Genomic DNA, 131312 nt, shown 5'->3' on the forward strand with positions numbered 1-131312 from the left:
ATTTTATATGATTTTTGGCCTTTTTCCGGAAGCATCCTTGTGTCAACGGGATTCAAAATTCATCAAATGAAATAGCACACCCGTTTAAACGGGGAAATACTTTTTTAAAAAGAGTGAAATTATCTTATGAACCACTGAAACAGAAAAGACAAAACGTGTCTTTAATGAGTAAAGATTCAAATTTGTTCAAATCCTGACCCCGGGAGTAGGATGGAGACACAGCTGGGGATCTACATGGGGGATGTGTAGGAAAACAATCTTTCAAAATCATCTCAAGAAAAGCCGGGTCATGACTAGTCCATGATCAAATGTGATACATGTTGATGGACATTTACTTCTGCCTCGGCCCGGTATTGAGCTTCCACATTTGGTAACTTCGTTTATTGCAATATTTTTGATTTATGAAATAATCATACAACTTCTTTCATAATGGTGGTGCAGCATGTGACGAAATTTCCCTTGGCAGTTCACACACTGCTACTGAAAACATCTGTGTATCATGTTCAATCGGGCCAGGGGCACAATGAACAATGCATTAATCTACAACATCCTTTAAAGGAAGCGTTGTGTTAAGAATGATCTGTGTTCTATAAATACTTCATTTTGACATGAAAGACATCCCCAGGAATGAGATAAGAGACTTGGGAATCCCACGCTTCATCCGAGTTCTTATTCAATTCAAAATTATAATAGTAATGTGTAGGTAAGCACACAAAGGCATACGAGACCCATAAAATATAGTTATGTTAGTCTGATTCTAATTGTATTCGTTAGCAATGTTCTTTCATTGTCAGTTTCATCTTCAGAATCACAGATCAAATATGCTTCATCTCGATCTACGTCAATGTTGACGACATTTCCGGTTATGGTGTCAGATATGATATTGTTACCTAAAACCAAATTTAAAGAAACCCCGAACGAACATACTTACGAACGATTAATAGTCCAGAGTCCAGTTGACTCTATTTAACTGACGGTTAACTTACATAAATTTAAGAATTAATGACAAGTTTAAAGTTTAACTAACATTCGTGCAACTGGGTCCAGGTCTTTTGCGATCTCTCTCAGACTATGACGTTTAGAGTTCCAGACATAAATTTAGATATGAAAGGGTTATAATGAAAGAGTTATAATGGTTTAGCGTTAGGACAGTATACTGATTCACTACAAACTTACATAGATTAGGCCTACTAAATTATATTTCAGTGACAAGTAACAAAACAATCAAACGATACGTTTGGTGGTAGTCAAAGTATCCAGTTTTAGTAGGATGTAAAATGAACATATTGCAGAGAACATCGGAGATTACATACATACCTATTTGATTCAACTGCTGACGTTTGCATAACGACATGCATGTCGATATATGGTGTTTCAAACGAACAGAAACATGAATGCAATAAAGTTTTGCACATAAAAAACTACGTTTCACTTTTTTAAGCCACATAGACTGTTCGTCCAGTGAACAATTCTCGAGCGAGACGCTAAGCAAGATACAGTCAATCAATCCCTCCGACCGTCCGTCCGATTTCATTGTTTTAAACAATATTCCTTTCCCTTGACCAAAGCTTTACCGATAGATTGCCCATGGGTAGAGGGTGTGCAGTGACCTTAATCCAATTTCCTAGATCAAAAGTCACTGTAGATAAACCTATCTGTGGAATATCATTGTCTGGGGCATATTATCTCTACCCTTGGCCCAGTCGGGCTCAAACTTTGCACATAGAGTGTCCATGGGTGAAGGATGTGCAGTGTCCATGTGAACCAATTTTCTAGATCAAGGGTCAAAGGCGAACCTACTTTTCTGTGTAAAATCCTTTTCTCGAGCATATTTCTCTCCCCTTGGCTTTACCAGGCTCAACCTTCACCCATAAACCTTTGCTGAGTATAGAATGGTCCTCTCCGAAAACAATATTATAGAACTACCTTGCATGTATTTTGCTAAAAGCGGAATCCTTTGAGATGGTCACCATTTCGAATTTGACCTCTGACGAGACTCTCTAGATGATAGTGTAGCGAGTATGCCAGCGGATCTAAAATCAGATTTTTAATTGGGGGTGGTGGCTCTTCTACATGCAATCAGTATGAATAATTTACCGGTAAAAATAATAAATTTTTGGCATGTATATTTGGTTTTCCCGTCCCTTTTTCTTACGGTAGATCAATTCCTCTCATTTTTTATTCCCTCTACTAATTGAAACCAATCTTCCAGAATTTTTGTTCAAAGTGCGATGTGTTTCCTTGAAAAAAAAAAGAAAGAAGCTGATGTACACTTAGAACGCACTTTCAAAAAAAAAAAAAAAAAATTTCTAAACGTGTTGACTTGGTCCTAAATTTAACCAATTTGAATTTTTTTTCAAAGTGAGTACTTTTATCAATGTGCATTGCCACACTGTAGTCTAATTTTCGAATTATTAACTGTAGGTAAACAATTGACATAATGTACTTTTAAATAAGAGGCCCATGGGCCACATCACTCACCTGATTCACCTTGGCACATACTTGAAGACTTTCCATATATATTTGCATGTAAAACCTTAGTCCCTATTGTGGCCCCAACCTACCCCTGGAGGCCATGATTTTTACAAACATGAATCTGCACTATGTCAGAAAGCTTTCATGTAAATGTAAACTTCTTTGGCCCAATGGTTCTTGAGAAGAAGATTTCCCCTATATATTTCTATGTAAAACTTTCATGCCCTATTATGACCCCAACCTAACCCCGGGGACCATACTTTGAACAAACTTGAATCTGCACTATGTCTGGAAGCTTTGATGTAAATATCAGCTCTTCTAGCTCATTGGTTCGAAGAAGAAGATTTTTCCAATATATTTGTATGTAAGACTTTGATCCCCTATTGTGGCCCCAACCTAACCCCGTGGGACATAATTTGAACAATCCTGAATCAGCACTGTTTCAGAAAGCTTTCATGTAAATCTCAGCACTTCTGGCTCATTGGTTCTTAAGAAGAAGATTTTCCATATATTTGTTTGTAAAAATTTGATCCCCTTGTGGCCCGATCCTACCCCCCGGGGGCATGATTTGAACAAATTTAAATCTGCACTGTCAGAAAGCTTTCATGTAAATATAAGCTTTTCTGGCTCAATGGTTCTTAAGAAGATTTTCCCTATATATTTGTATATAAAACTTTGATCCCCTATTGTGGCCCCATCATACCCCCGGGGGTCATGATTTTAACAAACGTGAATCTGCTCTATGTTAGGAAGCTTTCATGTAAATATTAGCTTTTCTGGCTGAGTGGTTCTTGAGAAGAAGATTTTAAAAGTGTGTCCCTATATATTTGTATGTAAAACTTTGATCCCTTGTGGACCCCATCATACCCCCGGGGGCCATGATTTTAACAAATTTGAATCTGCATTATGTCAGGAAGCTTTCATGTAAATCTCAGCTTTTCTGGCTCAGTGGTTCTTGAGAAGATTTTAAAAGATTTTTCCAATATATTTGTATGTAAAACTTTGATCCCCTATTGTGGCCCCATCCAACCCCCGGGGGCATAATTTGAATAAACTTGAATTTGCACTATATCAGGAAACTTTTATATAAATCTCAGCTTTTCTGGCTCAGTGGTTCTCGAGAAGATTTTTCCTATATATTTGTATGTAAAACTTTGATTCCCTATTGTGGCCCCATCCAACCCCCGGTGGCCATAATTTTAAATGATCCCACCCTATTTTTGCATTTTTGTGATTATCTCCCCTTTTAAAGCGATATGGCCCTTCATTTAACAAACTTGAAAGTCCTTCGCCCAAGGATGCTTTTGGCCAAGTTTGGTTGAAATTTGCCCAGTGGTTCTGGAGAAGTCGAAAATGTGAAAAGTTTACAGACGACGGACAACAGGCGATCAGAAAAGATTACTTGAGCTTTCAGCTCAGGTGAGTTAAAAACCCGGAGAAAATAACCAGTATTGAATTGAGAGATGTATCCAGTTGTTTTTAAACAGTTTCAAACAACAATTAAATTACGAGCGTAGAACCCAATTTCTTGTATGCAGAAAGTAAATTTCAATTTGGAATTGACAAGGAGTAAACGCGAAGATATTATTTATACCCTTCGACGAAATGAAAATACCATTACCTGTACATTTTAAATTGTCTAATTGTTTCAAAGTTATTTATTGAAAACAATTAATTCACTTCCCGGGGGGTCTTCACGATTAATGCAATTTCAATGTCTTTCTACCAACACAATGCAACTAATTGAACCAGAGTTTGAATAATCCAGACCCGGATCGATTAATTGACTACTACACAAGAAAAAGTTCCTTTTTATATAAACACGACATAAAATCATGATAGGACATGTTTTTCCATGTAAAAGCTTGTGACAGAAATTCACACGAATATGGATAATAAAACCATGGGATTTTTCTCATGTTTTATTAATAATAATAAAAAAGAATAATAAAAACACTCAAACAGATACCCTGGTACCCATCGTCGGAAACCCACGGTCAGTGACTCTTCTTCTTTTTTTTTTTTTTTTTTTTTTTTTACCTAGAAGTGCGACCAACTGTGTCTTTCTGACGATGGCTGGTATTGTACACTTTGTGATTGGCAGTTCCAGGAATTTAGATAGATCGTATATATATATTACTTATTCTACCAGCTCCGGATCTCAACTATTAAAAAGTAATAAATAGTTCACCGTGTTAAAAAATCGATTTCACTTTATAATAACGAAGACAATAAAATGTGTAATAAATATATCTAGTGTATGAAAAATTCAATGTAAAATGTTTATATTGTTATTCTTTTGTTTTTTTATTTTTTTATTTATAAACCTTCGTTAAGCAGATCGTGTGAAAATAATGCACAGCGACATAATTCATACCCGACAAATGAAATTATTATCATGAATTAAAGAAAGGTGATGCGTGATTTGTGTATTGGGATAGGCCTACACACAGCTAACATTTTCTATCAAAGTAAATTAAGTTTGATCAATTTCATTAAACATAGAATCTTTTTATTTTTTGTTTGCGAGGGATAGTAAGATGGAATAATGAAGCATTTTTTATAAAGGACTCTTGTTCAAAATGGCATAAAATTGTGACCTTGAAATTTCATTTGACCAAAGGTCAAAGTGACGATCAAGGTTAACCTTGCGAACAAACCAAAAAGAACCCCAACAAATTAAAATAAAGCACAAGAAGCAAATGGGCCACAATACTCACCAGATACCCTGTGCCAAAATTGAAATTAGCCCAATGGCTCTTTAGAACAAGAAATTATGAAAAGTTTAGAACGACGCCGACGACAAACAGCGGGTAATTTTTTATCAAACATTTGGTTCAGGTCAGCTACAATTAACAAATGTGTTCGACCTTCGATCTCTGTGGCATCAAAGCAAACACAACTACAGCCTCTGTCATGAAATTTATACAGATTGAATTGTGCATGTTTTGCCATCGTGTCTGAAAGCAATAACATTAGTCGTGAAGGGATGCAAGCGGGCCGAAAAATACATAATGTAGCTGACTAGTTCCCCAATAACTGGTTTCAAACCAATTAGTCAGTACATACACACAAAATTATCGCTAATAATTTAGTTTTTCATTTAAACATTATGTACACCAAACCATCACAATATATTGAATTTGTTCCAACTTCAGTCACGAGTATACAAGGTGTTATTGTACTTTACACAACCGAGAAGAATAGACAACATTCGACCCAGTGATAGCTTGCATTACAAATCATATCATTATAACGATATAAAAATACCGGAACATTTGCTGACTTTAAACGAGACTGTTCAAACACCTGTAACGTCATCTTATTTGTTGGTAGCCTGTCTCAATTTAAAAATTAGTCATACGTAGAACATGCTCCAACATATCGAATCAGTTGAGAGATAAACATCATATGATAATGGATTGTTGCTACTTAAAATGGGAAGTTGACGATTGAGTAGCTCAAGCCATCTCGTTTGTCATAAAGTTGTTTTGTTAGGCTGCCGTTGACATCTATGTTCAATAAAATATCGAACAAGAGATGTTTGTAAAACATATATGCCCCATGGTGCAAAATTGAAAAGGGTTATACACATGCATCATTTAATTGATTGTATGTATCTTCTTTAACGTCCATCTCGAGAATATTTCACTCATATGGAGACGTCACCACTGCCGGTGAAGGGCTGCAAAAGTTAGGCCTATGCTCGGCGCTTACGGCCTTTGAGCAGGGAGGGATCTTTATAGTACCACACCTGCTGTGACACGGGACCTCGGTTTTTGCGGTCTCATCCGAAGGACCGCCCCATCTAGTCGCCTCTTACGACAAGTAAGGGGTAATGAGGACCTATTCTAACCCGGATCCCCACGGGATCATTTAATTGTTAGTAGTATCACCAATTCAAAATATTGAGCATGAAAATATCTTTTTATGTCAAGAGTGGATTGACCATGTGACCTAAAAATCAATAGGGTCATCTACTCCTTATGCTGTACCAGTGTACCAAGTTTGGTGTTAATCAAGCAATTAATTATTAACATATAGGAAACAATATATTACTATATCCAGTTTTACCCTTTGACCATATTACCTCAAAATCAATAGGGGTCTTCTTTTGAAAGTGTACCAGTGTACCAAGTTTGATGTCTGTCAAGCAAAGGGTTCTCAAGATATTGAGCGGACAGTATATTCCTGTCTAGTTTGACCTTTGACCTCAAAATCAATAAGGTAAATTCCTGAAGATGTGCCAGTGTACCAAGTTTGATGTCTGTCAAGCAGAGAGTTCTCTTGACATTGAGTGGTCAATATATTCCTATGTCCAGTTTGACCCTTGACCATGTGACCTCAAAATCAATTGGGATCTACTCCTTCGCATGTACCAGTGTACGAAGTTTGATGTCTGTCAAGCAGAAGATTCTCAATATATTGAGCGGACGTCCAGAGTAGACTGACCCTTGACCTGAAAAATAATAGGGGTCGTCTTCTACTCAAAACTATCCCGGGTTAGAATAGGTCCTCAGTACTCCTTGCTTGTCGTAAGAGGCGAATAAATGGGGCGGTCCTTCATACGAGACCTCAAAAACCGAGGTCCCGTGTCACAGCAGGTATGGCACGATAAAGATTCCTTCCTGCTCAATTGCCATAAGCGCCGAGCATTGACGTAAATTTTGAAGCCCTTCACCGGCAGTGGTGACATCTCCACATGAGTGAAATATTCTAAAGAGGGACGTTAAACAATATTCTGTCAATCATTCTACATGTGGTCTACCGATTGTCCGACAGGTGTAAAGCAATATGCCCTTCTTCTTTGAAGGGGGGGGGGGGGGGCATAAATATGAAGCGATCCAGTTTCGAATAGGTACCCCTCACCCACGAATTTACATCCTCAACAAATAAATTCAACTATTATTTTTTTTTTTTAGAGTTATCTTTCTTACAAATAAATAAATCCACGAAATTACGTTACCATGAATTCGTAAAAATTCAGCAATCCACGAAAATTGGCCCCCACGAATTTAAATGATTCTACAGTATAGGCATCCTTTTGGGGAAAAGACCTGCTTTTCAGCATTGGGAACGGGGCATTCTACTACAGGTGCTCGACGTTCTAAATATCTTTAGTAAAAGAGTATGTCTCACTATAGACAAAATATTCACAAGGTATATCACCCCTCCATCTTGGTTTTCTTTTTCAGCAGCTGTGTCGCTTGCAAGTTTCGGCGAAAAGTTCAATATAATATGATAATTAGACATCTATTGTATAGAAGCAACTCTATCAAGGTCTTAGCTGCAGAACTGTAGCTCTCTGAAAAAATATTTTGACATAACAGAGAGCTACAGAGCCACCCCCTATAAAAACCTTCGATTTACGGCGCACAAAAAGCTGCGCACGGTTGAGGCCTTATATCGTTGTATTCTTGAGTTACTGTCTCATAAATTTAATATCAAAAAATTCTTAACATATTTTCCTACTATATTTGTGTTTTAAAAACATACCTTCAAATATTCATTAAAGCCCCACACGACCTGAAAACTCCCAGCTTCAAATGATTTCGTTTGTTGACGTAGCCATGTTAGGTAGCCGGGTCAGTTCGTACCCTGTTGTTGTTGGTATATAATCATAAAATTCATTATATGTTATGTATTCGCTCTTCATTTATTATCAATACGAATAATTTATAGAAATTAAAAAAATAAAGTTTTTCTAAAGGTTAAATAAGCTCTTGATTCATGAAAATGCTACTAAAGTCCTTAACACTCGTGTGGCAGGGATGGAGACCGGACCAGACTAATGAAAGCCGCATTGCCGTGAGTTTAGCTATTTGAATAATTATTATTTAAAGGCACTGGGATGATATATTATTTAGAATATTTAGCTAAAATATTTGTGGGGATATTAGTTCACATCTAGACGTTATTGTGCAAGTATGGAAATTAACCAGGATTCGAATTGACCGGCTACCTAACATGGCTACGTCAACAAACGAAATCATTTGAAGCTGGGAGTTTTCAGGTCGTGTGGGGCTTTAATGAATATTTGAAGGTATGTTTAGACACAAGTATAGTAGGAAAATATGTTAAGAATTTTTTGATATTAAATTTATGAGACAGTAACTCAAGAATACAACGATATAAGGCCTCAACCGTGTGCAGCTTTTTGTGCGCCGTAAATCGAAGGTTTTTATAAGGGGTGGCTCTATAGCTCTCTGTTATGTCAAAATATTTTTTCAGAGAGCTACAGTTCTGCAGCTATCAAGGTCTTAACTCTCGCATCGTCATGGTGAACTGGGAATTAAGTCCATTTATCGGCTATAATCAACCGTCAAACATCGTCTACTGCTTCTCAAATGCGACAAATCAGCAGATTCTTTATAGCAAGACCTTGTAACTCAATGGTGTTTGATCTTTTGAACCTGGAGTTTGACCTACTTGTGAAAAAACTGATCTATTTAATATCTCCTAAACTATTTATTTAAGGTATTTTGTATATAGATTCTTCATGGCAAAACCTTGTTATACTTTGGTGTTTGACCTTGTGACCTTGAACATTTCAATACGAGTCTTATTACAGTGATAAACAGATCAGTGGAGGGAAACTTAATGATAATAAAATGGACATACGGGGAAATTGTGGTAATGGTGACACTGCTGTTAATCGTGTTTTACGTTTATACAGTGGATAGGGTTGGCGTCTGAATGCATCTTAAAGACGAGACTGTAATCTTATTCCAACCTTTTCCAGACTACAGTTGTACGTTGAAATGGTCATTTTCAGCAATATATACTTCATTCATTTAAGTGATGACCATGGTCATCACATATCTCCAGGACACATATGGTCAAATGCATCAGGAACTCGTAAATAAATGTTAACATTACATTAATGCAAGGTGAATATAACGAACAGTGATCAATCTCATAACTCCTACAAGCAATACAAAATAGATAGTTGGGCAAACACGGACCCCTGAATATAATACACAATACGTTTCTTTTTAAAAGAGCAATGGTCAAGATTGTGGACAATACATGTACATGGAACTAGCTGAAATAACTTCAACAGTTGATTAGACCCTAAAACGATATACAAGAATACGATACTTCTATGTGAAACACCTTATGAGTTATGATAGCAAGATTTCTTCAAAATATCCTACACATATAAGTAGGTTTTAACATAAACTACTACAGGTATATAAACAATCAAGAAAATACAAATACAGAGAGTATTAGCAGACGTCGTTATATAAGATAGAATCACTTTATGGCAAAACTCCCAAACAATTCTGAAAGACAATCAATAAACTGCAATGCAAAACTAATGATGTCAATGACATGGCTAAATCACTTACAAAGAAGAATTTATAGACAGACTTAGAAACTAGGACAAAAAGCTAAACAATCTTGATCAACGAAAATGTTTCAGTGAACTTGGCTTCAAAATCTGAAATCTCGTCTGCAGTATCTCCCTCTCAAATAAACAAATCTGCATTATTAGACAAAACCTCCACTCACATATTTAAATCTAGACAATCACCCCTTTCGTCCTATTCATTAACTTCTACCTTGCTTGTGGTAAATAGCTTCATCCATCGACCATACGAGAAGCTAAAGAAGCATCATTACCAAGGAATCTAATTACAGGTTCTTTGGTGACACTGTTTAACAAAAATACGTGATACCAAAAACCGTGCATACATGTGATCAGGTGTTCATCCTTAAGGTAAAAAAAGACAAAAGTTTGTATGCAGCATTGCAAGAAATTTATGCAGAAGCGGTGCTATTTCAGTCATGTAGAGGCTTTTAGTTAAATCAGAGTCCAGTGTTGATCGTGGTGGCGGCTCGTAATAAGCCTATTCATATATCGAAGTCCACGACGTCGATCTTTTGTGAGCCGCGGGGAGGGGGGGGATCTCTGACAAGGATACCACTTGACGCCTAAACGATGTAATTCTACAAAAACGTAAATGCATAAAACATGCTCAATGCAAGGTGAAGATAACGAACAGTGATCAATCTCATAACTCCTACAAGCAATACAAAATAGATAGTTGGGCAAACACGGACCCCTGGACACACCAGAGGTGGGATCAGGTGCCTAGGAGGAGTAAGCATCCCCTGTTGACAATCTAATTGTAAAAGTCGGTCTTTACTGTTATAAAAATTGTATGAATGTTCACCTATTCAAACATTGCTTTCATTGACTACAATCCAGCAATTGGTACCCGTAAACGAAATGAAACGAACCGACACATACTGTATAACCGAGCTCTCTAATTATAATGATAAGGGCGAGCATCTCACACCTCTGTGAAAGTTGCCACATATAAATGAAATTCGCCTCCCCTTTGATGTGGTCTCTCAGGTTGACTGAAACATCTTTAAGCAGGCCATCGGTTAGCATCAAACATTGTCTGAAGAAACCGGTGTCTGAGAAAGATCAAACGTTGTCTGAAGAAGCCGGTGTCTGAGAAAGTGGAGGGCAACATCTTATTGTATCTGTAACTGCTGAGGTGGGAAATCAATCATTAAAGAATTATATATTACTATATTATACTAATACAATTAGGTAAGATATGTGTAATTAGTAATTATTATTTAGGGTCAGCATTTCGCAAATTCTATGGTCGTTGTGACGATCTGGTTTGTCAGTGCAGCCTATCGTTGGGTCGAGTGCTGTCTGACGTGTTTTATACCGATTGTTAGGCCGTTCTTGGCACACTGATTTTATAGGGCTCACGGCGAGTGTGACAGGTCGACAGGGGATGCTTGCTCCTCCTCGGCACCCGGTCCCACCTCTGGTGTGTCCAGGGTCCGTGTTTGCCCAACTATCTATTTTGTATTGCTTATAGGAGTTATGAGATTGATCACTGTTCGTTATCTTCACCTTTCATTGATATGCAGTAAGTCTAGAGATAACCCTCTGAACATTTACGCCAATTTATCATTATAACTTAATTGTTATCTTGTGACACGAACAATATCCACATACATTTGTTTTTAAAGCATAACATCTGTAAGTGAATATGTTGGATTTGTACAAGTTATATAACAGAACAAGAAAAGGATTTAAGTCGAAAGGTAAATAGAACAAATTTTGTAACTTACAAAATGGTAGACAATATGTGTTTTTAAAAAGTATTCCATGCAGTATATTAATACATTTTAGAATGAAACTTGAATTTCTGAATCTTGGTTGGTTGTATATTGCTTTGCTTCCCTCTCGTTTCACTCACATGGAGACGTCACCGCTGCAATACGTAGGCATATACATTTTGTACGTAGGCATATACATTTTGTAACGGCCTTTAAAGGCCGAGGTTTTCCTCCGGTAAGTTTAGTGCGGGACGGAGCTAATTTTAGGCAGGTGTGAAGCCCCGCGGGAAGCAAACCATGGAGCTTGTGTACACCTTCCTGAATACACGGGATGTTACCTGTATTACCTGTACGTTTTCGTAAGAGAAATCATTAGTGTAATAATTGTTCTTGCACAGGTTTTTCGAAATATTGATAATTAATTTAATAAATCATTAAAGCAGGAGAAATTGATTTTGTAATTGAGGACGTTAGCCATTGAAAAATTAGGTAGACAATTCTTTATTACAGTGATAGAGTTTTTCAATGTTTCCAGCTCTAGCTACGGGGAGGCCTCCTGAAAGTAGAGCCATATTTGTTTTACATGCTTAAACGTACACACAAAACTTTATACACAATCGTGGATAAATCTTCTCCAGATCCTTTCCCGGTAAGCATATGTCCTTGGAGCCAAGGTTCTCTTTGTTCGTCCTGAAGTGGCCTGATACATTGACGTGGCTTGTCGGTCTACGTTTTCATTCCAGTGACAAATCGCCAGTGATGTACGCATCTTGTAGGACTCGTCACCGAAATGAATCCTTTTGTCTAAGAATATGTTGAGCACATTGTTGAAATATTCAACATAAAATGTATCCATGGTAGACCAGTCTTCCGTATAGCCGTCCTCAGGAGGACTTGTACATGTAGACCAGTCAAAAGATTTGGGGTCTCGGATCAACAGCTTTCTGGGCTCGTAATATGGATCTTGTCGACACCTGCTTTCAAATCCGAACAATTCCCCCCATGTATTTTTGTTTATAATGTTCCACTACATTGTCTAAGTTCTCCCTCAGAATACGAGGATCGTTATGACAATTTCTGATGGAGTACTGCACATACACACGGACGAAATGTATTTTGTCCGATATTTCCTCATGCCACGTCTGCCCGTGTTGCCTTTTTGATCCCTTCCCGACAATATTGATGGCCCTCTTCACAGATTTTGCTGCATGCCAGGTATCGTTCTGATTTAAAGTGCCCGGTCTTTTTTCCCTTCTGTATTTATTTACCGATACATTTCTATCGTGCGCATGAACGTGTACTCTGACGGGTCCGCCTATTGAAGGAGTATCACTGTCAAAGTATTCATATAAACGCCTTGTTCCGAGAGATACATGTCTCTGGGTGCACAGGTCATCTGTCTTGGTTACATGTTCTTTTCTCATGACTTTGTGCGAGGAACCTCCAATACACACCACATTGGTATACTTGGCATTGCGGCGACATCCATGTCTAACATCGGCAGCTAATGACGCCATCTTCCTCCGACAATGCTATCTCTTCGCGGAGTGTGTTGTCAAGGTGGGATCTTTATCGTGCCACATCTGCTGTAGTTTCTGCGGTCTCATTTGAAGGACCGTCCCATTTTATCCCCTTTTACGACGAACAAGGGGTACTGAGGACCTATTCTAACCCGGATTTTTATAACATCATGAAAACTAAATATTGGAGTAGGAACAGTGTTTTTTATTACATGAAAAATAAAATAAAAGATGGGTGTTAAACAAGGTGATATTCTGAGTCGAATTCTACTTTTAATGACATATTTTAACGACTTTTTAAGGGTCCATTCCAATACACTGATTATGGCATGGATATCATGATTAAAAGGACTCCAGATAAAACGTAATACATTACTGTAATGATTGATAACTGAATGATAACCCCAAAACAAAAGTTCTAATATTCAACCATGCTTGACGGCATACAAACTTTTGTATGGTGCCAGTCTAAAACTTGCTCAACAATGTATATTTAATATTTCTGGTTCTTTTTCAATAATAATGATGATAATAATAGTTATAATATATTCTTTTATTTAGACAGAATAGTACATTTACATGTATCAAATGACTACTTAATATTACATTGTAGTCCTGTATATAACATATTCACAAACAGATGAATATGAAAATAGATAAAACCGTGGAACAGACAGATAATTATGAAAATAAATACGACCGTGGAACATTAACTGGCAAGATCGGAAATACAGGGAGTTCGTGACTGTCATCTGTACAAATGAAAAGGGCGGGTAAGATTCTGTGCGGACGACCACGAACATTCTAGTTTTTAAAAATTCAATTTCAATCCACATTACAATTACATATATCATAACCAATATAATCGTCCCATGCCAAGGGAATCCAGGTTAGAATAGGTTCTCAGTACCCCTTGCGTGTCGTAAAAGGCGACTAAATGGGACGGTCATTCGGATGAGACCGCAAAATCCAGACCCCGTGTCACAGCAGGTGTGGCACGATAAAGATCCCTCCTTGCTCAGAGGTCATACGCGCCGAGTATAGGCCTAAATTTTGCAGCCCTTCACCGATAAAGATGACGTCTCCATGTGAATGAGAAATTCTCGATCTTTAAACAATATACAATCAACAACCATTATAATGGGTATCAGGCGCAAACATCATTTGATTGATTGATGTTTTTCTTCACACTCAACAATTTTTCAGTTAAATGTATATGGTGGTGCCCAGTATTTATTGGTGGAAGAGAGAACCCAGATACAATGTAGCTGGGAAGAGACCACCGACCTTCCGAAAGTAAACTGGGGGAAACTTTCTCACTTACTGGCGCGAGCGGGATTCGAACTCGCGCCGACAGAGGTGAGAGCCCCCCCCCCCCCCCCCCCCCACACACACACACACACACAATGCATTTGATTAAATTTTAAGACATACAAACCTCGTAAAGAATGATTGGAATTATTGTAAGTCACTTCACAAAAATAAACAAAATCCACTAGAGGTTTCTGAAGAGGTCATCAAGACCCCGGAACATTAAATGGCAGAATTGAGAAATACTGTGTTCGTGATTGTTAACGCATTTGACGTCACAAGGAAAGGGCAGGTACGATACAGCGCGGACGACCGTAAAGACATTGGATTGAAATGGTAGATTTTAAAGTAAATTTCAATCCACTTCGCAATTAAATAACAATAATAATGGATATTAATACTTCGAGAGACCATCCTGTTTAACGTTCCATTTACGTAACTAGGATCGCAAGATTAAAATGTCATTGTACTAATTGAATGCTGATCCATTTTTATCCTTCAGTGCGGTCCTTGGCAATTAAAAGCACGACAAAATGTTTTTCAAATATAACTTCGTCACGATAAAGAAGTGCATCAATCTTTTAAAGGAGGAATGAGACACTAAGATTTTTATACGAATGAATATGAAGCAAAGTGCAACCAAAGTTTTTAAAATTTGCAAGGTTTTCCCAACGAATGCATTGAAGTGCAAACAGTAAAACACGGAGTAAGATTCAAACTCGCCACTCAGAGATCAAAAGCAGTTGGATCACGCTCGTCCCTTTCCGTAACCGGAAAGATTGATTGTATCTTGCTTAACGTCTCGCTCGAGAATTTTTCACTCATATGGAGACGTCATCAAGACCAGTGAAGGGCTTCAAATTTAGGCCTATGCTCGGCGTTTACGGGTATTGAGCAGTGAGGGTTCTTTAGTGTGCCACACCTACTGTGACATGGGACATCCGTTTTTAAGGTTATCTCCGAGGACCCGTGACATTCACACCTGATGCCGAGCGTTTGGAACGAACTAGGTCCGTCGCGGCCGGTATTCGAACCCCGGCATGCGGGGCGAACACTCTAACCTCTAGACCACCGCGGTGGTTTGACTCGGACAGGGATCACACAAACATACCTGTATGAGTGGAAATTGATAGTAATAGAATACCTTAGATATGCATGATATATTAGATGCATTTGTTTTAGCCCCAAAGCTCGTGTTTCATAAGTGAGCACCAAACCATGCAACAGTAATTCAAATGAGAGATAAAAGTGATATGAATTTTTAATAATTTTGCACTTGTCTGCATACGCTGTAAATGCCTACTTTTTGTAAAAGTTTCCTTCATAAAGAATTAATGTGTACAGACCAAGTAAGACATCCATCTATTTGTACACCAAGAAGTTTGGCAGTTTCAATATCACCTGCATTGTGTTTTCTTCAGGTACATCTTAAGTTTATTACTTTCCATCCATTCCATAGAGCAGGTGTATCACCATGCAGCCTTTGTTTAATATCATCAATAGATTAATGCAAACCATCCCGTGATGTATCATCTACATAATTATATACACGCGAGTTTTCCATTGTCAAATACAAACAAAGCACTCAAAACATACTATAACATAAACAAAGATATTTTTATCAAGCCTGTTTTGTTGTATAGATCAGAGGTGCATTTTACAAAAGAACTTACGACCAACTTTACATGCTGGAATTCTCCCGTTTATTGTAAGAAAAATCACTCAAAAGTAAAATAGTGAAAAAATAATGTTGAAAATTAAATTTCAGAAACGTTTTAATTTCTTCTTTTAAACTAATAACTGTAATACAATTTAAGACTTGTGACTTTGTCTTAAGTTGTTTTATTAAACGGGTCCCTGAAGTATGTTTATTAGCATATTCAGAAAGAAACAGAAAGCTAATATTGTAGGTGTATTTAATTACGTTTCGGACAAAAGTTCGTTATTTTTGTGTCTGAGAGTAACAATGAACCAAGACGCCCATGGGCCTTAACGGTCACCGTATTGTGTGCATATTTCATTCTTTAGAAGTGGTTGTGTTGGTTACCTATGTGCTGGTTTTTATGTTTCTCCAATTTCATACTTTGTATTACTCCTCCTAGGCACTTGATCCCACCTCTGGTATATTCAGGTGTCCGTGTTTGTCTGATCCCACCTCTAATATATCAAGGTGTCCGTGTGTGTCTGATCCCACCTTTGGTATGTCCAGGTGTCCGTGTTTGTCTGAATCCACCTCTGGTATATTTAGGTGTCCGTGTTTGTCTGATCCCACCTCTGGTATATGCAGGTGTCCGTGTTTGTCTGATCCCACCTCTGGTATATCCAAGGATTCGTGTTTGTCTGATCCCACCTCTGGTATATTTAGGTGTCCGTGTTTGTCTGATCCCACCTCTGGTATATGCAGGTGTCCGTGTTTGTCTGATCCCACCTCTGGTATATTCAAGTGTCCGTGTTTGTCTGATCCCACCTCTGGTATATCCAGGTGTCCGTGTTTGTCTGATCCCACATCTGGTATATCCAGTGTCCGTGTTTGCCCTTCTCTTGGTTTTGATTTTTTACAGGATTTATGAGATTGATAACTTCGTTATCTTCACTTTTTCATTGTAGATGTATTAGTAAAACTATCATACAAATTTGATAATTCAGAATTATTTTATATGTAAGTTTTATCACGTCACTGGAAATGCTATTCTCTATTTGAGTTGTAAAAGGGAAAATGGATTTTTGCAGTTTTCTAATAGGGCTCATTGCTAATTATAGGTACATGTAATAATGCAAACAGTTTGCTTGCTATAATCGACCCCCGCCCTAGTACCTGAACCCTGGGGTCATGAAGTTAATTTTATTAGAAGGTTGAATGCTCATTAAAATCATGCCTATAGTATGACTGTTTGATGTCTAGAAGGAGAAAATTTTCTAAGATATGATGCATTTTCAATAGATTTAAATCGAAACAAGCTAGTGACAAACAAGGCGGTAGTGCAGGGGTTTCAACAAACTCATTTAAAGTCAGCATTTCTCAAAATCTACTGTCATCTCAACGAACTGGTTTGCCAATACAATCTATCATTGGGCTAAATGATGTCTGACGTGTATGACCGGTCGACAGGGGATGCTTACTCCTCTTAGGCACCTGATCCCAATTTAGTATATCTAGATCCGTGTTTCCATAGCTCTCTATTTTGTATTGCTTATAGGAGTTCTGAGATTGATCACTGTTCATTATCTTCGCCTTTCATGACAGAAATCACAAAAACACCAAGGCCCAGTTGCACAAAAGATAATTAAATGTAACTGACAGGGAACATCTAGTTAACACTATATGCATGCAATAGTTAAGAACAAGTCAACTGTCAGTTAAATAGCTAGATTAAAAAATCAGAAGCACTAAAGGCAAGCAAACTGCAGTAAAAAATCATAATACATCTTTGACCACGGAACAAATGAACATAATACTAAATGCGTTTGGTGATGATTACTGTAATGAAGAAATAGTTGCACTCCTTCAGACAAATACGAAATGCTACAGTGCAAACTGACGAAATACAAAAACATTGGATCTCCATGATCGACCCAGTTTCACAAAAGTTAGAAGCTGCAAGTCTGGTTAGCAGCTGCAAGTCTGGAAATGATTTCAGACTGTTGGAGGAGACGCAAACGAATAGTTCTGAGCAAAAAAAGGAAAGTAGGTGAAAATGTAGAGAAAATGAACAGTACCAAAACTCATAAATTATGAAGAGGATATAAAATTGACAGCAAAGCAAAAACACCCCTTCAAACACCATTTGGGAGCAGGTGCAATTGTACACGATACCCGTTTGAAAGATTGATTACACACCACGAAAGAAAAACAAAAATACAAGAGAAACACTACCGAGTCTAAAAACGTGCAGTAGAATGAAAACCAACAAAATAAAGTATCCCTTGTACGCTATACAACGAGACATTATCAAAAACGAGAGAAAAAAAAACCCATTGAATCCCCATTGCCCAGTTTCACAAAAGTTAGCAGTTGCAAGTATTAAAGTATTATATTATTATAGTCGTTACAATGATCTTGCATATACTACCTGTCATATGATCGAATGCTGTCTGACGTGTTTCTTACCGATTGTTATGCCGTTTTTGGCACACTGATTTTGATCCGTTTACCTGATCAAAATACATTCCTCACGGCAGATGTGACCTGTCAACAGGGGATGCTTACTCCAGGCACCTGTTCCCACCTCTGGTTTGTCCAGAGGTCCGTGTTTGTCCTATTATTGATTTTGTATTCTTTAGGGGATTTATGAGAATGATCACAATTCGTTATCTTCACTTTTTCATAGTACAAGTTGATAATTTAATTTTAATTGTTACACGCAATTTGATTGGTTCATTTCGTTTTATCAACATTCTTTATATCATATAAAGAAAGTTGCCCTAAGTCCCGCTATATGACGTTATAGGAATGAAATAACAATACGTTTGGCCGCAATCGTAACTACTCCGCTATTTCCGTAACCGGTTACGGAAAAGGACGAGCGCGTGATCCGATTGGTTTGGCCGTTCAGTTTCCATTTTATTGTCACGGCGATATTGGTCCGCGTCATATAAAATTGATATTTTCTTTAGAATTATCCATCAAATAATATCAAATGCGGTTTACTAAATTAAATTATAAGGAATGAAAGTATTTTTTATTTGTTTTATACGATAAAAAGTTAAGTTGGGACAGTTTACGCAATTTTATAACCGCATTTTTTTTTTTTTTTTTTTTATACAATAGATAGAAACATATGACTTTCATGTAGCCGTGTATTCAAAAATAACATTTTTTGTCATTCAGCTGAAAACTGATGCATGCTGAAGCTACGGCTTATGAATCACTTACATTTAGAAGTATCATACAATCGGTATTAAAACCATTTCACTATATCACACTTCAAAACATAAGGAGTCGGGTTATAATTCCAGTTTGTTTCATGGTCACCAGGGGATGCTTACTCCTCAGCACCCGAGACCCCCCACCCCCACTCCCTTCCTCCTCTGGTGTGTCCAGGGATCTGTGTTTGCCCTCGTCTCAGTTTTGTACTCTTTATAGGAGTTATAAGATTGATAAATACTTTTCTTATATTCACCTGGGTTTTTTTAATCCAGAAAAGTGACTGGACTTGAAAGCTTTTGCTTCACATCTCTCTCTCTCTCTCTCTCTCTCTCTCTGTTTATCTATGCCTCCGTGGCCGAGTGGTTAGAACATCGCGCTCAAAATCACACGGCCTCTCACCTCTGTCGGCGCGGGTGCGATCCCGCTCGCGCCGCTAAGTGAGAAAGTTTCCCAGTTCACTTTCGGAAGGTCGATGATCTCTTCCCAGGTACATTGTATCTGGGTTCTCTCTTCCACCAATAAAAACTGGGCGCCACCATATAACTGAAAAATTGTTGGAGTGTGGCGGAAAACATCAATCAATCAATCTTGATCCATCTTTATATCACATGTAATCTATCTATTTATTAATATATATATCTATGTATTAATCTATCTAATATATCTCTATCTATCTGTCTGTGAGTATGTATGTTTGTGTGGGTGTGTGTACCACTTGGACAGAACATTGCATCCTTTGAATAAGTCAGGTAAATTGGTGTTTTATTATACTGTAGAATTTCTGAAAATGATTTTATTAAATTATCCATGTGGTGGGGGACGTAGGGAAAGACAACGTGGTCAACATCGTATCCTTGTCGTTGTACATTCGTAACTGCCCAACTGTAGTTCTTGTAAGTTGTATACACAATTACGAAGATGGAATTTTGCCCCGTTGGCTTTCGATACTGACGGGAAAAGGTCAATACATTGTATTGCGTGTGTTCTGACGGTGATTGAGTGCTAGGCACCAGGAATAAACTAAATCTTGAAACTCTATATATCATAAAGTTATTATTCTTATAGTTGATCAATAGTAGTATTTTGCTAGGTATGATATACTAAACTCTGTCAACAAAAGGGGTTAGGGGAGTAAGCACACCTCTATATCTGCCTCTGCTTGCCATCGTTATTTCTCGCTAGTGAAACATGTGTACATATATCACGTGTACATATATCACGTGTAGCTTTTGTTTGTGTGTTGTTTTACGTCCCATTCAGGATTTTTCATGAAAAGACGTCACCAGCTTCAGGTGGAATCCTATAAATTTTGACCTAAATGCATGGCGCTCAAGGCTGTTGCAGAGAGGATTGTTTTATCGTTTATAAGGTCGCATCTTGAAGACTTGTGACTTTCTTTTCAAATGTTGGGCGACTGGCGAAAGAGCAGTCACTAGAACGTCATAGGTTAAACGCGGGAACCCGATCGAGAAACGAACCCGGGCCTCCTTCTAGAGAAGCAAGTGCTCGCATGATCGCAATAGGTGTTGCATTATTAACAATTACCCGATATTTTATCGCTGATAGGCCTACCATACAAAACGTTCCAGGAAGCATCTAGCGCTTTCTTTAACGATTTGCAAGGTCGTGCTGACATGACATCAGCATGTCATTAAGTTCTTGTAGCATACACTACTGCTCAAAGAATCTAAATTAGATTGGCGAAGTACAGGACATATAAGGCTTCATCGATAAATGGATTAATTGACATCAACATTCGTAATGTATTACCGCAAACTCCTAAATTTAAAGATACACAAGGCATTCATTATCGCGTAATTTAGCGAGAAACAACATTCGCTTTTATATATAAAATGTCTTGATGAACAGGCCACTCGCGATTTAATTTCGCGATATTACGTACCTGTGTAAATTACGGAATCTACAGTATCGTGCCCAGGGTTGTTCGCTATACGCATATTGAAATAATGCATTCGCACGGTATGATTAAGGTAGCCACGTTATTCGGACTAAACCAGCGGTAGCGCACTGGTAGAACGTTAGATTTGTAACCGGGAGGTTGCGAGTTCGAACCCCGCTCGTACCATGGCCGCGCCAAACTTAATCGCAATCTAATTAAAATTATATCCTTTGATCCCCTCCCGTATAACACTTATGTAGCGATATACGTGTGCGGATCAAAGGATTTAATTTCAATTAGATTGTAAACATCGTGATTGCTCCTTCGCCAAACGCTTGACATTTAGAAGTGGTCAATCGGACATAACCTAAAAAACGAAGGCAGGCGCTGGCACATTAAAGAAACCTTCATTGTTACGGCCCTGAGTACTACACTTACAACTGGTGATGTTTTGAGCAATATGATTGAAAAATTCACTACGTGATGTCAAACACACAAACTGAATCGCGGCCCGTGACTCTCTATTATTGTAGAGATCTACATGTTCAGTTTGTTACCAGCATTCAGGAGGCGGTCGGATATATATATGAAAGTTTTTAGTGGCAATGTGTTTGTGTGAGCCTGAATTTTTGATATTCTGTAAATCGCATTTCATACGAAAGAACATATGTATACTAATTTTGCGAGACTAGCTATTCGCGAAAATTTAGTTCTCGCGGATATACGCTAACACATCGAATACTCTAGTTGCAGCTCTCTAAGAAAATATTGGGACAGATCAGAGATCTACAGACCTACCCCTTATAAAAACCTTCGATTTACGGCACACAAAAAATGCGCACGGTTGAGGCCTCGTGTATTGCCGTCTCATGATTTAATACCAAAAAATTCCTAAAATATTTTCCTACCATATTTAAGTTGAAACATACCTTCAAATATTCATTAAGGAGGTATGCTACACCAGAGAAATTTGATATGGATGAAAAGTGGACGATATGTACAACAATATTTTGAAATTGAAACCTTTAAAATTTACTTTATTTAGTCAAAAAAATGCAGTTTTAGTTGAGAGCAATCTGAGAAAAATTAAAAAAAAAACCGCTAGACTCGAACACGCGATCTACAGTGCTAACCCACTGAACTACTCAGCTAGGCTAGAATTTTCTAAATGAGTAGACTAATATTGCTGATACCAATATTTTCATCCATGTTTTGAAAGGAAGTCAGTCATTATGACGATGTAGAGAACATCCTTAAAGCCCCATACGACCCGAAAACTCATAGCTTCAAATGATTTCGTTTAATGACACACATGTAGCTATGTTAGGTAGCCAATCAAGTAGTACCCTGTCGCTATTGGTATTTATTCATTATATTTGTTACAAGTTATATATTCGGTCTTCATTTATTATAAACACGAATATTAAATAGAAATTAAAAATATACTTTATCTGAAGGTAAAATAAGATCTTCATTATTGAAAATGCAACAAAAGTCGAGACTGATCACTACAATTTTATACCGCCGAAGCAAAGGCTATTCAGCTTGCGTTTGAGTACATTAAAATTTGTAATGACAGACATGTTACTATATTCTCAAACTCCCTATCATGATTACAGTCAATAAACAACATGGGTATTGATCATCCATATATTTTAGATATCTTAAACCGGTACTACCTTCTAACTAAACAAGGTAAATTAATCAAGTTATGCTGGATCCCAAAGCCATATTGGTATCCCTGGAAACACCAAAGAAGACTAAGTGGCAAAAATACAGTTCCAGATAATACTACACACTTTACAATTCCCTACACTGATTTAAAATATTTCATAAACCTATATGTAAATTCTCTTTGGCAAATCTATTGGGATTTCTGTGACACAAGTAAACTTTATTTTGTTCAAAACAAAGTAAACAAACCGTCGTAATGAAATGCCAACACGAAATGATTATTTCAAGAATACACATCGGACATTCAAAATTGACCCATTTCTACCTACTAAACAGAGAACGTCAGTCTGAATGAATATCTTGTGACTGTTCATTAACTATATATCACGTTCGTTTAGAATGCAGTAATTTTACGCCCTAAGGAATAGTCTTCTTGGTAATGTGCAATCAATGCAAGAACTTTTAACAAATATCGACAATCATATTTACAAGAGTGCGATTTTTACAGACAAATTTAAATACTTTATGATACAACTATTTATATACACGAAATGATCTGTATTTTTATCTGTTTATGTATTTTTAACTTTTATGTCCGTCGGATGGGACGTTAAAGGCTGTCCTGTCAAAGATCACAACCCCCTTGGCACGCAAAAGACCGGTTTTCTGATTTTCTAAAAAGAGTAGGATCACTGGGGTCCGTCTGGGAAATTCTAACACTAACAACCATCCATATTTCAATTAGTTAACCGCCGTAAAATGACTGAAATATTCCCAAAACGACATCAAACCGCAATCAATCAATCCCTTACGCTCGTGTGGTACATGTAGGTGTGGGGACCGCGCCAGACTAATGAAAGCCACGTAGCCGTGAGTTTACCTATTGAATAATTATTATTTAACGAAACTTGAATGATTTATTATCTGAAATATTTAACTTAAAATATTTGTGGGGATATTAGTTCACATCTAGGCGTAAGTGTGTATGGAAACGAACCGGAATTCGAATTGACTGGCTACCAACATGGCTACTTCAACGAGCAAAATCATTAAACGCTGCGAGTTTTCGGGTCGTTTGGGGCTTTAATGAAGATACATGTATGCTTGGACATAAGTATAGTATGGATGTTTTTAATATTGTATTTATGAAACGGCGATACAAATTAAAATATAGCAATATAAGGTCTCAACCATGCGCATTTGTTGTTGTGCGTAGTAAATCGAAGATTTTTATAAGGGGTGGATATGTAGCTCTCTGATCTGTCGCAATGTTTTCTCAGAGAGTTACAGCTCGGCATCTAAGACGACTAAAGCAATAAATAATGATTCGCGAAAGTTATTTTCTTGAATAACTACATTGTATTCACGTAAACATAAGGTTTTGCGAAATAAATGTTATCTACAGTACAAAAACATAAGTTAATACAAGTAACAATAAAAATGCATTCATGATAAGTATATTGTAATGTGTTGATGTTTCTTTTTATACCAATGGAAATATTTTATCTTGGAAGCGTGTCATTCAATACTGTAAACGAGTCAGAAGTGCGAGACTATTCCCATGCGTTAAGTATTCATTGATTGATTGAATATTGTTTAACGTCCCTCTCGAGAATATTTCACTCATATGGAGACGTCACCATTGCCAGTGTTAGGTAAAGCAGATCTAAAACTAAAACCGGCCGCATAAATAAACACTTCATATGTTTTTGTATTGAAAATGTCAATGGGATACATTTTTCACAATGCAGCGTGAGTTACTTCCCCCTGAATACAGGAGGCGCAGAACACGTTGCATCTATACGAGAAATGTACGTGGATAATTTACTATAAGTGCCAGTTAAGAAATTTATCTAAAAAAACAAATTAAATTGTATTTTCTGAATTCAATTCACTGACGGTATTTATGTGTCCCTTGTGTGATTTTCCCCCCACAGACAATGTAACTATAGGGTCATGATGCAAAAAGTAGATAAATAGTAATCGTGGACTTAATCAGAAATTCTTTATTATTTTAATCCTTATTTACGACAAATAAATCAGAATTAGGCATGCCTGAAATTATATGTGCAACCAACAAATGTACATTTTTAACATGTCTTCATTTGATACTGTAGTAAAAAATAACTTTTACATCAGCTGTCAATGCACGGAACATGTTCATTTTTTCTCATCGGTCTCTCTAGTGTAATCTTTCTAGTGACATCTTTTTTTTCTCGTGTGATTTAATTTTTGATAATTAATTTGTTTGTAAATCAACGTACACAGCATAGCTCAACCTGCATTGCAATTATTCTGATGTACACAACAATAATTATCAGATATTTGGCAGCAGAGGGTCTGCCCAATTTTTGTCGACAACGTTTGGTTTGGTTTTATACTGTTTAACGCCCCTCTCGAGAAATTTTCACTCACATTGCCGGTGAAGGGCTGCAAAATGTAGGACTATGTTCGGCGCTTACGGCCTTTGAGCAGGGAGGGATCTTAATCTTGCCACACCTGCTGTGACACGGGACCTCGTTTTTTGCAGTATCATCGAAATATCAATTAATTTCTAAACCCCATAACAAGCAGTTTTCGTCATGGTACTCCATGAATAATGATAAACAAAGTGGGCAGGTTTTAACGCAAAAGACAACATTCACTTTAGGAATATGAATAGATCTCGTGCTTTACTCGTTTACAAATCCCGTGACATTATTTAATTGTGTTATACATATCTCTGGATTTTTGGACGAATAGGGCATGTCCTAATTCGCTCCGCTTTTAACATTGATTGGCAAGCCTAAAAAAAAAAAGTAGTCTGCGTTGTAAATACGTTTGTAGATTAGTGTAGTTGTAGTGCTAGATGTATTTACATATAGTTTTTGTTATTATTCTCTGTTAATATTGGCCACACTATGTAATTCTTTTCGTTTGTCCGGAAGAAGGGACAGACAGGTCGTCCCGAAAATTTGATAATCTGGTTGTTCGTGTCGTTGGTCATTTTAGTGCTTTGTATAATTTTTTGTATTTGACCTGTATACATATTGTGGTGGATCCGACACTTTTATACCATTGGTTTATTATTATACCCCCCGCAACAAGTTGTGGGGGGGGGGGGTATACTGGAATCGGGTTGTCCGTCTGTCTGTCCGTCCGTCCGTCTGCAGACGCAATGGTTTCCGGGCTCTAAAGCATTATCCTTTCCACCTACCGTCACCATATCATATATATGGACTACCCATGGAATGAAGATGTTCCCTATTTATTTTGGGGTCAAAAGGTCAAACGCACTGAACATCGAAGTAGCAGTATGGTTTCCGGGCTCTAAAGCGTTATCCTTTCCACCTACAGTCACCATATCATATATATGAACTACCCATGGGATGAAGATGTTCCCTATCGATTTTGGGGTCCAAAGGTCAAGTGCTCTGAACATCGAAGTAGCAATATGGTTTCCGGGCTCTAAAGCGTTATCCTTTCCACCTACAGTCACCATATCATACATATGGACTACCCATGGGATGAAGATGTTCCCTATCGATTTTGGGTTCAAAAGGTCAAAGGTCAAGCGCACTGGAGATCGAAGTAGCAATATGGTTTCCGAGCTCTAAAGCATTATCCTTTCCACCTACAGTCACCATATCATACATATGGACTACCCATGGGATGAAGATGATCCCTATCGATTTTGGGGTCAAAAGGTCAAAGGTCACGCGCACTGGACATCGAAGTAGCAATATGGTTCGGTTTGTCATGTCATTTGTTTTTTACACTCAGAAAAGAGGTAGTTTATACCTATTACCAACACCCTTTGGGAGATTGGGGTAAGCGGGGGGTATTCTTAGTGAGCATTGCTCACAGTACCTCTTGTTTTTACACTGGCGAACTTGGGAACCCTATATTAAGATTTATATACCTTTACTCTTTTTAAATAGTACTTGAACACAAGCGATATAATTGCCTGTGCTACCTTTTTCAAATAGTAGTGGATTGTAGTAGAAGTGTAAAAATTTCACCGATGAATTGAACAAACCATTACCCCCTCCTCCACAATTCTTCCCCGACTGACTCCACCCCCACCCCTTGAACAGCAATGTTACATGATTACATTCATATCAGTTGCTTTCATTGTGTACATACTTCCAGGTACCTGTTTATTGCTGCAGTTGTTTCTAGATTACTTCTGAAATTCTCGTTTTGTAACTGTGTACAGTTTTGATGATGCATTTGGAATTATTTTTTCATTATTTATGAGACTTGTGTAAAAGGAAGCGGTCGTTTTTCCCCCCATAAAAGCCATCCAATAAGCATATTTGGTCCATGCATAATAAATATCTTCAAAACACCATATCCTGGTCTGTTTTAATATTGATAGTGTTATTGTGTAGTATTTACATTAGGTCAGTTTTTCTATTAAACAACCTTTAGAAAACCCCAGTTGTAACACTCATGAGCACAGTTTGCTTATCACGATTATTAAAATCGAAACCAATTCAATGCATGCGGAATTGGAAATGTCTAATTTCTAACTGGTTGGTTAGTTGATTGAGGATTTCACGTCACTTTAACGTTACATGTGTATTTTAGTCATATCGCGATTTCGAGACAGGAAATACATGTAACCAATCTCTGAAATCATGGTGGCGGACCGGAACCCGGGCCCAAACCCCGGTCCTCTTGTACCGCTAGGACACCCTTTCACCACTACACGACCGCTGCCCCCGATTTCTGATTGGTTGTGTGTTGATTTAAATCGTGTTACAGAAAACAATTTTGTACTGTTTATTCATCTGTTTTGAGACGTAATTACTTTAAGGTACTTCATATTATGTCATCGCATGCGAACCAAAAGATGTTTTTTAATTGTTCATGTAAACATAAATCAACAAGCACATTTATTTGAAGTTGTGATTTTTCGGTTCCCTTGGGACTTTAATGAATGTTTAAAAGTAGACTTTGACATAATTGTAATGGGAAAATATGTTGGGATTTTTGGTTTTAAGATGGCGATGCCAGAATACGATAGAAGACCCCAAAGGTGCTAAAAAATAAATAAATAAGAAACAACCCCAAATAAACCCCCAGCAAAAACTGCTTCTTAAATGAAAGGTCACAGACGTTTGTCAACTACAGTATAACGGGATCACAAAGACGTTTGTCAGCTACAGTATGACAGGATCACACAGACATTTGTCAGCTACAGTATGACAGGATCACACAGACGTTTGTCAGCTACAGTATGACAGGATCACACAGACGTTTGTCAACTACAGTATGACAGGATCACACAGACGTTTGTCACCTACAGTATGACAGGATCACACAGATGTTTGTCAGCTACAGTATGATAGGATCACACAGACGTTTGTCAGCTACAGTATGATAGGATCACACAGACGTTTGCCAGCTATGGTATGATACGATTAAACGTGCGTTTGTAAATGTCCGCTGGTCGCAAAGTACAGCTCAGGAAAATTATCATTTTCTCCATTGGAACTCTACTTTAAAATAGCAAATCAAACATGAAGAAAAACGAAATTAAAATCCCCTCCAAAATTTACGAAGCGGGAAAGGGATGGCGAGAGCGGAATTATTCATGTTATTTTCATGTCATCATGCGTTTAATTAAGAATGTATTGTAGTGGAGTAAGGTTACACAAATTTTAAACATGCATATCGAAGAAAATTATGTTTGCCAGTAGATATATTTAAATCCCGACTTCTAACTTGAAGTATATACAATGTGGATAGGGTGTGGTCAGTGACGTCAGTGAAAACGTTCTCGCCAAACGCGCAATGGTAGGAGGCGAACTAATCCATCGTAGAATTGAAAAATGACTGAAATTAAAGCAGGCTTATCCAAACAATACAAACTATTTACTGGGACGGTAGATATCCTGTAAGGATTCAATTTTTTACTGTGATATAAAGACTGTTTTGGTTTGATGCTTTACGTGGACTAAATCTTGATTAAAACACGCCTAAGGAGAACTGGGTTCGCTATAACCTTGTCGAAATCAACGTGTTTCTTATCTCTCTTTAGCAGAATACATAATTAATATATGTTGATACTTCATTATTTAGATTTAACTGGCATAGTCAGTTCTCAGTGCGCCTCGCGACAGCATTTGCACGTCATGCAAACATAACGTTACCATTCAGTGATATGTATACCTCTAGTGTAACTCACGATAACCATTCAGTAATATGTATACTTCTACTGTAACTAATGGTTACCATTCAGTGATATGTATACCTGTAGTGTAACTCACGGTTACCATTCAGTGATATGTATACTTCTACTGTAACTAATGGTTACCATTCAGTGATATGTATACCTCTACTGTAACTCATGGTTACCATTCAGTGATATATATACCTCTAGTGTAACTAATGGTTACCATTCAGTGATATGTATACCTCTAGTGTAACTAATGGATACCATTCAGTGATATATATACCTCTACTGTAACTCATGGTTATCATTCAGTGATATGTATATATACCTCTACTGTAACTCACGGTTATCATTCAGTGATATGTATATATACCTCTACTGTAACTCACGGTTATCATTTAGTGATATATATACCTCTACTGTAACTCACGGTTATCATTTAGTGATATGTATACTTCTACTGTAACTCACGGTTATCATTCAGTGATATATATACCTACTGTAACTCACGGTTATCATTTAGTGATATGTATACTTCTACTGTAACTCACGGTTACCATTCAGTGATATGTATACCTCTACTGTAACTCACGGTTATCATTCAGTGATATATATACCTACTGTAACTCACGGTTATCATTCAGTGATATGTATATATATACCTTTACTGTAACTCACGGTTATCATTCAGTGATATGTATATATACCTCTACTGTAACTCACGGTTACCATTTAGTGATATGTATACCTCTACTGTAACTAATGGTTACCATTCAGTGATATGTATACCTCTACTGTAACTCATGGTTACCATTCAGTGATATGTATATATACCTCTACTGTAACTCATGGTTACCATTCAGTGATATGTATACCTCTACTGTAACTCACGGTTACCATTCAGTGATATATATACCTCTACTGTAACTCATGGTTACCATTTAGTGATATGTATACCTCTACTGTAACTAATGGTTACCATTCAGTGATATGTATACCTCTACTGTAACTCTTGGTTACCATTCAGTGATATGTATATATACCTCTAGTGTAACTAATGGATACCATTCAGTGATATGTATACCTCTACTGTAACTCACGGTTATCATTCAGTGATATATATACCTCTACTGTAACTCACGGTTATCATTTAGTGATATGTATACCTCTACTGTAACTCTTGGTTACCATTCAGTGATATGTATATATACCTCTACTGTAACTCATGGTTACCATTTAGTGATATGTATACCTCTACTGTAACTCATGGTTACCATTTAGTGATATGTATACCTCTACTGTAACTCATGGTTACCATTTAGTGATATGTATACCTCTACTGTAACTCATGGTTACCATTTAGTGATATGTATACCTCTACTGTAACTCATGGTTACCATTTAGTGATATGTATATATACCTCTACTGTAACTCATGGTTACCATTTAGTGATATGTATACCTCTACTGTAACTCATGGTTACCATTTAGTGATATGTATACCTCTACTGTAACTCATGGTTACCATTTAGTGATATGTATACCTCTACTGTAACTCATGGTTACCATTTAGTGATATGTATACCTCTACTGTAACTAATGGTTACCATTCAGTGATATGTATATATACCTCTACTGTAACTCATGGTTACCATTTAGTGATATGTATACCTCTACTGTAACTCACGGTTACCATTCAGTGATATGTATATACCTCTACTGTAACTCACGGTTACCATTCAGTGATATATATATACCTCTACTGTAACTCACGGTTATCATTCAGTGATATGTATACCTCTACTGTAACTCTTGGTTACCATTCAGTGATATGTATATATACCTCTAGTGTAACTAATGGATACCATTCAGTGATATGTATACCTCTACTGTAACTCACGGTTATCATTCAGTGATATATATATACCTACTGTAACTCACGGTTACCATTCAGTGATATGTATATATATATCTTTACTGTAACTCACGGTTATCATTCAGTGATATGTATACCTCTACTGTAACTAATGGTTACCATTCAGTGATATGTATACCTCTACTGTAACTCATGGTTATCATTCAGTGATATATATACCTACTGTAACTCACGGTTACCATTCAGTGATATGTATATATATCTCTACTGTAACTCACGGTTACCATTTAGTGATATGTATACCTGTAGTGTAACTCACGGTTACCATTCAGTGATATGTATACCTCTACTGTAACTCATGGTTACCATTCAGTGATATGTATACCTCTACTGTAACTAATGGTTACCATTCAGTGATATGTATACCTCTACTGTAACTCACGGTTATCATTTAGTGATATATATATACCTCTACTGTAACTCACGGTTACCATTCAGTGATATGTATATACCTCTACTGTAACTCACGGTTACCATTCAGTGATATGTATATATACCTCTACTGTAACTCATGGTTACCATTCAGTGATATGTATACTTCTACTGTAACTAATGGTTACCATTCAGTGATATGTATATATACCTCTAGTGTAACTAATGGATACCATTCAGTGATATGTATACCTCTAGTGTAACTAATGGATACCATTCAGTGATATGTATACCTCTAGTGTAACTCGTGGAAAGAAGTGTGGTGTAATGTGTCAATTGAATCTGACAGAATCTCATATTACTTAATTTCTTCTCCACAGAATGTATTGGAGAAATGTAATGTAATCTTTTCAACTTGTTTGATCTGCTTTGTAATTGTGTTAAAGTATTCGTCTCATGGTTGCTAAGTTGTCACATGTATTTGTTAAAATGTATTTATGTCATGGCTAAATTACACCGAAAAGGACCTTTAACATTTATATGTCTGAATCTTCCTTCAAGTATTCTTGCATACTTTGCAAAACACTGGTACAGAAAACCGATGGGGTGTTTCAAAAGGAAGGTACATAATTAGAAGTTAAAAAATTGTAGTTTTGAAATTAAGAGAAGTATTACCATGATGGTGATTTATCAGATTTTGCAGTTAACTTGATAAATTGAAAGATCGTATTGTGTTTAAATGTGCATTAGGCAAGTAACTTTAGAAAAACGTTTTCATACACAACTTTATTATATCTCTGAAGATGACATTACATAGGACAGTACACAACAAAACAGAACAAAATCACAAATAAACTAATTAGGTTTGTTTTACTAAAACAACAAATATATACATTTGAATTGCACCAAGAGGAAACTGTCCCTAGTTCTTTTAAAAAGTCAGATATTCTGTTACATGTTCACCGATATTCAATAATTTCAGAATTAGCAGTATACAATTACCGGTATTGACATCTTTATAAGTCAATACGACGGTTTAACTACCCGAGAAGTGCATTATTCACCGAGCCCTGAGAGCAAGGTAAATATTGTACTTGTGTAGTTATAGGGTAACTAAATCATCGTATTGACCTTTTAAAATGTCAATAATTGTTTTATTATATGATTGAATGGTTTAAAATATCGACGCTGGCTTCTGAAGCCTACGAAACGATACCTTGTCCGCCAACTTTCTTTACAGCTAGGGTGCAACACCTCCTGATGGTACCCGGGTTAGAATAGGTCTTCAGTACCCCTTTCGTAAGAGGCGACTCAAATGGGGCGCTCCTTCAGATAAGACCGCAAAATCCGAGGCCCTGTGTTATAACAGGTGTGGCATGATAAAGGTCCCCCCCCCCTGCTCAAGAGTCATAAGTGTCGAATACAGGCCTTAATATTGCAGCCCTTCACCGGCAATGATGATGTCTCCACATGGGTGAAAGATTCTCGCGAGGGACGTTAAATAATATACAATCAACTTAGTAAAAATTGATTAAAAACGAACATTTTCATAGAAAGATCAAATGATAATAAATAATCGCACCAGTTTAGGAATTCCCATTTTTGTTTTGGTGCCGATGATGGATAAAGTGAATGTTATGTTTACCTCGAAGGCACATGGAGGTGAATATAAACTTCTCTATTTTTTTTAATTTGTTGGATCTCAGCCAATCAGAAAGCTAGGAAATATTCAATTATATAATACCGTACACTGCTACTTATTCTATTAAGAAACTTTCGAATTTTCTTTTACTGTAATTCAGCATAGTTTGCAATTCAAAATCATGCATTCTAACATTGTACAGTGATACACTTGTCAAAACAAATCATACCAACATCAAGATCACATATCCCTTCAATAGTATTTTACAAAGACATAAATTTCCAGACAAAATATATTCTGGGGTTTTGGTGACTTAAGATCAAACACAGCAAATACAATATTGAGTGTAAGTACTTTGTCCAACACACCGAACAACAAATGTCTTCTGATGACACAGAGTAGTTGTGTACAACCGTTCATCCTATTTACGTTTTCTTGTGGGGTTTGTTTACACGTCTTCTTGCAGGGTCTGACTCTCCTTATCGACATACAATTCATCCTCCTCATTGACAGAGCTGGCACTACCATTCTTTGGCTGGTGATTTCCATTCTCAACGGAAGTGATCATTGTAGCCATTTCAAACTTTTCGGCTTTCTTCTTATCGTCTGCTGTTGAACATTTCTTTTGTCTAGATTTGGGGAAAACGCTATTCTCATGACATAAGCTTTTGTTGACGTCATTTGTTGACGCGCACTGAAAAGCCTTGACAAAGCTGCGGCGAAAGTTTTCACTCAGAAAGGCGTACAGAAGGGGATTCAGCATGCTATTGGCGAACTGTAGAACGGTTAAGCCATTGAAGAGATAAATTTCCCATTCCTCTATCTCACGTTTGAGGAAGGTTAAATTGATCTGAAACACCCAGTACGGCAACCAACAAACCACGTAGACTGATATTACCGCCAAAACCATACGGGTAACTTTCCTATGCGATCGTTTTCGTTCCTTAGATTTAATGGCGGGCCCGACGTTTTGTAGACGTATTATGACTGAGATATACAGGACTGATATCAGCGAGACAGGGATAAGGAATCCCAACAAGAAGGTATACCACGTGAATGCTTTGTCGGCAGGGATTGGCTGACCTTCCGGCCACAGTATGGTACAGGTCTGGTGATTAGTGTTGGAGTTTGTATTGACATATGTCGTCGAATATAAAATGATCGGGAGCATGACGATGAAGGATACCGACCACATAACAAGGCAAATGAGGAATGCAATAGTGGTGTTTCGGTATCTGGAGGACCTCACAGGGTGGCAGACGGCGAGAAACCTGTCAGCACTTAAAGCAGTGAGTTGAAACACGCTCGCAAAAAAATTAATGGAGAATAATACAAAGTAGATTTTACACATAGCTGCTCCAAAAATCCAGTGCTTTATTATGGTAGTTACAATAAGGAAAGGTAAACTAGCCAAGAACAAGGCGTCGGAAACAGCCAGATTCAGTATGTACAGATTAGTGACTGTCTTCATTTTCGCGAAACGAAGCACCACGTAAATGACAAGACCATTACCAATTAAGCCAATCACAAAAATCAGAGAGTACGAACTAACTAAGATGACAGTTTTTGCAGAAATCGAATCAGTTTCCGTGGCAGTTCCATTTTTGGTGTCATTGAGGTCACAGTCGTAGTAAGACCCCGGTGTGGTTCCATTGATCACACTGTCGGTTGTAATTGAGGATAACGTTTGCAATACTTCAGCCATTTTTCTTCGTTGCAATTGACTATCATTTATATTTCAGAAATTGAGGCATATCGTCTATGTTGGTATCGGACAAGAATCGCATTGGTTTCCACTTCTTGTTAAAACGATTGGTCGGAGTGGCTATAGTAATGCGACCCGGTGACTGGTTTTAAAGTCCATGATCTGCAAAAAAGAATAAGAATAATATATATAACTATTAACAGAATAATATGCAGAATATTACTCTTTTAGATCTCCAATATTGATTACTGATCTACAGTAAAACACTGTTACAACGAACACGTTTATAGTGAAGTGATTTTCATTCCCTGTAGTTTCAAAACATTATGAACTCATTTGATATACCGAATTATGATTATTACGTATACGAATTGTTCGTCTCCAGCACTTTGTGATAAGCGTGTTTTAGCATATTAAGGTTGTTCATTTTTTGTTTGTTTTACGTCTCGTCGAGACTTTTTCACTCACATTGCGACGTCACCAGCTTCAGATCAGGTACCACCAATTTAGACCTATGTTTAGCGCTCAGGACTGTAGCACTAAGGGTTCTTTAACGTTTTAAAGCCTGCTGCGGCACGGGGCATCCATTTTTAAGGTCATACAAAAAAAACCACCTTCTAAATACTGAGCGTTTGGCGAAGGAGCAATGATTACATATATATTGTTTACATCTTAGGTTTGACGCGGCCATGGTATAGTAGCAATAGTAAATCAAGACTGTCGATATATTTGATTATTGCTAAATTATATTTATAAAAATTACATCTATTAGAAATAACCACAGACTTGAAATCAGTGGGATTAAGGCTGTGTAAATGAAACATTGCAATCCTTTATTCAAAGTAAAGAGTTTGGACAACTGAAACCTAGATGAGCGGTATGTGTAACTAACTCGGACAACGGAATGGACCAGAATATTGTAGAATTGCTGAATACTAACAGATCACGAGAATCATGGTTTAGAGTTGCATTCTGGTGATCGAAGGTGAACGGTGGGCGACGGGGAGTAATAAACTTCTACGTGATACATCACTGTAGATCGACGTTGTCAATTTTCGAGTTTATTATTCATTGCAAAATCTCTTCACTTCCTGCAGATTTATGGGATAAATTCACAAGCAGTTTGATTTATACCAATACATATTAAATAGAAATGGTTATTTATGCATGATGCATTTTAGAATTGCAATGACAGATGATGCCAGTATAACTATAGTTCGTTATTTTACGGAATTTCCTGAGAGGCATCTAAAACCCCCAGAAGAAATCTCTAGATAAGGAGCGCATGCGTAACCAACATTTTCGATCATATCTTGAATAATTTTACAGATTCATTAGTGTAATCCGTTACTCTATGACGATGCTGTTAGAAAATAGAATTAACTGAAAGCTGTTTTCAAGTAGACCGATTTACAGATAAGCATTAAAGTTTTTCTTGTTCAGAAGCCCACAAAATGTTGCCTGTTGCTGGTACATGCACAGCAATATTTAAGAGCAAACATTTACACAATGTGAAATACTTTATATTAACCTGAGATCTTTTGAATTTGATAACAAAAATTCGCCGTGATCCGATTGGCACGATCTCATTGCAAGTAAAAAAAAACTTGCATATCATAAAAGAAAATTTGTAGGATTAAAGTGAAATGGTGTATAGGAAACTAGACTATATCTACCTTGCTTTGCAAGACATTAAATAGACCGTCCAAATGCAAAGAGTTTCGCATTTTAGAACTGACGCAGAAAAACCGTAAATGACAACAGCACTGTTGCACTATAGAAATTACACGGCCCCAAGGGGCACTTAAAAGCGATGGTTGGCGAATCAATTTCCGATTGCTTCCCAAAAACTTCACGTATCTAGGCTTCAATGTCTGTGATGTTGTAAAAGGAATCCGTGTTTTCAATGATTAACGATTCAAATAAGCCTAGTTTGTTTGCTTTGTTTATCAGTTTGAATTTATCGCCGACAGTTTGTTTTATTCTAGTTCATCCTCTGTAACCCTTCGGAAGTTATCAAAAGAATGAAATATGACAGAATGGTATCAACAGATCCTAAAGTTGTTTATCCGGAAATACCGCATCACACCAAAATCGAATAGAAGTATACATTTTTCACAAGCGTGACGGCTGCGACGTGTCTGTGGACCCCGGTCGTCTTTATTGGATAATTTGTATCAGTCAGAACGACATTAAATTTGATGTTGGGCGATGGGAAATATCAGACTAAGATTAGGAATATCACTGTATCATTTTCAGAGGTGTGATAAAGCAGAACACGAGAGGACGTTAATTACCGCAGTCATAATATAATGCACAAAGTCCCAGGAGTACACATCAGTAAAATACTAACCTTACATTTGAGGGGGGGGGATAATATTCCTGATTGTAGGAAACACCACATTACAGTTCAGGTAAGACAAGTATGGTCAGATAATAAAAGACTGTTTTTGATCGTTTTTATAACTTATTATTTGTTTTTTTGTAAAATACCATTTTTATAGGAATAATGTACCATGACTATATTTTTAAAACAAATAATATAAAATCAGTATTTTTATCCTGTGCATTGTAATTACTTATATCAAACTTTAATTTATCAATTTCATAAAGTCAATGTTCTCTTTGGATTTCCATCGTGATAAACAGGAAAAAAATGTGAAAATATTCCTATCAATTTAAAGTAATATAAAATTCTTTCCTTACCAGATCTAGAATCGCATGGAACATGTTCCTACAGAAGAAATGTCCACAGCAATACGAAGCGTACACCGCGATAGAACCTTCTAATCTCGGAGACAATGTCGAAGTGTTGGAGACACAGCCGAACCCGGTGTAAAATCGATCGTTATTTATAATCGAGTGAGTTGAATTTCACTCTGACAAGAAAAAGGTTGGAATTTCTTTGCAAGCTACTTTTCTCAAATAGCTGACAACAATAAATCCACGGGGAAAATAAAATACCAGGGAATGAAGTTATGGCCATTAAGATATTTTAATAATTTTCCCGAAAGAGCTGGTCAAAAAAGTACGAAATAATGAAAACATATTAGTAACAAGGCAAAATCCAATAGTAAGTTTGGATTTCGGTTCTGCTCACTTTACAGGCATTTAGGTTGGAGCAGAATGGTAAATATAATGTCATCACTTGCACATCTGTTTAATGTCAATATATTTGTGAAACATTTTTGGATTTGAAATCTTCCACTTGAAAATAAAATGACAATTTCGAGAGGGCATTGAAAAAGCTGTCATTTATTGGTCCTTGAAGATTTGTGCGGCGTCGATATTAATGCGCTGATAAAACAAGTCATAATTGTAATCCCTGCTTGGATATTTCCGTTTTATTATAAACGATATCAAACGAGTTATAATCATAAATCTATTATTATTCATCATGTAATAGACTCTTTAAGCTTGATGACAAATTGGTTAACTTCATATTTTCCTACTGTATCACTATACTTTTATTTCTACGAAGAGCAACATTTACTTTGTCGATCACGTTTAACAGGGAAGCAAGAGCGGTGAAATGTAATTAGACATTCTATGATGAAGAGCTATTTTATGTTTTTGCATACGTTAATTCGATAGATTTTAAAAGAAACTGCTACCAGACACGTCTTAAGTCCAGATTTGACCAATCTTCAACAGACTTAAAACCATTAACGAAACCATTAACCATTCGTTCATACAACTAATAAAATGGCTCCTTATAACCGCCCAACTTAAGGCAAACAATACACCGCAGAAAGCAGTCATTTGGATTGAGCAGATAGAATCTTACGGAAATCGGCGATTCCATTTATTACACGCTGACGGGGTAATCCGACTTTCACGTTACGTAATAATCACAGGGTGTATATTTCAATACTTGGGGCATTTCGTATTATGATAAATGTTACAGTAACATGCATTTTTCTCATCATGAGAGAATGGATAAAAGTATCAAAAGGAAATGCTCTCATTCAGTTTGTTTATAAAACGTTAGAAAATTTACCAATGGTTTCCTGAAACTCGATTAAAAAAGAAAATAAATCGTTTGAAAGTCCCATAATTAATCTTTTCACCATAAAAAGACTATATGGTAGAGTGCACTGTGCAATGTTTGCATTATGATGGGTCTTTGTTTCTGTAAAACCAAGGAGACTGTCATTTTCTGGTGTAAATTAACAAACTCATAAGGTGACGAATTTGTAGTCCATTCGGTCAATCCGAATTAAGTCTAATAAAACGCGTGTGTTGCTCGAAAAATATAAAATGCAAATGTTTCGTAATTATCAAATATACAGCGCAATTAATTTGAGTTCATTCGAAAGATAGAGATGCAGAAACTTCCGGGACTTGCCACGTGCATTTTTCTTATTTCCTAGAATTTTTAAGTGAGCTTAGTGTCAACGTCGAACAGCGAGCCCACTGTTTTCCAAAATTTGCTTCTTGACTTGAAAATCGCTAGGAGCCCAGACCTGTGTTCACCATGCAGGCAAGTCCCTGAATGCATCATTTAAAATTCAAAACAAAATACTCGCATAATCGTTAGCACATACAATCTGGCAAACTCATCTAGAGAAGTTAAAAAATTTAAAACATTCAACCTAGATCATCACGCAAGGTTGCATTGCCTAAGTTTGCTAAAAATCGTGATATGCTATGCGAAAAATTCCGCGGGGAGTCCTATATCCTGTCATTAAAACTGTAATGTCCGCACCCTGCTCATTTAAGACTACTATCATGAAGCTAGTCTGATTGCACACATTTATAACTTGGATATTTCTGCATTGTAAACTTGAAACCAGTCTTATTGAATGTCTCCCTAGATCTATTTATATGTGTATCTTGCAGTTTCTTTCAGAATCCGGACTAACGTACATGTATTCGGAGATGGGTTGCCACAGAAAATGAGTCTTTTACGCAGAATTTATTTTACTTGGACATAAATTCGTGGTAATAATGCGTAAACGATCATGGAAACTAGGTTATGTCGCAGCTAGCACGTGATTAACACTAGATGCTATTATTGAGACAGCGATATCCCCATCCTGTCACTTTCATTACATAAAGTTAGTCTATATACACCTGTTTTCCATTTTGTAGGGATAGCCTAGTATTTAGGGCGTTAGCTTTGCATTCGGGTTGTTGTTGATGGTGCTCGATTCGGCGCCGCGTCAAGCTTATGACGTATAACAGAGATAGTGACAGTGCCTGTGATAGGAGTGAAAGGCTCGGTTCTTTCGGACGGCGACAGTTGGGGTTCTTTAACATGACAACGCCTGTTGCGACACGGGACCTCTATTTTCAAGTCCACACCCGAAAGACCCATGTATCTCACTTCAAAATGCCAGGCGTTTGGCGAAGGAGCAACCGCTATTAGGTTTGACCCGGCTATGACACGAACGGGGCTCGAACTCGCTACCACCAAGTTACAAAACGAACGCTCTACCACTGAGCCGCCGCGACCGATTATTTCTTGCATCTGAAGATGGTGATGTCTCTATATGAGTTAAAAATTCTCGAATAGAACGTAAAACAACACGGAGAAACATTTCTCATCCTCGTCAGAACGTAAAACAACACAGCAAAACATTTCTCATCCTCGTCAGAACGTAAAACAACACAGCAAAACATTTCTCATCCTCGTCAGAACGTAAAACAACACACAGAAACGTTTTTCATCCTCGTCAGAACGTAAAACAACACACAGAAACATTTCTCATCCTCGTCAGAACGTAAAACAACACAGCGAAACATTTCTCATCCTCGTCAGAACGTAAAACAACACACAGAAACATTTCTCATCCTCGTCCATTTCATCAAATGTGTGTATTTCACCCACTGTTCTGAGAAGCAAATGCGATTTAATTACAATGTTTTCTTACACGTTTCATAAGTACACTGTACCCCCATAATATTCATCTGGATAATACAGGTCAATTACAACGAAGACTGAAATTTCTTAGTATGATTGCATATCTACACTTGCCAAATTACATGTATATTATATCCGTACCTCTGTATTTTGTAGGGATAGCCTAGTATTTAGGGCGTTAGCTTTGCATTCGGGTTGTTGTTGATGGTGTATTGAATTTGACTGAAGCTGACAATTGAATTTTCAGCTACAAGGAAGTCTGGTAGCCAGATGGAGGGGATAATGAAATATGTAGCGCGTACCTAATTTTCTAAGGAAATCGAGTGTGATCAAGTCAATAATCATGATATCAACTAAGTTCACTTCGACCTTGATTAATATACAAATATGTATCAAAGAACGTCAAATTGTAAACCAACAAATTCACATTCTCTAACTTCAGTAAGGTACTATAAATACAGTTTTACTGATGCGATTGCAGCTGGTTTCTTTTTGCATCCTATGAAACATTGTTAAAGCAATTTGTCATCCACTTCTGGCGGAGGAAGAATCTGTAGATCATTTCCTTTCGTGAAGATAACGAATAGTGATCAATCTCAAAATCCTATACAGAATATCAAATTGAGAGCAGGACAAACACGGGCCCCTGCCCAGTGGTCTAAGGAGGAATGAGCAGCCCCTGGTAGACCGGTCACACCCACCGTGAACCCTTTATCTTGATTATGTAAACGGAGTGTTATTCATTAAAGATTTAAGATGTAAGAGAAAATTTAAAGCTACTACATGTACGAAAATAGACTATTTAAAAAAGCAGCAAATGGCAAGTTCAAAGAATATTCACGTAGTTGAAGTATGAACATGCATCGCCAAGATCGTCCCTACAAATCCCTCTTTTCACCCAAAATGAAAGTTAAGTTTTCCTATATTCTTGAAATAGATTCTTTATGAAAATTCTGTTTGATACACGCTTTCGAAAGTCAAATTCGAGAAACAGATGTGGAGTAAATTATTATCCGACCTGCAAAATACCAGTGCTGTGTCGTATGAAGGACAAAATATTTTTTCTTTGGATGATTCAGTCCTCAAAATGATTTATTACTGAATCAATTGTTATTCGTCAAATCCAAGAACATAATCTAAAATCTCTTGTTTGTTATGTTTTGTCTTTGAAATTATTTTAGTAACTGACTTTCTGTTCATCGCGCGATCACTAACTAAGCTGTTTTAACCTTGCGGTGGGCGTCTCCGCTAGATTGCGTGCACTAAGTTTGGAATCATATTTCCCAGAAGAAAGAAATTGTTTGATTTATAATCCTAGCATCTATTAGTTATGAAGTGATGTTAATATTCTGGACGACACTGTTTTTAAATGAACTACAATTTCACCACAAATATTTTTTAACATCTCGTTACAAACTGCAATCAACTAGTGGAAATTCAATTTAACCATTATGTTAAACAGAAATTTATATTCTAAAGCGTAGAAAAGAATTGGCTTCATTATTGCAAGCAAGAAGAGAAACAGAAATTGTCCGATAAGTCAATATCAAAAACCCGAAGAAGAATAAACACCTCAGCTGGAAATATGCACATTTTGAAATAACTAATAAAAGTTGTTACAAAACATACGTGCGATGTTATACAATATTCATAATAAAATTCTTACATAATAAAGATAAGTTTTTATATAGCGCTTTTCCAGCGCATGCTGCTCAAAGCGCTTTACAATACTAATATTATACCCCGAGAGACCTTATATCAATCTAGAACTTTCTCAGCTTCCTGCAAGCTGCCGTTATAGGCGCTAGAGCACTAACATTCTAACAATATCTTTCACTGTCCAGGTACCACTTTTACACTTGGGTGGATTGAGGAAATTCGAGTGAGGTGCCTTTCCCAAGGACACAACGCCAGCCCTGCCGCTACCAGGACTCGAACCCACGATCCTTCGGTCGAGAGGCTGACAGCCTAACCACTAAGCAACCGACGCTACATCTTACATCAGTCTTTATATAAAAAAAAAAAAACACCTCACAAATATATTCTTAGGTTTGTGTGAAAAATATCAGTGTTTATTTCTAAACTTAAACGCATTCTCATCAAAACATTGTTATAGGCCTCTATGATTTTTTTTAATTGCAAAGACAAGGAACGAGCTTCTTTAAATCTCTTCTAATACAATAGCAAACAATAGGCACGATTTTCCTATTCTAGGATAAATATTCATCTACATATACAAGACTTTTCTAATGCATCACAAATTTAATGTCCTGTTGCGACCAAAATTAAAAATCAATGCAGTCTAGTTAGTCATTATCAGTTTCACGAGGTAAGTGGATCAGCTGGTCTGTTCAAGCACAAGACACTGTTAATTTTCTCACCACTGATTTGGACCCTTCAAAGTACGTTGACAAGAGAAATCCCATGTATGTAACTTAAAATTCAGTGCTTATGCGGAATTAATAGTCACTCGGAAGCAAGCGACTCCGTCAACCGAACGAGCTACCGTACGGTACCTGACCTCTGCTTGTCCTGACCCTTCCCTTCTGAATACTGATATAATGCGTGCAGTGATGTCACCCACCCAACCCTAAAGTGACCACTTTCGAAATCTACATCTGTTCTTTCATTTACATTGTATATTTCATATTACCAACTTTCTGAAACTTTAGAAGTGATCACGACGTGAAGTGGTGTTCTCTTGTGTCATGCTTGTCTCCCTTTGAGAATTTTTGTCATATTGACACTTCACCAGCTGTAAGTGAAGTGTCACAAATTTAGACCCATGCAATACGTGCTAATGCCTACTACAACACGTGACCTCCGTTTTTAAGATCATATCCGAAAAACTTCTAACTGTCGAGCGTTTGGAAAAGGAACATTCACTTCCTATTGTGGCGTCCAAACTTGCGCGGCAAAGGCACACGTGGAACTCGAACCCACGACCTACCGGTCATGAAGCGAACGCTCTACCACTGAAACACTACCACCATTTAATGTCCATGTTTGGTGTCTTTGCAAAATCTCGTTATTTTACTTGTTTAATGGAATCAGCCCTAACATGTATTATGCCTTATCAATAAACGGACTCACGGCGGGTGTGACCGGTCCACAGGGGATGCTTACTCCTCCTAGGCACCTGATCGTCCGTGTTTGCCTAACTCATAGAGGTAATGTGATTGATCGCTGTTCGTTATCTTCACCTTTTCATGCTAATCAACAATATTTGTAATCCACAAGAAGGATTTATTTCATCTACAAGGTGATGCAACTAATTGCGTTTCTGTTATATTGTGTACAATATACGTGACCTCATTTGCTTTTATCATTCAATTTGTGACTTTCATATTTGTTGATGAATTCAAGTTTTAGGCGACTGGTGAAATTTTCCTCGACTAGAACGTAAGCTTCTAAGAACACGGTGTGTTGTATAACGCAGATGTTCTGTAGCACAGAACCACTTGACAATCCAAGCTTGTTGGGTTTTGGGAAAGGTGTCAGATATAAAAATGGGCAATTTTGTTAAAAGAAATGTTCTTTTCTTCATGTACTTGGATTACCTATTTCGATCAGTGCCTGTATTAGATTTTTAACTTGTAAGAAACGATAGGCTAGATGTGATGTCACCTACCGTCGTGTCACTCAGAAGACTTTACACAAAGATGTTAACAATATTTCAAAATACCCCAAGGGTTGTTCAAAGTATTCCGTTCATTTATTGGGTTGCTGTATAGTATATTACGTATTTTACATGATAAAATGACCGCTAAATTTTGCGAAATCGGAATATTGAAGAATTCGCAAACTAGACCTGCCCTTGTAATGATTTATTATTCGCCAAGGAAGATAATGATAGAAAACCCCCTTCATGATAGTGGAATACTACCAGGCTCAGTGGTCTAGTTCCGTATGTAGAACACGACCTCCATATATACTGACTGAAAATTAGAATATCTATCAAAGAAAATAACTCTCTTACTATATTTAGATAATTTCTGGAAAAGATAACATTGGATTAGAATAAAACAGTCGCATTTTGTCTAGAATTTGCCTTACTAATATCTGATAAAGCGGTTAAAAGAACACTGTAAATGTTCTCTTACGATTTACCGACTTGTACAAATAGGAGGGAATAGAAATATGGTTACACTTTAATATAGACTATAGTTCAATTTTCCATCGGAAATGTCTGCATTTGTTTGTCAGTTGTATGCAAATATGACATTATCAAATAAAATACCTAACGTTAAAGATGAATCTCGTAATAGTTTAGAAATTATTGGAGGAAACTCGGTGTACATGATTTCTATATACACTGGTTTTAGTAGTTTAACGATTTTCGGTGTTGAAATTAATATCGATTTATAAAACCAGTCATTTGGTCAAATACTGTCTGACGTGTTTCATACTAATTGTTAGACCGTTTTTTACTTACTGACTTTAGACTACGGATTACTCCGGTTACCTGGTCAAGGTATAGGACTCACGACAGGTGTGATCTGTCAACAGGGGATGCTTACTCTTTCTAGGCATCTGATATATCCAGGGATCCGTGTTTGCCCTACATTTAATAACTCTTTATAGGAGGTATGAGATTGGTCACTGTTCGCTATCACCACCTTTTCATTTACCCTAACAATGTTTCAATCCATTATAAACAAGCATTCTGAGAGTATTGCATGGCAATACATAGTCCCCTACCGGTTGCAGAAATTACTGTACCACAACTATATTCAAAGTTCATTATGTAGGTTATGGTAAACGGAAAAATTGGGGAACCAGGAGGGGAATAGTTGGAAATCAACTACTATTCGAGTAGAGACTAGACCAGGAAAAAAAGACAAATTTATAATTAGGTTTAAGTCTTTAACCAAGTCAATAAACTGTGACATGTAGGTGATCATGAATAACTTAGCTATATTGTTGAATTACTATGCTAGAAGTTTTAATGAGTGTAGTACTCTTATCTACAGATAAAAGAAACTTGGATGTAAACTAACAATTCATGCTATTTTTGTAAGTCCAAGGGCCATAACTTAATGAAAAATCAACAGACCAAAACGAAATTCGAACTTGATCTGTAACTTGTTATGGCAAAGCAATATACCAGATGAACATCTGCAAGCACAACCAAAAAAAGTACCGGAAAACTGATAATTCATGCTATTTTTCTAAGTCCAAGGACCATAACTTAATGGAAAATCATCGGACCAAGACGAAATTCGAACTTGATTTGTAATTTGTTATGGCAAAGCAATGTACCAAATATCAGATGAATATCTGCAAGCACAACAAAACAAATTCTGGAAAATTGATAATTCATGCTATTTTTCTAAGTCCAAGGGCCATAACTAAGTGAAAAATGAACGGACCGAGACGAAATTCAAACTTGATCTGTAACTTGTTATGGCAAAGCAACGTACCAAATATTAAATAAATTATCTGCAAGAACAGAAAAAAAGTGCGGAAAACTGCAATGACGGACGGAGCGCAAACCTAGTCCCCTTCGACTTCGTCGGTAGGGGACTAAAAACCAAATATATTAAGATGATCGGCAATAATAGCTACTTTCTATACGTAATTTGGAATTTCCGCCAAGGAGGAATATGTTTCTTGGTTCAGTTTCTTTATTTGTGTTTGAAAGTTGAATTGCGCATTGATTTATGAAATTGTAGGCTTGATGAAGATTAGTCGTCTTTCGACGCTCTTTCTTAGTTTTTAGCATTGCGAATTTAAGTTTAACACGTGTTATAAGCCGCGCAAGAACGTTGAGAAAATAGAATCAAGCCTGATTCATATGTACTGGAATACAAAATGAGAGAATCGATAAATACAATGAACTGTCATGTTGCTGTACCTTTTAAGATGTGTTCGGTAACATTTCCTATTTTTTCGTATATATTGAAACAAACTACATGAACTTAAAATAAAAAAAATAACGATTTTTGTTGGTGAATATAGTCACATTTGCCTTCTTTTCTTATAGTAATGGGTAGAATCTTCCAGGCTCTGTGGCTGGGTACATTATAATATGCTTTTTATTTAACAAGTCGTTACATTTTCTGTCCCTGAGCTTTAGCTTGCTAAACGTTTTTCACTCATATGGAGACGTCACCAAGACCGGTGAAGGGCTTCAAATTTAGGCCTATGCTCGGCGCTTACGACTATTGAGCAATGAGAGTTCTTTAGCGTGCAATACCTACTGTGACACGGGACATCCTTTATTAACTCATCTCCGAAGACCCGTGACATTCACACCTGATGCAGAGCGTTTGGCGATGGAACTGTCACTACCTGTTTTAACGACTTGGGTCTGTCGCGGCCTCGATTCGAACCCCAACCTTCCCCATGCGGGGTGAACACTCTAACCTGTAGACCACCGCGGCGGTCAAAGAGGACACACGATTACAACATTCACGTACGGAAACAAGATAACCTGTTCAATTTAATGTTTAATTAATAGAGAATTATTTTAATGTTGTTTATGGTAACATATATGTAGGCAGAAAAGAGAGAGAGAGAGAGAGAGAGAGAGAGAGAGAGAGAGAGAGAACGAGAGATTTCCTACTTTAGTATTGCATTATATGTTGTATTGATTTTAATAAGACATGTTAATATAGAAATTCAGAAATTGTCTAAAAATAAATAAATAAATAATTATGATCACTAGAAAAATATACATATCAATAAATGCTGGATTTGACAAGCGAGAGAATTTTCGTCAAAATAATGTCGTGCTAAACATGCCTCTTACAAACACATACGCACACTCTCTCTGATATTGCTTAGAAGGATTGTATTGTTTTCTTATTTTCAGTGTGGATATCAATTTTATCCCCAGGGTTTTTAATATTGATTTTGTGGTGTCAACCAGTAAAAATATGAAAATGTAATCCGTAAAATTTTAATACGTGAATTTATTCTCATTGAAATCTATAAAATCTAATTACAGCACATGCGATTTATAACCCAGGCTTCGTCACGTCTACAGCTAAGTTATTGATGATACATTGTCATCAGAGAAGAACTTTGATAATCTGAATGATTTATTTCCATCTATTGATTTCCGCGGTTAAGATCGCTTGATGACATTTGCGTTTTCACACAAATTCCTCTCAATGCTCGCACTAGTGTATGGATATTTAGAATATGAAGTGATGATAGATTGTTTGTCTTCCGAGCTCTCTGTGAAGATTTTGATTTACAGAGTGATCAGCTGACACCATCAAGAATGGTCCCTTGTTTAGGTAGACCCATAACACTTGTTTACAACTAGATGCAGTCATTAAGGCATCCGAAAGACCTATAATTCTCATTTCTAATTGCCGAGCGTTTGACGAAGGAACAATAACTACCAATGCTCACGTCTTAGGTTTGACGCGACCATGGCACGAGCGGGTCCGAACTCACGACCTCGGTTACAAAGCGACCGGTCTACCACCGAGCTACCGCGACCATGGCACAAGCGGGTCCGAACTCACGACCTCGGTTACAAAGCGACCGGTCTACTACCGAGCTACCGCGACCGGTTTTGCGAATTCTTGTAGATTGATTGATTGATGTTTTCCGCCACACTCAACATTTTTTCAGTTATCTGGTGGCGCCCAGTTTTTATTGGTCGAAGAGAGAACCCAGATACAATGTACCACCAACCTTCCGAAAGTAAACTGGGAAACTTTCTCACTTACCGGCGCGAGCGGGATTCGAACCCGCGCCGACAGAGGAATTCTTGTAGATTTATTCTCAATGGTCGTTGTAGAATGTATTGTTACACGGAAAACAGAGCCACATTTATTAAAATCAGAACCAATCGTTACATCTGATTGAAGTTGAGCAATGTAAGTTTCAACACTATAGACTATATAGTTTATAGGAATTAAGCCGAACTCCTATGCACTTTCTTTAGGAAGTGCGGGTATAATGAGATATTTTGAAATGAATAATCAAATGTTTTTTTCAGCTTTGGAATGTCGATACCCGCAGCTTCATTTATCCTAATCCTGACTTTGAGGCACTGCCATAAAAACGTGTAACTAGCGGGAAAACTCAGCATCACATTAATCTATCATACTAAATGCATATCATTTAATTACAGAATAGGTTTCATTCATTCTCCAGAAGTTGCACGTTTTATTGGAAGCAAATGCGAACGGATACAAGACAAGCCATATTTCACGTTTTAAAAAACAACATTTCAACAGGCCAATGAGCGTAATCCCAAAAACACTCCGTCAATTTGGAAGCTACAAAACACTCCGTCAATTAGGAATCTATGCACCCTCTTACTTTGATCACATTATGATTATAGTCTTTACTTTTCCTGTACATTTTAATGAAATTCCGATCGCAACGATTCGGCAAAAATAGATATCAATGTGTATGTTCGACCAATTAACACCCGGAAACATTAGTATTAACAAGTAAGTGTTCAACGAAAGGTAAATGGATTTAAATGCATTGGCCAAAGTTTGACGAGGAGTTTCCAGTTTGATGTATTCAGTGTAATCAATACTTTTTTTTCATCATTTGCACTCCAATGAAAAAAAAAGTGCACGAGTATAATTCAACGTATTTTGAGACATGTCCGCAGTTATCAGAATATCTCACACTGTGGCTTGGTTTATGATTGAATTTGTATTTTTGATCACATATGTTAACGGCCAATAAATTACATGTATTCAACTTTATGACGAACGGGATGACTTCAGCTTCTCCACATAGTCAATTTCCCATATTATGTAGCAATATATATACATGGTGTTTTTGTCTCAGCTGATTCATTACGAAAGAACATGTTCTGCGTATAATACGTCTTTTAATCGAGGCAGGCTACTGACGAATAAGCTGCTGTTACAGTAGCCTCAACAGTCTCGTTTAAGTAAGTACTTCCCAAATTCTATGGTCGTTATAACAAACTGCCAATAAAACCTGTCATTGGGTCCAATGCTGTCTGAGTGTTTCATACCGATTGTTAGGCCGTTCTTTACACACTGATTCTGACTACGGATTCTCCTTTACAAGATCAGGATATGGGGGTCACGGCGGATGTGACCGGTCGACAAGGGATGCGTACTCCTCCTAGGCACCTGATCCCACCTCTGGTATGTCCAGGGGTCCGTGTTTGCCCAACTCTTTCTTTTGTATTGCTTATAGGAGTTGTGAGATTGATCACTATTCTCTTCACCTTTACAGGAGTTGTGAAATTGATCACTGTTATCTTCACCTTTCATACCATAATAATTTACCATCTCTCGCCTCACGGCATTAAGGCTTCACCAACATTTATTGTTATTATTAGCTTTACCTTCAGTTTAAAGACCTATGCGAACTCTTGTCCCCACTTAAACATCTAACATGGAACATTCATGATATACCAGTGGTGTTCTCATGTGCCTAGGAAGAGTAAGCATCCCTTATTGACCGATCACACCCGCCGCAAGATGTCGCGGAGAAAACAAAACGTATTTCTTCAATCAGAGTGAAAAGATAGAGATACAATTTCACGCTGATACAGGTATCTGGTCGAAACACATAATGATGTTAATATTCTCGGAAGATTAGCGGATTTTTTTTCATACGGTCTAAGACGTATAGGCGGAAGTACCCAACTGATGGCTTTATAAGTAAGGACTATGTTCAATGACATTAATTTGAATCATCTTGTAAACTTGAAAATGAACCGTGCCTCAACCTCTCTTTGCTATAGGAGGCGTATTCTTTCGCATCCAACACAGCACATATGCCCTGATAGTAGAGATTCGTGTATATACATCCGGTCAGTCTGTTGGGATGTGTTCAAATAACGTTCAGGAATCTTGATATCAGCTTTAGTACGACTTTTACATTCAAAACGCTCGTGTGCATCACTGCATTTCTAACGACAAATTATAAGAAGGTCCTCCCTTTGCTTTTCTGTTATTTGGATGTAGGTTATCTGAGAGGAATTTGCTATCTTAGAATGCTTTGATGAACACGATCAAGTAGAAGTTCCTATTGATCCTAGCGGGCGCTAATTGCATATGCTTTGTTGAAACTTCTTAAAAGACGTCAATAAATTGAATACAAATACTGAAGGTTATGACCTTTCTTTTTGACAAGTACAAATCAAAAACAAACAATGGAATTGACCAATATTCTGTATAACACACCTAACAATACTGCATTCTTAGCTCTTGTGCGTCAAAGGGGATATTTGAAACAGTAGTATTTGGCAATTAATCGACACATCTCCATGGTAGAACTTATTTTTTACGAATCACGCATTTCTACAAAGCAGATTTGTACAACTACAATACATATTGGGTGTTGATATTCAAAATGATATGATTTGTAATAAGTTACTGGATAAAAGATGTTGGTTATCTGAGCCCAGTAATATAAGGGCAGCTATACCTAAAACTTTTAAATCTATAATACAATGCTGTTGGAACTGTAACGATTTGGTTGTTTGTTTTACGTCCCGATGAGAATGTTTCACTCATATTGAGACGTCAATCTAGACCTATGCTTAGTTACGGTCGTGGTGGTGAAGGTTTTTTAACGTGTCAACGCCTCTCGCGACAGAGGACCTCCGTTTTCAAAGTCATATCCAAAAAACCCGTGATTCTCACTTCTAAATGCCGTGCGTTTTGGCAAAGGAGCAATCACTAGCAATGTTTATGTCATGGGTTTGATGGAGCTATGACACGAGCGGGTCTTGGACTGAAGACCTCGGCTCGACTCGCCGCCCGGTAATGAATCGAACTCTCTACAGTGACCGGTTAATGATTTAAGAACAAACACAATTTAAAATTGGCAACGTTACAATAATTCTTCATACAAAAACATCCAATTAATCATGATCCAATACCCGTTTTAGAAAGAATTCAAATTTGTCAAACAACAGTTGTCCTAATCCATTTACACCCATTAACTATTATCAGGAAAAATCACGTGCGAATAATGCAATTAACTTTATTTCCCAAGACACGAGTATGTGTATTAAAATACATAAATTGCACAACAATGCAACTATAACCAGAGGCAGCTTATGTCTCGGCTAAATCACAATTCATGATATTTTCGGTTCATTAAACGTTGCTGGGAACTTCTAGATAATCTGTTATCTTCTGTCACATGATTCAATGTTTTATCACCGAGTAAAATTTATGCAGGTATATTCATCCTGGCTGTCTCAAAATACCAGACCTCGAACGCTTGGATAATCAGCCGAATTTCTCTCCGATATTTCCAAAAGAGTGCATATAATGTTGTCTATTATAAGTTACCCATTGGCAAGGATAGTTTCTACTTTTGAAGTTACCATGGTGATATGAAAATGAAATATTTGAAAATAGATTAAAATTGCATTACCTTTACAAGGAGTAAAAATGATGATGCAATGAGATTGGAACTGTACGAATCGAATGCGGGATATGCTAATTTTTAAAAAGTGAAAAAATATAATCTAAGCCGGCTTTCGTAGAACTGAAAATACAGTAGACGCATCCAAAAAACAAAAACAAAACAAAAAACCAAGAGAAGTTCTAGTATAATCCGTTTAAGTTTTTAAAATCTTTGGAGGGTAATATGCAAGTTGTGAAATAATGTTTCTTTCAATCGTGTGGCTTGAAAAGACCGTGAGGTGAATCTATAATTGTAAAAAGATTGACCAAGTTCCTGAAAATGAAGCAGCTTAGAAGGCAGATAACATTAGAAGAAAATTAATCTAAAACAAGATTGCGGAATGAGTACGGCATGGTCAGGCCTTTAGCGACAGGACTAACTGGGCATTACTCTTGCATGAACACTTGCGTAGACAAATTCATTGGACCACACCGCCAGAAGACAGGGAAGAAGGTGAAAAAAGAGAAAATGGGCTTACGATGTTTGCCTCAAAGACAACTTAGACCGGTGATGTAGCTTGGAAGTAAGAGGAATACTGCCTAATTATTTACGGTTCGGAATAATTTGAGATGCGCATGGTGATACTGATGTGATTTCTCAATATCGCTGATGGGGATTTCATATTACTATGTATCAACGGAACGCTCTTAATTTCGAAAGAGGAAGTAAATGGGTCTGTTTCAAGATGAAAATTGAATAATACCTTAATCAAAAAATAAGGTCTTGCAAAGTAGACCATGGTCTTTAATATCCTAGATGTCGAATGAACATGGTCTTTTATATCCTAGATATCGAATGAAAAAGATGAAGAAACATGCAAGATCACGGAACAAATATCTGTGATACAAAGCATGTAAGAATATTGAAATCCAAATAAAACATTTTATTTCAGGATATCACCGAGTACCTCTAACGAAACAAAAAACTGAACTCTATATATTTTCACTTTTAGAGTAAATACGGGACCATTTTTCTCAATAGAAAACATTTCAATCTGGAATTCAAACAAAACATAATACTCTTGTAACTTTAATGTACTGTTTCGCGTCTCGCGCCTTGATCACGTCAAACCTTAGACTTGATAATAGGTAATTAGAAGTGAAAATCACAGCCTATAAGCCGCAATGAAAGCCAAGTTCCAGTATCGCAGTAGGCGTTGGGGAGTTGAAGAAACTCTTACTACAATGGTCATGAGCGCCATGAAAAAGTGAAGATAACGAACAGTGATCAATCTCATAAATCCCATAAAGAATACAAAATTGAGAGTACCGCAAACATGGACCTCTGAACACACCAGAGGTAGGTGCGTTTAGGAGGAATAAACACCCCCTGTTGACCAGTCACACTCTCCGTGAGTCCTCTATCTAGATCACGTAGTCAGACTCAGTACTGTATGTAAAGAGCAGCCTAACAATCGGTATGAAACACGTCAGACAGCATTCGACATAAGATAAGACTGTATTTGCAAATAACATCGTTATAAACCATAGAATTTGCGAAATGTTGACTTCAAACGAGACTGTTGAAAGCCCAGTATTAAATTATTTGTCAGTAGGTTGCCTCGAAATAAAATTGATCATAATCAGAACATGTTTTTGCGTATCAAAATCGATTGACACATAAACACTACATACAGACGATAATGGAATGCTGTATTGCCACATACATATGGAAAGTTGACGATGGAAAAGTCATAAAGTTGAAGTGTTAGATTGCCGTTCAGTAAAATATCCAAATATAAAGCAAATATGGAAGATTATGTGATGTCTTTTATTGACATATGCATGAAATTGAGTATTGTTAATAGAGAAAACGTTGTCGATATACCGCTACATGTATCTAAATGTCAAGTTGAAGGCCACAACAAGATTCTTCTCATGTAAAGGAATAAATTCTGCCTTATTAGACAGCAAAAACAGGTCAGCTAATAAAGGAGCACAGTTTGTGTCCATATTACTCTCTTTATTGCTTAAGCCATATGTCTTATCACATCAGTTACAATATGTATACATAAATACATAAAAATGGCATTGTATGGCGGTGTTCAAATTCAAGCAAACAACGGAGAATAACTTTTAAACAAGGTTTTCTCGCAATTTAAGTGTAAGACATAAATATTTCCCTAAATTACAAAGTTCGTGTACACTACAAACACTTAATAATTGTACAAATTTGAAAACATAGCTTTTGCCAATAATACTTTTTAGCTCACCTGAGCTGAAAGCTCAGGTGAACTTTTCTTTCATATGAATTCCAACAGACTGTTGGAAAACCTGATCACCAAAAACCAAATAGATATTGTCAGTGAGGAACTGCAGTATCATTTTAAATATCCACTTCAGAGTACTTGTGACACTTTACCTACACGTGTACAGATAAGGATGTAACAGAGGTAAACAGTGGAATTCAGAAAGAAAGGCCCCTCCCGTGTTTTAAAGCCATACCTGGAAGATCCGTGACTTTCACTTCTAATACGGTCAATACCTATGTTAAACTCTTTAAGTTTGATGCGGCGTCGGGATGGAGATTTAAACATGCGACCTCCTGGTAGCAAAGCAAGCACCAAAATCACTACTGTTGTAAAATTTGTTTGTTGTTTATTTATTATATGTCTCTTGGAGAATGTTTCTCTCATACCGAAGCATCTGTGAGTGACCAGTTGTATACCAGTTAGGGTTTCTGAGGTACATTGCATGATCTGAAAGACTTGCACCTCTCACTGCTAGGTGTTCACCGTTTGGCGAAGAAGTCACTACCTAGATTTACAACTTAGGTCGGACGCGGTGTCAGGCGGGACCTGTGACAAGGTGAACACTTTAACCACTCAGGCTCCTTATTGTAGTACACCATTTGATTGACTATAACATAAAATATTTTTCAACTGAAAACCATACCCATTTAACAGTCAAAGTTGTAGACTCCTATATGCATACTCTTCTGTCGCTTAAATCTTGAAGACTTCACATATGCAAGTGTATAAGCTATGTATGAAATTATGAGTCCTGGAATTTCCAGAGCCCATCTAATCAAGCGCTTGTGCTAATCTATTCAAGCGTACCGGTCACGGTCAATCGGTGGCAGCGCGGTCGCTTCATAACCAGGGAATCATTAATCCGAGCCCCACTCGAGCCATGGCCACGTTAAATTTAAGGCGTAAACGTAGTTATTGCTTCTTTGACAAACTCTCGTGGGGATCCAGGTTAGAATAGGTCCTAGGTACCCCTTGCTTGTCGTAAGAGGCAACTAAATGGGTCTTTCGGATGAGACCACAAAAACCGAGGCCCCGTGTCACAGCAGGTGTGGCACGATAAAGACCCCTCCCTGTTCAATGACCATAAGCGCTGAGCATAGGCCTAAATTTTGTAGCTCTTTACCGACATTGATGACGTCTCAATATGAGTGAAATATTCTCGAGAGGGATGTTAAATAATATACAATAAATCTTTGACAAACACTCAGCATTTAGTAAATACTAAGCATTGACAGGCAAAAAATGAATAACAACTGCGTTTCATTCATTAAAGTACATAATTTGCTGTTATTTATAGTTCATCACATATACCGGTATTTTGCCAATGCATTCCATATTCTGCATATCTGCAATCTACAGGTTTGTAAAAACACAAACCATACTTTGAATTTGATGTAGATACTTCCATAGACAGGTAGAATAGGAAATAAAGCTTTAGAAATCGGACACAGGTTTTGGCAAGTGATATGCGAAATTAATTGATGCTTCGTATATTATACTCGTGATGATAAGTCATACACTCACTGTTCCACCAAGATTTACAAAACTCTTCAGTTAGTGCAAATATCTAGAAAATCTTTTGTTAGAGCAAATGTTTTACTTATCCTATACATACATGTGAGTGTGATTATTTCGTAGTGTGATCAGTTCCACCTTCAGTTCGATTTACAAATTTGTTCTCGATGCAATTCGCCCAACATAAATAGTATTGCGTGCAGTTACTAATTGAACACTTTCTAACAATTTACTCTGTTCCTCGTTGTACAGTAGCAATCCCAAATTGCGTCTCTGTATTTTAGAAGTGAGTGAATAAACGAATCACATCGACCCTCTATTAGATTTGCATTTAAGTAGACACAGAATTATATCAAAACAGCTCCATGCTTTCACTGTTTAGACCAGTTACCATTAGGCTGGACCTATATGGCAATGACTGCTGGTTTTGATAATGTTATTAGCTGTGTTTCCCAACGCTGTGTGGGATTGCACATTATGGGATGTAAAAGTAGTTGACATGAATTGTTTTATTAATTTTGGAATAAACTTTATGATCGTTTGGCGTATTATGACCTTTGTCTTATTGTTTAAGGCGAACAGTTTGGGGAGGGGGTGTTCAGACAAATTGTGCAATTGTCCACATTAAAAAAATACTGATACATCGTCCACGAACAACCTTATTTGAATTTTCAGGTTATCTGTGTGACCATTCAAACAGAAAAGGACTTACCCTTGTTGAACAATTGGAAACCTGTGTTTGTAACTTCGTGAGCATAGGGATGTATATGAAAGGTAAAGAGTGATCAATCTGATGACTCTTATAAGTAATACAAAGTAGAGAGTTGGCAAACACGAACCTCTGGAAATACCAGAGGTTGGAAAGGTGCCTAGGAGGAGTAAGCATCCCTTGTCGACCAGTCACACCCGCCGTGAGCCATATATATGTATAATGATATACCAAACAATTCTAGCAAATAATTCAATTTTCGGACTGTCCGGTCCACTCGGTGTTTGACTGCTCAATCCAACATCAATTTTAATTAATATTTGCCGATACTCCGGTTAACTCGTAATTATCCACGACAAGTTTCTTCATGTGAAACCCAACTCTTTAATTTCCGTTATTTTCCGAGACTTTTATCACTTTATATTTACGACTGCACAAAAATGACACTTATTACAAGTAGGTAGGTTCGCTGATTATCCAGAAGGAGATATCGGAAACCCTCTGACGGAGCCGTAATAACACACACATTGTAATTAAAGTGCTGAAGTGGATTCTTCGTGCAATATTTCAGAAAAGCATTGAAATGTTTTCCGACAGAAAATCCCATTCTTCTCGAGGGTTGTAAATTTACATAGGTAAAACAAAACATTTATTGACTTGGGTCTCAGGCGACATGTGTAAAGTTGGACCTTCAGTCTAAATGCTGCCTTGGTCCGGGGGTCCTACATAACATAAATCTCCCTCGACCTCAGTCAATAACTATATGACGATTTGTCGTTATTACTACCACTATCAAGTGCTACATATATTGTGTATCTTATGCATACATTTACTCGTGAAATTTTATATTTATTTTCATAGTGTAAAAGTCTCCAGTTTTCAAATTTTTTATTCTTTATTCATATGTGCTACGGCAATTTTTATTCTTTACGGTGACCATGAAATCTCTCCTTAGAAAAAGACAACTGTGTATTTATAAACAACTACTTGGCATAAGTGCAAGATGAGGATGTTTTGAGTAAAATTAGCAAAGGGGGCATGTATTTTATGAATCTCGCTAGAGGAAGGTACGATTTATTGCTTTTCTGCAATAATAAATTGTTGTTTGCGAAAATGAATTCACGAGGCCGAATTTATTCAAAGGCTTTAACTTGAGAAAAGAATAGCTTGCTGTGACCTTCAACTCGACATTTAGATAAATCGACAACATACTGTACATTCCTTATGTCCGCGAGTATTTATTATGACGAAATGACTAGTATACGTCAAATCGCGTGAACTTGAATTCGCGTGTAGTCTCTTAATCAAGAGTTCTAACATGTAATTTAACACCAGAAAAATTAAAGCGTGTATTTTTATTTCACGAGTGATGTATCTCGCGAAATTGCGCGATAATAAATTCCTCACGTATATTTAGCAATTTACGGTTTTATCAACAATACTCACTTCATTTATATGTCGATTCGATACATCCCAGTGAAGGCGAAATAAAAGACACCACAGGGTCGTCCACATCTGCTTTATATTTGGATATTTTATTGAACATACCTGTTAACGGCAAACTAACTACTTACATGTACCTTAATGGAAAACGAGATGACTTCAACTTCTCCGCTGTCAACTTCCCATGATTATGTAGAAATATCCCTTTATATGGTCTTTGAACTAATACATTACCAGGGGCGGATCCAGGATTGTGGTTAGGGGGCGCAACTTTAAGAAGCAGGGGGCCTGGGGACCGCCTTGAGGCCCCCAGTGGGTCCGAAATCTAGGGCTTGAAATATGTCTTCGATGTAGTAATTTTTAATATTTTCTGTTATTATTATAAATAAAGTGAAATTAATAAAATGACGCAAATTTTAAGAGTTTGTTTGGAAAAAATGTAAGTTTCAAAAGACTTTGTCAGTTATTTCTCCGAGAGTGGAAAAAATTAATGCTTCCTTTATCGTTTATATTTTTCTAAACAAGAGACCACGATTTACCTTAAATTTGAAAACTTTAGGTGGTGGTGGTTGCGCCCACTTAAATCCGTCACTGGTTACGTGAGAGCATGTTCTAAGTATGGTCAATTCTAAACCGAGACTATTGCAACCCATGTAACATCTACTGATTTGTCAGTAGCCTGCCTTGATTTAAATACTTACCATACGCAGAAGAAGCTCTTGAATATCGAATCAGATGCGAGACATCAACACCACTATGCAGTTGATAATGGAATGTATATGTAGGTCCTTAATTATACATATGCTCTAAGTTCAGGCCCTTTTAAGTCCTATGTTTTATCAGATTTTAACGAATTAGATAACCTTTTATCCATGTATCAAACGTTAAGATGACTGGGCTATCGCAGAAATCAATAAAGACACTTTTTTTATTAAGAAAATATATGAGTGTTTACATGTATTGACTATTCTTGTTGCAACTTTCCTTAATATTAATCATAGATGTGCTCAAATGCTCATAAACATGTCTTTATCATAAGGCTTTTATTTAACACTGCATACTGAAATTATTTATTAGTATTAGACATCGGAAGGTATAGATAGATACGGGTAAACTGAACTAGGATGTGAACAGTTAATTACAGTAAAATCAATTAATAAAGTAGAGTTGAGCTGACACTTTCCCAATATGTCGTCCGGACTATTTTCCTGATAAGACTTCATTGGTACATATATAAAGGACGTCTTAATTTTCAATCCAAATTTTATCAAAATTTACATTCAGCTACAAAGATTGCAGCCTTTTATTGAATATACTGTGTAGAAGACCCCGCCTCCTCTCAACATCCAATAGAGTGATTTAATTAGAATTTTGTTTTATACCTTGATATCCTTTATTTAAACTTGCACCAGATGTATCGAACAGGAAATCAATTTACACTTTGATATAACGTAAGTCCGAAAATATGTTGGGTATAAATGGTTGTCGATTTTTTCACCACAATTTTTAGTTTCTAATTTTTCTTTGCAAGGTTTCCAACTGAAAATTTTACAAATGAAAAACTGAGATTTTGAGATGAAACATGCCAGTGTAAACTTGCAAAATAAAAACAAAATTGCTACGCGTAGCCATGTTCCCCACCGTCGCAAAAAAGTTGAAGCACAAAAGTCAAATAACTCCTGTAATATTTGTCAAAATGACGGCGCAATATGATTGACTTCAGATGGTGACTAACACTCCTACAAAATTTGAACAAAATCCATTGAGCGGTTTCGGAGGAGTTGCGTCCAAAACGTGTTCCTATAGTAATTCAACAAAGTCCCATAACTCCAGTAAAATTTGTGGAATCAAAATGGCGGCACAATATGACTAACTAATATGGTGACTAGCAATCCTACAAAATTCGCTGAGCGGTTTCAGAGGAGTTGCGATCACAAAGTCAAGTGGGACGAACGGACACCGGTATTTCTATGTCGCCTTCCGCGTTTTGGTGGGGGACAAAAATTTGGGTGTGACCGATCGACAGAGGATGATTTCTCCTCCTAGTCACCTGATCCCACCTCGGGTGTGTCCAGGGGTCCTTGTTTGCCTTACTCTTAATTTTATATTCTTTATGGGATTGATCAAACTGTTCGTTATTTTCATGTGTATTATTCGCATTCGGAGTTGAAACTTGTATGGAGATAAACCTCGTGTATACTGAAATTATTAACGATACGAAATACGTTTGTTGTATATCGGAAAGTCCATAAAAATCATCCAACCATAAAGGAATCCTGGGACGTTGAATGATTGTGTAGTGGCGATCATACTTTGTAATAAATAGCCCTACTGAGTATTAACCTGGTTCTCGTTGGTATTCTCGATCGTTTAGACTCATCGCTTGCGGTTGGTGGGTGGTACATTTTTGCACAAGTGAACAATGTGACGTATAACAACATACAACCAACCAAAAAAAAACATGGAGACGTACCGCGAATTTTGACCAATGTATTGCGCTCAACGGCATTGGGGTCTTCATCGTGCGACATTGCAAGGGACCGGTTATTTAAATGTGTCACGGTGACCAGTGATTTCAATACAAGGGACTGGTTATTCACATATATTTATATTGCAAATCGCATTTTCCTCTATGAACCAACCAATTTCAGCGCGCGACACAATCCGTTCACATTGACTATGAACGGATTATGAACTAGCTTAAAACATGCGACTGAGAGAGCGTAATGATTTTTAAAATATAGAACATCTGTTACAAAGATCTCGCAAGTCACACCTTTGGATTGAGATTGTAAACTTACGTGGATTATCATCCCAATCTTGCGGTTACCTACCTCCAAAATACAGTGCATCTTGCAATGTTGACGAAATGTGACGTCATGTCTATGTTTTGACGTACGTCACATTAACTACTGTGACAGAGGCTAGGAGTTCGTTTTATGCAACAAAATAGAAGCAATGTAAACAAACGGTGTTTTAGAAAAATGAATATAAAAAATGAACATCACTTTTGAGCTATTCTTGGTCAATATGAACGGATTTGGATTTGAGGCAAATTCTCTGTGAATCGCTAACGCGTGATGTTCATTTCTTAAGTATTACGGTGACCCGTGCATTTTCACTTCTGATGCTAGACATTTAGATCCCGTGAGGATCCGGGTTAGAATAGGTCTGCAGTACCCCCCTTGCTTGTCGTAAGAGGCGACTAAATGGGGCGGTCCTTCGGATGAGACCCCAAAAACCGAGGCCCCGTGTCACAGCAGGTGTGGCACAATAAATATCCCTCCCTGCTCAATGGACATAAGCGCCGAGCATAGGCCTAAATTTTCCAGCCCTTCACCGACAGTGGTGACGTCTCCATATGAGTGAAATATTCTCGAGAGGGACGTTAAACAATATTCAATCAATATATCTAGACATTTAGTGGGGAAATTCCAAGTTCCAACTCTTGCATACAAGATTGATCGATTATGTCTTGCATTGAGATATTAGTTCTCATTTATATATAAGGTTAGAATTAAAGTCAAGAAGAATGAGTTGGAAATACTTTGAAACGCTTTGGAGATATTAAGCTAAAACTCTCAGTAGTAGAAAGTTAACTTTTACGAGAACCAATAACTCTGAATAAAACCTTGACTGATAGTACAAAATGTCTGTCGTAATCTCCGAGCACATCCTAGACTAGTTAGAATAATCTAACTGTGTCTCGGGACAGGCCCTCACCACAGTTAGAATACCTCCCATATACCCGTAACGTAGCAGAAAATTGCGGAATCGCTCCAAAACGATTTTAAACTTATCAAAGAATAAACGCGTACATTTAAAGTTAAATTTATATACAACTAACCTCATTGGTAATTTGTAAGTCCTTAACGCTGTAAAAAAAATCGTATAATAATATTGAAAACTCAACACTTTGAAATGTCACTTTTCTCGATTCGAACTGACTGCCATTTTACCGGAAACTGCCATCGGAACACCCTGCTGTTTTCGAAAAACGAACGCTTACCTAATTTGCAAATAAGAACGGCCCACTACCATATAAGGCATTGGTGGAAAAAAAACCGGTTTATACACATGGCGTGGAGACAGAAAGTTGACGATCTGAGCACTGCGTCATTACCCCTTTACCCCTAAGTCTTTCTGTAAAACATCTTTCACAGTTCTGTCAATCCTAACCAATTTAGAAGTCAGACTTTTCTTGTTTCCAGGTTTTTTGGAACATGAAAAAGTTTTCCCACAGCTTATGCAATTGTTGGATTCCATTTTGATTATGAGATCATATAAACCATTAAAGGAAATTAGGAATGTTGATGGCTTCATCCGTACCCGCCATTTTCTGAAGTATCCACTGTTTTCCCATAATTCCTGCATGCCTCAGTGCACTCTGGTTAATTTTCTTTATCAATGAAATCAAATTTCAGCAAAAGTTTATATAGGGAGAATATTACTTCAATCCCATGTTACAATATTTAGTTAACATATATTTCTCGATTTCTAACGTTTATTTCAAACTTTAAATTCATTTTCATGTCAAATAACGAAGTAGTAAAGATCGTAGTAGCATTTTCCGTAAAAGGCTATATCTCCATATTTGGAACGTCATTAATGTTCAGTATTTCACGCTGTGCGCATACGCAATGACAAGTTCCGGTAAAATGGAAGGTGTTAGCAGCGAAATTCAAACTCGTGGGTTTACATTCTCAAATTCAACTAATTAAAATGGATTTAACGGCAAGTGGGTCGTTAAGGTAACTTTCCAAATGCATATGAGTGATGTGTTACATAATTTTACCGAAACATACACTGTGTGCAATTTTCATTTTGCTACATTGCAGGTATATAGGACGCATTCTATCGTTAAATCGGGTCCGTAGGACATTATCATTTTAACGATAGAACATTTTATCTAATCCTAGACTGAATTCAAAAGATATCAAGGGCACCTGTCTTTTCAATTGTTACACAAAACCAAGAAGTTCTGCAAAGGAAAAGTAGTAGTTGTGCTTGACTGTGTGTTGTTAAACAATAAATACCGATTGGTTCAGTTTAGAATAGGTCCTCACTGCTCCTTGCTTGTCGTAAGAGGCGACTATATGAGACGGTCCTTCGGATGAGACCGCAAACATCGAGGCCCCGTGTCACAGCATGCATGTACGATAAAGATCCCTTCCTGCTCAAAGGCCGTAAATGCCGAGCATGAACCCAAATTTTACAGCCCTTCACCAGCAATGATGGAGTCTCCATGTGAGTGAAAAATTCTCAAGGGGGACAGTAAACAATATGCAACCAACCAACCGATCAGTTCAGATTGACCTACTTAGCGGAGGGTTACCATGTACGATGCAGCATCGGTGTGCTATCATCGCCGTCTTTCTTAATCCATCGACGTCATGTGTGCACACGGAAACCAATGCAAACAAATATACAGAATGTTGGATGTTGGATCAAAGAGATTTTCTCGGTGCAGTAACAACCATTAACAATTCTGTAAGCTTATCTTTCGGCTGACGTAATTGAAAAATAAAAAGTAACTGTTCTCTATTACCTCTAAACAGAAGAATTTAAACAGGTATGCCGGATAGGGGTTTAGACTCCTGAAAAAGTGGAGACCATAATAAATCCTGTAAAGAATACAAAGTAGAGGACAGGGTGAACATGTACCAGAGGTGTAATCTCGTGTCTAAGAGAAATAAGCATTCCCCGTTGACCCGTCACACTGGCCTTGGGTCTTCTATCTTGATCAGGTAAAAGAAGTAATCCGTAGTCAAAATCAGTGTGTATAGAATGACCTACCAATTAGTTTGAAACACGACAGACAGCGTTCAACCTGCTGCATGATAGGTTGTATTGGTAAATGAAATTATTATACAGAGCATAAACGAAATTGCTGAAAAATTCCTGTAACATTTGCTTATCTGTCAGTAGCCTGTCTTCGTTTAAAAAAAATGTCTTATGCAGAACATGTTATCGTGTATCGAATCAATTGGGAGACATCAAAACCATATGCATTTGATAATGAAATATCGCTACGTACATGTACATATGTGAAGTTGACTGAGGTACTTGCATGTATAATCGACCTACATGTATCATTCACAGTGGTCAACATGATCATGAAGATTGAAATAAGCAGAAGGTGAAATAAATGATTTCATTATCTGTATTTCAAGAAACATACATTTGCAATGAGCGTCCAAATGTAAGTTTGGATATTGTAAGGTTCCTCTCCCAGGAGATTTTGATATATCCCGCTCTATTTTATATAACTCTTCTTGGGTTTATTAGAACACATACATGCAATTATTCTTGAATATTGACTGGCACGGTAGATAAACATGTATTGACTGGTAGGTTATAGAATACAGGTATGCAAGTTGAGTCCCGGAAACAGGAAGCTTCATGACATTGAATATTAAACGCCCAACCAGTGGGTAAAACTATACCCTTTGTTAATATCTGTATCACCATTAACCACACTTCCTTGTAATAAATTTGAAAATAGGCAATCGACCTGACCATTCTCCGGTGATATTTCACTGTAAAGAAAATGACCTTCGTAAAAGGTAAAGCCTTCTAGAAATCTACTATTTCAAATATTATGTAAAACTAGTGAAACAGACACAAGCACAGTATGATTGTCCTGTTTACAATAGGGATCAGTTACAATATATGGTTAATGATGACAGTTCATGTGTGATCAGCTCTTTCTTTACGTGCCACTCGTGGAAATACAATACCGTATTAACTCTACCATCAAATTTTAAAGCTTTTAAAGAAAGGGGAAAAAAAGACAAATGGCTTTGCAAGGAATTTAAATTACGTTTACTATGATTAATATTAGGTATTGGACACACAATTGTATTCGGAATTTGTCTGCAGAAAATGTCAAACGGACACACCCACTAGTACATTATAATTCATGCCTTGTTTCGCTATCATATAACTTGAAATCTACTAAGTACAGCGCCATGATTCATGTATATATTTAAAAAGCTTTATGCCTTACTGTATAATTGTTATATGTTATTTTAGCCTAAATTTTGCAGCCCTTCACCGGCAATGGTGACGTCTCCATATGAGTGAAATATTCTTGACCGTCCCGGCTGAAAATATTTTTTTCCATCTCGTAAAAACGGTATTAAATCATCGCACGTATGTAGTTATGAGACTGTACGACATATCATAAATTATTTCACCTGTTTTAACCCAAATAATTTGATTTTAAATCGATGTTTACAAATAACCGCGTCACTGCCATTTCAAGTGACAGTCACGTGACCAGTTCAAACTTTCAGATCATTGCTGGTTTTATCTGTGTAAAGCTGTGTATTTTGTTATAACAGTGCCATACCATAAGTTTAATAGATATAAAAATATCAAATATCTCTTAGTAATTCGTTGTTTTACGCTCTTTCAGCCTTAAAACAAGACATTTTCGTGTAAGTTAATACATCATGTTGGGATTCCCCTGACGCGCGTGGGTCTATTTATAGACGTCTATTATGGGATGATTTATATATGTAGCCACTATATTTACTTTCTAAATAATATTCGCACTGTTTTCTTTTACATGCAGATGTTTTCAAGCATGTAATTAAGGGAAAGTTAATATCTTTATAAAGTAATTAATCTGCTTTAAAGTAATTATGTACAAAAATAATACATGAACATCGGGTCATACAGCTTTAAACAATATTCAATCAATCAATCTACTTCAGATTTGAACTTATATTGATAAATATTGGCCGAGATGGTTTTTACAATTTTCGAACTTGTGGGCGACTTCAAATCCAATACGTTAATATTCACCAATATCAATTCAACAACAACTCCTTAATTACATAGCTAGCCCATAGTCTAGTTGTTTGATGTTCATAATTTAATTACTTTAGAAATAGAAGCATTATTGGTACTGATATGAATAGGTCCAATGTCAGGGTTACGCACGTTGTTGTTCTCAATATAGATCCGCCAATGCTAGTGAAATGATTCCAATTTGGAATTAAAATTTGCTAGTCCTTATCGAAATATACCAAGAATTAATTAAAACTTAATAGATAAGATATCGTAGCCAGCCACCACACCTTACCAAACCATAACCTGTACCCGAAACGTTCCGATGCGGATCTTAGTACTGTACCACCGCGGTGGCCAATTGGTTAGTGTTCGCCCCGCATGCGGGAGGCCGGGGTTCGAATACCGGCTGCGACACACCTAAGTCTTTAAAACAGGTAGTGACAGTTCCATCGCCAAACGCTCGGCATCAGGTGTGAATGTCACGGGTCCTCGGAGATGACCTTAAAAGCGGATGACCAGTGTCACAATAAGTGTGGCACGATAAATAACCCTCACTGCTCAATGGCCATAAGCGCCGAGCATAGGCCTAAATTTGAAGCCCTTCACCGGTCTTGGTGACGTCTCCATATGAGTGAAAAATTCTCCAGCGAGACGTTAAGCAAGATACAATCAATCATTACAATCTTAGTACTGTAAAGTTGGCGTTCAATAATAGCCAATTAGGTATTGCACGCTAAAATGTGTTGAATGGTGTCAGCTTTTACTGAATGTGTTGAATGTTGTCAGAAGAAATTAGATGTAACAGCAAATATTGCAAGTAACGTATTGAATGTTGTCAGCAGATATTGAATGCTGTGAGTAGATATTGGATGGTGTCAGTAGATATTGAATGTTGTGAGTAGATATTGGATGTTGTCAGTAGATATATTGAATGTTGTCAGTAAATATTGGATGTTGTCAGTAGATATTGGATGTTGTCAGTAGATATTGAATGTTGTCAGTAGATATTGGATGTTGTCAGTAGATATTGGATGTTGTCAGTAGATATTGAATGTTGTCAGTAGATATCGAATGTTGTCAGTATATATCGAATGTTGTCAGTAGATATTGGATGTTGTCAGTAAATATCGGATGTTGTCAGTAGATATTGGATGTTCTCAGTAGATATCGGATGTTGTCAGTAGATATCGGATGTTGTCAGTAGATATTGAATGTTGTGAGTAGATATTAAAAATGTACAATACAGTGACTATAAAAAACATGTAAAAGATGAAGATAAGGTACAGTGATCAATCTCATAACCCCTATAGATCGAATGTGCTCAAACGATCATCCATGAGATATTCAATAGGTTTCCAAGTCTTTTCAAAAGTTTTATATAATGATGTACGAAAATATTTTTAATATTTAATATCTTTCCTCCACACCTACCCCCAAGGGTAGGGTTCCTTACCCAGGGAACAAGAATTGAACCATTTTGAATAAAACAATAGTAAAAGTACTTTATTTAGGTTGCATTCTAAATTCATCACATTTAAAAATTAGATATTTGAACTGCGCATTACACATTTTTTACTGCTCAAAAGTAACTATTAGATAGTAGTCAGATGTGATTTTATTTCGAATAATAATCTCTCCAAAACAGCCACATCACATAACCTGCGGAAAACCTAGGAATATTATCGCACCATTTTTCTATCATTCGGTGCAATTTTCATGAATCATTACTTTTAAATGGTGGATATCTGAAAATCCAGACAAGTTTTTTCATTACATTAACTAGTCATAAATACACGAAACATTTGATTTAACGAAAATATACAAAGATCAGGGTATTGAAAGTTTATGAATTCCAGTAGAAATATGAAAATCTAGATTTTGATCAAAATGCAAGAATTAGCATAGATACAGGGAAGCATTAATAACAAGATGCGTGTGTTAGTAATGATGAAACCTGTATAAAGTAGTTTACAAAGGACTGTGTATGATAAAGGGTTTTGTGGGCCTCACATACAGCTTAAAATCTAATACCGAATAAAATTTATTTATACATCTGAAAGCTTTCAAGGGGCATGGCCACCATTTTTGATCAATCGAAATTGACAGGGTTTTTTTGTTATAGAAATTAAGATATTTTTGAACTAGGAAGAATTTTTTTTAACTCGGAAATAGGATAGGCTGGTTACTAATGGATACGCCCTCGTATAAAGTTGAGTTGTTAGTTTGCCATTAATATCTATTTTCAATAAGATATCTAAGTATGAAGCAGGGGTGGACGACTCTGTGGTGTCTTTTATTTCGAGTTCACAGGGATATATCAAATCAACATATGAATGAAAATTATTTATTGTTAATAGATAAAACGCCGTCGATATATCTAAATGTCGAATTGAAGGCCACATAAAGATATTTTTTCTTCTCACTTCGACGTGTTTTTTTTTTTTTTTTTTTTTTTTTTTTTTACCGAATTCTGCTTCATAAGAATATAAAAACAGGTCAGCTAACAAAGGAGCACAATTCGTGCCCATTGGAATTCCAACACTGTTGGAGGACCTGATCACCAAAGACTACGAAGATATTGTCATTGAGGAACTCTAGCATATTTTTTATTTCAACTTCAGAGTACTTGTGTGTGGAATCAGAGTGGTGTTTAACAAAGTAATTTTTGGATGACTGATCACTAGATATGAATATTTCCGTCTTCCATTTTTGTTGAAGAACTGTTTGTGATGTCAAAAAGTCTAGTCTTTAATTCATCGTGAGGAATGGTCGTGTAAAGTGTTGAAAAATCGTAGGTTTTGATGTTATTAATTTCGGAAAAGTTTCGCGATTTCAAGTCTACTAAAAGTTCTTTAGAATTTATTAGAATCCACATTTGATTAACACCACTTCTGGCATATGTAGTCGCACAGTAAGTTTGAAGTTTTTCCTTCACAACTGTTAATATTTTCGTGAGGAGCAAAGATAGGGGCTTGGTAGAGTACTTACTGGATCCAGCAATATATCTTTGTTTGTACTGGTTTTTATGTAGTTTAGGAATCTAGTATAGGTACGGTAACCCATTCATTCGACCCATTGACTGGGATATTAAATGTGTCTAAAACTGAAGCATGGTTTTGAAGAATTTCATCGTTTGAAAGGGTAGTTGGAGTATAAGTACGATTACCAAATGTGGAATTAATGCCAAGTTCGTTTAAAATACTGTTATAATAATGAGCCTTACAAAGACTATGTTGTTACTAGCTTTGTCAGCTGGAACCAAAACATATTCCTCGTGTAACCTATCAAATTATTTTCTCACTTCTGGTTTGCTAAACACAGAAGGATAGATGGTACGTACGTTTGTTTTCATGTCTAATTTTTAATACTCCTCTTATGATTTTAACCCATTCTGACAATGTATCAAGTTCTTTTTCATATTTAGCCCATCGTCTGGCATAATCTTCGACAGAATTCATAATAGAGATGAAGTTCTGTCGCTAATTGAAAGACCGAGGTTCTCTGTATTTAGGACCTTTTAGAATAGTAATTTGAGGTCCTCATTTTCAACTATATCAACATCACCAGTAATGACATGTCCAGCTGAACTATAGTTGAAAGAAGAACAAGAACACGTTGGTAGATTACGTAGAAGATGGTCTATATCTTGGCACTGCAAAGTTTGTTTATAATTAAAAATTTTGAATGTAATAGTAGAAGTATAGCTGTAGGAAATACAGGGTGTAGAATTGAACTTGAAATAAGTTGGAATACACCACTGAACCCTTTTATGACGAAGAATGTTGCTTATGTTGAAGGCATCTATTCCTTTGTTTGTAAATGTGAGCTGAAGGAACTGGCGGCATGATATGGAAGGGATATCATCCACGACCCGTGCTGGTTTAAAGAGCCTGTGATTGGCAACATCTATAATCATAGAGTGCAGTCTGAATTCGGGTGTTGAAATATCCAAGTATAGACTAGCTGTGGCTTCTTCAAATAATGTATGTAAAACTCTCAATGAAACAGAGTAAAGTTTTGTACGAATGAAAGGTGAAGATAACTAACGGTGATCAATCTCATAACTCCTATAAGCAATACAAAATAGATAGCTTGGCAAACGAGGACCTCTGGACACACCAGAGGTGGGATCAGGTGCCTAGGGGGAGTAAGCATCCCCTGTCGATTTGGACTTAATTGTCTGTTGACGTAAGGTAAAAGTGAATCAAACGCGACATCATTCATACGTGGTCTTTTATATGAATGATGTCCATGGCTGCGTTTTCGTCTTTGAGTGTTGGGAAAGAGTCCCATCACATGCACGTTATTTCCTTGTGGACTAGTCAAATTCCACACATCATATTCATTATCATTGCATCCATATGGAAATGCAGTATCTAGGGTCTTGATCCAGTGATCTTCTCTTTGTCTACGAAAAGGGGTACTTGATGTTGGATTCTCTGTGTGATGGTAACTCCCCCCCCCCCATCCTTACCCTCATGGAGAAGGTGGAGTGGTCCGGTGCAATAAAATGCTTGTACAGAAGTTGGTTACCACCATTATTTATTTGAAATATGTGCCCCGATGTTCTGTTATTAAGTGAACAACTAGTTTCTCCCATATAAATTAAGCCACACAGGTTACACTCAGTAGCGTAGACAACGTTAGAAGATTTACATGTCAAATTATCAAAAGTTTTGGTACAAAAACTACGTCCAGTGAGATTACTATTAAATGAATTTCTAGTGATCAGTATATCACAAATTTTACAATTTTTTGCAGAACATTTTGAAATTGAGCACATGGGATCTGAAAAGGAATCATCAAGAATAACTCTTAAAGGAACATAACAGTCTTTAATTTGGGTATAAAAATTTTGGTTTTCATACCAAAGCTGACAATTAGACGATTGTACATACGACAAATCTTTGATATCTCGAAGGATAATCCGAGGGACACAAACCGATCTGTAGGTACCTGTGTCCGTTATAGACTCCACAGAGTGGTACCTATTTATACTGGGCGACGTGTCACAGCCAGCATTATTTCGTTATTGTGTATATTCATGAATGAACATATATCGAGCGACAAGTATCCTCGGGGACAGACTGTCCACCAGCAGAGATACAAGCTCGGTGGTGAAAGGAAAGGTGAAGATAACGAACAGTGATAAATCTCATAACTCCTATAAACAATACAAAATAGAGAGTTGTGAAAACACGGACCCCTGGACACACCAGAGGTGGGGTCAGGGGCCTAGGAGGAGTAAGCATCCCCTGTCGACCGGTATAATTAATATATTTCTGGTCAATAATTGTAAACGAATTGTTAAATATTTGAAATGTTTGTGATTGATTTGTGCTAGTCCCGAGTTATTCTGATCCATGACATGTATCAATGCATACACCAAAGGTGATGATAACGAACAGTGATCAATCTCATGTGTGTCCAGGTGTTGTTGTCTTGTGGAGATTACAATAAATCCTCAGTACCCCTTGCTTGTCGTAAGAGGCGACTAAATGGAGCGGTCCTTTTGATGAGACTGTAAAAACCTAGGCCCCGTGTCACAGCAAGTGTGGCACGATAAAGTTCTCTCCCAGCTCAATGGCCATAAGCGCCGAGCATATGCCTAAGTTTTGCAGCCCTTCACCGGCAATGGGACGTTAAACAATATACAATCAATCTATCCAGGTGTTGTTTTCCATATCCATAAATAACTTTTGCAGGATTGATATAGAATAATGTACTTTAACATCATGAACACGCTTAAATCAGCTGATCAGAGATTATGGACATCTTCAGGAAACGGGACGCACAAACAGCGTGTCTCAACCCCCATTTTACGAAACACGAACGAAAACTGTTCAGGCAAACCAAGGTGTAGAAACTCAATAACTTTTGTGCTTAATTTATTTTTATCCATGTACAATCATGACTTCAAAATGTATTGTTTATCTACGTACAATACATGCCTTCGCCTTTAAAAGAGTTTGGTCAACAGGATAGACTCACGAGCGCCTCTCAAAACACAAACACATGTAGATCAATTTACTTAATAATGTCGGGTATTTTTTAATTCTACAGTCCACTAAATCAATTTACATTTTCATTAAGTGAGATTGGCAGTGGAAAATAAATCGCCCCTCTCTACTTACCGTGTTGAAAACTGTTATCTCGTATATAATTTGAAAAACATTCATCTCTCCAAGGAAATGACATACTTAGTAGCCGGTGGTTATACATAGTACCCAATTCATAAATGGTAATCAGGTTAGGTTGCATAGAAAATGCTTGTCAAATTGATATTACAGTATTGAGAAATATGAATATTAAAGTGATGTTTTCCCGTGTAAACCATCTATTAGGCACTGGTATTGAGAATATCCCTGAACTCCGTTACATCTAATAAGCAAAATCACGGCTGTCCATTTTGTGGCCAAAATCACTATATATTTACTGTCAATCGGCATGGAATGACATACACGAGTCGTTAATTAACCACATATTTACGAAATATCCATACGTAGACCAAGAGAAACACCTAAAACCAAGATAAACACGCATTCTGAGAATAATTAGGTCTTTAACTAAGTCAATGAACTGTGAAATGCACATGTAGGTGATCATGAATAATTTAGCTACATTGTTGTATTACTATGCTAGAAATTTTAATGAGTGCAGTACTCTTATCTACAGAAATAAGAAACTTGGAAGTAAACTTTAAGCTGGTGTGGATGTGATCAACTGTGTAGGGGCGAACTAAAATATACCAATTATCAAATAAGTATCTGCAAGCACAACAAAACAAAGTCCGAAAAACTGATAATTCACACTATTTGTTTAAGTCCAAGGGCCGTAACACAGCGAAAAATCACAAAATTCAAACTTGATCTGTAACATGCTATGGCAAAGCAATGTACCATTAAATATCAAATGAATACCTGCAAGCACAACAAAAAAAAAGTCCGGAATCTGATCATTCACGCTAAAAAATTTAAGTCCAAGGGCAATAACTTAGTGAAAAATCAACGAACCGAGACGAAATTTGAGCATGATCTGTGACTTTTTATGGCAAAGTAATGTACAAAATATCAAATGAATATCTGCAAGCAAAACTAAGAAAACATGTTACAAGTCCAATGGCCATAACTTGGTGAAAAATCAATAAACCGAATCCAAATTCGAACTTGACCTGCAACTTGATATGGCAAAGCATTTGTACCAAATATAAAATAAATATCTGCAAGAACAGAGAAAGTAAGTGCGGAAAACTGATAATTCATGCGAGTTTTGTAAGTCCAAGGGTCATACACTGTAACTTAGTGAAAAATCAATGGACCAAAACCAAATTCGAACTTGATCTATAACTTGTTTTGGCAAAGCAATGTGCTAAATGTTAAATGAACATCTGCAAGTACAATCAAAGTGCGGAAAACTGATAATTCATGCTATTTTTCTAAGTCCAAGGACCATAACTTAGTGAAAAATCAATGGACCGAAACCAGATTCGAACTCTACCTGTGACTTGTTATGGCAAAGCAATGTATCAAATATGAAATAAATATCTGCAAGAACAGAGAAAAAAGTGTGGAAAACTGATTTGCAGAACTGACGGACGGAGCGCAAACCTAAAGTCACCTTCGACTTCGTCGGTAGGGGACTAATAACCAAAACCAAGAGAAATACCCAAACCAAGAGAAATACCCCAAACCAAGAGAAATATCTAAAACCAAGGGAAATACTCGCAACCAAGAGAAATACCCAAACTAAAAGAAATAACCAGACCAAGAGAAATAACCAAACCAAGAGAAATATATAAAACCAAGGGAAATACTCCAAGCCAAGAGAAATACCTAAAACCAACGGAAATACCCAGACTAAGAGAAATACCCAGACTAAGGGAAATACCCAGACTAAGAGAAATAACCAAACCAAGAGAAATATCTAAAACTAAGGGAAATACCCAGACTAAGGGAAATACCCAGACTAAGAGAAATACCCAGTCTAAGGGAAATACTCCAAACCAAGAGAAATATCTAAAATCAAGGGAAATACCCAGACTAAGAAAAATACCCAACAAGAGAAATACTCCAAGCCAAGAGAAATATCTAAAATCAAGGGAAATACCCAGACTAAGGGAAATACTCTAAACCAAGAGAAATATCTAAAATCAAGGGAAATACCCAGACTAAGAGAAATACCCAACAAGAGAAATACTCCAAGCCAAGAGAAATATCTAAAATCAAGGGAAATACCCAGACTAAGAGAAATATCCAACAAGAGAAATACTCCAAACCAAAAGAAATACCCAGAATAAAGTGTCAATCTTTAAAAGCAAAGTAATAAATCAAATTTTGCATACTTCATATCTCAAATATCTCATACCAAAACCAATAATTCAAATTTTCATGGCAAACTATGATTCATATTCTTATTGAAAACGATGAGCAAGCGATGATACAGACTTTCATCGCAAACAATGATAGAAATTCTAGGAAAAGTAGTTAAAGATACTCACTCTGACGAATGAAATATGCCTACCAGCCATTCAGATTGTCTTGGATCTGAAATGACAACACAGTCCTTGTAATTTACAGCATTAGCAATGATAGTCCATGTGTTACAGAAGGTTAGAAAATTCGCCGTCTATCACTGTTGTCAGTCTTTTAGATCCGCGCATAATCTGATGCTGTCAGAGAATCGCTATCTGACAGCTTGATCCAGAATGAACAGATGGTGCAGGCTAAATAACGGATAAGTTTCGCTAGAACTATCGGATTTAATATAGTGATTGATCTGAAAATACATCAATTGAACTTTTAAGAAATTAATATACGAAATTGAGTCATGCCTGTAGATTCATAATATTTTAGCAATAGTTAGGGCACAGGGGAGTCTTTAAAAATATTACACGAAATACCGTCTTTGATATTGATTTTAATCATCATTATGTACAAAACCAAAGGACATCATCACGTTATATGAAAAGCCGTGAATGATTATTAAGAGAATGTTTTGCAATTGATTATCATTACAAGACATCAAGCACATGCTTTTTCTTCCTACAACTTCCCACTGATGAACTCCCAAGGTTCTTCATAACGTGTGAGTTGTCTTTATGATCGCTGCCTCTGATTAGTTCAAACTCATGCACGGGCTAATTTACCTGCAACCAATCTATTTCATAGTAGAATATATAACAAAACACAAAGAGAAAAATGAATTTGTATCACCTGAAAACAAAACTGGGAAATTAATCTATATATATTTTGTATGTATTATTAACAGTTTGAAGACGAAAAACATCGATAGTTGCCAACCATGTTCTAATTATAGCAAAACGAGTTGGGAGTGCTTATTTACATTTAAAATATTGCCGGAGATTAAATTGATTAGAATTTACTTGAAACATACATTTAATAGTGCCTGAAAAAAATGACAGTTGATTTCTTACTTATTAATGAAGAACCCTCATAAAAGGACTACATGCAAGTGCAACAAACCGTCAATTGCGGCCATGCAGTTGACAAAGTTTTCGATTTCTCTAAATTGCTACAATTTCAAAGCTGAAATATTGTTAAACTAAACTGTAAACTACCAATGAATCTCGTTTTGACATCAAGAGGTTGGTGACGTTATACGTTTTCCTCGAAAATTGTAATTAAAAAACCAAAAAAATCCATGCGAGTTCATCATATTTTGAACCATTGACCCGGAAGTAAAGTGGCAGGAAAACATGTACTTGTGAAGTTGTGCAAGGTACAATTACAATTCCTAAAATTATGATTTGCTATGTATATTCGATCTACTGAATTTATAGAAATACTTGTTATTTAAACTTACGATCAGAATTAGAGGAAAACTAAACTCATATTGAACCGTGATCTTTCATATTTAATAGATTTGTTAAAAAACGAAATTACCGACTTAACACGGTGTTATTTTCTTCTTTACTTGTATCGTCATTCCCATATTGCACGTCCGTGAAATGTAACATACAAGTAAAGTAACAAAGAGAGCATCAGCGTTAATGTCTTATCTACACAGGCTGTGAAACATACCTTCTTGTATAAACACTCCACGTATTCCTCTTTCTGTTTATCCCGCGCTCGTGTTAACTGACTACGAGATTTAACAGGTTGTTCTGTCTGTTATCGCTTGTGTTACATTGTGTTCGGGGGGAATCGCTATTTTATACTTAACAATACGCCAGAGAGAGTTAAAATAATTATTTCAGAACAAAGACGTAATGATATCTGCTGAAGAAGTAGTAATGATGTGAAATTAAATCATAGTTGGAAACCCAGTCATGTCGATTGAATTTTCACGAGGAATGAAATAATAAGCGGGTGTCACGTGTCTTTGTACGTATACCTGAAACTTTCTTGGGTGCATTATAGTTGGGCCATTCACAAGTGAGTTAATTAAGGCATCATTTTAAGTTTAAAAAGAATTGTAGAATTTAGGTTAATTAATTTTTGTTTATCTGTATTACAGGTAATATCTTTTTGAGTAATATTTGAAATCAATTTCAAATTGAATGTGCGTTTAAAAATAAATCTATATTTTAATCAGATGAACACAAAATTTTCGAAAATGCATTAAAATCAATAAATAAAATTACAATTTAGAGGCTGCTAGTTCTTACGTGTATTTTTAGGGACTTTTGAAGACCCGGCGTTTTATCTCGACTGTTTTTGTAACGAGCAGTGACCAATTCAAAGAATCGAGAATAGGGCCCTGAGAACACTATAGGTGGGATCAGGTGTCTAGGAGGGGTAAACATACCTTGTTGACCGGCCATACCCACCGTAATCCCTCTGTCTTGATCATGTAAAAGGAGTAATCGATATTTAGAATTAGTAGAGAACGGTCCAAGAATTGGTATGGAACACGCCAGATGACAATCGACCCAACGGCCCGCTGTGTTTATAAATTAGATCATCATAACGACCATGGAATTTTGCAAAATGCTGACCCTCAACGAGACAGTTGAAACCCCCGTAACATTAACTTATTTGTCAAATAGATGTCGTGGTGTAGAAACTGGTCATACGCAGATATGCTATCGCTTATTAAGTCAGATGGGATACGTAAACACCATATGCAGGGTATAATGGAATATTCCAATTACATATATATGGGAAATTGACGATGGGAAAGATGAAGTCATGCTGTTTGTCATAATGTTTAGTTGTTAGTTTGCTATTAATATGTTCATAAAGTAAAACATTTGAATATGAAGAAGATGTGAAAGACTTTGTGATGTGTTTTATTTCGAGTTTAGTAGGATTATCGAATTGACATATGAAAATAATCATTATACCCCCCGCAACAAGTTGGAGGGGGGGGGGGGGTATACTGGAATCGGGTTGTCTGTCCGTCCGTCCGTAGACGCAATGGTTTCCGGGCTCTAAAGCATTATCCTTTCCACCTACTGTCACCATATCATATATATGGACTACCCATGGGATGAAGATGTTCCCTATCGATTTTGGGGTCAAAGGTCAAGCGCACTGGACATCGAAGTAGCAATATGGTTTCCGGGCTCTAAAGCGTTATCCTTTCCACCTACAGTCACCATATCATAAATATGGACTACCCATGGGATGAAGATGTTTCCTATCTATTTTGGGGTCAAAAGGTCAAAGGTCAAGCGCACTGGACATCGAAGTAGCAATATGGTTCGGTTTGTCATGCCATTTGTTTTTTACACTCAGAAAAGAGGTAGTTTATACCTATCACCAACACCCTTTGGGATATTGGGGTAAGCGGGGGGTATTCTTAGTGAGCATTGCTCACAGTACCTCTTGTTTTGTTAATAGCTATAGTAACCGCATCATTGTATTCAAATGTCTAAAGCCAAAAGCAAGTCCGACTTATCTTCTTCTCATGTAAAAGTTTTTGAATAAATTTTACCTCATACGAATACCGAAAACAAAATCCAGGTGGGTAGATAAAGGAGCAGAATTTGTGGCCATGGAAAACTCCAACACGTGTAATATAATATTAACAATTCTAGTTTTATTGAATGAACTGGATATTGCAGAAAATAAGCAGGTACCTAAGAAGAATAACGGAAAAGTAACATTTATATTAATGTATTCCAAACGCAGCGTTTTCTTTCCTTAATTTTCTAAGCTTTCGATTTCTAAATATCTATCAAACGATAGTTTACTAGCCTAGTTGATATTGCAGAAGTTTCAACAGTCTCGATTAAAGTCAATATTTCGCAAATTCTATGGTCGTTATAATGGTCTTATTTGTAGATAAAATCTGTCGTTAGGTTGAATGCTGTCTGACGTGTTTCACAACAATTGTTAGATTTTGACTACAGATTACTCTGTTTACCTGATAAAGATAGAGGACTCACGGCGGGTGTGACTTGTCAACAGGGGATGCTTACTCTTCCTGGGCACCTGATCCCACCTCTGGTGTGTCCAGGGGTCCGTGTTTGTCCTACTCTTAATTTTGTATACTTTACAGGATTTATGAGATTGATCACTGTTTAGCTTCACTTTTCTGAATGAGTCAATAGAACAACATTAATTTACAAACGGGTAAGTAGAAAAGAAATGAGGTAACACATATATGAGTGAAGTACATGTTTATGCGTGTTCTTATTGCAAGAGCGTGATAAACGTAGACAGAAGAAGAACTCTAATTTTAAAGGCTTTCCATCTGTCGTGACAAGTTTATATGCAGCATGCCAATAATTCCTCTAGGAGGAAACCGTGGTAAAAATATCGTTTTCTCTCTTATTGTTTGCTCTGTATTATATAACGTAATGTATACTAAATACTTGAGTCCTTAAGTCAACAGATGTCAGCATAATTCTGTTATGAAACTCTGATCCTAACAAAGTACACAACGGAAATGGGACGTTTCAATAAAAGGAAAATATGGCTTTCACTCCTGTAAATATTTAATCATAGCAAACAAAAATAACAAGTTATATACTATATTCAAAATGCTTAATGAATTATACCCGAATACAACATTGACCCAAATATATGAATCACAAGCATACTAGATGAGTGAAAAATTCTCGACGGGACAAACAGCTAGATTGAACAAACAACCACCACCAACCCCAACCCCCTCTCTCTCCATAATATTCACATGTAATTAACTCCTTTGTCCTAAGGAAGAGACGGGTTGTCCAGAAAATTTGACAATTTCAATGTTCGTGTCGTTGGGTGTCATTATGCTATATACAAGGTCCAGCACTTGATGACAGCATGTAGAAGCACTATGTTAGGTTCTCTTATTTCATGACATACTTAGAGTGAATAATTATGGTTTCATCGGGAAGGAAAGTTTATCCTTTAAGCTTATCGTAACTGTGTTTTCAATTGCATTCAGTGCTCTCCGTGATGGAGACATGCCGCCATTTTTGACTCAATAGCAGAGCGTTGTGTGTGACTTATGCGCCGTGCGTGTGTCCGGTACACACGATGTCCATTTCATTCGCTGAACTCGACAAGACAGAAACGTGCTCTCTGGAGACCTGAACAGATGAAACGATTTACAAGATTGCGTTTCCTCTGATGAAGCGCATTTCAAACAACCAGTACTGAATAAAGACAACTTCAAAATCGCTATTCCTCAGAAACTGCTTGTACATATTTACGATCCAAGTTAAAGGAACTTCATTTTAGACTGGATGAAATGGAGCGATACCGAAGGCTTAAATGCTTAAAAATATACCGGGAATTCCCAAAAGATAAGGATGAAAATACTGATAAACTTGTCATCAATAACTTCATAATTAAATTAAAATTCAATAAATTGAGGGGATTGGCCAGCAGACCTAGCCGATATGAGCCCTCTCCCTAATGACACAACAGGACATGTATACATGTATGTAGAACATTTTATGACAAATAAAATTAATTTAGAGTGTACAAATAAAAAAAGAAGAAGAAAAGTCAACACCTGTATCATATTTGTATACAGTACAATTTAGTGTACTATATAGGTATATGTACATCCTTAAAAATATGTAATATACATTAAATGTATTTGAAGGTTACGTAAATCTTGTGGGCTTCCATGAGAATGACAATGTCATTAACAATGATCCGTTCACTGACCGTTATAACGACCATAGAATTTGCGAAATGCTGACTTTAAACGAGACTGTTGAAACCCCTGTACCATCAACTTGTTTGTCAGTAGACTGCATCGATTTAAAAACTGACTATACGCAGAACAAGCTCTTGTGTATCGAATCATTTGAGAGATATAAATACCATATGCAGATGATAATGGAATATTGCTACACAAATATGGGAAGTTCACGAAAGAGAAGCTGAAATCATCCCGTTTGTCATTAAGTTGAGTTGTTAGTATGCCGTTAATATCTACTTTCAATAAAATAGCTAAGTATGAAGCAGAAGTGGACGACTCAGTGGTGTCTTTTATTTCGAGCTCGCAGGGATATATCGAATCGACAAATGAATGAAAGTTACTATTGTTAATAGATAAAACGTCGTCGATATATCTAAATGTCAAATTGAAGGCCACAGCAAGATATTTCTTCTTCTCACGTAGAAGTTTCTGAATAAATTCTGCTTTCTATGAATATAACAGGTCAGATAATAAAGGAGCACAATTCGTGCCCATGGGAATTCCGACAGACTGTTAAAAGACCTGATCACCAAAGACCACAAAGATATTGTCAACGATGACCCCTAGCATATTTGTTTATCTCAACTTCAGCATACTTGTGCGTGGAATCAGAGTGGTGGTTTAACAAATTAATTTTTAGGATGACTGATCACTAAATAAGAATATTTCCGTTTTCCATTTTTGTTGAAGAAGCAACTGTCTATGATTTTAAAATAAAAATTAAAATACATGAGGATATGAACTGCGAAGCTTCATGGTAACGCACTTCATAAAGTTGAACAAGTTGATGTTACAGAGGTTCAACAGTCTAGTTTAAAGTACAACCTACCATTGGGTCAAATGCTGTCTGGTGTGTTTTATACCGATTGTTAGGCCGTTTGTTTGGCACACTGATTTGAATACGGATTACCCCGTTTACCTGATCAAAATATAGGGCTCACGGCGAGTGTGACCGATCGACATGGTGTGCTTACTCCTCCTAGGCACCTGATTCCACCTTTGGTATACCCAGGGGTCAGTGTTTGCCCAACTCTCTGTTTTGTATTCCTTATAGGAGTTATGCGATTTATCGGTTACTTATCTTCAGCTTTCATGAAGTATGCCAGCGTGAAGCGTCGCAGTGCATACCCTCATGTATTTTAAAAGATGATATTTATTTCATGTATAGAGAAATAGCTACATATCAGATTGTTGTTATCATGTAAAATGTGCAATGATGACTCTGGAATTCTATATCATAGTATAAGTGCATTTTGTGATCTTCACAGAGGTGGGTGATTATTTTTGCTTTTACTGCATGTCAAATTACAATGATTAAATCCTTATCTTCTGCGTTCGGCTGATATATTATATAAATGATATTTCTTTTTGCACTTTCTTGCCATGCCCTTTGGGCCATATCTTGATTTAAACAATATTTCATGCTATCTTATATTTTTACAATATATTGAACAGAAAATTCTCATTAGTATACACTGCATTCGTCATGGGTTTTTTAAAAAAGAAACTAATACGACGTGATTTTTGATAATAGACAACCAGTATTTAACAACCAAAATACGATCACAGGCATTCTGCAATTTTTGTTCGGGATCAGAATTCGTGACTCCCACAAAGACCATTTTTCGATAGCTGGTTTTTTCCAAATCTAATTTCTATTCACAAAAAAGAATAAAAATATACCCTTCGGAAAAGAATCCAATGAATATCCTTCCCCTGGCTTTCCTAGAACAGATAAACAAAACAAACCGAAGCAATAAGATATCTAGACAAGATGGCAACTCATTGTGTCTGGTCATTTGAACCTGTGCTCGGAAACTGTTGCCCAGTACCTCAAACAGCACACGAGATGAAAATGACCTTATACTCATAAGTGGTTAATGACAGGCCCTCCACCCCCTTGATCTCCTTTCTAGTGATATTCAGCTTAGTCATTTTTTAATTAATTATATCTATATCCCGCTCATGCAAAATTTATTTTCAGTTTAATACAGGGCATGGGGGAATCAATGAATTTAATTTTGATTAAAGATGCGTCTTTTATCAAGCTATCCTCAAGAATCTATTGTAATGCGCCTTTGAATTGATAGGTGTCTCTTTACAGAATTACTGATCAATTAGAATGCATCATTGCCAGGAAACGAAGCATATATTAACGTAGTCATCACCTGTTATTAAAGCAAAGTTCACTGTTAGTTCGTGGTATACAATTTATAGTAACCGCAAACTTCATTTATAATTATTAAAACACATGTACATGTACCAGCGATTAAGGAGAGCCACATAATTCAATAATATTTATTATCCTTCAGAATGATACAGTCAAAATTTCATTGGTCGAAGGCTGGTCACGTGGAGGGAGACAATTCGTGATGTCTCCCTCACGCGCAGGATGACAACTGTGTTGTCTCCTTTTAAAATATAAATTCCAATGGCACAACTCACAAGCGAGAAAGCTCTATTAAAAATAATTGAAAATATGCGGGATCGTTAATCATAAACTTCAGCGTCAACATTAACGATCACATATAACAACCGAGAAGAAAAATATTTCCATTTTAATGCAATTTTGCATTTCACTTGATGTTTACGTTTTTGTCTTGAAATACGTTACGAAATGTTTACGTTTGACATTATGTTTTGCGTCATTCTATTGTGACGTCACAACTCTCAAACCTCAATGTTTTGCTTTCGTTAACATATATATCTAATAAATGTATGACATTGAGTGTAAAACAAAATAATGTATGTAGTTGAAAGTAACATTGATTTCACCCCTTGAAAACTATTGAAAAGTTATCAGAATTTTCTACAGAGAAAGTTATTACGAATATGTTGACGTTTTGAATAAAAAAGATACGTGGCACAAGTCAATAAATGTGTGATAGTTTTTCTTAACGTTCAGATTCTTCAGGATAATAAAACTATTATGGACTGTTTAGCAGGGAGACATCACAAATTATTAGGTCTGAGTAGGGTTATCACCTTCGGGCGCATTGGCGCCCTTGGGTGATAACCCTACTAAGACCTATAATAATTTGTGATGTCTCCCTGCTAAACAGTCCATAATTGTATAATATACCCTAATTGACTGTAGATGCACAGACATTGTGTTAAATTTCCTGGAGTGACATATACTGTACGAGTACCTGTACATTATAATTATGTCCGTTGGGTCGGGTGTAAAACATTAATTATATATTTGTTACATAATACTGGAGGTTTGCATTCCTGATATGAACACAGGCATGCGCTGGTGAAGGGCTGCAAAATTTAGGCCTATGCTCGGCGCTTATGGCCATTGAGCAGGGAGGGGTCTTTATCGTGCCACACCTACTGTGACACGGGACCTCGGTTTTTGCGGTCTCATCCGAAGGACCGCCCCATTTAGTCGCCTCTACGACAAGCAAGGGGTACTGAGGACGTATTATAACCCGGATCCCCGGGGGACTTGAATAATTCCTACTAATGATACCAATGCAACATAATTGTCGTTAATCTTTATAACCAATCCATCTCCGTTGTATTTTACGCTTAGATTTAATGACAGTTTTAAATCTTTTACGGAGTATTTGATTAGTTTACTGACAAGACTGAAAAGTGCATGTAACTTTGATTTGTGAAATATCTGGACATACAACACGATGCTCCGAGATAAAACCCACAATTCTGAGATTTCTATTCACCCATTCAAGTGGCTCTTACTGCTGCTTAATGTCTTGTTTCTTATAAAATTAAACACAATCATATCGATAAAAGAACCATATGCTATTATGGAAAACAAATGGCGGAGGCTCAGGACGTGAACCAATTCGTTCATTAGAGGAAGCGGAAATTGTTTTCGTAATAATAGAATGTTTCAATTAAACAACTATTTTCTGCCTAACATGGAGCGGAAGCCAGTGTGTGTTCTGTTCCATCGTCTAGAACGGTTGTCTTTGATCACGCAAAAAAGAAGAGATAAATTAAAAGTCATTTTCTTGAACACTGGCTATAGACAGACAATATAAATCATTCCTTTGTCATCGGTATGGCCGTATGACTATATTAAGTGCAGAATTCCCAGATTTGTCCAGAGAACTACTCAATCACGACGTCACGTAAACCTAAAACGTTCAACGTCGGTAGTGGGTATTTCTTTCATTTATAGAGAAAGGCATGGGTTTTTCCGTTAGGACTTCAGAAACGAAAGCCGCGCGTCACGGCAGGTGTTAACACGAATAAGGACCCTCACTGCTACAACCTTGAGTGTCATGCATGGGTTGAATTTTTAAAAAAAAAAAAAGAAGGCATTTCACGTCGAGTTGGTGACGTCCCTAAATGAGTGGAAAATTCTTGAATGGGACGTAAAAATTATGGATCCCCCCACCCCTAGAAAACTAACAAACAAGAGAGGAATGACTCCCACTCAGGAAGAGTACTGTAATCTCTAGCACCGGGCATGATGAGCTGCATCCCGCTTAACTCACAATGCCAACAAAGACATTGAAAATGTTAGATAATTTGGTTTAATTCAACGTGTACAGCAAAACACTTAGCGGTAGTTAGCATCATTGAACTGTTCTAAGTAGCTAAATTGTATGCTATTTTGTTTCTGAATTTCTCAAGTTTCACAAATTGACGCAAGATCTTGAAAGCGTGCGAGCACTGTGTTGGAAATTTATTTAATCAAAGGCGCCGCTGGTGACATGATCTCATTTAACGACAAGCAGTGAGCGTCGTGTTTTCGAAATAAGAATAAAATAAACTACAGAAATGGAGGCGCTGTTATGATATAGAAAGAGTTTAGACTTCCTAAATCGCACAGTGAATGACAAGATATCACACATCAGCAAGAAAATTAGCTCTTCTTGTTAGCTTCAATTCCCCGTTTTTACACGTATAAAAGGCTTCAGACGAATAAATGTTCAATATCATTATAGCTTCGAAATGCCAAGAATGCATACAATGCGATGCCCTTTGGGAAAAAACGATCTTCCAGGATTTGGTTTTCCCAACTCTGTTGTTGTATTTTGATATCTTAATTCTAAATGTTAATTTTAAATACGCGGTCAACTCGTACACTTCGATAGTATGTATTTCTCATTTCATTTCAAGATTTATATTTTTGTGCTTCGAGACAAAAAAATATCGTGGTTGGTGACGTTGACTAGGAGGATCTGAATTCGTGGGTATTACGAAACTACAAGAATAAGATCCCCGTGAAATTTAGATAATAAATTGATCGAGTTTTACCTTTTTTCGTGTTGATGTATTGTGTGTTGCTAGACCCCCTTCAACGTTTTCAGTTAAAATGTATATGTCTTGAAAGGTGTAAAATAGTTCAACATGAATTCTGTTATACAGTGTGTATTTAAAAAAACAACCCAAAACTATTATTTTCTAGAAAATCTACCATCCACCACTTCATATGGATTCGGCGTTCAGGTCTTGTTTTCATTAGTGCAACTTCCAAAACGACAATCTGTGATAGAGGCTCTTAATAAAAAAAAGTTAAGGTCCTATTACACAGTACAGGGTATTCATAGAAAACTAAACAAGTCTCACCATTTAATGATTATTATTGAGACTGCCACTTTGCTAATAAGGTGATAAATTAAAATATTGTACAGGAATTCGATACAAAAACGTGATCAATAGTCCGCGCAGACTCCCGCGAAATGACGGATGTCGTTTACAGGTTTTGTCACATCCAAGCAGCTGGTTACACAAAAGATACATTTATCATACCATTGCATCCGTTATACGAGCGAACAATAAAGTTTTGCAAGAATCACGTTTACTTTGAACAATAAAGTCTCGCAATAATGACAGAAGAAGATAATGAAGAGGGGTTCGTGACATTGACACACACACACATCTATATATATATATATATATATATATATATATATATATATATATGTGTATATATATATATGTGTGTGTATATATATATATATATATCAAAGAAATAGAATAAACAGTACACAAAATTATAATTTTAACTTTGTGTACTGTTTATTCTATTTCTTTTAATATCTTATACCGGACACTAATTTAAAAAAAACCAATTTATATATATATATATCTCACGTAGAAATATAGTGTGTGTTTGTATTTCATTTACACATGCCGAATTGCGTACATAAGAAAATCCAAATTTAAAAACAAAATTAGCATCTGTGCGATTTATTAACACCCATTCCCTCCTGACAGGTACATACATTAAAGGCACCGGATACTTCTACTTTCATGGGATCAATTAATTATTCCTGCAATCTGGTAATACTTCCCAAATATTAGATGTTGAAATACATGATATGTACGAGAATTGACTGAGGCGTACCTATATTTATAATTGTCACCTTACCTTCCGTAGATCTCTTATGTTCACATACAATGGAACCTCCGGGTTCCTGAAACCTCTCCGTTGAAGCTCAGTTCAGCGTATTAATACATAAGTCAACAGGCGGTAACTATATCCTACTATTGTGATGAGTCGCCGTTGGCAAGTGACGTACGAGCCAAGGAACTCACGCTTCAACTGATAAACATCTTGTCAAATTCTTCACTGAAGGCAAATCGGCATGCATAATTATTTGACCATGAGAAAGAAGATGCTGTAATCTGTTTCGATTTCATATCAATCTCATGTCTGTACGCTTTGAGTACCTTGGTGGACAGAGGGTGAATCTTCTAAGACGATGTCAGTAAGTCATGTACACGCCTCAGCGGAAGAGATATTATTTTGCATAAGCCTTTTTCTGATATGGAGTGTAACATTAATGAGCATGACGTTGTTCCTAAACGAATTAATCGACAATATACATGTACCTAAACATCCTAACAATCTACAGTAGGTTTACTGTAATTTTCATAAGGGTAGAAATAATTAGTATCGACCTTTATCACCGAGTCAAATGTGACATTTAATTAATGCAGCTTTCTTCCAACCTTGATAAAATTATTTTCCAATGTGGTCTTGTATACATGTACATATAAAGGCGAGCAATTCTTCCCCCACTAAACGCTATTATACGACAAAAGCTGTGCAAAGATTTTCCTTCAATCGTGATAAGTTTGATTGACGTAGCACTTGTTCACATCAAACCGAGCCGAGAAACGAACAAAATCGAGAATAATATGTGATTCTAAAATGATAGAAAATATGTTGATAAGTGTAACTTAGAATTCATAAACTCCTCGTGTGACATTTCTTTGATTTGTTGCATGGATCAAAATTAAATATTCAGATATTGTTCTTTGAGCTTACATAATTTCATTTGCAGAGGAAAATAATTTAAAAGATTCCAAATATGTAGATTATCGTTGTTATACCATGCATAAATTTAACATTCTATGTAAGGCTATATATACCAATCCATGGTACCAACTCCCTATACCATCGTCAATGAACACGCTTACAACGAAACCATTTTTCTCATTCAGTACAACAGTGTATCATTCTTGTTAACAATGTAGATTATTGATACTTGTGGGTTTTTTTCGTGGTGTGTGATGTTTGTTTATTTAATATGTTTCTTAATAAAGACGCGGGTTGCGTCGCAATTTTGAGTTTTAAATAACCAACAGTGTCGTGGCCATATATCCAAATTGTGTTTTTGAAAAATCACAGTGTCCGGTATAAACTATTAAAAGAAATAGAATAAACAGTACACAAAGTTAAAAATTTAACGCAAGCGCTTTCATTTTATAATCCTCAGGCGTTACATTTTAAAATAGTCTAACTTTGTGTACTGTTTATTCTATTTCTTTTAATATATATATATATATATATATATATATATATATATATATATATATATAGTTCCAACAACATACGATACCTAAAAGTGTCGCATCCACAACATGGATACAAGGTCAAATACAAAAAATTATACAAAGCACCAAAATGACCTTCGACACGAACAATCTGATTGTCAAATTTTCGGGACAAACGAAAAGAATAAAGAATTGCATAATGTGGCCAATATTAACACTACAGAGAATAATAACAATATGTGTTTGTGAAACACAAATACCTCGATAATAGCCAATTCCGAAGATGGCCAAGGTCACAAGGACAAATATCTTGGTACCAGTAGAAAGATCTTGTCACAAGAAATGCTCATGTACAATATGAAAGTTTTAAAAAAGTAGGTCAAATGTCAAAGTCAAAAGGTTTAGTACCCACGGAAAGGTCTTGTCACAAGGAAATCAAAGCTCTACACTTACTGTTCAAAAGTTATTAGCTAGGCTAAAGTTTCAGACAGAATGACAGACAGGACAAAAACAATGTGCCCCCGATCTTCGATCTCGGTGGCATAAAAACTACATATAAATACATCTAGCACTACAACTGCACTAATCTACAAACTTATTTACAACGCAGACTACATGTTTTTTGGTTTTTAGATAACTCCCAAAAGCAATCCAAAATAGAGAGTTGGGCAAACACTGACCTCTGGGTATACCAAAGGTGGGATCAGGTGCCTAGGAGGAGTAAGCATCCCCCGTCGACCGGTCACACCCGCCGTAAGCCTTATATCCCGGTTAGGTATACAGAGTAGTCCGTAGCCAGGATCAGTGTGCCAAGATCTAATTAAACTTGAATCTATTTCCATAACTACATGACGATGCTTGCATATTGTTTTAAATAATCAATTGTACCCCTACAGTACTTCAGATGATAATCAAAATATGATCCTATTTTCCTTTTTATATCATAATGCTTTAAGCCAAGGTTTCCTTGATAGTCGAATACAATAAAAGTTTACATATTGACGTCAGATAGAAATTCTTGAAACGGACACCATGCATCATACAATGCATCATAGTTCACACGAGTTTTTTCAGCTGAGGTGGGATAAAGGGATGACATAACTAGACCTGTTACACAATACCCACGCGTGCTCATGATTACAGGTATGTAGCTGAATACCTGAAGGACATATCATGGTTCACTTAAAGTTACAGAATACATTGAATTCCTTTGACCTCGAGATTTATCAGTAATTATAGCGTAATGAAGAGTGTGCAAATCTTAACATCAACTATAGTCTCTTAGAAAATGTCCTATCAAAATCATGTTCACAGACAGACGGACAGACATTGCCGGATCAAATATAATTTCCGAAACATCGATTGCGGGGGGAGGAGGGTATAATGACATTATGACGTAAGATACATGGCGCATGTGCATAGACTAGTAATACCGCATATGAACATCATTTTCCGTCGATGGAGAAAGTGACATTATAAATTAGTACAAGCACTCCGCAACCGAAATAAGCATTTTGAGAAAACTTTATATAAAGATATTGTGTGGCACTGAAATGTAAATATAATAATCTTTATCGTGAAATTATATGACCAAGCTTGCTTCTCACAAATAGAACAGTTCGTTAGAAAACAAGTGAAAGTGTCGATAATTTGAACTCGGCCAGAGAGAGAGAGTGTGATTCGATTTTCTGTCATCTCATAAATGAAATGAATATTGTTTTTCAAAAAATTGAAAATGACTATGCATTATACCAACAAGCACTTGTACACTTCTCAACTATACAATCAATGGATTTGACATTTGTTAACTTTGTATTTGAGTTAATTATTCTACATTGTAGCACAAATAACATTCAAAAGGTTTTACACGTCATCGGTCAAGAAATATCCCCTTTCAATCAAAGTATCATGGATTGACATTAAGACGTTAATTGTTTTCTCAAGTGTCCAGCTTCGTGATTAAACAAAGCGGTATAACTGTCCATGATTATAACTCTGTTCGACCTGGTGTCTGGAAATTAGATTCAATTTATTCACTATCCGCGACAGACATAAGTCGTTAAAACAGGTAGTGACAGTTCCATCGCCGTCACGGGTCCTCGGAGATGACCTTAAAAACGGATGTCCCGTGTCGCCAGGGCCGTAAATTAACCTTCAATTTGGAGGAGGCAGGAAATTAGGCGGGGGTCTGGGGGCCGCCCAGGCCCCCAGACGCTGAGCACATTTTGTGCACACTGAACACGTTTCGTGCAAAATCCTTGATTCTAGGGCCTTCTAAGATGTTACTTGACTAACTCATTCTAAAAGAAAGATTTGGAATGCTTTTTAAGGGAGGTATCATGTTCTTAGTTATTGGAAACAACATAAATTCTAATTAACTTTAAATTTTAATTTTTTTTGGCTCAAAAGTTGGAGGAGGCAGCTGCCTCCTCCGCCTCCATGTAATTTACGGCCCTGGTCGCAGTAGGTGTGGCACGCTAGGAAACCCCACTGCTCAAAGGCCGTAAGCTCTGAGCAAAAACCAAGATTTAAATTGAAGCCCCTCGCTGGTCTTGGTGACGTCTCCATATGAGTGAATGATACATCACTGTCCCTGTTCTCATTCTCTGCACCAGTTTTTCATCTAAATCTTCATATTCTGTTCTCTATTCAGAGCTACTTTGTGGATACGAGTAGTTGTATCATTACTGAACCAGCAGTGTAGATTACAGCTTTATCTCCAGTTGGGTTGAAAGGGAAGTTGAATTTTCTGGAAAGTTTAAGAATCTCGGAGACTGATGACTACTCATTGCTTGTGTGTATACCTGTACCACCACCGTAACAGCGTTCGTATTTAATCTGTTGTAAGATATAATTACAACGTTTACTCTGTTTTTGTCTTGAAATTCTCTCCAATCTAGTCTAAATATAATGCATAGTAAACAAGGAACCATTCATCAATATTTATTGCTAGTGCCCTCGGGTGATATAGCATGTAGGTTGCACCACTCTATTAATTTTGCCTATATGTTCTTACCAAAATTACTCACCTTTGACCTGACCCTGCTTCCTTAAAGTAAACTTTTCAGAAGTTGTACTTTCACATCATGTAGTACAGTTCTTAATGAGCAGTTTCATACCAAAAAATACATACCCATCCAGCAAGGCGTGAAAGTGTGTTTACATCGAAGTCAAGCACGTGCAAAATCAGCTGGTCAAAAGCCAAATCACCCACCTCTACAACAAAAATTCAAAAAAATATTTAAATCCTTCTTTCATGGTTTTTACTCACAAAATTTCAAACACAATACTTGAATTTACATGTCACAAAAAATTGGAGAGCCTACCTCATAAGGAAAGTCCCATAAAATATGCAAAGTTCCAGGAATTATTTTCTTTCGGCCATTTTTCGACGTGAACCTTCACATAAATAGAGTGATGCAACCTGCATACGTTAGTGTTTTTGCAACTAATGCGCATGCTTGGGTGCCATAACGCGGCATTCTGGGAGTCATATAGAACAGTAGTCTCGAATTTTATTTTAATTTAAATCCCCGATGATCAAAACTTTTTACACGAGTAATAAATTGTGTTTAAAAAGAATTTACTGGTATCTCTCTGATTTTTGTTCTGTATGCTGTACATATAATAGCAACAACCACGCTCGCTAGGTGGCGCGTCATATTCTATTTTTATTTCTACAGGAAAAGTGGGACGAGGTTCCACCCTATTTTTTACGGACTAGTGTGATAGTTGGACTTTTGTTTTATTATTTTACATTATACTTTGATTTAATTCAGATTCTCATTCATTTATTCATTCATGCTTGCATTCATTCATGCACAGCGCTACTAACTTTAGTGTTTTGTGTGTACGTGTTTAAATAAACCTAAACACCCCCATTTCTTATAATGGTTAAGTCCAGGTCCCAGGTATTGATTAGCCTAGGTGAGAGTATGTACATTTTAATAGGTAATGTACTGGATTTAAATTTCTATTGGCTGGTTATTTGTATTTTGGCCAATGGCAGACCCTGGCGGGAATTTCAGGGTGCTTTCAGGTATTTTTTCAAAGTGAGTAGTTAGTGATTTGCTAGGCCAGTAGAAGAATAGTTTGTCTTACATAGGTGTGACTACTACATTTCATAAATCTAAAAGTACTTGGATTATTCTATACAACACCTTTACTTGTAAGTAAAATAACCTATTTAAAATCTATAAAATCACTGATTTAATTCTCTAAGTAATTAATGAATGAGAAGTTATATTTTAAATAAATTGCCAAACTTGTATGAAAGAGAAGAATGGAAGTTGCTAAATGTTATGAATGTTTATTTTAATTCATGCATCCTTAAATAAGAAGGGTTTGTGAATATTGTTATAATTGATATTTTAATAGGTCAATATATAAAGCCCAGTTTTGAGCCAACACTGTATAAGGGCTAACTCGGTTCCATAAACCGGTATGTAATGTACATATGATTGATCTAATCTAATTACTATATTTTAATCACAGAAATAAATGTGAATTATAAATTAATGACCTAAGCATTAATTTCTATTAATTGAATGTTCTGTGTATTTGTTATTGTTAAAATATGATGTCTTAGTATGGTCTATGTGTTGTTTGTATGTTTATATGTTGCCATTGTTTTAGGGTCATCTCATCTCATGTCATCTCATCTCGTCTATATTTTATTCCTTATGATTGGTGAATAAATGAACTCGCTACCCTACAACCATCTTGTGTTACAACGGTTACAAAAATGGCGCCCAACATGATTTAGGAAAACGAATTGGTGGTTCCCGCGCACTTCATCCCGTGTACGAATGGTGCTCCATATTATGATGTCATCAACCGGAAGTGGCATTCTCAATTTAATGCGTGTTTCACTTCAACTGTGTTATGATTGTGCTGTGATTTCAGGGCCGTAAATTACATGGAGGCGGAGGAGGCAGCTGCCTCCTCCAACTTTTGAGCCAAAAAAAAATTAAAATTTAAAGTTCATTAGAATTTATGTTGTTTCCAATAACTAAGAACATGATACCTCCCTTAAAAAGCATTCCAAATCTTTCTTTTAGAATGAGTTAGTCAAGTAACATCTTAGAAGGCCCTAGAATCAAGGATTTTGCACGAAACGTGTTCAGTGTGCACAAAATGTGCTCAGCGTCAAGTAACATCTTAGAAGATGCCCGCCTAATTTCCTGCCTCCTCCAAATTGAAGGTTAATTTACGGCCCTGGATTTCATGTGTATTCTGTGAATTAATTCACTAGGACTAGAAACTGATGACTTGGTAAGCCAAACTTTATTTTGCATTGAAATTGTTTTAAGAACAAGGGTATACCTCATCTGTGTCACGTGATTCTGATCGATCAGCGGTTAACACCAAATCCAGATCATTTCATTTTCTGTGCTTATTTTGAAGACTGTATATTCACTGCATCATGATTGTATTTTTTGTGTGTGTTAAAAACCATGGTATATTTCAGTGAGAGTGGTGTTAAAGAGCGGTTCGAAGTTATTCTTTAAAAAAAATATATTTAATCCGTAAATATCCGGAAGTATTACTTTAGTGTAAACTATACCGGTCTTTAATACCCTACTAAATAACATCCGGTAAAAAACAAAACCACGTTTGAGAATCAGGGATTTATTTCAGTTGGCGTGAAATGATATAATTATAGCTGTTGGTATTCATTCATTTATAAGAGTCAACATTGTTTCAAGGGTATTTCTTTAAACCAAAGGTTTTAATTTGACTTAAACAAAATGTAGATTAACATTTTGTCCCTGTTCACGATATTGTGCGAGAAATACGTTGTTTACTAATTTGCGCTTGCTTGCAGCGTCCATATATCCATTAATCATCATTAGCCAAAATTAGGTATGTGGAAAACGTTATAGTCTGGAAATCCAGTTGTGATTGTGTACGTTACCATTGTGTACGTGTAGTCTGGTTGACTAGTTCAAAGGGATTTAAATTTTTCCAGTCAGACATCCATAGGTCTACAATTTTGTCTGTTGTCATCATCATCCTAGCCTTTGCTCGTAATATCCCAGCTTAGAGTCTTTGCATTGTTGTTTATTATTGCAGGTTATCAATTAGTATATTAGATACTTGACCTTTTTGGTCAGCGTGCCGTTTTCGTGATTTTTATTTGTTCGCGGCGATTTCTTAATTTTCATTTCTACGTGGCGGTTTCTTGTATGAGAGAAATTATTAATTTTTTGAAAACTTAGTGTTCTTAATTATATGATAGTCATTAAGTTTAATTAGTTCTTAGGTTCATTAAGTACAATTTAATTAGGTTACAATCTAATTAGTTTCTATTAGTTAGTTATACACTTAATATATTTGATTTTGTTTCAGGAGTTTAGAAATTATATTTAGTTTCGATACTGCATTGAATTTAGAATTTAGTTATTGAATTCCCCCCCCCCCCCAGGTGTAATTAGACTAAACCATTTCAGGTTTATTAGATGTAGACTTAAGGTTGAAGTAACTAGTGTTACTTTATTTAGAATTAGGTTTGCAGGACTTAGATTGTATTAATTGTGTTTGGTTAAACTGCAATCATGAGTACGGACAACCCAGGAGCATCAGAGGAATTAACTGACACCGAACTAAAACAATTAGCACACGCTTTCAAGGAGTTAGGAGTAAAACCGAAATCAAAGTCTGCAAAGGATCTCAAATCACGGATGATCAATAATGCAAATTGGACAGCGCCTAGAGTTTCGCAAGGAGAAATCCCTGATGCACATGAGGCAGGTGGTGCTACTAGTAGTCCTCAATATTCTGCAATTACTTTTGCATCGCATCCACCCAAACTCCCAGTATTTTCTCGAGATAAGAAAAGTGACACTTCATGACCTATGGCGTTATGAAGTGAGATGTCTGATGAAAGATGATGTAAAAGTTACCACTATTTTGCAAAACATTAGAATATCATTACGAGGAAATGCAGCTCGGGTGTTGATGAGACTTGGAACAGATGCATCTATTGAAAACATATTACATAGGTTTGACAGTACATATGGCACTGTTGATGATAATGAAAATCTACTATCCCAGTTCTATAGTGCATCACAAGGGGGAAGTGAAGATGTGTCAGAGTGGAGCTGTAGGTTAGAGGACTTGCTCAATAAAGTGATTCAGAACGGCAAGGTCACTCCAACAAATACAGATCAAATGTTAAGAAATATGTTTTGGAATGGATTAGCAGAAAATCTTAAAGATATAACTGGACATATTTTCAAATAATGCACCAACTTTGATGAATTGAGACGGGCAGTAAGAAAAGTTGAACAAGATAAACTTAGAAAAGGAAACGTCAAGAAAACTAACACAATATCTTTGTGGTCTTTGGTGATCAGGTCTTCAAACAGTCTGTTGGAATTCCCATGGGCACGAATTGTGCTCCTTTGTTAGCTGACCTGTTTTAACATTCATATGAAGCAGAATTTAATCAAAAACTTCTACGTGAGAAGAAAAAATCTCTCGCTGTGACCTTCAATTCGACTTTTAGATATATCGATAACGTTTTGTCTATTAACAATGATAGCTTTCATTCATATGTCGATTTGATATATCCCTGCGAGCTCGAAATAAAGGACACCACAGAGTCGTCCACTTCTGCTTCATACTTAGATATTTTATTGAAAGTGACATTAACGGCAAACTGACAACTCAACTGTATGACAAACGGGATTATTTCAGCTTCTCCATCGTCAACTTCCCATATTTGTGTAGCAATATTCCATTATCACCTACATATGGTGTTTATATATCTCAACTGATTCGATATGCAAGAGCTTGTTCTGGGTATAGTCAGTTTTTAAATCGAGGTAAGCTACTGACAAACAAGTTGACGGTACAGGGATTTCAACAGTCTCGATTGAAGTCAGCATTTCGCAAATTCTATGGTCGTTATAACGATCTAGTTCGTCAATACAACCTCGCATTGGGTCAAATGCTGTCTGACGTGTTTCATACCGATTGTTAAGCCGTTCTTGGCACACTGATTTTGACTGCGGATAACTCCGTTTACCTGATAAGGATATAGGGCTCACGGCGGGTGTGACCGGTCAACAGGGGATGCTTACTCCTCCTAGGCACCTGATCCCACATCTGGTGTGTCCAGGGGTCCGTGTTTGCCCAACTATCTATTTTGTATTGCTTGTAGGAGTTATGAGATAGATCACTGTTCGGTATCTTCACCTTGCATTGACCAGACAGTTGCTAATACAAGTAATGTGCAAATGCATGGATTGAAGTCAATGATTCAGAAAATGGATACAAAAAAATGAATCAGATGAAAGAGGACATATTAGATGATGTCAGAAAAAAGTATCATGAATACCAAGGCCAAGGACACAAAGGACAGCAGCATGGGCAGTAAAAGAACAAAAGGAGAGGACATGCACAGGAAAATGAGAATGATGAGGAAGTTGTATGTTACAGATGTGGTCAGGTAGGACATCTGAAGTACGGATGCAGAGTGGGATTAGACCACAAGAAAGATTTAAACTCATCTCGGCCAGTATCAAGATGCGGACGTTAGGTCGAAAAGAAACAAAGCGTCAATCAGCAGTTATCATAGGAGATCCAACAGAAGTTAAGATTAAAGTAAATGGGATACTTGCTACTGCTTTACTGGATACAGGGTCTACAGTATCAACCATTTGCGAATCATTTTATCAAGAGTATTTCCATGATGTAGAAATTCAAAACATTGAAGATATGTTTCAACTGCAGTGTGCAGATGGAAGCAGTTTACCTTATAGAGAAGCAGTTGAGCTGGATATTTCTTCAGATGGACTTGGTGATTGCAGTAAGCATACTTGTTTGTTACTGGTTGTGGATGATCAAGCTATCACAGGGATGTGCCTATTCTTTTAGGTACAAATATTCTTAAATCCTTGATGGAGGAAACAAAGAATAGTAATGGAGATAGGTACTTACAAACTGCAAAGTCGCACGAGCCCTGGTTTACCGTAGGACTTTTCGATGTCTAACACTTCGAGAGAGGGAACTGATCAGGAACAACTACAGCTTAGGTGTATTAAAATCTGCAGAGAGAAAACTTGTTATTATTCCCCCAAATGGAGAGGTGATGATTGAAGGATATGCTGATAAGACTCTCCCTTATCATCAGACAGTCGCTCTAATACAGGCTGCGGGAAAGTCAGTTATTCCAAAAGATTTAGATATCATCCCAAACCTTATTGAGTATAACTACAATGTTACAGGGCCAGTGACTATCAGTAATGTCACAACCAGCACAATAATAGTTTCACCCAAAGCAATTATTGCAGAGTTACAAGCAGTCACTGTGGAGGACATGCCTGAACCTACAACAATAATTCAGGATGTTACAGAAACAAACTTCCAGATGCCCAAAGAAAACCTTAATGAGCAGGAGTACATTGAAGCCAAGAAGATGATTGCAAGATACAGACATTGGTCTTGTTACTGCAGTTAAGCATCGGATAGAATTGACAGAGAATACATCATTTAAACAACGACACAGACGTATACCCCCAGGAATGTTTAAGGAGGTTAGGGACCATCTTTAGCAGTTGTTGGAAGCTGGAGTAATTCGGAAGTCAAAGTCACCATTTTCAAGTAATGTAGTTCTGGTGAAGAAGAAAAATAGTGAACTGAGGATGTACGTGGATTATAGACAGTTAAACAGTAAGACCAAGAAAGATGCTTATGCACTTCCACGCATAGAAGAAATATTGGACAACCCATCCAGAAACTCCTTCTTCACAGTACTTGATGCTAAGGCAGGCTATCATCAAATCGAAATTCCTGAGGATCACAAAGAGAGGACAGCTTTCACTGTCTTTGCCTTAGGCTTCTATGAATACAACCGCATCTCATTTGGACTTTCAAATAGCCCAGCAACGTACCAAAGACTCATAGAAGATTGTCTCGGGGAACTCCATCTCAACATTTGCTATATATTCCTGGATGACATCATCATATTCTCCAAGACATTTGGAGAGCACTTGGAGCGACTACAGGTAGTATTTGACAAGTTAAAAACAGCAGAGCTAAAACTATCACCCAAGAAATGTACATTCTTTCAGGTGAGGGTCAAATACGTGGGACACATCGTTTCAAGTGAAGGCAGGGGATGCTTACTCCTCCTAGGCACCTGATCCCACCTCTGGTGTGTCCAGGGGTCCGTGTTTGCCCAACTATCTATTTTGTATTGCTTGTAGGAGTTATGAGATTGATCACTGTTCGTTATCTTCACCTTGCATCCTGATAAAACCAACAAAGTTCTTCAAAGGCTGACTGCTACATCACCTGAGGATGTTAGGAAATTCTTGGGATTTGTTGGTTATTATAGGAAGTTTATTAAAGGACACATGTCATGTTTTCAAAGTATACAAAATTACATGCATTTTGTCTTCTTTATGCTTATAGTAACTAATTCTAATAGTTCGTTTGCCAAAATTTTGCGATAATTAACCACAATACAGACTTAAATCTAAGCCCCGATTTCAAAAAGTCTAGTTAATTAGGTAGATAGTCACGTGGTACAGTGACGTCACATGCGCCCTTCGGATTGTGAAAGTACTGTGAGATATTATTAAAAACTCAGCTTTTAGGGGCCTAATTTATTCACCATGGGCAACATTTAAATCGATGTTGACAAATTTCCCGAGGTTTATATGTTTTCGCCACCAGTGCATACAAATAGCGATGTAAGTAACGAAATATAGCAAGGACAGCGAGTATGAAATCGGCAATATTGCGAGTAAATACTGTTTATATGGGTCGCTGTCTACAAACTGTTTGGTAATGTTATTCCTTTATACATCTGTAAATGGCGCCGTTTTTCTTAAATAAACAATGGAATCATTATTTATTTTTGGATTAGACAAATTATAATACGTTACATTGTTGACAACTAGGCCCTAAACCAAGCTACTGTCACGGGTGCATTTCGGAAAGAAAGAGAAAGAAAAAAAACACAAATCAATAAAAATAATCAAATTTAAAGTGGAAATCACATTATCTATTTTGATATAGGAATCTTATAAATTATTTTTGAATTGTGATCAGCACATCGTTAGGAAGTGGGAGAACGGCGTTATACTGATGCACTCTTGAAAGATTTTACGAGTTCAATTAGGACATAATTTTATACCGTAATTCAATTTAAAGTTAGGAAATAAAATATTCTATTACTTATCTAATTAAAAGTTCAATTATTTTGTATCATTAAAATTTTGTAAATCTGATCCACCAGTTGGTAGAAACTCACAAGGTACAATGTATATGTTGTTACAAGGTGAAAGTAAGTTTATCCGAGTGTGTATTGAATTTGAAGACCATAACAGAATGTATGCTGTAGGCCTACCAGTGCTTATAGCTTCGATATATCCATTTTCTCGCAGTTTTTCAGGGTCTCTGTGCAAGCGGTTTTGAAAAGGTGACTGGGTGTTTGTTTTTAAGGTAAAGTTCTTACTCCAACAAAAAATTATCCACGTCTTTCTCGTACCTTCCTTCGAAAAATTGAAAAATATTCAGTCTAAATCCTTTCTACCGACAACTAGTACACCCGAGCACGACACAATCATCTTAATGCAATATTATTTACAAGCCGTTAACGTGATAATTGGTTTTTGTCGATTAAATCTAATCTGTTTATGGAATGGCTAATAAATGTTTTCAAACCCGAGGGCGCATATGACGTCAGACATAATGGCGCGTAAAATAGCGAAAGTAAATATGCATATCGCAAGATTTGAATTTCATCGCTTTCATACTCGAAAACTACGCAAAATATTTCTGAAGTAGTTTTAGGCATGAAAAGAATTGATTTTGCTGAAAAAATGAAAAAGTTTAGAAACATGGGTTGTGTCCTTTAAGGATTGCAGCAAGATAGATCGACCACTAACCCAGCTTATGCCAATTCCTACAGATAGCAAAAAGACAGCTAGGAAAAGGGCATCTAAAACATGGAAACGGGATCATGAGGAGCAGGAATCTTTTGACAGTTTGAAGGAGGCATTAGCTACACCGCCAATATTAGGATATGCAGACTATGATGTTCCATTTGAATTGCATACTGATGCAAACAACCATGGACTCGGTGCAGTTTTTAATCAGGAACAAGATGGACAGAAACGGGTCATTAGCTATGCCAGTAGGGGTTTGACAAAAGCAGAGAGGAATTACCCTGCACACAAATTAGAATTTTTAGACTGAAGTGGGCAGTATGCGACTAATTCAAAGACTATCTATTAGGCAATAAGACGACAGTACGGACGGACAATAACCCACTCACCTGTTTTAACCACAGCCAAATTGGATTCAACTGGACATAGGTGGTTGGCTGCTCTTGCCAACTTTGAATTAGAAATACAATATCGAGCAGTAAAAAGAAACGGTGACGCTGACGGACTATCTCGACTGACAGAAAGAAGTTAAAGATTCTTCAATTTCGAAAAACTCATTTAAAGCTTTTTGTGACTCTATACAACTATAAATTCCCTGTATTGAAAATTTATCTTTGGATGCTGAAACTGTCAACCAACTAAATTGTCAAACTTCACAGTTTAAACAGGTCAATTGGATTGAAGTTCAAGATAAAGATCCTGTAATTAGAAACTGCATTCAACATGTGAAGTCAGGGAGAAAACCTAAGATGGATGACTTGCCTCCTTCACATCATTCTTTAACCCTAATCCGCAACTTCCACTATCTGGTACTTGAAGATGGAATTTTATAACGGAAGGTCCAGATAGATGGCAAAGTGAGAGGACAGTTTGTAGGTCCGAAAGAGCTAGTTCCAGTTGTCCTTAAGAGCTTACACAACGACTTCGGGCATCCTGGTCGAGACAGATTGTCATCTCTGGTGAAGGACAGATTTTACTGGCATGGGGTTAACAACGACATTGACAAATGGATCAAAGGTTGTCACATATGCTTAAGACGATAAGTGCTGCCAAACCAGAGAACTCCTCTGATGCCTATCCGAACATCCTATACACTCAAATTGGTGTGCATGGATTTCCTGACATTAGCGCCATCAAAGGTAGGTTACCATCACATCCTCATTATTACGGATAATTTTACGAGATTTGCACAGGCTATTCCCACAAGGAATCAGACAGCGAGAACAACAGCTGAAGCCTTTTATCACAACTTCTTGACCAAATATGGATTTCCCACACGTATTCATAGTGATCAAGGGGCAAACTTTGATGGGAAATTCATTAAAGAACTTTGTAACATCACAGGAATGAAGAAATCTCGCACTACTCACTACCATCCAATGGGCAATGGAATGTGTGAAAGATTCAACAGGACTAATGGATATGCTTGGTACACTGCAACCATCTCAGAAAAGCAACTGGAAAGCACATGTGTTGCCTTTAGTACGTGCTTATAACAGCACCAGGCATGGAAGTACAGGACAATTCCCTTATCTGCTCATGTTTGGGAGAAAACCAAGGCTACCAGTGGATATTGCCTTTGGCATCAGCAACTCGGAGAGAAAGTCCTTACCAAAGTATGTTGAGGAATTAAGGAAGAGGATGAAATATGCATACGAGTTAGCACTGGAAGCAGCAGAGAAAGCTCGGAGGAAACAAGGTAAGTACTATGATCTAAAGGTCAGGGGTGTAAATGTACAACCAGGTGACAGAGTCGTAGTTAAGGTTGTCGCATTCGATGGAAAGCACAAGATTGCCAATAGGTGGGAAGAAGAACCGTATCAAATTTTACGACAACCCAATCCAGATGTGCTAGTGTACGTAGTGAAAAAGGAGATCCAGAACCTTGCACCGTAACTTATTATTGCCAATATGTCACATTGATCCCAATGAGAAAGTGGCGACAGAAAAGCCTATACCAAAAACCAAGACAGAAAAAGACACAACTACACCAAGAGGAGCTCTAGAAAGAACTACCAGATACCAAAGTGGACCAGAGTTTGTAAGATACAGATCTCTGATTCTGACGATGAGATTTATTTTCAGATACCGGTACCGGTAACAATGACTGCTCACAGAGATGAAGAAAACGTCATCTTGGAAGGAGCAGTAGCACCAAGGATGGTGGAACCAGTGCCCGAGCCGGAAAGGGAAACCCGGGAATTCCCTGCTACCCAGACAGATGAAGGTGGAGGCTCAGAGCAACAAACTGGTGTCGCAGAGAAAGAGCGTTTCATTGAGGAGATCTGCAAGACCAAACACCAAAGAGACCACCAAAACATTTAGACGACTATCAAGTAAATATGATCAATGACAGAAAGTGGATATTTAAGACAGCTATTTGTGAGCACAGAAGTTCCAGAAGAGAGGAATATTTTACTTAAAAGCATTATTAACATTATAAATAAAGTGCAAGTTCACTACCATTATCTGCCTCAGTTTTTTTTTGTGTTTAGTAAAGGACGAGGACGTTATTTCTTTATTAGGGGACTTTGTGATAGTTGGACTTTTGTTTTATTATTTTACATTATACTTTGATTTAATTCAGATTCTCATTCATTCATGCTTGCATTCATTCATGCACAGCGCTACTAACTTTAGTGTTTTGTGTGTATGTATTTAAATAAACCTAAACACCCCTATTTTTTATAATGGTTAAGTCCAGGTCCCAGGTATTGATTAGCCTAGGTGAGAGTATGTACATGTTAATAGGTAATGTACTGGATTTAAATTTCTATTGGCTGGTTATTTGTATTTTGGCCAATGGTAGACCCTGGCGGGAATTTCAGGGTGCTTTCAGGTATTTTTTCAAAGTGAGTAGTTAGTGAGTTGCTAGACCAGTAGAAGAATAGTTTGTCTTACATAGGTGTGACTACTACATTTCATAAATCTAAAAGTACTTGGATTGTTCTATACACCTTTACCTGTACATAAAATAAGCTATTTAAACGAAAAGTTATATTTTAAATAAATTGCCAAACTTGTATGAAAGAGAAGAATGGAAGTTGCTAAATGTTATGAATGTTTATTTAGCTGTTTTTATTTTAATTCATGCATCCTGAAATAAGAAGGGTTTGTGAATATTGTTATAATTGATATTTTAATAGGTCAATATATAAAGCCCGGTTTTGAGCCAACACTGTATAAGGGCTAACTCGGTTCCATAAACCGGTATGTAATGTATATATGATTGATCTAATCTAATTACTATATTTTAATCACAGAGATAATGTGAATTATAAATTAATGACCTAAGCATTAATTTCTATTGATTGAATGTTCTGTGTATAATATGATGTCTTAGTATGGTCTATGTGTTGTTTGTATGTTTATATGTTGCCATTGTTTTAGGGTCATCACATCTCATGTCATCTCATCTCGTCTATGTTTTATTCCTTATGATTGATGAATAAATGAACTCACTACCCTACAACCATCTTGTGTTACAACGGTTACACTAGTATGGATAAACCTAGAGACTACGAATGATGCGAAGTTGATCGTTCGGATCTAAAATAGCTATATTTAGCGTATCTCACGTGATTAGGCACATTCTAGAAAATCCCTTTGAGATTGAAGCGGTTATGCAGAGCGAATATATGTAAACATTGACTTAACGGTGAAATACGCAACAAAGAGTGGCCTATTGATAAATTTTATGCAAGAATAAATAATACTGAGGTCAAACATGGACGATAATCAGTGGCGGATTTAAGGGGGCGCAGCCCCCCCCCCCCCCCCCCCAATTTTCAAAGTTATGGTAAATCGTGGTATCTTCTTTAGAAAAATGTACTTGGCTACATTTAGCTCTAAAACTTCATAGTTATTTCGGATTTCAAACATTTCGGTTGAGCATCACTGAAGAGACATTATTTGTCGAAATGCGCATCTGGTGCATCAAAATTGGTACCGTATAAGTTTTACTTAATGATAAAAGAAGCAATTATTTCTTCCACTCCCGCAGAAATAAATGATAAAATCTTTTGATTTCTTCAATTACTTTATTGGGAAAACTTAATTTTTCCAAAAACCCTTAAAATTTGCGTCATTTTACTAATTTCACCTTATTAAAAATGATAGAAAATAGTACAAATGACTTAAATAGGAGACATATTTCAAGCCTTATAAAATCTGTAAAACCCAGAAGCTTCCGGGGGCTTCGCCCCCTGGGGCCCCCACCAGGGCTTCGCCCCAAACCCCTTGTCTCATAAAGTGGCGCCCCCCGTAACCGCTATTCCTGGATCCGCCCCTGATAATTGCGTGTATTTGATTGATTTCAATATCCAAGAAAAGATAACTTCCATTATTAACGTAGACACAACGTACCCGAAGTATACAATAATACAATGTTTATACATCACATGTATTTCTGAACGATGAATGAACCTTTATTTTCATCAGAATCTTTTTCATCACACTCACAGACCAGGTCCCCAAACCCCTACCAGTGTCAGCCTGTGACTGATAGCAGTGCGGTATTTAATTTGATATAGTATAGAGGAAATTCGAAATATGGTAGTGACGTTTCTTCCTCACTGAATTAGCTGGATTTTTAGTGTTTAAAGAAAAGTGGAGTATGGACTTGGGGGCTAAAAATGCTATTTGCCAAATTTTCAACAATATTAATTAGCGTCCAAGGCAAGGCAAATTTAAAAGGGGTCATAACCTACAGATGATATAATTTTCACTTGCAAGTTGCACTGCCACTAGTTACACTTAATGACTTACTTACAGATAAATATTTTATTTATTTATCTATTAATTGTTTTCCTTTCTATGTTGTATGCCTTATTTCAAGAAATAACTTTGGGTCACTTTTTAATGTGAAATGGAACATTTTCCGTTTTTGACAACATGACGGTAAGGGTGTTTAAGACACTATACCTCATTTTCTGTACGAAAGTGGAGTAAAAGGAATTCAGATTTGGATTCAGCATACTCAAAATTGGTAATTACACCTGATTTTTATTGTTTTGGGTAATAATGTTTCAAGAAATAAAGATGGGTCACTTTTTGATGTGAAATGAAACATCTTCCGTTTTTGGCAACCTGTTTTGGGTAAAAAAAAATTTAAAAAATGGGTGGTGGTTGCTACATATAAACAATGATCAATTCATCTAGTCTTCTGATTCTAACTTTTTCTGCAATACAACAGTTGGTTGTTTGTTCGATCGATCGCTATAAGAGCCTTGACTAAAATTTATTTCTTAGAACAACAGACTATACATATTGCTGGTGCGTTAGCCTCGATTAAAAATAACTTCTTTTCCATAGAGATACGCAGGAAAATTCCCCCATCGCATTGACTGAGAACAAAGCATTCGATTTCGGACCTTTACGTGACATTGTGCGAGTAAAAAATACTGTCATCGTAAGGTCATGTGATAAAATTCCTACTGTCATGTTATATGCCTATATACGTTCAAAAAGGATAAATAGAATGAACGGTGAAGGTAACGAACAGTGATCAATCTCATAACTCCTATAAGCAATACAAAATAGATAGTTGGGCAAACACGGACCCCTGGACACACCAGAGGTGGGATCAGGCGCCTATGAGGAGTAAGCATCCCCTGTCGACCGGTCACACTCTCCGTGAGCCTTATATCTTGATCAGGTAAACGGAGTTATCCGTAGTCAGCATCAGAGTGCCACGAACAGTCTAACAATCGGACACCACAGTGTCATTCACTTCCGCTTCATACTTAGATATTTTATCCAAAGAATATATTAATTAACGGCAAACTAACGAATCAACTTTATAACAAACGGGATGATTTCAGATTCCCCATCGTCAACTCCTATATTTATGTAGCTGCAGAACTGTAGCTCTCTGAAAAAATATTGGGACGGAACAGAGAGCCACAGATGCACCCCTTATAAAAACCTGCTCACAGTTGAGGCTTGATATTGGTGTATTATTGTGTTGCTGTCTCATAAATTTAGTATCAAAAAATTCTTGATTCCAAACATTCCTTCAAATATTCATTAAAGCCCATACGACCCGAAAACTCACAGCTTCAAATAGCATAGGCCTAACGTTTGCAGTCCTTTACCGGTAATGGCGACATCTCCATGAGTAAAAGATTCTCGAGAGGGACGTTAAACAATATTCAATCAATCAATAAAACACGGGTTTGGTAACACTGAGGATTAGTGACACCGAGTACCGACCAGCGCTTCCGGCTGTAACGAGTTTTCTTAGTCATTATGACGTCATTACGCTTCCGAGTGCCGTTGATTGATTGTTTATTGTTTAACGTCCCTCTCAAGAATATTCACTCATATGAAGACGTCACCAAGACCGGTGAAGGGCTGCAACATTTAGGCCTACGCTCGGCTCTTACGGCCATTGAGCAGGGAGGGATCTTTATCGTGTCACACCTACTGTGACACGGAACCTCGGTTTTTGCGGTCTCGTCCGAAGGACCGCCGCATTTAGTCGCCTCTTACGACAAGTAAGGGGTGCTGAGGAATTTCAAACGCATAAATGTTTCAACACAATAATTTGTTTTCAAGTGCTTCAACAAACCTTGAATATTTGGCTCCTTATTATGTTTCAAACAGTAGAAATGTATTGCTTGGTAAAGACCATATAAACGATGTAATTTTTGGTGAATTACCATTTCATATAAAACCTACTCTATTTGAAGTGGCATTGTATATTTGAATACTAAGGTGATTTCACAGTCACAGAGACGGGATCTCATTAAGGAACCCTTTTCAATAGTTTCACTGTCAGAGTTGCAAAAAGAACACAGATCGCTATCGATTAGTCCAAAAAAAATAATACTTGTACTTTACTGACAGAATTCTGCGCTGTATTCTCTATTTTATCGAGACAGGCTACTGACAAACAAGTTGATGGTGCAGGAGTTTCATCAGTCTCGCTTAACGTCAACATTTCGCAAATACTATCATGGTTGTGACAACGACCTAGTATGCCCATACAACCTACCATTGGGTCAAATGCTGTCTGACGTGTTTCATGAGGGTGTTGCTAAAACGCGGAACGGAAAACGGAACGGAACGAAAAATATTTTAAGCAATAATGTTATGACGAGGTCATCATTTTATAAAATCAAAAGGCTTATCATGAACAAGGAAAGCAGAAATTACAGAGAGAACAGGAATTTATCTTAAGAAACCACCATTTCATATTAATACCTCATACTAATGCATTGTTGTGTATTTAAAAACGGTAGATCTTGTAGATGAATGTACTAACGCACAGGTGCTTACTTAATAATTATCATAGTAAGTTTTAATAAAAATACTAAGCAAGCGCCTTTTGGTACCATCCCTTTTCTCCCCCACCCCGATATTGTGACAATCTGTTGTTTCACAAATGAAGGGAAAAAAAATAAGATAAATATACTGAAAAAGAATAGAATTATAATTGAACCTCAAACAAATTATATTACTTTATTTTGGATAATACCCTAAGAAAAGATTTTATAAGCCTACCCAGTTAATAAAAGGCCCCCCCCCCCCCCCCCCCCGAAAACAACATTGTAAAAGATAAAATAATGGTTTGAACAATTTCCCCCAAACATAACCTTTTTAAATCGAACGTGCTTTTAATCGAACTAGATATGTTTAATTAAGATAACTGAATTTGAAGTTAGTTCTACACCTGGTACAATATACATTAATTTTATGTATCACAACAAATTTCAAAGCGAACGAGTCAGGTGTGGAAAAAAGGTTTGCCTTATTTGGGATGAATCTATCGTGAACGTTCGTACATTTACCGATATCCTGCGGATTAGTGTTGAAACTGAAGAGATTCTGTGGAAAAGAAAGATTGAAACAGAATCAATATAAACGTTTACGACCCATAGTAAAAGGAATCAACAGATTTATTTCATAATATATGAAATTCCTAAAAGGTTAACAGAGAATTTATGCTTGAATGGAATTAAAAGTCATTTAAATGTTAAGATATACAAGTATTTAGTTTAGAAATGAAATGCCAGAAGTCCTCCGTATTTAGGATTGGAGTGCTGCAGTCACTAATTCTCTGTTAGTTAAAATAATAGAGTTATCGTTGTTTTATACATATCACACTCCGTGGTGTAAGCACACATATACATGGTTAATACATATAGTACTAAATACATGTACATGTTCGTTAACGACGTTTTGTCACGGGGAGAGGGGGGCTGTATATAAACCATGTGTTCATTTCATTCTCTACCCATAGGTGTCACTGCTCGCTAACACCTCTGTCAATGCCGAAATTTCAAAATTCTTGTAAAACGCTTTGAAAATTCTGATACAAACGTTTAACTTAATTCGCTTTTAATAAATTTATGATGCAAAATTTCAAGATAAAGTTGTTTTATCGGTTGTAAACAATTCCCCAAATTGTTGATTTTAATCAAAATGATTGATTTTGCCTTGATTTTTTGCGTTATCTTATCTACATTAATCGTTCTAATTCTTAAATTCCGTTGATTTTGACTATGGATGTAAACTCCGTTTACCTGATCAAGATATAGGGCTTACGGCGGGTGTGACCGGTCTACAGGGTAAATTTACTCCTCCGAGGCACCTGATCTCACCTCTGGTGTATCCAGGGGTCCATGTTTGCCCAACTCTTTATTTTGTATTGCTCATAGAGTTATGAGATTGATCACTGTTCTTTATCTTTGTCTTTCATTGTAGCCTTTGGAATCTGAAATAATTAGATATCTAAGTGTCATATATGCTCTTTGAAAAATGCTTTCAAGTTCCATTTTCAACAGATACCGGGGTATTAGTATGTTGCGTGAAGAATTTATACAACTACAAATACATTTTGAGCATTTTTCTGTTGCTTTAACACCTTTTTCTTACCTAGATTTGACAAACAAACTTGGAGGTTAGAGACTTTACATTATTGTCAATTTGTTATAGTGGGGTTTTTCTCTCTTCTAATTGATACAATATGTCATTCTATCCAGGATCCCTACGGGAGTGTTTTAATATGAAATTGATTTTGATATGAAATTGATTTCACGAAACATTACAGCAGAAATACACGGTATGTAGTGTTTTATCTTCAAGTTGTATTCACCCCTAACCGTCGCGATCACTCAATAGATCATGTAGTTTTGATAGGAAACAGAACAGATGTCTGGATAGAGACTTCAAAACAGATACGAAGCTAACATTGCACATTTCTAACTGAATTTCGTGTGACTACATGTATTTGAAACATAATACACATGTATTTATGTCAGGTGTATTAAAGTTGTGTTATATTCGAGGAAGTCATATGGAGAGACGTATGTGGTGTTCTTGTGTTTCAATTTTTTGCAATCTGATCTTTGTACATGATATCTTCACGCAATCTCGGAACAGCGAGGTATGAAGTGTGGAATTTAATCTGTCAAGCATATTGCCTTTCAGATTCATTTTCCTCGGCGACAACTATCATCAGATTCATGTGCATAGTTGTCTTTCACGACAGTAAACTTTTGCTATTAATATCCCATAAATTACCCTAAAGGAATATCAATGTTGATAGGAATTTTGAGATTTTTTCCATATTGCAATTTTATATCATGTATATTATTTGCTTGTTCTGTTTGCTAGCGCCCCGGGCAATAGGATATACGTTAGTTTTTTTGCATCTTATGTGCATGCTTTTGGTACCATAGTGCGGCGTTTTGGGAGGTTTTATAGAACAATTTATTTACATATTTAAATCCCACATGATTAAAACGTTTAACACGAGTAATAAATATTTGTTACAAACAGAAATTAATTACTAATGGCTATTGATTTTATTCTACGGGCTATATATATATAGTACACGGGGTCCGCGTAGTCCTACAGAGAAATTCAAAATCAAGAAGAGGGCAAACACGGACTCCTGGAAACACCAGAGGTGAACTTTTAAAAGTGCCCAGGAGGATTGAGCATCCCCTGTTGACCGGTCACACCCGCCGTGAGCCCGTTGTACTCGCTATCTACAAAATAAAGGGTTGGCCAAACACGGCCTCCTGGGCATACCAAAGGTGGGATCAAGCGCCTAGGAGGAGTGAGCATCCCCTGTCGACCGGTCACACCCGCCGTGAGCTTGATAAGACAATTCATACAATTTCAACAAGAGATATCTCTTTAACTAAAAAAGATATCTCTTTAAATAAAAGAGATGTCTCTTTATATTAGGGAGATATCTCTTTGAGAGATATCTCTTAACACTAAAGAGATATATCTCTATCAATGTAAAAAGAGATATCTCTAAGTTAGAGAGATATCATTAAAAAAATTCAAAAAGTGATATCTCTTTAACCCCCCCCCCCCCGGGTGATCATTATGACTTCTCCCTGTTGCATCGCCATTAATATGATGTAACCATATTTTTTAAGCAATCAAAATACTTCTAGTGTAAAAATGGCGGAAAAGACTGGGGAAGCATAATTTGGTGTAAATGTAAATCCAGTCTAGCTCACATATTTTATCAATTTATTGTCTTTGAGGGGTTTTTTTGCGGGGGGGGTGGGGTGTTACCTGTATATACTTCACATGCGGTAATCGCAAAATCTCCCAAAATTGCAGCCATCGTGGTAAGATTTGCTTTGGCGGACTTCCGGTTTAGGGAGAATTCCTTAGTATTCGAACTAATAAAAAAAATATTGGAAAGAGATATCTCTCCTTTTTTTTAATATAGAGATATCTCTTTTTGAACGATTAAAAAGATACATCTTATACTTTGAGAGATATCTCTTTAGGAATTCTTAGAGAGGTATATCTTCAAGTGAAGGATATATCTCTTTAAGTGAAAGTGATATCTCTGAAAGTGAAAGAGATATATCTTAAGTGTAAGAGATATCTCTAAAAGTAAAAGAGATATCTTTTTTAAAAGTGAAAAAGATCTCTCTAAGTGAAAGAGATATTTCTCTAAGTGAAAGAGATATCTCTCTTTAGAGAGATATCTCTTAGATTTAAGTGATATCTCTCAATTTTTAAAAAGAGATATCTTATAATTCGAATAAATGGTAAAAGGGCCTGCCATAAATATCGGTTATGCTTAGAATGATCAGTAATACAATAGAAAAAGAAACAACCATCGACAAGATAGAATTGTGAAACGGAACTTGACTCATAAAATTTTACACTGATCAATACAAATTTCCTGTTACGAGAAAAAATTTCTACATCGGCATGAAATATGGAAGTCATAAATACACAGGTGATACGGCATAAAAAGAGTTAGGACTTGTTAACATGGCACGACATTGAATGATGAAAGAGTCTAGACCATTACCAGAGGGATGCATCATGGGGTGAACTCTATGGGTGAAACAATTTATGAAGGAATACTGCGGTATAATGGCATGATGATTTCCAAACTTTGGGTTCAAACTTTATTCACAGCTTTAATGTTTAAACTTTTATATGACATGACGGACAATGATTCTGTTTCCGGTTTTTATATTCTTTGTATGTAACCCTGATGAGGTCCATATTGAATCAATAAAATATATACTTTGCATCACGGGCCACTTTGCATGGCTGTTGGTTTTTTTGGGCGAAGTTCCATTCGAATAACAAAGCTTGCAACTGCAGTAGCAAATGTTTGTAACACAACTGATAGGAAATATAAATTGAGCCGTTCCGAACAAAAGAGGTCTTAATGATTTAGTGCTTAACTGAACTATAGAGAACAATCCCTCAAAAATATTAGAGTAATGCTGATTGTCGTTGAGATATTAAACTCAATCAGAGATGACATCTAACAGGTGATTGGTAATCGTGACGTCAGTTTTACAAGCAAGCAAAAAATGACGTCGCGTTAAGGGTCTTTTTTTTTTTTTTTTTTTTTAGCTAAGAACTGCTCTAATGAACCGAGTTATTTCGAAGACACATATATAAATACTTTATATATAACCAAGATTTGAAAACGGAATGAAAACTAATAAATTCCAACAGCATGGGATAGAAATGCTTTGACCAATTTCTTAGTTGCTAAACATAAAACAAGTTCATAGGCCACATGTCACAAGTTCATAGGCCACATGTCACAAGTTCATAGGCCACATGTCACATATTTGTTTTGAGCTTCTTACTTAACCAAGACCCATTTTACGTGTAGCTGTGAACTATATGGAGGCGATTGTATGTTACTTTGACATACATGTATTATAGTTTGAGGAAAATTCTATTTTCATTAAGGATAAAAACATTGAGTTTTTATACATCCGTCTTTAGACGGAACGTATTATGGTGCAGCGATGTCTGTACGTCCGTCCGTTCTGTTTCTAATTTCATTACTCTGTCGCATATGAAGCTGAAAATTGCTAGGTACATAGCTTCTTTGTGGATCACTCTAGATCTTGTTGCAGTTTTGATCCATTTCGACCTCTCTTGCAGGAGTTTTGCCCCTTTATTTGAAAATTATTGTTATATGGAGGGTACATAATTTGTCTGGCTATCTCCTCCCACAATTTTCAAGTGAGGATTATATTGTTTTACAGAGTATTGGTATGGATATTGAAGATATGCATGTGGCAAGGATTTTGATTTTTACAGGTTGTTGAACTTCGTCCGTTTTCAAAAAATATTGCAAAGAGAGTACATGCTTTCTTCAGTGAACTCCTCCCACAGTTTTTAAGTGAGAATCTTCTTATTTTACAGAGTATTCGTATGGGTATGGAAGATGTGCTTGGGGCAAGGATTTTGATTTCTTTCAATTTTTGTGAAAAATACAGGTTGTTGAACTTAGTCAGTTTTGAGGAAATATTGCATAGAAATTACATGATTTATCTTTTACTTTTCTTTCTACAGTTTTCAAGTGAGGACCTTATTCTACAGAATAATTGTATGTGCATGTGGGAATGATTTTGATTTTCTTCAATTTTAAAGAAAACTTTCAGGTTATTGAACTTAGTCAGTTTTGAGGAAATATTCATATTATGCGAAGAAAGTATGTCACAGCCTGATGGTGGCTGATACTACCTCAAGCAAAGTTCTACAAACTATGGCATAAGAAAACCACCCTATGTAAGCATTTTCACTGGTGTATTATGTAGAGTTTGTGGTACTCTGGTTGCCCAGAAGTCCGCGCACGACTCAAAATGTTTCTTTGCCAGTTAAGCTATCAGACCAGTTATTGTCCAATCAAAAATGAACTTCGAAATTCGTCAATTGTAGTTTCATATATTTATAGAATTTTTTTCATGCGCGATTTTTGTCATTTTCTCTTCTTTACTCTTTAATTTTTGTACCCCTCATTAGGAAATTTTGTGTAAGAGCAAGGTACATTAAGGCCCAAATTTCGCCACAAAATTAGAATAAATTTAAAATGTGGTTTCACTTGGTTTAATCATTATGATTATGCACTAGGGTATTGGCCCTGATGATACATGTGGAAATTAGTGACGTAATATGTTCTGTGACGTCATTTTCCTTATCTCCGATTGACATGATTTACCGAAATTAGCCGTTTTTTATGACTTTGAAACCATTTTAAAGATAGAGCACATGCAACAACCACAAAGATGTTTTGTGTACAAATTAATCATGTTGAAAGTCAGTAATGAGCAAAATTGCGACTTGGTTGTTAAATGAGCAGACTATTAAATTTAACGTTTAACCATTTCCCGCGTTCATCTGTAATACAAATTTCAACGTTGATGGTGTTCATATATACAAGTTTAATGAATAAATAATATGCATATGTACAGCATATTAAATTTTATAAGACTCTACGAAGTTTGCATCGAAGAAGATAGTGTGTAATCAGAGAATTGGAATCTTCGACACAGATATTTCCGATTCCAATTTTACTCGTTTTATGTTTGATATAGATACGCAATGATATCAACGCAATTAATGTAACACATGGCAAAGTTCGATCACATATTCTTTTTTATCATAGATGGTTTATGATATGAATTATCCCTCGAAATTGGTGTGTATATACTGTGGCGGCTACAATGCGTATCTAAATACATGTCTAAATATGCCTTGCCAGTCATAATATTCTAACGTACATGTAGGCTAATTATAACTTATTGGGTATGTTGCATATATAATTTCAAATGCTATTCTACTATTGTATTAAGCATTATGTCAGACACATCTAATGATTGTTCATCTGAATTAAAAACCCACTCATGATACATAATATGTATGTTATTAAGTAAGAAATTTATTATGGCTTTGGCCTGGCTTTTAAAAAAAAAAATGCACGTCTGCAACCGAATGCAATCTTTGTTTATAAAATAAAAAGTTTAATAATATCGAAAATGAAAGCGCGATAGCTTAATCGGTACCTTTATACCAGAGCATAATAGTGCGAGAGTTCGAATGCAAAATTCGGTTATATTTTCCCCGTAAAAATTGAATTAGTAGCAAGTCAAACATACAGGTTTAAATATATACACTTGGAAATCAATTCATTACAATATATTGTTCATTATTTACATGCTGCAGTACCTGTAGTTTTATGACATGCATGTTTCCTATCAAAACAATACCAACTTCATCGATCATGCTTAAATTTTCACAAGCATTCAGTACTACCATAAAAAGGGGGGGGGGGATAAATCAAAATTCGCATGTAAAATTTATGGAAAAACTACATTCTCAAAACAAAAGAATGTGTGGGCCAAATTCCCCTGTTGCTACAGTTTGTACGTCGCTGTAATAATTATTTGTTTATAGAATTGCCTTACATTTGTCGATAACTGACGCACGTGTTCTGTGACATAGTCTTATTTAAAAATACATGGTTACTATTTTCATCATTAAATCGTGGAACTGGTGTTGAAGTATTAGAACGCTATTTTCACACATAAGGAGAACTTTCTTTTCCTGCATTTACACTTTAACCATCCCACTCACCGTCGGTCACTTAGCATTTAGTGGCATGTGCACAAAACACCGCTTAATGACTATATCCGAATGATGCACGGATCTAGAGTGGAGGTCCGGACACCCCCTCCCCTCTGGAATTAAAGTTGCATGTAATTTGTGCGCAAAGTACTGAGGACTAAACCAGAGCACAATATTATCATTTGTATAAAACTGGAACGATTGTTTGATATCCTTTTCCCAATATACATAATTACCGGTGATTAATGTAAACATTCTAACCAAGCAGTATTCTTTGCTTTTTTCAATTTCAATTTCACTAGAAATCTTTGTAGAAATAATGCAAGTTCTCAACAAAGCACAGGAATTTGGATACAGCGCGGTAATAATACAACGATGGAGAACCCTTCAAAAAACCGGTCAAGTGTATACAAAGGAACTATTTGCTGTTGGTAGCTGAGGCTACTTCCTGAGGTGCACTCCGGCTGCTTACACACATGTTAAAAACATGTGGATATGAGGACCGTCTTGTTTGTGGGTACATTTTTTTTCCGAAAATGCCGCGTAGGGTATTGTTTTTCCGGTGTCGGCAGACGAGACAGGTAACATAGAACATTTCCGACTGCGTTATTCGGCATCAATTCTGCAAACTGATGTTTTTCCTCCATAATAATATATAGTGAAAACAAGTACCGGTGTGATACCTTGAAGGAAGTTGTGAATTTCACAATTTCCCGTTTTTCTCAGTCCTTTCCCTTTTCATGAGCTAACAATCACCACTGGATATCAAAACACGAGGCTGAGAAACAAGGTAGCTCATTACATTAATTTTTTATTTAATGGCTCGTTAAAACACCTCTTATGAAATATGATTTCACCATCGAAAAAGTGATACAAGCTCTGAAGTATTTTTTTATTAATTTTTTGTGATTTATCCCAGAATGATAAAAAAGGTACTTTGTTTGCAAATAAGATACTCTAGGGTCCAAATTTCGCTGTGATTTGATGCATAATATGAATATCTAAGAAAACATGTCTAAACGACTAAGATAGATATTCTAATTTTCTAAATAAAAGATATGTATAAAAATTGAAAACATTATTTGCTGATATTTTTTAAATCTACGGATAAAATCTTCAAATAACACACCAGGTAGAAAAAAGATATACATGTGTCAGAGAAATATATTTCAAAAAGAAATTGAAATGAAATAGTCAAAATTCAAAAATATTTCGAATTTTCTAATTTGAACCAAGCCCGATCGGAATTATAAAAAAATACCCATATAGAACATTGTAATCAGAAAACTACATTCCCTTGATGTAAAAGGGTTTACAAATTAAATGTCTTTATATGGGAAACTAATTTCTTGATGAACAGTGCATTCAATTAGCAACAATATGATTATTTCAGTCATTTCTATCAATTTTTGTTTTAAGAATACATCTTGTTTAATACTGCTGCTGAATATTAGAATTTAGCTTAGATATGCAGAACAGGAAAATTATTATAGATTTCGTAGCCCTCAGGGCTAGTGATACTTTGAACTAATATTCAGGTGACTGATAAGCCCTGTTTGCCTTTCGTTACTTTTTTTGATTGAAATAGAAAATTTGCCTTGAAACTTCTATATTACACTGTTAATAATGTATAAACCTTTCCATGGTGAATTTAAAAATCCGGAATAGTTATCTTCAACATGAACGAAATATTCCAGGTGATCATGTAAGTAATTGCCATTAGACTTTCAGCTTTATTGCCCTATTCAGGTGATGATTGTTATGTATTGTCCGTATCCTGGATTAAGCGTTTGATAAAATTAAGGCATGTATACATGTACAAAAGTGAAATATAAAGCATAACTGTCGCTGTATTCATTTAGCAATTAGCTACTATCGCCATTTGATCTCATCTACGTACAAACAATACAAATGACTATGCACAAATTGGACGCGACTTCAACTTGAATTATGACTTTTGCTCTGAATTTTCTTATGGTGCTTAAGATATTCTTGGCAAAATAATACTTTTTTTTCAATTCAAACGAAGACATTTTTCACTATTACTGCTCATTGTTTGCATGCAGTTGTCACCTGACATACCTAACACAAACTGAGAGCTATTTAAGGACGACAGTGACGAGATAATGGATGGAAAAGACTCGGCATTCAGAACTTTCATGTCAGAATCGTTCAAGCACATACTGGTTTCACACTGGGATTTTATCAAACGAATTCAGTAGAGACAAGGGAAATCAATCCTAAATCACACCTTTTGATACTTGGATGTAACAAACTAAATTTGTTTCGTCATGAAGTGATTTTGCATTGAACACAAATATTAATGGAAACTGTCTTTACAATTACCACGGAAACAAACTGGTATATATTGTAAATTGAACGTCTATCTCAATATGATTTTATTTTTAGATGAAAACTATAACCTACATGTATGAAATCGTAGTTCTGATAATAAAGGACCTTTATACATGTACTTTTATGTCTTCCATGTGAAGACTCTTTTTTCATTACTTCTATACGATTTTTATTTTCTCTACGTGTAAATACAATGTATGTGTAGATTTTAATTGTTTAGCTCCAAATGCATACCATGTATGTACATGTAAAATTGTCGAAAAGATGACAAAATACATGCAGAAAGACGGCAAAGAAAACCGAGCGACCAATTTTCTCGTCTTTTCCCTTGGCGTTTTGTCATCGTTTAGAGGTGAAAAGACGACAGAACGATGATTAGCTACTTTCGCCCCAATCTCGAAAAGACACGCCACGCGAAAAAGTCAGCTATACATGTATACTAGAATTCCACCAACATGTACATGTTCATTGATTAAACGGAGAGAGACTTGTTTACTTCATAGTTACATGCAATTTACAGAAGGAAAGAACATTGGTCATTGGCACAAGATAAGCTTACAGGCATTCATGAATTTCAACTATATTAAAATTTTGTATTGATAATATAATGGAAACTTACAAGAGTGACATCGGTGCTTATATTTGAATTGTTTATTAGAAATAAAAAAAAACAACAACAAAAAACAATAATAATATGAGTTTGAACCTACATTATTCAATTGTAAAATCCTGAAAATCTATCAAATTGCAGGAAACTTAAAGTATAACAATTCAGACAACCCCCCCCCCCCCATCTTCTACGCGCGGGTAGTAACATTTACACAAAATATTTTAATTAAGAAAGGAATTTTTCAGTAGAATACAAACTTCTGAGCACCACAAATTGATTTTAGAAGCTTCCTTCTTTGTAAATTAAAAAAAATGTAATTAATAATTATCCATGACAGACAGCAAATTTCATTTTGAATCCCTACAAAATCATAAAGCAAAAATAACGGGAAAATCTATGTTGTCATATAAAGAAATTGTTATAATACATAATTATATTGATTCAAAGTGACGTGTATATATATATATATATATATATATATATATATATATATATAATTATCTTCTAAAATTATCTTATGTGTAATTATTAAGTTAAATGACTGTCTACTTCTTTTGTAAATGCGTAAGTAAACCGTGCAACACAACTTCCAGTTACAGTCCTCAATATTTTGTAAATATAAAATCTCCTAGTAAACAGCTTGTGAATTGACACTACAGTTCTGCAATAAACCTTATCATATTTTAATTATTTGAAACAAGCAGGTACAATTACTATAAAAGTCAACCATGAATTCCTAAAAAAAACATTTGAACAGAATAAATCACTAGTCATTGAAAATTGAAGAATATTTGACGTATGGATTGCCCGGCCCCTCCTGTCGTCAATCTAAGTACACCGGTGAAGCGATTTCTGATAAATACAGACAGTGGTGTTCTCACACTTCGTCATTATAATTCCAATAATGACTCCGTAATTCCATAATAAACTCCTATAGAGTGTCATAAATTTTGACATCAATGTGAGATCATGCACCTGAAGGCTGGAAGAAAGCGTCACTGTCGCTTAGATCCAAATCCCTTCACAGCTACCATGCTTTGTGTCGTTATCGGATACCCTCGTGTGTTGTTATCGGATACCCTCGTGTAACGATGTAACATGGTTGGTGGTGTGTTGGATTAGTTGTAATTAAGGATGTTCGCTCCTGGGTATCTTTAATTATAGATATGATGATTTACAAAATTAGAAACAAATTAGTAGGGGTCTATCGATGAAGCAGATGGTGTTGGATTTGACCCCTTTGCACCTTAAGTTTTAATTATACGTTTGTAATAATTAACATGATTAGATCTCCGCATTAAATGTACAAAAACATAAAGTAGAATGTTCTTCTAAACATTATATATAACAACGCCCGATACCTAGAAGTGTCGGATCCACAACGTGGATACAAGGTCAAATACAAAAATTGTACAAAGCACTGAAATGACCAACGACATGAACTCGGGACGACCTGTTCCTTCTTCAGGAAAAATGAAAAGAATTTAATTACAGAATGTGGCCAATATTAACAGAGAATAATAACAAAACAACATGTATCTATGTAGTTTTTGATGCTTTATTTAATATTGGCCACATTAGATAATTATTTCCGTTTGTCCTGAAGAAGGGACAGGTTTTCTCGAAAATTTAACAATCTGGTTGTTCGTGTCGTTGGTCGTTTTAGTGCTGTATATATATATATATAATTTAAAAAAAATATCCGTGGCAAAATATAACTCTTCCAAATATTTAATGTAGTGCAATTAAAAAATGGATTTGAAATAATGCAGGACCGAGTGCAGAATTTATCTTTCATGTTAAAACGAAATTCTGATCAACACAGATCTGCACAAGTCGGAGCGTACAACCGTAAGATGAGAAGCCATTGCTATTCTTGGCTGCTCTGGAAAAAACTCTGGTCTAACCCAATAAAGTCACAGTTCTGCATAATTTTTTTCCGGAGAAATGCCCACGACTTGATATCTTAAACATGTTACATGATTTGATTGATTTTTTGCTGTTTCCCGCCACACTCAACAATTTTTCAGTTATCTGGTGGCGCCCAGTTTTTATTGGTGGAAGAGAGAACCCAGATACAATGTACCTGGGAAGAGACCACTGACCTTCCGAAAGTAAACTGGGAAATTTTCTCACTTACCGGCGCGAGCGGGATTCGAACCATCGCCGACAGAGGTGAGAGACCGTGTGATTTTGAGCGCGATGTTCTAACCACTCGGCCACGGAGGCCCCTCTAAACATGTTTCAGAGTCAGGGGTCGAGGGGTGGGGGTTGGTGGTTGTCTGTAAGTTCATATTCGAACGAATTGTTCGTTGGATGGGACGTTATAGGGGCCTTGTATCAAGGATCACAACCCTCTTGGCATGTAATAAATAATCGTTCTGGTTTTTTTAAATTTAGAATAGCTAACTGGGAGCTGTCAGGGAAACTTAAAACCCATCAAAACCGATTATATTTCATTTACTTAATTGCCGTAAGATGGCAGAAATATTGCCAAAACGGCGTTAAATCCTAATCAATCAATCGAACGAGTTGACATCTTCTATTACGCAGAACGAGTTGACATCTTTTATTACGCAGAACGAGTTGGCCAATTTTATTTCTTGTACTAAATCGTACGCATTATCTGACAGCATGGTCAGTATACTCACTTATTTGGGCATGTCGTGGTTTGTGTACTCTAAGCGATGGGTGGACACTGAGGCAATGGGTTAGTCGGTCGTCACTCTGATCATGTGAAGCTTACCTTACCATAAATGACAAGCACCATTTGTGGTGACATGTCTGGAGTTTTACAGTCAGAAAAAAACTTTCGATCAGTACGAGAGATCGTAAATGTCTGTTCCGTCTTGGTTTTAATTTTTACTTAGTACATCCGAAAGCTCGCTAGACCCTGATATTGCGAGAATTTGGGCAGCTACATGTACCTGTATCATGTGCTAATATAATAAATCACGCATCACCGATTGCGATTGATTGATTGAACATTGTATAACGTACCTCTCGAGAATATTTCACTGATATGGAGACGTCACCACTGCTAATGAAGGGCTGCTAAATTTAGGCCTATGCTCGGCATTTATGGACATTGAGCACGGAGGGATCTTTATCGTGCCACACCTGCTGTGATACGGGTTCGGTTATTGCTGTCTCATCCGAAGGACCCCCCCCCCCCCCCCGCCCCCCATTTAGTCGCCTCTTACGACAAGCAAGGGGTATTGAGGATCTATTCTAACCCAGATCCTCACGGGGTGATTGCGATTGAATGTGAATGATTGCGATTAAATGTAACAGGAAGAGGCGGATAGTATACGATCACCCCGAAATGAATTTTCAATGGAAATTTTTCCGTTATCGTTTGCAAGGAAGCATTATTTGAAAGAAAGAAAAACAGCAAAGAGTGTGCATTGAAACGTGTCGATTTTAATTTTGTTCAAATAAAGTATAATATTTGAAATTATCATTTGAATGTCCGTCTTTTCGCTTAGTCTCTTTCTAATTGCCAATTACTACAGTCGGGTGCATTCCCTGGAAATGTGGCCCAAGGTACATTAACTTTTTTGGAACTTCCTTAGGCTCATCACGTTAAGCGCGCATGCATATATTATAAAGAACTTCGACGTGGGCGCCTTCACACTTCACATCCTCGTTTTATTAGAAATTTCGCATGGCACGAAAACTGTTCTCCAAGCAATATAAATCCCGTGGAGATCCGGGTTAGAATAGGCCCTCGGTATCCCTTGCTTGTCGTGCGTATGAGGCGTCTAAATGGGGCGGTCCTTCGGATGAGACCGCATAAACCGAGGCCCCGTATCACAGCAGGTGTGGCATGATAAAGACCCCTCCTTGCTCAAAGTTCGTAAGCGCCGAGCATACGCTTAAATTTTGCAGTCCTTCACCGGCAATTGTGATATCTTAATGTGAGTAAAACTTTCTAGAGCGGGACTTTAAACGATATACATCCAAACAATATAATCCTATACATGTATCTAAAACAAAGATACCTTGTTTTCAAATTGAGAGCACCATATTTATAAACAGATATGTTAATTTTACAAAGTAATGGGAAAGGGTGTATTTACATGAGTTTTCTTTGCATTTGTAAACGAGCATTGCACACTAGGAACTACATATACGAGGACGAGTTCATTGTTAAGACGTACTACAAGAATACGAATGAAATGTTATTAAACCATGGTTAATTATGCAAATTTAGTGAAAATAAATCAACATTAAATTAAACAAAAACCAAGCGGAATGACTTTGATATATACAGTAATTAATTTTTTTTCTTTGACTGTTTGAGAAAGTTCAACTCTCAGGAGAACATTCTGGAGTTTGATTACGAAAGCATCAGTAACGTGGTATCTACCATCTTACGTATGTTTTACTAGATGTCAGCATTTACAAAGTGATGTGTATACATACAATTGGCGTGAGACTCGCTATTACATGTAGGTGACAAGGAACATTTATTTTTATTCAAGGTTTTGTGCCAAAGGAGTGTGCCAGTCTGAAATTGGATTTGCCGAATTCCGTCAATTTCTTTTTTCCATGGCAATCCCTTCTTATCACTCTACAGAGACCGTAATTGCACCAAACTCTCCTCAATTCCATGCCGATATTTGACAACCAAGACAATGTGTATAATATAAAAGAACATATAGACTACCTCCCCTTGTATAGCCTACTATCTGCCATCTATATCTCTCTGTGACGTTGTTTCACGTGCTCTCTGTGACGTTCTGTTTCACGTGCTCTCTGTGACGTTGTTTCACGTGCTCTCTGGGACGTTCTGTTTCAAGTGCTCTCTGTGACGTTCTGTTTCACGATGCTCTAATTTAGCTTTCAACCAGCATTGCGTTTCGCATTCAACTTCGGATTCCCATGCCACCTTGTACCTTTTTTTAACATGAAACCACTCTCAATTTATCATCATTATATACATGTATCTCTATATTAGAGAGAGAGAGAGAGAGCACAGCAAAATATACACAATATATATGAATATTGCTGACATTACTTATACCATACGCTATATATGTCTACACATAGAGAACATGGACATCATTTGGACATTAATTTTGATAAGTCATAAACCCTAAACTCAATAAAAAATTTAAAAGTTTCTCTCTAACATCGATGTAATTCATTTTCCCTTGTCAATTTATCGATGTAATTCATTTTTCCTTGTCAATTTGTCGATGTAAATTCATTAAGAGTTAAGGGTGTACTCTCGTGGTACTTTTACCGCGAGTGAGTCTCCATACTTTTTAAAGTCGTAACTATGGGGATGAGTGTGTTTTATTTCGTATGCACAAAGAAGAACATTACTATCTGTTTTTATTTGCAAGTAATGTTAATAAACTAACAAAAATTAATTAAAACATGACAATTTTGTACTTATTTTCTCATTTTACGACATTCATGATGACGTTACGATTGTAAACAAACTCGAGCTCGAAGACGCACACTGTACGATGTCGCATTTAGTCTATTCTAAAGCAGTCCAGAAACATACATGGGCGATTCGTTAGAAGTAAAACGGCAGTTACAGATCAGTCTGCATCCGATATTCTCACAAGTGAGTGGCAGACAAAGAAAATTACAGACAAGCAGGCACAACCACGCACATGGTGACACGCTACAGTACTTACTGTACTTGTGTCAGACGAGCTACGAGAGGGGAAAATGTGGAGACGTCCCCAAGACCGATGATGGGCTTCAAATTTAGGCCTGTGCTCGGAGCTTTATACGGCATTTGAGCAGTGAATGTTCTTTAGCGTGCCACACCTACTGTTACACGGGACATCCGTTTGTTAGGTCATCTCCGAGGACCTGTGACATTCACACCTGATGCCAAGCATTTGACGACGGAACAGTCAGTATATGTTTTAACGATTTAGGTCTGTCGCGGCTGGGATTCGAACCCCGATCTCGCGCATGCGGGGCGAACGCTCTACCTCTAATAAAGAACTTCCGATGCAGCAAATTTGTGCTCCCCCAATATGTTCGTATATTATAAAGCGGACACCGTAATCTCGACTGTAATTGTAAGTAAAGTATAGTTTTTCTATCTGATGAAAAAAGTGAAGGATCGATCTCATAACTCCTATAACGATTACAAAATGGATAGCAGGGCAAACACCCTCTAAAAATAGCAGAGGCGGGATCAAGTGCCTAGGATTTTCTCCTATTCAAATATCGAAACTTCCTATCTCTCTAAGTAAAATTCACTTGCTCTTTCGATGGGTGGATTCACAAATTTGATAAACGATGAATTATATAAGCATTTAGGTCTTCCTAAGTGTTACGTGGGAAAAAATCTAACATAAAATTGCAAAATAAAAGTGTCAAATTATTTATCCTTGCAAGATAATGTTTTCGGTCTTTTAATGTTGATTGCATGTACATTTACATTCTTGGAAAGTACACAAATATAATGCAACGGCTGTTTGAATAACGTTTTTCGGAATTTTCTTAATGACTCATCTATTTTTCTATACGTTCGGGGGCGCCTACCTCTAATCCGTCCCTGCTTTTGTTTTTGATTCATCATTGTGAGTCATAATTAACTTCAACAGTTGTTTTGGTGTTATAGCGTACGTGATTTCCCTTGTCCCTGTACAAAAAAGGACCAGTAAATTGAAAGTATAACGGGAGGGAATTTTGAAAAATTTCAACTTCTCAGACAAGGAAATTAGCTTCACAACCAGTCTAAATGTAGATTTATCTATCAAGTTTTACATATAACTACAGTGATTCTAATGCTTGGAGTAGCGTTGGATGCGCATGCACATAAGAAACCTTGAGTTTCAATTTATATAAAAACATTTTATTGAGAAACTAATCGGGCAACTTAAGTTTCTATGAATAGTTAAAAAGATTTAGGTACAGGATGGGAATTCTAAAGAATTTAGATGCAGTCTTAAGAACTACGAAAAAATAGGAGAGTTGACACAACTGGCGTTGCAATATTTCATGAGAGAGAGAAAGAGATCTGAAATTCAGTAACACTAATGAAAAATCAATTCCAGCTGATAATACTGTACTTACATATTGCGGGAAAAGCTGTGATGTAAACAACTTTTCGTAAATTGTTATTCTGATACCATTAGCTTCATTCACTCAGCACTGGTTGGGTAGATGCTAGTATCAATCCTTCTTACGATGGCGTATTTATGTCATAAAAATCCTTTCTTCGATTTGGTAAACCGTAGGAACGATTTTTAGAGTCATTTCTACGACTTAGAAAATCGTATATTCTACGATTTAGTAGAATGACTTCAGTGAAAAGACGCACACTGAAGTAGTATGGACACGTCACACAATCCCCTGGACTGGCCAAGACTCTCTTATAGGAACGGTACAAAGAGTGGGACGAAGAGACGGAGGAAACGATGGGAAGACAACATCAAAGAGTGGGCTGGCCTTGAGGGGAATATCATACTGCGGAAAGCCGAGAACCGCGAGGAGTGATTGATTAAATAATATTGTTTAACGTCCCTCTCAAAAATATTTCACTGATATGGAGAAGTCACCATTGCTGCGAGGAGTGGAGGAACAACATACTGCGGGAAGCTGAGAACCGCGAGGAATGGAAGAAGCTGGTTGTAAAATCTACGGTGGTGCCCCGACGGACCGCCAGATTTCGGGATAGATGAAGATGAAGGTAATAAACGATTTAAAAAGTCGTTTCTGTGATTCTAAAAATCGCTTATACAATTACTTAAAGAGATTCGCACCTGGCATTTGGAGTAATGACAATTTTTGGGGGGAAGTGTATTTTTGATTTCTTCATTGAAGGAGAATAAGGAAATTAAAGAGAAAAACTGGGGTCGCAATGCTTGTTATTGAGCTACAGTGTTCTAAACATGACCTTTTTGCACATAAAAGTTATTCAATTTAACTTGATTTGTCTGTTGGTGTCAATACAAATCAATCATTACATAAAATTCATAATAATGTCGTCTAACACTACAGATAATAATACTAGTAATGGAAATAAATAATGACCTTTTTGCACTTCATATATGAAAAACTTCATGGTATCAAAATTGAGAGCTTTAAAGGATATATTAGGAATGCGGGACACGGGACCTCGGTTTTTGCGGTCTCATCCGAAGGACCACCCCATTTAGTCGCCTAGCTCTTACGACAAGCAAGGGGTACTGAGGACCTATTTTAACCCGGATCCCCACGGGATTCCAGTTGAAGAGGAAATGTAATTATAGTCATGTGTGAATTAGTGTGACACTTAATTGATTTCTCCAGATAAATGCTGGGGGTGGGGTGTGTACGCCACGGCATTTTACAATCCATTCGTGTTTGTTTGTGATGCAGTATTAACCTTATGATATCCGGTTCGAAATGCAAGTACTCCCAAGTTGGCGCAAAAGATGTTGTGTCAACCTTACTTCATCCCGTCAATGTGTGAGTTATTAATGTGAAATAGTGTTATAATTGTATATTTGTCAACAAACTGTCCAAGATGAAGTATGTATTCTTTTTGTAATGAATATTTATTAATTTAACAAGCTGAAACCAATAAATGTTGCTACATGGTGGTACTTAATATTACGTGAATTTATGAATGCAACTAAAACGATTTTTTAAATCGTAGATACTTTATATGTCATAGAAACGACTTTTTAAATTGTATAAACTCTGTTTTCACAAAAACGTAGAAACCATTCATTTTATTTTTTCTTCAATGTTAAAATGACACGAATTCATACGCTGACGTACATGTACGTGTACTCAATTAATTCCGGCGAGTGATATCGGCGCTGTCCGAAAGGGTTGGAAAAAAAGGTATTCATTCGAATCGTTGACATTTGAAACCATATTTAGTTTAGGCATATTCATTTAAGAATGTGGTGGTCCTTAACGTTTGGCCCAGAGCATTACAAACATGCATTACAATTACACAGCATTGAGTTGCAAAAATGCAATTTAAAATACTCGAAGAGCCATAGTCCTGTGGGGATCCGGGTTAGAATAGGTCCTCAGTACCCCTTGCTTGTCGTAAGAGGCGACTAAATAGGGCGGTCCTTCGGTTGAGACCGCAAAAAACTGAGGTCCCGTGTCACAGCAGGTGTGGCACGATAAAGATCCCTCCCTGCTCAAAGGCCATAAGCGCCGAGCATAGACCAAGATTTTGCAGCCCTTTACCGGCAGTGGTGATGTCTCCATATGAGTGAAATATTCTTGAGAGGGACGTTAAACAATATTCAATCAATCGGAAAGCCATGAAATCTATAATAATGTTCCTATTTGAATTTAGCAGCAGTATAAAACAAGATATGCTCTCAAAACTGTCTTTAAACACAAATGCCCTCGAAAGTACCCATATTGAAAGACTAAATACATATATTGTATTAACACTACACGACTACGTGTATTTTGGACCCGCCGTAGAGTCAGAACCGTGGGTTTGTGAAATTCATAATTTTGGTACATCCCTTTCTGCTTTTCCTAAATATGCATTTTGACCTATTGCTATGTTAGATATACGGATATATCTGTATCCGGCGTCGTGCGTTAACAAGTGAACATTTTAAGAAAAATAAGTGCATAGTCATGTAGAGCAGGAAGTCATCTGTCGAAATGTAAATTTCATGATTGCCGCGGTATAGTATCTACATGTATCTCCAGGTCGGGGTCAAACTTGACATATAGTGTTTATGTGTAAACCATTTCAATAACATCTTTAATGCTATTGACATTGAATCGAAACTAAATAGATATACACGTATATCTAAAAAGACAGATAACACTAATTACCAAAATTACAAATTTCATGATCCCAGGGGTAGGGGTTTTGTTTCCAGGATGGGACCAAATTTATCATAGTGATTATTGTCTTTAACATTTGAAAGAGTTCTTAATTTGTTGATACTGCAAGTAATATTTTAAACTGAATCAGGTTGAGATAAAATTGTTATATTACATCACTATTTATCATGACGCTATTATCGCGAGATTGCCTGTTTAGTTGTACGTGGTAAGAGTACCATTTATACCATAATTACGCAAAACTTCAGAATGTTCTATTGGCCCCTCGCCTGCTTAAAGATATCACACCGGTAATTGTCCAATCAAAATGAACTTAGTATAGGTATCACTCCATTAATTGTCCATTCAAAATGAACTTAGAAAAGGTATCACTCTGGTAATTGTCCAATTAAAATGAACTTCGTAAAGGTATCACACAGGTAATTGTAGTTCCACATATTCAAATAATAGTTTTTTTAATGCGCGATTTTCTCATTTTCTCTTCATTTCCCTTAATGTCTATCCCTAATTAGGAAATTTTGTGTGATTTGTAGAAATAATCAATTGTATACAAAGGAACTATTTGATGTTGGTAGCTGTGGCTATATGTTTTTCCTGAGGAGCACTCAGGCTGTTTACATACATGTGGAAAACATGGAGGGTAGTCTTGTTTGCGGGTAATTTTTTCTTCTTCAAAATATGCCGCGTAGGGTGTTGTTTTTCCGGTCTCGGCAGATGAGACAGGTAACATAGAACTGTGCCGTATCATAGAACATTTCCAACTGCGTCATTTGGCATCAACTTTGCGAACTAAGTTTTAATGATTTTTTCCTCTATAGTAATATATAGTGAAAATAATTACTAGTGTGATATCCTTAGGTGGATGAAAGGGCTGTTCGAGCGCGTGCATCAGTGAATTTCCTGATCCCTGTAGGACTGATCAAACTTTTCTTTTAACAAATATCACGGCATGTATTTTGGCGCCGTAAGGTGATACTACACTGTACATATAACATGAAGTGCCAGGTTTGTTTATCGGTTTGAAATTCGCCATGCGTATGGAAGAATAATGTACTAAGGGGTTCAAGTTCAAGTTCTTTATTATCCTTGAGCCAAACGGCTCATCAGAAACAGAATAACATAAATATGGTATATACAGACATCACACAGGAGAGTATACATAAATAGAACAAAAGCCAAATTAAGCATCTCTTTATAAACATGCTAAATACAAGTATTTACCTAAATACCTGAACACTTAGTAATTGAACCAGTTTGAAAGGCCTTTTATAATAATATCTTTTTATATATTTTGATCTCAGTTCATTATAGAATGGACATTGAAGAATGAAATGGAATTCGTCTTCTACAACAGACAAGCTACATTTTTCACAATACCTATTGGTTTTTGAAATGCCACAATGTCTTCCTTTTTCAATATTTAGATTATGAGATGAAGTTCTAAACTTAGTTAAATATTTCTTATATTTGCTATCGAAAGGTTTGCACAAGTAATATTTAATATAGAAAGTGTCAATGAGGTGTTGATATAAGAAACCTTGAGACATTTTACAAATATCATTAAATATAGTGAAAATTTTAGAAAACAGCGTTGATTGATTTGTACTATAGATGACTTTTCTTGATTGTAAGGGACAACCCTAGTAGTAATTTTATTGTGACGAAAATTCTTAAAACACCATACCCTTATAATGAAATATTATATTCTAATTAATTTCCCTTGACCGGGATCTGGCCCTTCATTTTTATCCCCTTTAACACAAAGATGATTTGTGCCAAATGTGGTTGACATTATTGTAAATTCGAAACAAAAACGGATAGACAAGCTCAGGTGAGCCAAAACATGTTGCATTACAATGAACAAACTAATAAAATATTTCAAATAAAATATGAATCTTGTCACACAATTAAAACAAGATCTTGCTTGTAGAAATCAACAGAATGTCGTAGATTGAGAAAGGTTTTAATCACTGCATTCTCGTCACCTTTAACCGAACTTTGGCGAACATACTAAATATCCCACTGCATTACACAAATAGCGCCAGTAACATACAAATGCATAGGGCCTGGATAACTAAAGAAAATATGTTGGGGGTGAAGACTCAGTAATTACAGTATCACGACACCTCAGGTGATTGGAGCTGATGGATTCAACGTAGCCCATTTCAATCAATTCGTCGCAAAAAGCAAAATAAGTCAAATTAAGAAACAACACAGCATAGGAATAGAACAAGAGAAAATTATGATTGTTATTGCTTCTATTCATATTTGACATCAAAGAAAATCTATTTCATGTTACATTTGAGGTTTAATTTATTTGCATATCGGACACCTGTGTTATTGTTTGGTTCAGGAGAGAAAATTGGCAGCATTGAGAAATATAACGAAAATATACTTCATTTACAAGACTTGCTGCACAACAAAAAGACAACAGAACAATTATCGGATTTACCAAGGCAGAGGTTTATTTAATGGATAAACTAGTTGCAATAGTTTGATTCACACTTAAGAAAACGGTGTGTTTTATCACAAAGATAATAAATTATTAGCTCAGAAGAGATTCTAATTGAATGTATAGCACTCTGTTTTTATCAATCATTAGGCCCTAATGGTTCCCCTCAGAGTCATGGAACCAGTAGCGATAAAATACCTCCACATCTATTTTCACTTCCAGCCACTTACGTAGCTTCATCGTTATTTATTTACTCAGAGGTAGGCCGAAAAGTGATAATATATTGGTATAATCATTTGAATTTACCGCAGAATACTGGCATATGTCTTTCATGACATAATGTTATGGAAAATAACAAATGCATTTTGTATTTTACGACTAGCAATTCTCAAAGACGGTCGATAAAAGCGAGTTGAAGAAACAGCATCTCAAAGTGCATGAGAAACTTTGCGTGAAAATGTAATTAAAAGTTTATCATGTCTGTGATTGTATCCAAGAACGTTGAGACGGGCTAACGTTATTCATCATACAAACACGCCTATCCTTATTTTAAGGTAAATGGATTAAATACGTAGGGATGGATTGAACTGGCTAAGCTCAGTAAAATGATGTTTTTAATTACTTTGTTTTCATCATAAAGCGGATTTAAAGAGTATATTCACTCCCTTGACCGAGAGACATGATGAGAGCTTTTTACATATGCTCGGTTGACATTTCTTCTATTGGCTCGGTTGAGCTTTTTCCCTCAAGCTCAGTTTAGCTTTTTCACAGGCTCAGTTGAGCTTTTTCCATTGAACGTTCGTCTTAACTTGTTCCTCAGTTTCCCTTAGCCCCCCCCCCCCCCGAGACTCGTTTGAGTCCCCCACCCCACCCCCCGTGCATGTTGGCTCGGTTAATCTTTTATAACAAGCTTTGGTGAGTTGTTTTTCATAGGCTTGCTTTACATTTTTCCTCGTAACTTGGTTGCGCTTCTTTCCGCGCCCCAGCTTTTCCCATTGATTCGATTGAGCTTTTACCACAGGCTGTAGGGCGCTCGCTTGCCTGAGCTCATTTCCCGGTCCAGATACTGCGTCTCTTTGGCAAATCTATTGGGATTTCTGTGACACAAGTAAACTTTATTCTATTCAAAACAAAGTAAACAAATTGTGTAACATCGTAATGAAACGTCAAGACGAAGTGATTATTTTAAGAATACGCATTGGGCATTCAAAATTGACCCATTCGTACCTACTAAACAGAGAACCTCGACCTGAATGCATATCTTGTGATTGTCCATTAACCATACATCACATTCTTTTAGAATGTAGTGATTTTACGCCCATACGAAATATACTTTTTAATAGTGTACAATCAATGAAACAACTATTTACAAATGTTGACAATCATTATATTATACAATATTTACAAGAATGCGACTTTTACAGAAAAATTTGAAAACTTTTATAATACAACTGTTTATATACACGAATCGATTTTAGTTTTTTAACCTCTTTATATATTTTTAACTTTTAAGTCCGTCGGATGGGACGTTAAAGGATGTCCCATGTCAAGGATCACAACCCCCTTGTCACGCAAAAGATCGTTTCCCTGATGTTCGAAAAAGAGTAGGCTCACTGAAAGCCGTCAGGGAAACTCACAACCAAACGTCATTCAATTAGCTAACCGCCGTAAAATGGCTGAAATATTGCCAAAACGGCGTAAAACCTCAATCAATCAATGCGTCAAACTTAAGATGTAGTGACCATTCCTAAGACAAACATCCAGCATAAGAGGTGAAAGTCACGGCACTTTCGGACATGATATTGAAACCGGATGTCC

At 36.6% G+C, this 131312-nt stretch overlaps 1 protein-coding gene and 1 long non-coding RNA gene across 6 annotated transcripts; one reads left to right on the forward strand and one right to left on the reverse strand.

Annotated features, from left to right (window-relative positions):
• Positions 1-32084: 32084 nt before the first annotated feature.
• LOC125670918 (somatostatin receptor type 2-like) lies at positions 32085-92202 on the reverse strand. Of its 5 annotated transcripts, none has more exons than XM_048906354.2 (3): positions 90639-92202; positions 74127-74172; positions 32085-34822 (listed from the first exon to the last, which is right to left on the reverse strand). In XM_048906354.2, the coding sequence occupies exon 3, from the start codon at positions 34658-34660 to the stop codon at positions 33404-33406; it is 1257 nt and encodes a 418-aa protein (XP_048762311.1). In that variant the 5' UTR covers positions 34661-34822; positions 74127-74172; positions 90639-92202; the 3' UTR covers positions 32085-33403. The 5 variants fall into 5 exon arrangements, with proteins under 5 accessions (XP_048762311.1, XP_048762310.1, XP_056017114.1 ...); XM_048906353.2 differs by lacking the exon at positions 90639-92202 and adding an exon at positions 86094-86246; XM_056161139.1 differs by lacking the exon at positions 90639-92202 and adding an exon at positions 75670-75773.
• On the forward strand, positions 75769-76847 carry LOC130053719 (uncharacterized). Its single transcript, XR_008802069.1, has 2 exons — positions 75769-76023; positions 76269-76847. It is a non-coding gene; the product is annotated as an uncharacterized LOC130053719 (long non-coding RNA).
• Positions 92203-131312: the final 39110 nt, after the last annotated feature.

This window comes from Ostrea edulis, chromosome 4, assembly GCF_947568905.1.
Source record: "Ostrea edulis chromosome 4, xbOstEdul1.1, whole genome shotgun sequence".
Classification (NCBI taxonomy): domain Eukaryota; kingdom Metazoa; phylum Mollusca; class Bivalvia; order Ostreida; family Ostreidae; genus Ostrea; species Ostrea edulis.

Excerpts from the sequence above, each read along its gene's own strand:
- LOC125670918 (XM_048906354.2), bottom strand. The coding sequence starts at position 34,660 with ATGGCTGAAGTATTGCAAACGTTATCCTCAATTACAACCGACAGTGTG.